The 111,046-nt window shown below is 42.8% G+C and overlaps 1 protein-coding gene and 1 long non-coding RNA gene across 3 annotated transcripts; both read right to left on the bottom strand.

The window, feature by feature from the left end:
- Nucleotides 1-13,265: 13,265 nt before the first annotated feature.
- Nucleotides 13,266-76,085, bottom strand: LOC134227996 (protein 5NUC-like). Of its 2 annotated transcripts, none has more exons than XM_062709751.1 (5): nucleotides 75,744-76,085; nucleotides 38,789-39,123; nucleotides 14,971-15,121; nucleotides 14,649-14,905; nucleotides 13,266-14,585 (listed from the first exon to the last, which is right to left on the bottom strand). In XM_062709751.1, the coding sequence occupies exons 2-5, from the start codon at nucleotides 39,004-39,006 to the stop codon at nucleotides 13,385-13,387; spliced, it is 1,827 nt and encodes a 608-aa protein (XP_062565735.1). In that variant the 5' UTR covers nucleotides 39,007-39,123; nucleotides 75,744-76,085; the 3' UTR covers nucleotides 13,266-13,384. The 2 variants fall into 2 exon arrangements, with proteins under 2 accessions (XP_062565735.1, XP_062565736.1); XM_062709752.1 differs by lacking the exon at nucleotides 75,744-76,085 and adding an exon at nucleotides 39,297-39,445.
- Nucleotides 76,086-109,484: 33,399 nt separating this feature from the next.
- On the bottom strand, nucleotides 109,485-110,538 carry LOC134220907 (uncharacterized). The gene is made up of 2 exons (XR_009982097.1): nucleotides 110,134-110,538; nucleotides 109,485-110,073 (listed from the first exon to the last, which is right to left on the bottom strand). It is a non-coding gene; the product is annotated as an uncharacterized LOC134220907 (long non-coding RNA).
- Nucleotides 110,539-111,046: the final 508 nt, after the last annotated feature.

Here is a 111,046-nt window from a genome sequence, read left to right as displayed (position 1 = left end):
ACCGATCGGTTCTGTGATCACTTGATGATTTACTGTTGAACTGCTTCAGAAGCCATGATAATCTGCAACAACCACCTCCGATAGCCTTCCATGGAAAAGATATTTTAGTTACTAGATAAAGATTGTCGCTTCGGTTCCCTTTGTTCTGCTGTCCGGATCATGTTGGGTACCAAGCTGTCAAATCGTATGGATTTTCCTTCTTTGACATTTAGCTCCCCTATCCTCGCCAGCACTCCTCGGCCCTCCTTAGCCGTGCGGTAAGACGCGCGGCTACAAAGCAAGACCATGTTGAGGGTGGCTGGGTTCGATTCCCGGTGCCGGTCTAGGCAATTTTCGGATTGGAAATTGTCTCGACTTCCCTGGGCATAAAAGTATCATCGTGTTAGCCTCATGATATACGAATGCGAAAATGGTAACCTGGCTTAGAAACCTCGCTGTTAATAACTGTGGAAGTGCTCAATGAACACTAAGCTGCGAGGCGGCTCTGTCCCAGTGTGGGGATGTAATGCCAATAAGAAGAAGAAGAAGAAGAAGAAGAAGATCCTCGCCAGCAAAAGATGTTCCGGACAGCGACGACAGCGACAATCTTTATCTGGTTACTAAAATATCTTTTTTCCATGGCCATTAAAGTCTCTGCAGTCACTATTTGATGTGTTTTGTTCTTTCAAAAAAAAAAATCTTCTTGAATCAGCCTATTTAAAAAAAAAGTGATACTGTAAAGAACTTATTTAAGATTTATTTCCAATAATGCGCCGCTCCAATTGCTCACAACAATAAAACCATAAACCATAGGGTTTATGTCTCTCCAAGACACGTGGATTCTTTTTCGCAAATTTCATATCAATTTGTCCATTTCGAAACATGTGCTGTGCAGATATTTACACAATAAAACCATAGTCATTCCTATCTCACGCTTCCACGGGTCGTCCGATGACGAAAGACCGCCAGCTAAGGATTGTGCACTTAGCTGGTAGTGCAGCCTGGGCACTTTTGTCCTTCTGACATCAGCTAGAGTGAGAAGGTACGCCTCGAGCGTCTGTTCACCAAGAGGTGCGGATCAAACAGCGTCTGCCTGGTACCCAGCGGCTGATTAACGAAATACTGTACCGCGTCAGCTATACCTAAGGTGGCAGAACCATCAGCGCAATGTAGGTAACGCGACCCCGGTAAGGTAGCTTACTGAAGCCTCTCAAATACCACGAAAAATGGAGATAGAAGAAAAAGAGAACGTTATTTTTGGCAACCGACCCGGCAACGAAATAAGGACTATGATTGGAAGAAACTCGGTACCTGGAATGTCAGGACCCTAAATGAACCTGGACGAGTGAGCCTTCTGGCTCGCGAACTGCAGAAGGTTGGAGTGAACGTGGCCGATATTCAAGAAGTCCGATGGCCTAGATCCGGAGAACGTGAATTCCAAGCCGTGGACCCCACGACCAGCACTGTATTCAAGTATAACATCTATCACAGTGGCGGCGGAAAAGCAGAGCATGAATCTGTGTGTTGAGGATACGGGGCAAATTCTTCAATTACGTTTACGCACCGACAAACGATAAATCCGAAGACGTGAAGGACACGTTTTATGAATGTCTTGATAAAGCCTATGGAGAGTGCCCAAAGCATGACGTGAAAATTGTTATCGGAGACGCTAACGCTCAGATCGGTTGAGGGGACTTTTTCCGTCCCATAATCGGTAGGAGGAAGCAAGATCAGCCGAAAAACGAACCCACCGCCGGAAGAAGAAAGAATATGAAGAATAAATTATTAGTGAGGCGCAGGAAAAAACGGAGCATAACGATATGCGGAGGTTCTATGAGTCTGACAATGGCGTGCGTAGAAAATTAGCGCCATCTCCCGGCATTTGCAACGACCAACAAGGGAATTTGCTGACAGATAAAACCGAAGTGGCTGCCAGGTGGAAGCATAACTTCGAGACTTTGTTGAATACTGGAAGTGACGGTGCATCGGAGAGCAGAATAAATATTAGCGACGATGGACAAGCTGTGGAGTCGCCTACACTATATGATGTTAAAAAAAAGCTGTTAAAGAGCTGAAAACAATAAGGCTGCGGAGAAGGACCAGCTCCCGGCTGAACTTCTCAAAAATGGCAGTGAGCAGCTTGATGAAGTTCTGCTCCATATTATGTCGAAAACATGGGAAGACGAGGAAATGCCTGCTAGCTGGTTGGACGGCCTCATTTGCCCTTTCTTTAAGAAAGGGCACAGACTGGAGTGGAGCGCCAATTACCGAGGAATAAACCTCCTTAATTCGGCGTACAAAATTATGTCCCGTATTCTGTTCAACAGATTGAGACCGCTTGAAGAGTCTTTCGTCGGCGAATATCAAGCAGTTTTTCGTGAGGGCTGATCAACGACGGATCAAATGTTGACCCTGAGACAAATCCTTGATAAATTGAGTAAAACTTGCAGACACATCATCTGTTTATTGATTTCAAGGAGGCGTACGATTCAGTGAAACGGAATGAATTATGGTAAATTATGCTTGAACATGGTTTTCCGGCGAAACTGATACGGCTGATTCGTATAACGTTGGACGGATCGAAATCAAGTGTAAGGGTTGCGGATGAAATATCGACGTCATTTGTTACCTTAGATCAGAGGTTCCCAAACTTTTGGATATGCGACCCACCTAGCTGAATCCCGAATTGCTTGCGACCCATCAGCACCAGGTACCAAATCCATTGATTTTGTGAAATTGGATAAAAATGAGTTCGCGTTAGATTGGACAAATTATAATAAATTGCTTTATATCCCATCATTGTATTTGCCAAAAATCCGCCAATTTTTTGGATTGGATGTAGATTTGATTTGGATAGAATTTGAATTGAATTTGGATTGAATTTGAAATTTATTCAGATTGAATTTGAATTGGATTTCGATTTGATTAGAATTGGATTTGGATTGGATTTGAATTAGATTTCGATTGGGTTTTAAAAAGATTTGGATTTGATTAAGATCGGATTCGAATTGGATTAGGATTGGTTTTGGATTGGGTTCGGGGCTTACATTTGGATAGTATAAGACTTCGAAAAAACATAGTGTGCTGTGAATGAAGAAGGTCGCAAAATTTCGTTGTCCCGTCACAATTTTCTAATTCGTTTGGAATTCCTTCCAAAGATGAAAAATGCATTGCTTTTTTTCAAGTTGTCGAACAACATGAAGTGCTCTAGGACTGAAGATGGCTGTTGGAGTTTCTCTGTGGGCATTTTCAAGCTGGTGTATACGGTAGGAGCATTATTTCTAGCGCTATGGTTTCCAGTTCATCTGGAAAATAATGCGGATCAAGAAAGAAACATGGTGGACATCGAGGAGCTAAATTTCATCATGATGAAACAAATTAATCACGATAGTTCAACGCCCTGAAGATAATCGCCACTCCGAGCAAAGCTTGGGTGCGGATTTCAACACACTCTATTCTGGCAACTGGCAGAGGGAATCTCAGAAGTAATGGTTATTGTAGGTCCAGTCTTAGTCTCGTAAGTACATCATTTCCTTCAATATAATCATCATATTCTTTTATTCACCATATTGATTCTATTTTGTCCATGTATTACGGTCGATTCTCCATGAGTCGATGTTCTGATCCTTCATACCGACCGTATTCATGAAAGCAAATCCTACCATACAAAAACATTTTCTGGGTTATCGAGTCAGCACTTTCTAACAGCTCATGTGTAACTTTTACCTGGATTGTTCGCGTGCATTTTCAGTTCAAAATATTTAAAAATGATTAAAATGTCATGCATTAAATTCGGTACACTGTATGCAACTATTTCATAACTAAACCGATTCCCGAGGCCAAGTAGTTATAGGGTAAATCACTACTTGGGCCTATGGTTACGATTCCCGGCTCACTGCACATAAAACTTATGATTTATACTATTTGGAAGCCGTAGGTTTACGAATGATAATTTTTTTAAAGTCTCACATTTATTTCGCACAATATTTAATATTTTTAACCATTTATTTCACTCCTAATTGAGCCAATTATAGAAAATAAAAATGTAGATATCTTCGTTTTTCGTTGTAACACCACTGAGCCGGAGTGAATCATTCTATTTTTACAAAACGGTATCTTAAAATAAACACATACCTGAAAATCGTCACAGTGAACGATACAATTATTGCTTAAAGCTGTTAACCACCACACAATAATGCTAAACTCACGCACTTCAAACCTTCCTATTTGTTCGTTTCACTAGAACTTATAAAAATCCCCTCAGCCCGTGCTGCCAAAAGGCCAGGAATCTTTTCTAGTATGTATAAAATAATCCTTCATCGTTAAGAGGAGGACTGTTTTATACGTTGACGCTATCATGTTATTTATAATTCTCTCGATTTCAAAAAGTGAAAAGTATTATTTTTGGATGTTTGAAAGGAATTTGGATGAGTGAATATATCTTCTCATCCAGATAAAGACTATTATGAATAATACCATTTGGCATCACGTTGTCGTGGAACGTACATATTTTTGTTTACGTCGCATTTTCTACCGTCTCTAGAGTGAATGAGAGATTTATATGTTGAGGGATTGAGTAAAAATCGCTTATGCTGGGAATCGAATTGATGTATGCTGGAAAAGCAATTGCAGTGACTGAAATACGTGCTACACCTCATAAGTTTAAATAAAAGTTTTTTCAAACGATGTTATGCAAGGATACCCCTTTTTAGCAGAATTGAACCCCATTGCAGTGTTTCCATTTTCCATATGCCTGTAATGTTACACCAGACACACTTAAGAAAACAAATCCTGCCATACATAAACATATATCTGGGTTACCACAATAGCCTTTTCATTATTATTAAACTATATCTAAAAAATAGACTCGTTAATTTATCAATTAATATAATTATTTATCAATATCTTTTGGCATAGTGAAAAAGTTAATTGTCTTAATCGGGTTTGCTTCTGCTACGACAATAGAGGCTTGTTTGCAGCCGTTTGATCATTTATTCATCCACTTAGAACTAATTTGTTGATCAAAATCATTATCATATCAGGGGGGAGGGGCAATTTAATTTCTTTTTGCTCTTTTTTCGTTTCAGAGAGCGAGCAAAGGCGCTTAAGCCTAGGCTATTAGCCAGGGCAAGGCTAATACCTTCGCCCCATCCGAGGAAAATCATCGGCAAGGATAATGGAGTGACATAAATTTCTTAGCAAAGTCACTCCCAACGTATTTCCACAAATTTTCTATCATTTGCTTATAATGATACTCCTAAACCACATACCCTACCCACCATCCAAATCTATAAGGGCGTCGGTGAGTCGCTGGCCTCTCGTTAAGTAGATGTCATATCATCATTTCCTTCCCTTTCCTAGTGACGGAGAAGATGGGCGTGGCCAGCAATGATAGCTTTCATGTTTTATCATTTTGGACCCTCAATTGGATTTCCATTGAATCCCAAATGGAAATCCATAAGCAATTGGGGTAAGAAAGGTAAAGAATATACATGACAACTATCAGTATGCAATCTACGAAATACTCCGTTACAACGCAACGCAACGCAACGCAACGCAACATTTGGATAGTATAAGACTTCTTTCTACTTGCCCAAATATCGTATAACAAAAAAAGTCAGGTGCTCAAGTCATCCAATGATTGGTTAGATCCTAATTCAAAATATGGAATAGATTTGTGGGACAAAATAGTAACAAAATTATGAATTAAGATTTGTCTTTCGCGACCCACCACTGAACAGCCCACGACCCCCCTGGGGGTCGCGACCCACAGTTTGGGAACCTCTGCCTTAGATGGATTGAAGCAGGGTGATGCACTCTTGAATCTACTGTTCCATATAGCGCTCGAGGGAGCGATTAGGAGAACTGGTGTGCAAAAAATTTTTTATTTATCATCAGACTAAGGCCGGAGTGGCCTGTGCTGCACATAAAAGACTTCTCCATTCAGCTCGGTTCATGGCTGCACTTCGCCAATCACGCAGTCTGCGGAGGGTCCGCAAGTCGTCCTCCACCTGATCGATCCACCTTGCCCGCTGTGCACCTCGCCTTCTTGTTCCCGTCGGATCGTTGTCGAGAACCATTTTCACCGGATTACTGTCCGACATTCTGGCTACGTGCCCGGCCCACCGCAGTCTTCCGATTTTCGCGGTGTGAACGATGGATGGTTCTCCCAACAGCTGATGCAACTCGTAGTTCATTCGCCATCTCCACGTACCGTCCGCCATCTGCAACCCACCATAGATGGTACGCAACACTTTCCTTTCGAAAACTCCCAGTGCGCGTTGGTCCTCCACAAGCATCGTCCAGGTCTCGTGTCCGTAGAGAACTACCGGTCTTATAAGCGTTTTGTAGATAGTCAGTTTGGTACGGCGGCGAACTCTATTCGATCGGAGCGTCTTGCGGAGTCCAAAGTACGTACGATTTCCAGCCACTATGCGCCTCTGAATTTCTCTGCTGGTATCGTTATCGGCGGTCACCAGTGAGCCCAAGTACACGAATTCTTCAACCACCTCGATTTCGTCACCACCGATAGAAACTCGTGGTGGGTGGCTCACATTGACCTCTCTTGAGCCTCTTCCTATCATGTACTTCGTCTTCGACGTGTTGATGACTAGTCCAATCCGTTTAGCTTCGCTTTTCAGTCTGATGTAGGCTTCCTCCATCCTCTCAAAGTTACGTGCCATGATATCAATGTCGTCGGCGAAACCAAATAACTGGACGGACTTCGTGAAAATCGTACCACTCGTGTCAATCCCTGCCCTTCGTATTACTCCCTCCAAAGCGATGTTGAATAGCAGACACGAAAGACCATCACCTTGCCGTAACCCTCTACGGGTTTCGAAGGGACTCGAGAATGCCCCTGAAACTCGAACTACGCATATCATCCGATCCATCGTCGCCTTGATCAACCGTATCAGTTTATCCGGAAATCCGTTTTCGTGCATTAGCTGCCATAGCTGGTCCCGATCGATTGTATCATATGCGGCTTTGAAGTCGATAAATAGATGATGTGTGGGCACGTTGTATTCGCGGCATTTCTGCAATACCTGACGTATGGCGAACACCTGGTCTGTGGTAGAGCGTTCACCCATAAATCCCGCCTGGTACTGCCCCACGAACTCCCTTGCAATTGGTGTTAGTCGACGGCATAAAATTTGGGAGAGTACCTTGTAGGCGGCGTTCAGCAATGTGATTGCGCGGTAGTTGCTACAATCCAGCTTATCGCCCTTTTTGTAGATGGGACACACGACACCTTCCATTCACTCCTGCGGCAGAACCTCATCCTCCCAAACCTTGGTAATCACCCAATGCAGCGCTCTAGCCAGTGCTTCACCACCGTGTTTAAACAGCTCTCCTGGTAGTTGGTCAACTCCAGGGGCTTTGTTGTTTTTCAGCCGGCCGATCTCCTCCTGGATTTCCTGGAGATTCGGAGCCGGAAGTCGCATGTCCTGCGCGCGTGCTCCTAGGTTCATTACCATACCGCCACCGTTGTCCGCCATATCGCCATTCAGGTGCTCTTCGTAGTGCTGCCGCCACCTTTGGATCACCTCACGCTCGTTCGTAAGAAGGTTCCCGTTTATGTCCTTACACATATCGGGCTGTGGCACGTGGCCCTTACGTGAACGGTTCAACTTCTCATAGAACTTTCGTGCGTTATTAGCGCGGTACAGTCCCTCCGTCTCTTCACGGTCTCGATCTTCCTGCTGGCGCTTTTCCTCCGGAAAATCGAGTTTTGTCTGTTCCGCGCCCGTTTGTATCGTGCCTCGTTCGCCCTCGTGCGGTGTTGCAGCAATCTCGCCCATGCTGCATTCTTCTCCTCAACTAACTGCTCACATTCGCCGTCATACCAGTCGTTTCTCTGATCCGGAGCCACCGTGCCTAGTGCAGCGGTTGCGGTGCTTCCAATGGCGGATCGAATATCTCTCCAGCCATCTTCAAGAGATGCTGCGCCTAGCTGCTCTTCCGTTGGGAGTGCCACTTCCAGCTGCTGCGCGTAGTCTTCGGCTAGTCTACCGTCTTGTAGCCGCCCAATGTTAAGCCGCGGCGGACGACTCTGACGCGTGTTGATCACCGTCGAGAGTTTTGAGCGCAGACATACTGCGACGAGGTAGTGGTCGGATTCAATATTCGCACTGCGGTAAGTGCGTACGTTCGTGATGTCGGAGAAGAATTTACCGTCGATTAGAACGTGGTCGATTTGGTTTTCCGTTACTTGATTAGGTGATTTCCATGTGGCCTTGTGGATATTCTTACGGGGGAAGAAAGTGCTTCGGACTACCATTCCGCGGGAGGCTGCAAAGTTTATGCATCGTTGGCCGTTGTCGTTCGATACGGTATGCAGACTATCCGGTCCGATGACCGGTCTATACATTTCCTCCCTTCCTACCTGAGCGTTCATGTCACCGATGACGATTTTGACGTCCCGCAGTGGGCATCCATCGTATGTCTGCTCCAGCTACGCATAGAACGCTTCTTTCTCGTCGTCGGATCTCCCATCGTGTGGGCAGTGCACGTTGATGATGCTATAGTTGAAGAAACGGCCTTTTATCCTCAGCTTGCACATCCTTGCGTTGATTGGCTGCCACCCAATCACGCGTTGGCGCATCTTTCCCAGCACTATGAAGCCGGTTCCCAGCTCGTTGGTGGTGCCACAGCTTTGGTAGAAGGTAGCCGCTCGATGCCCGCTTTTCCACACTTTCTGTCCTGTCCAGCAGATTTCCTGCAGCGCTACGACATCGAGGTTGCGGGGATGTAATTCATCGTAGATTATCCTGTCGCAACCTGTGAAACCTAGCGACTTGCAGTTCCATGTTCCAAGCTTCCAATCGTGATCCTTTATTCGTCGCCTAGGTCGTTGCCGATTGTATCGAGTCGTATTATCTTCTATGTCGTTCGTAATAGTTGTTTTTAAAGGCGGCTTATTGGGCCTGCGCAAACCTCCTGTCTCGTCGGAGGGCCGTCATGTCAGGGCTGTTTAACGTCCCACCTAACACCAGGACTTGAGCTTACTTACAACTTACAAGCACTCTAAGTAGTTGAAATAGTGACCCATTGTCACCTCCGACGACGGTATCAAATTATTATTGTAAATATTAGTGTACATAGTAGTTAGTTTATCAAATTTTCTAAATCAATCAATGCCTCCTTAAGGCTATTCTGACACATTAGATAAACTTTATAAGTTACATTTGAATTCCAATCATTGCTATTGAAACAAAATCAAATATGAAGGGCCAAGTGGCCCCTTGAAATATTAAAAATAATGTAATAAACAAAAATAAAAATTAACAAATTTAAGTTTGAAACTTAAAACACACCATTCGAAACACACCATTTCCAAGGACACACACCATTTTCCCATAAGTCAAAAATTGAAATAAAATAACATTCGTCAGGAACTCCGTTGGTGGTCGGACGACACGCGTTGAGTGTTAAGGTGAGAAGGAAGGCCCTCCGAGCGGAAGAACTCCGAGGAAAAGAAAACGTACTTAGTGGTAAGCAAAGATTTTTCCCCATTCCCCCTGAGGTGGGCAACGCTCTCGGGGAATATTTTGCCGGTTTTGTCTGCTTCAACTCCAACTTTTGAGCCCCGGATTCATAAAATGTTATTTTAATTCTCCGTTTTCCGCTCCTGAGCTGTCCTTCGCCCTCTCTATGGGTCAGTTATTTTTTTTAATCACAGATTGAAGTAATTGCTGACCTTTGTATTTTTTTTATTGATTTTTTTAAATTCTGTAGACTGGGGGCCCTCCTTAGCCGTGTGGTAAGACGCGCGGCTACAAAGCAAGACCATGCTGAGGGTGCCTGGGTTTGATTCCCGGTGCCGGTCAAGGCAATTTTCGGATTGGAAATTGTCTCGACTTCCCTGGGCATACAAGTATCATCATGTTAGCCTCATGATATACGAATGCAAAAATGGTAACTTGGCTTAGAAACCTCGCAGTTAATAACTGTGGAAGTGCTAAGTGAACACTAAGCTACGAGGCGGCTCTGTCCCAGTGTGGGGATGTAATGCCAATAAGAAGAAGAAGAAGAAGAAGACAGCTCAATTTTTTTGTCTCACGATCAATATTCACGATTTCTACAGATTATATTATTTTATGGAACGACATCGAGAGTAACGCTTTTATTGGTATTGTATTTTATTATTAGATCTCTCAAACCAAGCTAAAGTTAATAGAGGCAAGAAGGTTTTCATTCTAAGCAGTTGCATTTTAGCTCAACAGCTTCAACCAGTTCAATTTAAAAATTATATGTTTATCGTTATCGTATATTAGTTATTATCGAAATTAAGCTAAAATAATACCACAGACAAACAGACGTAACAACTAGAACAATTTCCTGAAAAATTCATCGCCCAGTTACATTATCACCATCTCGCGTGCATGTTGCACGAAATTATGTTTAGTACGACATTGTCAACAGACGGCGCTAGTGTGAGATGTCAAATCGAAAGGTAAACGATGTGCGCGCCTCTAGGTGTGAAACAAGTAATCAGTGTAATTTAAAACGACCGTTCAGAGCATGAACGATGGGAATTTTATCAGTGTTACGTCTGTTTGTATGTGATAATACTAAGGACATACCTGTGGCACTTGTACCATGGTACAAGATCACAATAAAAAACGATTCCAAGACTACCTTTGATAAAGACAATAATTGGTTTGATACTCATTTCATGATTCTTGTAGCATGGTACTTATACCACCAGTGTGTCATTAGTAAAACGGGACTGATATGCGTTAAAATACCAAGCGAATATTGTATTTCTCGACAGAACAGTTCCGCTAAACTATTTAAAGATTGGGCTCGGAAAAAATGCGACACATTGTTTTGGGTGTAACTTTTTATTGCGTGGGTAAAAATTAATGAAATTTTGGGTAATATTAGTTTAGAGTGTCAAGTTTATGGTAGTGTTTGCGTTGTTTACCAACATGTGATTTGATTCCCATTGGGATCCAGAAATGTCAGTGGGGACCAGTCGCGCAATGTTGGCTGCAAAACAAGCCCATTGCGCGAGATATGGATGACACCCACTTGGTTTTCAAGATCAGGGGGAGAAGGCGGAGCACTAAATCCCTACCCCAACATGTGCGACATCTGGATTTGGTTCTAAACTGTAAACAACAGTGTTAATTCTCTACCACCTTTTTGTTATGGCGAGGCAATTTTTATGCACACTTTTGTTTTCGATATTTTATCAAAATTAAACACTCAATCATGCAGCAATATAACGATGTGATATGCTTGAAATACCTGCTTGATATAGGGACTCGAGGGACTCGAAAAAGAATAACCGAATATAAAAATGTTCACATTAACGATTGCGCCCTAACACCGGATCTAAGCTTCGATGAAGAGTACACGAGCTTTGTTCGCCAGTGACAGGCGTATGAGGCCCTTGTTCAAGATGCATTTGAAACAAGAAGAGCTACGCTAGCAAATCTTGGGCGCGGTGATCGACAATCCTGGTCAGTCGCACAGATGGATCGGCAAAAGGCTTGGAATCCACCATTCCACAGTGTCGCAAATCATGATCATGGTCGCAAATTCTATTTTCGTTTCTACTAGCTGCATTCTTGATATCCTTGGTTTTTTATCATGTGTCGTCTTTATTCTAACAGTGATCAACAAATACCAAAACCTACATGCTTCAGAGAAGGAAAAAAAACTGCCGCGTTACGTTATATGGGGGAGGGAGGGGTACTAAAAATGTTACGTAACAAAAAACGTGGAGAAGGGAGGGAGTCAAAAACTCAGATTTTTGCGTTTCGTAATTTGTGAACAGACCCTATGAGAAACGGAAAATCATCAGGTCCCGATGGGATTGCTGATTTCATGATGGTTTCTTCCCTCCGCCAAAATCCGGTTTCTAAAGTTGATCAGCCAAGCATATTTCGCATACCTGGGAGATGTATGTAGAACAGAACGCCATCAACGACGGCAAGCCCGTGGAGCTAGTTTCCTTGCATATTTCCAAGGTTTTCAACAGGACTCGTGCCCTTCTCGTCCTCCAGCAGTTGAAAAAGTGTAGATTATCCGTCAACCTCTTTGCTTTTGTCCGGAATTTCCTCACAGGGCGCTATTTTCAAGTTATGGTCGGTAATCAATGTTTGGGGTCCTCTTCGAAGAAAACCGCATGAACCACAGGGATCCGTTATAGCCGTCATGTTATTCTTCCTGGGTATGAATGAGATGTTTCGTTACCTCCCCACCAAAATATACATCTTTGTATATGCAGTAGACATTCTTCTGGTTGTCGTTGGCGACACGCCCGGTTGTACACGGATTAAGGCACAATCCGCTGCCAGTGCCGTGCTCCATTGGGCCAACTGCTTAGGCTATGACAGCCAGCAAATGCGTACAAGAACTCGAGGTGAAGGCATCAGCTGTTCTGTCCGCGCCTTATGTTGGGTGGCCAGCCCATTCCCAACAAGAAGACTGTGAAAGTTCCATTGACCGTAGCCTCTAGTTCCTTCTGCATTTCCGAAAAGTCAAAGTAAGTTGTCGGACCAGACCTTGTCTAATCCTCATCATAATCAATAACAGGTAGTCCTAGTTAAAGATCATTGATAGCCGCCAACTCTACGGCTTGGAACTTACCTGAATCGCCCACCGTAAACTCGTTAAAACTCTGAAGCTGACTTTCAATCCCTACGTTCGAGCCGTCCTAGGATTGTTTCTCTCAACACCAGCCGCATCTGCATGTACCGAGGTAGACATCTTGACTTTTCACCAACATTCGCTTACAATCATTTACCGCAAAGTCGCCTCGTTCGCCGCAGCCACCTCCGAAGAATACAGGACCCCTCTCCTCACTGGATGGATCGAATTTTGCGCTCAATAAAAGGTGAAGAAGATTGGCGACCGAGCTCCTTAACAGAGATTTCCACATCACAGGTTTACGAATGGGTCGGTTTCTGGGCCGTGCGGATTCGGCATTGGGGTCACCGGGACCAGTGTCACTGTCTCAGACACTGTCTCCCGAATATATGCAGCATATTTTCGGTCGAAGCAGTCACCACAGCCACCTACTCATCCTCGCTCTAACCAGCAAACATTCTACCGAACACGACCTTAGCTTGGGTTCCGGGGCACTGCGGAGTACCTGGCAACATCAAGACAGATCTTCTTGCCAGAGTCAGAAATCAGATTCAGCGTTACACGTCATCCGTCCCGTTGGGTGACGTCAAAACCTGGATATAGAAAGCCGTACAAGAAAACTGGGATTGTTCCTGGATTGTCACCACGGAAAGTTAAAGGGACCACGTCGGCATGGACAGATCTAGTAAAGTAAAAAAATTCTGTACACATTTTTTATTTATTTTTGTTCTTAATCCTATAGGAATATTTTTCTCTGTAAGTGCAACTACTTTGAACCTGAGTTGAAACATCAGTCAACTTATCACATAAAAACTCTTTGTAACATACAAACAAATGCTAATGCCACGACGGTTACCGTCGTAGCCTTAAGACTTCCAGCCGCACCATCACCGTTTCCGGTAGTTCCACCCGTCGTCGTTGTTGGCGCCAATGTGGTCGTAGTCGTATCATCCGGATTAACTTCCCCGTTCAAAACAACTCGCCACTCAATGGCCGGATAGATGGGTGAAAACTCCTTCAAGTATTCCTCCGTCATCTCGAACTCTCCCCATTGAAGTACTTGGAAGTTACGCCCACTGAACATGTCATATCCGTCGCCGCCTTCCCATAAAAACTGACTTATGATGATCTTGTAACGATCATAAGTATAAATGGGTCCATAGGACGGAGTGGCACATCTTGTGCATAGTACCTCCACCGAGGCAACACGCTGACCTGGGGGTTTGCTCAAATCGTATACCACATGCACTCCTGACATTTGCAGGAACTCGCCAAAACCACTATTCCCATTGTATCTGTAAACACTTCGCTCCAACATCTGCATGATTGTCTCCCCCGTAACCTCGGCCAAAATTATTGCGTTGCCAAACGGAAGAACCGTTTTCAAATCCTTTTTCGTGATATTTCCAGCCTCGATCGATGCCCTTATTCCGCCACCCTGAATGAATGCAATTGCCGCATCTGTCCAACTATCACTAGAGTTGTCGTAAGACATGGTGTAAACCGTTACCATTGAATCTGCGATCATGCTTCCAATGTTACACTCCTCAAACCGACACCTGGTGGCATCCAGCAGCACCTTCGTTTCTCCAATTACTTCCTCCAGCTCCAGAATACCCGGACGGTACACTTCCAGTAGTTCCAAAACGTCCGAATCGCGAGGCACACTTCCATTCAACAGTATCGGACTACCATCGAACGACACCAGATTTCCATTGTCATCGAATTCAACCTTCATATAGCCCAGATATTTGGTGTAGGCATAGGCTTGAACCACCGGGACGCTTCGTCCCGCTTCGTTTGTCACCATAACCGGGTAGGGACCCTCCGAAGGGTCAATATCGGGCACGGTACCAGAATACAGAAACGTGTGCGAATGTCCTCCGATGACAATATCGATATCGGGACAACTGGCGGCAATCTCCCGATCACGCTCCAATCCACTATGCCCTAAAGCAATCAGGATTTTGATCCCTTGGGCTTTGAGAACCTCGGCTTCTTTGCTGTAATGGAACAATAGTTGTAATGCGTTTCAACAAACGAACAAAACCCAAATGAAAATTTACTTGATGGCAACAATTTCGTCGGTAAAGTCCACCGTATTAATCGGCGCCAGTTGTTTCGTCTCCGGCGTCAGATAACCGATGACACCGATTTTGACACCACCCTTCGTGAACACTATCGAGTGCTGAAGCGACTTGGTATCCTGCATCGTGGGAGTTTTCGAGAGATCCAAGTTGGCCGTCAGCACCGGGAAGTTAACTTCGTTCAGGAACGGGACGAGGCCTTCGACTCCTTCATCAAATTCGTGATTACCGAGGGACTGATAAAATGCAGGGATTGTGTAAAACAAATGGCTATCAAGGATTGGCGTGGCTCAGGACTTACGATGGCGTCGGGCTCGAGTATGTTCAGGAACGCAGCGGTGATGTTGTCTTTGTAGACGGCGAACCAGGGCGTGCCAGTGTAGGTGTCACCGGCGTTCAGATAGAGTACGGGGAGTCCACCGGCTGCTTCTTGCGCTCGATATTCACGAACTCTGAAAGCGAAAAACAGTGTGCACAAATTTAAATGATATGTAAACTAATAGGCTTTAGAAAAAAATGTTTGTTCGATTTTGAAGTAAGAAGAAGAAAAAAGATAGTACAAACAAAGGGAAAATAGGTATTCGTATAGATTACATAAAATGGTCATGGCATCATTATTTGGCTATAAACAGTTTTCAGTAAATGCACAATTGTAGAAAGCGTAGTGCTATTCTCTTCTGCTCCTCAAGAAAGCGTAATTGGATGAGTGCCTAGAGGAGATGCCGTACAATCACTTCAATATCTAACGAAGTCGGCAAAGCAGATTTAACTATTTTGGTCGATAAAACAGTTATGGTTGGAAACTTAATGATAACTTAATCAGTATTTACGATAAGTAACATGTATAGCAACATGTGTTATCAAGTTGGTATCAATGATAACTTTATTTGTTTTCATTTAGTTATTACAGGAACAAAACTCTGGTATCATTTTTGTTATGTTGGATGTTAATTCAACCAAAATGATAACAAGTTCAGTTAACAAAATTTTAGATAACCGGATAATAGAATTTGTTATCAATTAGTTATTCTGTTTTGGTCGGGTAAGCCACTCACCACGAGTTTGTATTGGTGGTGACGAAATCAAGGTGGTACTTGGGCTCACTGGAGACCTCCAATAACGATACCAGCCGAGAAATTCGGAAACGCATCATCCCGAGTAGCACGCATGTTACGCATAGATCACAAAAACTTATATGTGACCAGATTCAGTCAAAACAAGTTTGGAAAATCGGAAGACTGCAGAGGGCCAGGCACGTAGCCAGAATGTCGGGCAGTAATCCGGTTAAAATGGTTCTCGACAACGATCCGATGGGAACTAGAAGGCAAGGTGCACAGCGGGCAGGGGGATCGATCAGGTGGAGGACGATTTGCGGATCCTCCACAGACTGTGTAGTTGGCGACGTGCAGCCATGGACCGAGAAGAATGGAGAAGACTTTTGTGTACTGCACAGGCCACTTCGGCCTTAGTCTTATAATAAAATAAAATGAACCGTTTACTAACGGGTGGCCACTTAAAACCGGGAATGGAAAGAATAGATCGGGAAGAAAACTACAAAGCAGTACAGTTCAATCTGATATACGTATAAAGAATAGGCCTTAGTATTTAAACTTAGATTAATGAATGATAGCATATGGTCCGTGGTCCGGCGTGCGAGGTAGTTTAGTTTTGCAGGTATCACATGACCGCTGGACGGCTGCCATTTCCGGATGATGCTTCTAATCCTATTAATGATTTGTTAAGAAAATTATTTTGAGCTTTTTAGTGGAGTCGAGGGGCCCTCCTTAGCCGTACGGTAAGACGCGCGGATACAAAGCAAGACCATGCTGAGGGTGGCTGGGTTCGATTCCCGGTGCCGGTCTAGGCAATTTTCGGATTGAAAATTGTCTCGACTTCCCTGGGCATAAAAGTATCATCGTGTTAGCCTCATGATATACGAATGCAGAAATGATAACTTGGCTTAGAAACCTCGCATTTAATAACTGTGGAAGTGCTTAATGAACACCAAATTGCGAGGTGGCTCTGTCCCAGTGTGGGGATGTAATAAGAAGAAGAAGAAGAAGAAGTGGAGTCGAGTACGAGACACTGAAGACGACCTTACTGTTGAGGTCGAAATACGTATCTGCCAAGGTACAATTAAGTGGTGGAATTAAATGGGATTGTACAAACTCGTCTTATGGCCTATTGATGAGTTGCTTCGCATCTTTGGTCTTCCAATCACCAACGGAGCTCAGTTGATCAAGAATATTTTAACAGTTTTCGAAACATTTTCACGTTTAAAATGGTCCGCCATGTACTGTTCCCACAGTATTTGATCGCTTGAAAGAATTGTGCAATGCGCACTGCAGTACTTCCTGTTTTGACGGCAAACAACTGAACATGCTGGAGTAAAAGTGTGGGCGACAATTTCTAAATATTCAAAGGATTCATTCACATAAGGAAATATTTCTCTGAAATCATTAATGTTCTCATAGAAACATTTTGAAGTATTGAAATTCCCGGTTTTTAGTGGCCACCCGTTCTATAATAAAACAAAATTTGTATATTTAATATTCAATTGCTTTGAAACCATCGAAGTAAGCCTAATGCGAATTGAACTAACCGTTACATTATTAGCAATCAAAGGAATCGGGCAATGTGTCGACAGCAACAGGTAGTGAACCACCAAGTGTCATTGTCCGTTTTTTCCCACTGTGCAATGGCATAAATTGTTTCAAGTGGCCTCCGCTTGCCTGCAGTCAGAATACAATCATCATTTGGCGATCCTGCTGCATTTTCAGAACATGAAAAAAATGTAGAAACAAGCAAGTGGGGGCATCCATGGATAAATTGAATTACCTATATGCCTAAGTGAGTGAAAGCAATGTGATCGAACAAAAACATTGCCAACAAAACAGCACCACGCTTTGATCATATGTTACCACCCAAAAAAGCTTTTGAACTCGTCCTAGAGACTTATGTTTATTTCCTTAGGGTGGCCATGAAGTGTTTTCCGAACAAAGCTTCTGAAGAGGCAAAGCATCCACGGAAGCAAGTTTCTGATTTTGAAGGCAAACTTCTGAGATTTCATCAACGGGTACAATAAAGGAGACTTGCTACAGTGAAAATAGACCTCAGACGAAAATAAAGTGAATATTCTAGTTAGTAATTGAACTCACAAAATTTAAATTTTTATTCGTCTGTCCTACGATATGTCCCTCGTTCGTATCTCACTACTCACCTAAACCAGTTCCTAGAGGTTGGTATCTCTGACCAACAAGCAGATCAGGAGAGATAGAGAAAGTTGAATGGGGAGAGAGGGGTGGAAAGGAGGAAAGAGAAGTGGCGAGCTCATTGGCTGGTGGCCGGCAAGCTACATTTTGTCATTTTGTCGCGCCACACGTGGTGGGAGTGTGGCAACTTATGCTTTGGAGGTGAGGGCTTCTGTGAGGTCCGGTGGGATCACCCCCGCTTACGGAAAGCCCAAAATCCGATTGTTGCTACCCCACACACGCGCCAAGGGACGTCACCCAGCCGAACCATCCTAATCTTCGCCATACCGAAACCATTTCAAAAATCATCAAAGTCCATTGACCACGCCGCACCTGGTTCTTCAGACAATCTAGGGCCGAGAAGGTCGGAGAAACCCAACAAACACTACACTAGCACAGATAGATGACATTCTGGGAAAAATCCTCAAATATCTAGAAGAACATTTCTATAACAAAACCCAGGCCCGTAATCAGGGAAACTCCGAACTAGGTCTCACGAAATTATTCGAGGTCATACAAATAACTGACGAAAGCAGAGTTTCATGTGCAGTATCGTCTTCGGGTATCTCTCAGACAATCGTAGGACTACAACCGTCTTTAACTCCGGCAGAATCAGATATTCTCGGTTCTTTGCAACGTCTTGGATTATTGGAATCAGGAAGAGCTGATCCAGCTGAATGCTAAAGCTAGAAAACGAACTTAATTTGCTGCGCCGCGTAAAACCAACAAGTTCAACCTCCTCCAATCATCCAGATCGCGAGAAATCAGTATCATAATATGAATCATACACATGTAAAATTAAGAAATCTTTGGTTCCGGTAACGCGCAGTCTAGGGAATGAGTTCCCCCTCTTTTACTCTAGGTTCGAGCCAATTTCAGGCACAGCCTTCACTCTACCATCAATCTCCTTCCAACAATTTCTTCCACCGTAAATCATTACCGGTGTCGAAGTGGAAGGTATAAAAATACGCGGGAACGGATCAGGGATTAAAATCGAACGAGTTTTTGTACCTTCCCGAGCAAAGTCTGAAAACATACAGACAGCATATAGAGAACATATTTTGATATAGGTATCAAATTGAAATCATAATTTGTTTTCAAATATGAATCATCATGACTGATTACATATTTTGATCTCATTTTGCTGTTGATTTCTAAATTGTATAATCTGACATCAAACTGTGTACTTATTTTGTTATCGGAACCAATATCAAAATCAGTTTTCGATTTGCTCTCATCGATAGCAGGAATAGTTTTCGATTTGATGTCACAGTAAGATTTTTCTGCTGTAGATTTTGATCTTTTAATTGTTAAAACGACCAAAAGGATATCACCCTGAGTTATCAAAATTAGGCGATTTCACAAGAACAAAATTAGTTATCGATTTGCTCTCAAGCTTTGCTCGGGTTGTGTCTCAGCTGGCTCTATCAGAACATGTATCGGATACGGAATTATTCGATTCTGCGTTCCATCTTTTTACTGGCCCTTTAGCTTTAAACTGGTATATGCCCAATAGATCTGCTGGGAGATTAGGAAGTTTGGCGCATCTTATTTATGAACTTCGTAAAACCTTCGCACATCCAGAATTATATTCTTTAGTGCGTGCCAGAATCTACCAGAGAAGACAGCAACGCAATGAAACCTTTCAGGATTTCTTCTTTGATATGGACACTATGTTCCGCTCGATGATGAATCCTATGGGCGAAGCCTATGTGGAAGCCGATAAATAGCTTACCAGAGCTGCTAGATGCGGGACATCAAATAGATGCCTCAAACTTTTCGCTTTTTGCCAAAGTCTTCGGCACTGAAAAGTCGGCTAATACAGTTTCTATGGGAATGCCCAATAGAGACGATAATAAGAACGCCAGCTCGTGGCAGTACAATACAAAACCAGATAGAAACTGCCCTAAAGATAAAACTAGTACTTTGTTGAGGAAGGAAGGCTTTAAAAAATCAGATGAAAAACGAACCCCATTAGCCGAGCACACAGCGAGGCAACAGGATCCTCGAGAGGGAAACTCAAAACCTTCACGAACCTTGCAATACCTGCTCGAAGGTTATAAACCGCCCAGAGCCAATGAATGTCTTTTTTGCAGACAAACTAACCATTCGTTATAGAACAACGTCGCCAATATCGAGGTATGATGTGCCTAGTATGTGGTTTTTAGGGCTTCGAGACGCAGAATTGTCCGTTTTGCAAAAAAAAAACGGATTTCAGGCGGTCGAAAATCGCCGGCCGTCAAACCCAAACCCAAATGCGTGAATACTTACACGTTCGGCGTAACTCCTTCTTAAGCCCTCTGTACACCTCCCGTGAACATGAACATGAACAAGAGGTGAGAAAGAGCGATAATTTCACAGTGAACATCGTCGTGGACAATCGAGTCTAGTTGGAAGTGTTGAATTATTGCCCACGAATGCAGGCAGCATGTAAGTGTGCAGTAGTAAACAAAGAAAATAAAAATGAAACATATTGTCGCATATATGTATATGAATTATTTGAGTGGGTAATCTACGGAACGATATTGATCAAGTTGATTAATTTTAATCATCTTTTCGTTTAAATGTTCGGGAATTTTGTTATGAAAAGCCAGTAGGTACATGTACTTAATGATTTCTGAATGGCAAATTTTCAACTGTGCTACCAAATGTATACATTAGACTGGCCCAGGAAACAAAAAGTTGTCTAATTCCACGGGGCACCCCCCAGGATTGTGTCTTTGGGTGAGAAAATCAATCTCTGGAAATTTCAGCTTAATCGCTTGTTGCATAAGCTGGCGCATTTGATTTGAAGTTTGTATGGGGATTTCAGCCAAAATGTATAGGAAAATACACCTCCGTCACTCATTCGATCTGGAAATTGGTTCTGATTGCTCGATTGACCTCAGAATTGCAAAAATGGCAGTTGGTATGCTACAGAAAAATTTCACAGAACATTGTATGATGATTAAATGAACTTTTATATAGGTTTCGGCTGATGCGATTCGATCAAAAAACCCAAAAATACACAAATCAGCTCCTAATAAATCAGCCGAAAATTATATAAGAATTCATTTAATCATCATGCAATGTTCTGTGAAATTGTTCTGTAGCATACCAACTGCCGTTTTTGCAGTTCTGAGGTCAATCGAGCAATCAGAACCAATTTCCAGATCGAATGAGTAACGGAGGTATATTTTCCTATACATTTTGGCTGAAATCCCCATACAAACTTCAAATCAAATGCGCCAGCTTATGCAACAAGCGATTGAGCTGAAATTTTCAGAGATTGATTTTCTCACCCAAAGACACAATTCTGGGGGGTGCCCCGTAAAATTCGACAACATTTTTTTCTCCCCATAGTAATCTGGGCCAGTCTAGTATACATTTAGCACCGTTCAAAGCTGAATTAACAAGTTCCGGTGATCAATTGACCTGAATCCAAATATTATCTTTCGATTGGTTCGCATCAAAGGAGTTCTGGCAAAACTACCCACGAAGCATGTAATTCACATGATTCATTCTGTTCCACACATTAATACAATAATGTTCAATTATGCAATTATAGTTAAGGAAATACGAATTTACGAAAAGAGAAGTAATTTCTTCTAATTTTCTATCTAGTGACTTCTATCCCATTTGAACGATTGATTTTGACATGTAGTAACAAGTTTAATTTGATGAGAAGTTTTTTAATTTTTTTTTTTTACTTTTGCTAGATATCATTTTTGACTTTCTATTTTGGCTTACATTTGTCATTTGTTTAATACTTTTCTTCATCTCATTTTTTTAAATTTATTATTCATTTGTTCGAATAGTGTTAATTACTGTTTGAATATTTGACCAGTTCGCCAATAAAAAAAAAACAATTTTTGCTCAAGTTTTCGTGTATTAAATTCAATTGATCACGTATCGTATATCCGTACCGTATTTAATTGTTGTGTTTACTTTTGAAAGTCTTAATATGTATTCAATAATTTTTGCTGTGCTAAGATTTTTTTGATAGTCATTATCCAAATTATGTAAATTACTCACATAAACTGTTTCAAATAAACAACTTTATTGAATAAACTAATATAGGTATACCTAATCACAAACATTCTGAATGATAATTAATATTAATATCTGTACCTCGTGGATGGTCATAACGCAAAGAGCATACGAGCATGTGTGTACCAAAAAAAACGAGGGCAGACAGACAGGCAGGATGAAAACGACAGAGAGGCAATCTACACATCTTGTTAGATTCTTCATTCTCCCTGTATTGCTGTGGTGGATATATGGCGTATATGGTGTATATATCAGAGAGGAGAGAAGCTTTCTCTGGTAAATCAGGTAAAAAAATTCCACGGAGCTCGTTCACGTTCGAATGGCAAAAGCATTCTGAAAATCTGTTCACCGTGAACGACAGAGACGATGCACAAGCATATCGGAAGCATATCGAATGATTCAGTAGTTGCAAAGCAGAAAAAGTATGCCTAGCATTTATAACTAATATAGCTAAGACTTTGAATAAACAAAAGAATTCGGGACCGCTTTGCGATTTGGGCGTAACTTATTTTGTAAACAAACGTTGGAAGGCAAATTCCTGCTAAAACAAACATTTCATGAGAAAACCACGGTATGGATCCGATAGATTAAGCTTTCCTCTACCAGATAAGGGAATAATTAGTTTAGGATGAAAACGCTTGCATTCTCCGGAATTCATGAAGCAATGTTTGTTTACAAAATAAGTTACGCCCAAATCGCAAATCAGTCCCGAATTAATAAATAAATAAATGACTTCAAATTAATGGCTTGATAAATTAAAAAAATGAACAATCGATATAATTACAAAATTATTGATTTGAAAACCTAATAAATGGATATTTTTTTAGATTAATAAATTCAGAAATGAATGAATTTACAAATTATCGAATAAAAAAAATATAACAAAATAATCAAAAATAAAATAGTAAAATAATAAAAAATATTTCATAATAAGTTTATAAAGGTATGTTAATAAATTATTAAATTACCAAATTGATAAATAAACAAATTTATAAATTCAAAAATCAATGAAATAATAAATTAATATATTGATAAATAAAAAAAAAATTATAAATAAATCAATTAATAATTAATAAATTACTAAACTGCCGCTGCAAGCATAACTGTCCAATATTTACATGATTTGCTATCTATATGGAAAAGTTATGCTTTTATGAACAGTAAATTAATAAATTAAAAAGAAATTAATAAACTAATCACTCAAAAATCTAATATATCAACAAAAAAAAAAATAAATCAATAAATTTATTTTGAAACCTAGTAAATCAGTGACTTAATAAATAAGCAAATGAACAAATTATAATTAATGAACAATAATGATGGTGTAATAAAAAAAAAAAAAAAATGATATTTTTCCTTCATTGCACATTTGGTAATCCGCTTTCAAAAGACGAAAAAATAATAACTTTCTTTACCGACAACTTACAGAAGAGATTAAGGGCTTATTCAAAAAGAAATTTTCCAAAGAATTTAAGAATCCAGGACGTGGAAAACTTCTGTATGTAGTTATGAGGCTCGTTTTGCCCCAATGTCCCATACATCACGAGTTTACATATTTTTTGTCATTTTATCTTTAGGACATTGCTCTAAAATTGTGTTTATCTCTTCACTGTGGATCGACAGAAGGGCACTACATATATTTTGCTGGAAAAAGTTGAAAATTTCAGGGATTGTGGTGTTTAATAAGTGTCAAAATGCATTTTATTTGAATTTTCCGGCCGCGTCAATTTGAAATCGTCGCAAAGCAAATTGTCGCCAGCAAACATGGCCATAAAATCTGTCAGATCAACTACGAACAAAATTGTTTGATTTCAATAAACAGATTATTTCCAGAAGTTGAGTACTTTTTTTGTATGTTTTAATGATTTGGCTTTGCATTAACACAGATTTAAAATAAAGATATTGGCGACGATTTTAAAGGTGCATAAAAAGTGATCGACGCGATTTTTTACCAGCGAAACTGAAAATACTATTAATTTAAACGATATTTTTCAATGATATAATGAAAATAACAAATAATCATATATTTCATTGAATGTATTGAATTATAGGGGACTTTGGGGTCATACAAGTCTAAAAGCTCATTAAATATATTTTTTTTACAAAATAGGATAACCTTTTTCACGGACGACAGAGGAGAATGAGAGCTTATTCAAAAGAAAATTTTCAATGAAATTCAGTGAGTGATTTTTTATAGACGCGGGATACTACTGTATTGAGCTCGTTTTACTCCAATGTCCCATAAATCAATTTTTTTCATATTTTTCGTCCTTTTATCTTTAAAATATTGTACTAAAATTGTGTTTTCCTCTTCATTGTGGATCCTCAAAAAGCACTGTACATATTTTGTTGGCAAAAGTTGAAAATTTAAGTGTTTTTGGGGTAAAATAATCATCAAAGCGCATTTTTGTGAATTTATTTTTAATATAAAATAAGCTTCTGAGCTTGTTGACCTCAAAAACCCCTCGAATCAATTTTTTCAATGCAATATAAGAGTATTTGGTATTTTCATTGTTAAATTGACAAATTATTGAGATATATAATTTCATAGAGGAATTTGGGCGAAAAGGCATGAGAAAAGAATATTTCCGATCTCATCCTATCTATTGTCACATCGACTCTCAAATAATATGATAACTCTTGTCTAGTTGTGCAATCGGGTATGGTTTGGAAATGTTCGACATCGGCTCTATCAAGAAGTATTTAAAAATCGTATTTTATCCAATAAATCACAAAACAAAACATTTGCGAAATGATTTACTTCATTAGTTATTGTTTCACAAACATTCATCAATGTCTGTACAACATTTTTGGAAAATAGTATCAACAATTATCTGTAAATATTATTTATTTTTACAGAATACATGAAAAATTCACATAAAACGCACTTTGATGCCTATTTGACCCCTAAATCCCTTAAACTTCTAACTATTGTCATATTTAGTGCACCTCTATGGATCCACAGTGAAGAGATGAACACAATTTTAGAGAAATTTCCTAAAGATAAAATATAGAAACAATATGAAAACTCGTTGGAATTTGTGTTGGGAATCCTACGCCTTTGCTCGCAAGGCTAACTGGAGACCCGTATAAATTAATATAATTTAATAAAAATAAAACACCAATAAAAAACCAAATCTTACAGTCGTATTTCTTTTGTACATAAATTAACTATTACATCAAATATAAATCATAAAATAAAAAAAATAAAATTATGAATAAATACAATGGTTTCTAGTTAGCCTTGCCAGCAATGGCGGAGTATTCTCGATTTTCGTTGCGGTCTAAAAGATTTTTTTCGGGTTTTCGGCAATCTCGACTCACTGGCCATAGCGTATCTTTGTACTTGCAACATAAGACACATATCCATGCAATGGACGGGTACAGACAATATAAAACAACAAATAATAACTGTGGAAATGTTAATGGAATATTGAGTAAAGAAGCAGGCCAAGATTCAGTGGTAATATAGAGCCATTGAAGAGGAAGAAGAAGAAGAAGAAGAAGAAGAATGAATAATTTTTTTTATGAATGAAGTAATCTATCTATGAAAATATAAATTTTTCGATTGAATATACGAATGATTGATAATAAATATTTAAAAAGAAAAAAATAATATTACCAAATAATAAAAAAGAAACACAATTCATTTATGAGAAACTACTGAGTTAGTTTCCTTCCGACCAAACCGATACGAGTATTAAAATGAGCGACAGTGACACACAAAGCAGGAACCCACCGAAACCGATTCAACGAGAACAGTAAACACTCTCGGTCGGAGTGAACTCCCAATCCAAATCAATCTATTCTCTTTGTATTTTTGAATTCACCACAGCTCCACGTTCATGTTCACCGTCGCGTTTACACTTGCGATGAGTTCACCGCAGATACGATTTCACGATGATTTCACAGGCATGACCAAGATGAATACACCACTAGGTGTTCCAATCTGCCAAATTCACGATTCAGCCATCTTGGATTTTAGTATGGGAGAGCCAGCCGGTTTGTTTATGTTTTGCACCGAAAATGAATATTTCACCCCCGCCTTCTTCTCTTCCATAAACTGGGCAGGTTGAAACACCTAGCTGTGTATTCATCTTGGGCATGACCGTGGAATGCTCATAAATCTGATATTATTGATGTTTTTCATGTTTTTACGCATCTCACTACTAAATGCAGCATCTGCCTTTCATTTGAACATGATTCCCTCACGATTTGAGTATGTATCAAGAAGTTATTATCGAAAAACAGTTTGTTCACGTTCACGGGAGGTGTAAAATACGCTTTAAATGTGGGAGCCAGTCTCAGAAGAGGACTATAATACAGATTCAGTTGAAACACTTACGATTTCCCTATCTCAATTTCATGATAACCGACCCTATGTATCCATTAAAATTTATGGAATACCAACCAAAGGTCTTCTAGATTCCGGCAGCCAGTCAACGCTTATAAGTGAAGAAGTTTATGGAAAATAAAAAAAAACTTCATCCATTGACCAGACCTACAAAAGTTAAGTCTGCGAACGGATGTGAGCTTTTTATTCTCGGAAGGTTTGTCTATTCCCTTCTTCTTCTTCTTCTTCTTCATCTTATTGGCATTACATCCCCACACTGGGATAGAGCCGCCTCGCAGCTTAATGTTCATTAAGCACTTCCACAGTTATTAACTGCGAGGTTTCTAAGCCAGGTTACCATTTTTGCATTCGTATATCATGAGGCTAACACGATGATACTTTTATGCCCAGAGAAGTCGAGACAATTTCCAATCCGAAAATTTCCTAGACCGGCACCGGGAATCGAACCCAGCCACCCTCAGCATGGTCTTGCTTTGTAGACGCGCGTCTTACCGCACGGCTAAGGTCTATTCCCTATGGTTGTCTATTTGTCTTTCAAGGGATGGTTAAGATTATTTCCACCTTGGTAGTGCGGCAACTAACAGTAAACTGTATTCTAGGCATGGACTTTTGGCGCAGGTTTCGTATTTGGCCAACCGTGCAGAATTGTGCACTGGTGAACGGTCAGCAGGAACTACCAGAACCCCAAACGCCCATTCTTCTTACAGATCAAGAGAAGACGCTGCTGGAAAATGTCAAGAGGCTTTTCAAAACAGCCGAACCGGATCACGGCCTACCACTCCGTATGCAGAGCACCTTACACTCTTTCCCCGAAAGCTCAGCAGAAAGTGGCTACTGAGCTCAAAAGAATTTTGAGGATAGGCATTATAGAGCGAGCCCACTCCGGTTAGTCTTCGAATATAGTGCCGGTCACGGCATACAAAAAACAAGGCAGGCTCATCACGAGGGTAAACAATCAGATTGATTGTAAACATGTGACGTAAGTACTTTCTTCGCACAAGCTGAACCGAGACGATGTTCTACGGTCTCAGCATGCTTACTTTTGTACTCCAACGATAAAATATGCGTCATTCTTGAAGTGTCAATTTTTTTACGAGCCTACCTTGTTGTCTGTATACCGTGGTTCCGGTTATTAAATCAACAGGAAAGTCCGTCTGTGCCTTGACGCAAGAAAAATTAATGAGCGGACGGTATGGGATGCCTATCCCCTGCCACACCCTGGACGCATTTTAAGCCAGTTACCCCGAGCTCGATACTTGAGTACAATTGATTTGACGGAAGCCTTTCGCCAAATCCCCCTTGAAAAAAACTCCAGGTGGTATACAGCTTTTAGCGTCCAGGGAAAGGGGATGTTCCAATTCACCAGGCTACCTTTTGGATTGGTTAACAGCCCAGCGTCCCTATCCTGGTTGATGGATAGGATATTGGGGCATGGTGAATTGGAACCGAACGTCTTCGTGTACCTTGACGATATCGTCATAGTCACGGAGACGTTCGAGGACCACATGCGACTGCTGAAGGAGGTGGCACTACGCTTATCCATGGCTAATCTTTCTATTAATGTAGATAAGTCGGAATTTATGGTTGAAGAGTTGCCATTCCTAGGATACTTGCTTTCAACGGATGGTTTGCGTGGTAATCCGGAGAAAGTCCGAGCTATCGTGGAGTACGAGCGACCATCCACGATTACCAGGCTACAACGTTTCCTAGGAATGGCCAACTATTATCGCCGGATGCGAGTGACCGGCGGTGGCAGGAGTACTAACCCAAGTGCAAGGTGGCTATGAGCAAGATGAATACACCACTGTATTCATCTTGGCTATGAGCGAGTTATTGTTTACTTCTCACACAAAATGACAACTCCACAGCGGAACTATCATGCGTGTGAGAAGGAAGCACTGGCAGCACTCTTCTCCATAGAAGCTTCAGGGGATATATCGATGGGGCACATTTTACCCTATTAACGGACTCATCTGCTATCTGCCTCTCTCTACAACAGTATGATATGACCATCCAACATAGGAGAGGCAAAGAGAACATAGTTCTCGATGCTCTATCCCGAAGCGTCCCTATAACGTCATCTTCTGGGGTTGAGGGCGCAGTTAATATGATTACTGAAGCTGAAGATCCAGCGGTTACATGGTACCATGACATGATAGAAAAGGCCATGAGTGCTCCCGAAGATATGGTCGATTATCAGATTCGGGAAGGGCAACTGTATAAGTACTTGGCGGCTCCAGACCAGCTGCATGACGCTCGTTTCGACTGAAAAGGATTCCCTCTCCAGAAGAAAGGCTGTCAATTATACAACTTAATCATGACAATTCATTACATTTAGGTGTGGATAAAACTATTTCCAGGATCAAGCAACAATTTTATTGGCCACGCATGGCTGTTGAGATCCGGGAACACATTAAAAAATGTGCCACCCGCAAGGAAACTAAGACGCCCAATATTGCACTGACCCCACCTTTTGGGTAACAGCGTATTACAACACATCCGTGGCAAATAATCGCCCTTGATTTCATTTGGCCTTTGCCACGGAGTAAAAACCAGAACCAATACATTTTATCAATTGTTGATATTTTCAGCAAGTGGGTGATGCTTTGGCCATTCCGGAAAATCGACAGCTCGACGCTTTGTAAAGTACTTCGGGACCAATGGTTTTTCCGCAACTCGGTCCCAGAAGTGGTATTCTCCGATAATGCGACCTGTTTCTTATCGCGAGATTTTAGGGAAATGCTGAAACAGATTGATGTCCGTCATTGGTTGAATTCCAAGTACCATTCACAGGCTAACCCGGTGGAGCGAGTCAACCGGATTGTGAATGCGGCAATTCGGACGTATGTCAAGGGCGATCAGAGGTTGTGGGATACCCGTTTAGCCGAAATTGAGACTGTGCTAAATTCTTCATTCCATACGGCGACCAGTCTTACGCCTTACTTTACAACACACGGGTGCGAGATTATAAGCCGGGGTTCGGACCATCGATTAGCGAATGATGGTACTGGTAGGACAGCTGATTAATACGTTGCGTATCAGAAAAATCTACATGGAGAGATATGCGAATTAATCCAAAAGAAACTAAAACAAGCACACATTGAAGGAAAAAACCGTTACAACCTTAGGCAAAGAACATTTGGCAAGGTATTTAAGGTGGGACACCGTCGAAATCTCGAACTCTCTAGTGCTATCGAATATTACAATGCCAAACTAGGTCCTCAATTTATTCCCGCTAGAATCAAGGCAAAGAAAGTCGCTTCGTCTTATGAGCTAGAGGACTTAGATGGCAAATCAATAGGCGTATGGTCTGCAACACACATCAAGCCCGGCTACGGTCAGTCACCTTCGCGTTCCTCGACCAGAAGATATTGTTATGATCACTCTCGTTGCTCATAAGTTTTTTTTCCAATCTGGTTGTGCACTGAACCGATTTCAACCGATTGAGCCAAACTGATTTCAGCCTCCGATCAGAATGATTAGGTACTCATCGGCAGTTATTCGATATACTATCAAAATCAGCGGATTCAAATAGAAAATATGTTAAAATCTCTTCCGTAAAGAAGCTTATTCAAGTGTTTTGTACCTAGTTTATGTTTGTTTTGATTTTTCCAAGAATTATAAAATGTACAATGTTGGTATGTGGCGTGCTACTAACTTTACGAACAACCATGCGTTCACATGGGATAAAATGTAGGCGGAAAATAGTGCCTCTAGAAAATTTTCTCGCATCATTTCATCAGTAAAATGATACAGTTGAAAAAATAATGGAAAAATAAGAATAAAATTTAGAGTCTTTCAGTGGAAAGACTACAAAACCATTTGATTACATTATAAATGCACTCTAGCCGTGTACATTGTCTGGGTGAACCTCTCGAAGGCAGTAAGGGCATATGAGATGCCATTAGATAGATCATAGAAGTTAATTATTAGTAGCAAAATAAAAGAGATGAGTGATTGAGGTAGGTATGAATGATAAGGGTACCCAATGAATGAAGCTGGCTGAGAATGGGCACATGAGACCGCAGATTCAAATATACTCTATTACCAATATAGTCCACTCTGGCTGATTTGAAGAGAGGACGCAATAGCGCCGCGGTGTCACAAAAGGCAAGCAATGTAGTGAATAGACATTCCGAGGGGTGTTCAAACGTATAATTCAATATGTATTATAACATGTTGAAATAATATGCCAGAAATCATCCCACAACCCCATTTTGATATCCAAGTTTTAAAATAAAATTTTGAAAAATGTAATTCAAATTTTCAAAAGTTGTAAAATTAGTGTAATATTCGCAATTATTGCACCCCTTGGCTATCGTTTTTAGGTGCCAGTCACCTTTTGTGACGCAAGATGGCGTTAATGTGCTATCTCTTGCCTAATATTTGGGGATTCGCGAAGTGGACTATATTGTTAATATACTATATTTGACAGATTGCAATCGCTATGCAATCGATTGAGTACATAGACGTACATCCTCCGGAAGATCCTCCAGGAGTTCCTCCCGAAGTTCCTCCAGGAGTTTCTCTAGGAGGTCCTCCGGAAATTCCTCCACGAATTCCTCCGGAAGTTTCTCCGGAAGTTCCTCCAGCAATTCCCTTGAAAGTTCCTCCAGGAAATCCTCCGGAAGTTCTTCCAGGAATTTCTCCGGAAGTTCCTCCAGGAATTCCTACGGAAGTTCCTCCAGCAATTCCCTTGAAAGTTCCTCCAGGAATTCCTCCGAAAGTTCCTCCAGGAATTCCTCCGGAAGTTCCTCCAGAAATTCCTCCGGAAGTTCCTCCAGGAATTCCTCCGGAAGTTCCTCCATGAATTCCTCCGGAAGTTTCTCCAGGAATTCCTCCGGAAGTTCCTCCAGGAATTCCTCCGGAAGTTCCTCCAGGAATTCCTCCGGAAGTTCCTCCAGGAATTCCTCCGGAAGTTCCTCCAGGAATTCCTCCGGAAGTTCCTCCAAGAATTCCTCCGGAAGTTCCTCCAGGAATTCCTCCGGAAGTTTTACCAGGAATTCCTCTGAAAGTTCCTCCAGGAATTTCTCCGAAAGATTTACCAGGAATTTCTCCGGAAGTTCCACCAGGAATTTCTCCGGAAGTTCTTCGGAATTCCTTCGGAAGTTCCAAGGAATTCCTCCGGAAGTTACAAGGAATTCCTCCGGAAGTTCCAAGGAATTCCTCCTGAAGGAACTTCTGGAGGAATTCCTTAAGGAACTTCCGGAGGAATTACTGGAGGAACTTCCGACGAAATTTTTGAAGGCACAAGGAACTTCCGAAAGAGTTCTTGGAGGAACTTGCGAAGAAATTCTTGCAGGAACTTCTGTAGGAACTCCTGGCGGAACTTCCGAAATAATACCTGTAGGAACTTTCGAATGAAATTATGGAGGAATATCCGAAAAAAAAACTTGGAGGAATTTACGAAAAAATTTCTTCAGGAACTCCTGAAGGAATTCTTGGAGGAACTTGCGCAGGAATTCCTGAAGGAATTTCCGGAGGAATCCAGGAGGAAATTCTGGGGAAATCTGCAGAGGAATGCTAGGAAGAACTTCTGCAGGAATTTTCAGAGCAGCTTCCGGAGTAACTTCCGACAGAATCTGGAGAAACTTCCTAAAAAATTTCTGGACGAATTTCCGGAGGACTTTTATTCCTTTTTTTATCAGAACTATGTACAACTTTACGGTTAGCTTCCGAAGGAATTTATCGAGGATTTTCCGGACGGATTCCTGGACGAACTTACGGAAGAATTTTTGGAGAAACTATCGAAAGAAATTCTGGGGGACTCTCTGGAGAAATTTCTGGAAGCATCTTACGGATTTGTTTCTTCTTTATTTAAGTTTTTTTTAAGTGAGGAATTTCTGGACGATTCATGACATTAACAAACATTATCCCTACTGTTCTGATATAATGAAAGCAGTAAATCTATCAACTTGTATTGAATTAAAAGTTTATTTTGATATAATTGAAATTAAATTAAATCGCCTCTAAAAATATTTAAAACCTCCTTTAAACCTTCTAACGTCAAATGAAACCTGTCCGGTAAATCCGCATGCATTGCGTTTTGAGATAGCGGGAAGGATGCTGATTTTTTTAGTACAAACTGTCAATAAATCGCTTGCCGTTATCGTTCCATTGCCGCACTCCATTGCGTTTTTCTCACGTTTTTAATTCCACACTCGGCGTTCGACAAGAATTCTTTGAAATCCTGACGCTCTACGATGAAATTAACGAATTGTTCTTTTTTTGACGTAAACTACGTCTAAGGGGAAGACTCAGATACAGGGTGTAAAACCGAAATTTCCAAATTCGAGACCGTCACGAAATTAGGATAGATTTCAAACGCTAATAGCGTCTTTATCTTTCGATGGATTTTCGACATTTGCTTATCAATCGATTCAGAAACTCTCCAGCAATTTGCCAATTATATTGATACTATTGATTATCAACGTTAAACTATTGAAAATGTTGTTTCTTTCCAAACCGGGTGAAAAATTCACTTCCGTTCATAATTCCCCAACACGGACATCAGATTGCAGTAACGTACGGGCCTTTTGATCCACTGCTTCGTTTTCCCTGTGTATAAAAGCCCCGTGTTTCGCGTGCGCGCGTCATTTTCATTCTGGATGTCACGGCGAGCGGACCAGGGAGTCCAGAAGCGGTCCCAGTGACAACGGCTGTCTCAGCGGATGAAATTTTTTCGATCGGTGGTGGTGGCGGTCGTGGAAGCAGCAGCACATCATTTTCATCCGTGTCCCATCTTCGGCGGATCTGGCAATCGACGGCGTTCGTTGAGTCGAATCATCGGATGTCGGTCGCGCAGCCCAGTGGCTGCTGTTAATAAGACACATAAGTGGCAATTAATCGGTTCTTTTCAGGACCATCATTATATTTGGGAGGAAGGTTAAGTTGAAATAATTTTCCTAAAGTGCAAGTGCAATTCTTCGGTGAAATTTTCTAGCGTAATTCGGAGTTATATGATTTTAGTGATTGAGAATGTTGATATTAAACGAACTTTCTTCATAGAACAAAGCATAATTGTTTAGCATCGGTAGCGGAATCATAGCATTAGTGCCGGTCCGAGCATAGGCTGTAATCGGAAGATTACTACAGCAATTTATTCACTAATATGGCGTTTGCAACGATTTGGATGTTGTCGGCACAACATGAAATGTTCCCGCGAGACTCTAATTTTGTATTTTTCCTGTTTTCCTGTTGATGATTGAAAAAGAAATCGGTTCCGAGATGAACTTTATTCAAAGCGCAACGCTAACGTCGGTAGTTGAATCCCAAGCAAGTATCGGAAGAAGACCATGCAAACAATTGATTCGCATTATGACTGAAGAAAGTTGTATGGCGTCAGTATTGATGCTTGACTACAGATTTTTTGACTTAAACTACGTCTAAGGTGAAGACTCAGATACAGGGTTTAAAACGGAAATTTCCAAATTCGAGACTGTCACAAAAATTAGGATAGATTTCAAACGCTAATAACGTCTTTATCTTATTTTCGACATTTGCTTATCAATCGATTCGGAAACCTTTCAGCAATTTGCCAATTCTATTGATACTATTGATTATCAGTAATGCTTAATTTTTTTCTACAACAAATATGATTTTGAAAAAGTATCACCGACGCGTGCTTACTCGCAATCTACATGCTGATACATTTACAGTTACATCAAACAACTGAAAACCGAAATACGCCACTCCAAAATTACGAGGTGACAATGTTAGAAAGAGACAAAAGATAGGAAAAATAACACGGTGTGTAGTGCCTCCCCGAGTCACCTTAAGGGAAGATCCTTTAATTACGTAACGCAAAAATTGGGCATTTTCAACCCCCTTATGTCACACTTTTTGCATGAAGCATCTAAAAATTATGTATGGGTCGTCACACTTCGCCCAACCCCCCCCCCCCCTGTAAGCGTTACGTAATTTGTGGACGCTCCCATGAGCCACTTTCATTGATGGTAGCGATCGTTAGTACCTCATTCCAAATATCATATCATATCATAGCATATCAAAGAATATTGTGGCCAAATTTCATAAAATGTGGTCAACAAAAACCCCCTGACAATAATAGAACAAAACCTGCCAAAGCCGTCTTTCCCCCTTTTTCGGACAAGAAAATTTAATCTGAACGCAGCTAATGTTAATGACGACGACCGCGCGACCCACACCATCGCCGGGAATAAAATTGCCGGTAGCAGCTCCGCCGATGCCGAAGGTGGTGCCACGGTCTGCTCTTCGCAACATCTCGAACGAAATGGCTCGCGCGCGGAAGAGCTGCTTTCTTGTAATCAATAAAGTTGAACCTGTAGCCACGCCCCTTTGGTGAGTGTGTGACGGTTACACAATATTTGCAGTCATACCGGACAACAAATAGGCGGGACAATGAGCCATCTTTATTGATTATAAGAAAACTGCTCTCCCGCGCGCGCGTGGCCCATTCCAGTTCGAGACAGCAGCACGTACGGACGTGTTTTTTGTTCGCGCATTTTGACGTTAACTACGTCTAAAAGGAAGCCTCGGATACAGGGTGCAAAATGAAAATTTCCAAATTGGGAACCGTCACGAAATCATGTAAGATTTCAAATGTTAATGGCGACTTTACCTTTTGACGGATTTTCGAGATTTTGTTATTAATAGATTCGGAAACTTTCCACCAATTTGCTAATTGTATTAAAACTATTCATTATCAACGGCAAACTACTAAAAATGCTATTTCTTTCCAAATCGGGTGAAAAATTCAGAAATTATCAATCCCGTTCATAAATCCCCAACACGAACATCAGATTGCATTAAGGTGCCGGCCTTTTGATCCACTGCTTCGTTTTTCCTGTGTATAAAAAGCCCCGTGTTTCGCGTGCGCGCGTCATTTTCATTCTGGATTTCATGGAAAGCGGGCCAAGGCGCCCAGAAGCGGTCCTAGCGACAACGGCTGTGGTGATGCGGATGAAAATTTTTTGTTCGATAGTTGTGGCGGTCGTGGCAACAGCAGTACATCTTTACATCCGTGTTACAAGCAGCATTTTTGGATCTGGCAATTAACGGCGTGCGTAGAGCCGAATCATCAGATGGCTGTCGCGCAGTCCAGTAGTTGTTGTTGGTGGGGCACATAATTGGGAATGAATCGGATCTTTTCAGAACCACCATTATGTTTGGGAGGAAGGTTAAGTTGAAATAATTTGTCTATAGTGCAACCGCTAGGAACTAGAAAAAATTTCAGTGAAATATTCTAGCGTGATTCTGAGCTCAATTATACGATGTTTGTCTAGCACTTAACTACTCTTCTTGCTGTGGATTCAATTTTAAACAATGATTCAGTGATTGATAAGTGATTGAGAAAGTTGATGTAGAACGAATTTTTTTCATAGAACAAAGCATAATTGTTTGGTATAAGTAACAGGCTACCTACTAGAATTATAATCTTGATGGGAAATTTCACTTGACTGTTACTGCTATCCACGCGAATAATTTTCGGCAGCGTCTTTTTATAACGCGCGCTTGTGATTCTGCTACCGATGGAAAACAATCTGCCATCACCAAGCAATTAAGTTTTACTTTGAACAAAATTCATCTCGCCTCAAGTTGTGACTTAGAGCTACTTTCTCTGATGGTAGCCAATCATTAGTACTTCAGACAAGAAAATTTAATCTGAGCGCGAACGATCGCATGAACCACACCATCGATGAGAATGAAATTTACGGTAGCAGCTCCGCCGAAGCCGATGGTGGGACTACGATCTGCTTTTCGCGACATCTCGAACGAAATGGCTCGCGCGCGGAAGAGCTGCTTTCTTGTAATCAATAAAGTTAAACCTGTAGCCACGCCCCTTTAGTAAGTGTGAGACGAGTACACAATATTTGCAGTCATACCGGACAACAAAGAGGCGGGACTAATGGGCCATCTTTATTGATTATAAGAAAACTGCTTTCCCCGCGCGCGTGGCGTTTCATTTGAAATATCGCGGAGAGCGGTCCCAGCATCGGTAGAGATGCCGCAAATTAATCTATTACTTCGATTAATCGATTATTTGTTGTGATAATCGATTAATTTTTAATCGATTACTTCCCAACGATTAATCGATTCAATAATCGACAAGAATCGAGAGTAATCGATCAATCGGGATTTTACAACAACTATTAGATTTCGATTACTTCAATTAATCGAATCATCGTTATGATAATCGATTAATTTTGATTCGATTACTACTCAACGATGAATCGATTCAATAATCGTCAAGAATCGAGAGTAATCGATTAGTTACTAATCGATTAATCGAGATTTTACGACATCTCTAAGCATCGGCAGAGTTGCTGAGCAAATTTTATTCCAAATACATATGAGATATTGGAAAATCGGTTCTTTTCAGGGCCTCCATTCTATACAAAGGAAGATTGAGGCGAGGCGAACTTTTTTCGAAGTGCAAATTAACCGCTTGGAGACGCCATAAAGTTGCCTGGCGTCCGTAGCAGAATCACGAGCGCGCGTCGGAGGGAGATGCTACAAATATGTATTCGCATGGATGATTCTTATTTGGTTTTGTTATTCCAGCCTATGGCGTGGGTCGTGTGGTCGTTAGTGATTCGAAATATGCATTATTGGGAATTAGTCGATTCTTCTCATGGACACCATTTTAAACATAGGAAAATTGAGGCGAGACGAATTTGTTCAAAGTACGACGTCGTAGCAGAATTACGTTGCCGTTCGTAGCAGAATAACGAGCGCGTATTGTAGGGAGCTGCTGCAAATATGTATTCTTGCACTGGCACTAGATTCTTCATTTCACCAAACTGTTTCACGTAGTTTACGTCGGGCGGTCGTGTCTTGTACACAACCCTTATGATTTTTTTTATTTATAAAGACTTTTTTTCACGGATATTCCGAATGTTCCAGAGGATCATCCTGTGGCCAGATAGTCCGTGTGTGGTCACAACATCAATTCCGTACTCAAGGTTCGATAATAAAAGATTCTAAAAAAAATCTCACCGCTCTACGATAAAAGTCCGTGTGTGTCACATCATCAACTCAATGTTCGACAACAAAAATTCTAAAAAAAATCCGGCGCATACACAGAGAAATGTTCGGAAACAACACTACACACAATGCAACTTGGTTGTACAACATTTGACTCCGCCCACCCGAAATCTGAGCAAAATCAAACGGGTTTGGTTTAATCCGACGAACTTTACAACTGTGAAACCTTCTGTTCAACAGTCGTGCAACTTGCCCACAGACGGTCCGACATTACTCCGACCGAATCAAATTTGCTGGGGGCGTAGTCAAAGTTGTACAACATGTTGGAACGTGTGTGGGGCGTGTAATACATCGTCCTGGGGGTGCTGCACCACACGATGCGAGTATGCCGTGCTCCATAGCTATTGCTGTTGCGCTTCAAAATATCCTAATATCTGTCTGAAGTATCCCTTGATTCACGTTAAATATATTTATAGAGTTCAATGGCTTATAAATGTCCATCGCTTTTTATGCTGTGACTGAAAAAAGCCTCATCGATAAAGGGATTCTGCATTTTTCCAGTCACTGACAAACAATTCTTATCATCTATTGCGTTGTTCGTTTCACAGCTTCAAATATAGATAGATCTCGGCCGCATTGCGCCATTGATGGTTTCAATGATTTAGTCAGAGTTTGACTTGTTTGCTGAATTTTGAAATGGGTCCTATAATGGACTTGCAGCATTGTACTTTTCCAATATTTTTGCATAATAATTCGGTGTTAAAAACTTATAGATACAGTTAATTGATCAAGCGCTACACAGTCAAATGTCTGTCTTTATAATATCTTTATTGATCTAACTCTGTAAATATTATCCGATAATTATTATAAATCGGACAATGTGCTTTAGATAAAGTTATTCAAAACATACCATTAAATGTCCACCATACAATACATTTTGTAAATTATCTTATGAAATGAGTGATTGGCGACTGAGACAAATTCTGGCAAATTGTTGGAGCCATCCCTGCATTGCACACGTTCCGTTGATATTGAATGCCCAGGGTTAAATGCACTTGAAATATATCTACTACAAGTCAATCGGTATTGAAGCTTTTACGTGGTTTTCCTTATGTGCAAACAAAAAACTACCTAGGAAACGACGTTATTTTGCTAATCTCTTCTATATTAGTTTCAACCCACAGACGTCTGTCGTTGGCTAACTCAGAGCAGAGTGAGAATAACTTTACTGCCTCATCAAGGATTAGGTTAAATAATTAGGTATAATGTCAACCACTTGAAACGCACACCCTCCTAGTGCACCATGCGGTTACTGTAGATTCAATCACTTTTATCGTAACACTCTTCAATAAGGTGATCAAAGTTTCAATAATTGTTCAGCGCCGATAATCCAGAACTTGACTTTCTATTCACTTTTCAACAGAAAACCCCAAACACTTCTCGTTCTACAAATGTAATAAAAGTTAACTCCACATCTGCTCTTCTTCCCCCGTGGATATCCCAATCCAACGTGTACTCACTTGTGCGCCACACGGGCAAATCCTCCGTAGCATCGATTGTTGGCCACATCCTCCTGCTGGCAGTCGTTTCCGTAAGCGCCAGTCTGCTCAAAGCGCGCATGCATGTCGTTATTGTGGAGGATAATTAGCTGGAAGTTGCCATTCCTGGGAGCACCTCGTACCGTCACTACCACTCGCAGCAGCACCAGCAGTATCAACACGCTACACCGGATAATCATCCTGTCGACGTTGAGCGGGATGAGTCTGAACAGTTTATGGCTCGAATTTTGCAGAACTCTCTGGGTGATGATACCCCCGACGGTCGTCCCCAGCGTCAGCGGAAGCTAATGATGCACCTGGAAAGGTAAAACGTTTGTTGAACAAAGAGATGATTCACTCTATCACAGCTCGGTAATTTGAACGCAATTTAATGTTCAGAGAATCGGGGATTTTGGTCTTCTTGTTTGACTAACAGAATGCAGCCACTTCCATCAGTGGCAATTAGCGACGTGCGAATTCGCCGCATTACCTCGCCGTTATAATCCAGTTGCAGTGACGTGGATTTTAACACCAGACTTGATTAATTAGCAGCCAGCAAGTATTCATCACCCGTCGATAAATGATTTCGAACTGATTTCATACAAAGTTTCGACTAATAGCCGCATACATCGCGAATGGATTGTTTTTCTGATAGTCTGTCTGTAGACTCAATTCCAGCGCCCAATCAATCAATTGATAGCCGATCAATCATGTTATGTATTCCCAATGTTCAGGCCTTATCCGACTAAGCTTTTCTACACATGGTTCGGCTCTGTGATAACAACTCTGATAACTACAAGAAGAGTACTTCAGCAGCCGCCACTTACTTTATCTCGGTGCTCCTGTGGCCAGTTCAGAGCCCCTTGCGAGCCACGAGTTCAATGTCAAATTACCTATTAAAGACGAGTAAGCACCACGAACAAGTCGAATTGTTGTTATTGGCACGCGGGGGTGAGGCTGAACTTCAATCGAACGTTCACATGACGTCGTTCAAGCGAGTTCGATTCCCGCACCGATTGATTTATGGACTACTTGAACAAGAGTCAATAAAAGGATTACGAAGGTTCGAACACACAATCGATAGCGTGCGATAAGACTCGGCTCAAGGGTTGATCCTCATATCATTGTCGATCGACGCAAATCATTATTTGGGCAAAATGATCTACGGTGCATGTGAACTGTGTAGCTTTCCTAATTACTGTGTATTGAATTGCTCAATAGTTAAGCTCGAACTTTATCAACCGAATAAAGGGGGTTTATTTAAATAATTACTTAAGAAAATAAAATCAAATTTCACCTCTAGAGATCATTTTGATTCTTATCAAAAAGAAGTAAGTTTACTAAACAGTTTAATTTGACCGAGGAAGGGAAATGATCGCATTAGCGAATTATGTCTGATGATGGCTGAAGAGAAATAAGCCGAAACGCGTAACGTGAAAAATACTTTTTTGTTTCCATCGTCACCGAAAAAAGCCAATCAATTTCAATTAATAAATTCCACGGTGATTAGCTCCAACCAGCTCCAACGAAAAGCGACAAAAAGCTTCCAAGCCTCTCGAAAAGAGACTTCCCAGCTTCTTGGAAGGATGTTTCCAAGCCTCTTGAATGGATGTTTCCAAGCCTATTCGAAGGAGGCTTTAGAGCATCTTGGAAAGAGGTTTTCCTAGATTTCTTACAAGTCTCTTGGAAGGAGGTTTCCGAGTCTCTTGGAAGGAGGCTTCCGGGCCATCTTAAAGGAGGCTTCCAAGCCTCTTACCTTAAAAAAAGGCTTCCGAGTCGCTTGAAAAAAGGAAACAATGCTTCCGACCTTATTGAAAGAAGGAAAGGAGGCTTGAGAGAAGGCTTCCGACCCTCTCATAAGAGGATTTCGAACCTCTTAAAAGGAGGCTTCCAAGCTTCTTTAAAGAAGGCTTTCAAGCTTCTTGGAAGGAGGCTTCCAAGCCTTTTGAAAGTAGGCTTCCAAGCTTCTTGAAAGGAGGCTTCCAAGCTTCTTGAAAGGAGGCTTCCAGACTTCTTGGAAGGAGGCTTCCGTGTCTCTTGAAAGGAGTCTTCCAAGCCTCTTGGAAGCAGGTCTCTTGAAAGGAGGCTTCCAAGCCTCTTGGAAGCAGGTCTATTGAAAGGAGGCTTCCAAGCCTCTTGAAAAGAGGCTTCAAAGTCTTTTGAAAGTAGGCTTCCAAGCTTCTTCAAAGAAGGCTTTCAAGCTTCTTGAAAGAAGGCTTTCAAGCTTCTTGGAAGGAGGCTTCCAAGCTTCTCGAAAGGAGGCTTCCAAGCTTCTTGAAAGGAGGCTTCCAAGCTTCTTGAAAGGAGGCTTCCAGACTTCTTGGAAGGAGGCTTCCGTGTCTCTTGAAAGGAGGCTTCCAAGCCTATTGGAAGCAGGTCTCTTGAAAGGAGGCTTCCAAGCTTCTCGAAAGAAGGCTTCCAAGCCTTTTGAAAGTACGCTTCCAAGCTTCTTGAAAGAAGGCTTCCAAGCTTTTTGGAAGGAGGCTTCCAAGCTTCTCGAAAGGAGGTTTCCAAGCTTTTTTTTCCAATTTCGTTTATTTGGTAGGCTCAGACGTGTATAACACTTTACGGAGCCATTGTTCTTTGTGATATATACAATCAATATCATTTAGGGGGGGTAGAAGCCAGCGTACTCGTGGTGACTCGAGGTTAGTTTACAATGTTCAAGGATGGATGGAGCTAAGGATTTGGGATCAGGAAATTTCAGCTTCTCATCCGGGCATTTGGCGTCAGTGACGATGTGGCGTGTCGTCGTGCTCGAGGAATGGTTCGACTGGGAGCATCTTCCGAATGGCAAGAGCTATGGAGCTCTACGGAACAAAAAGGCAGAGACAGAACAAAAAAAACTTTAAAGAAAGAAAAAAAAACAAAATATTAGATTTTGATGACAGAAGCACAAGGAAAACTATAAATGGCCTGCATATATACAACATCACGATCTCCCAAAACACCTCGAACTTCCCTGAAGGGTTGTTTACATCTTCCAAGCTTCTTGGAAGGAGGCTTCCAAGCCTTTTGGAAGGAGGCTTCCAAGCCTCTTGGAAGGAGGCTTCCAAGCCTCTTGAAAGAAGGCTTCCAAGCCTCTTGAAAGAAGGCTTCCAAGCCTCTTGGAAGGAGGCTCCCAAGCCTCTTGGAAGGAGGCTCCCAAGCCTCTTGGAAGGAGGCTCCCAAGCCTCTTGGAAGGAGGCTCCCAAGCCTCTTGGAAGGAGGCTCCCAAGCCTCTTGGAAGAAGGCTCCCAAGCCTCTTGGAAGGAGGCTCCCAAGCCTCTTGGAAGGAGGCTCCCAAGCCTCTTGGAAGGAGGCTCCCAAGCCTCTTGGAAGGAGGCTCCCAAGCCTCTTGGAAGGAGGCTCCCAAGCCTCTTGGAAGGAGGCTCCCAAGCCTCTTGGAAGGAGGCTCCCAAGCCTCTTGGAAGGAGGCTTCCAAGCCTCTTGGAAGGAGGCTTCCGTGCCTCTTGAAAGGAGGCTTCCGTGCCTCTTGAAATGAGGCTTCCAAGCCTCTTGGAAGGAGGCTTCCAATCCTCTTGGAAGGAAGCTTCCAAGCCTCTTGGAAGGAGGCTTCCAAGCCTCTTGGGAGGAGGCTTCCAAGCCTCTTGGAAGGAGGCTTCCAAGCCTCTTGTAAGGAGGCTCCCAAGCCTCTTGGAAGGAGGCTCCCAAGCCTCTTGGAAGGAGGCTCCCAAGCCTCTTGGAAGGAGGCTCCCAAGCCTCTTGGAAGGAGGCTTCCAAGCATCTTGGAAGGAGGCTTCCAAGCATCTTGGAAGGAGGCTTCCAAGCCTCTTGGAAGGAGGCTTTCAAGCCTCTTGGAAGGAGGCTTCCAAGCCTCTTGGAAGGAGGCTCCCAAGCCTCTTGGAAAGAGGCTTCCAAGCCTCTTGAAAGCATTCTTCCAAGCCTCTTGAAAGCATTCTTCCAAGCCTCTTGAAAGCAGGCTTCCAAGCCTCTTGAAAGCAGGCTTCCAAGCCTCTTGAAGGCAGGCTTCCAAGCTTCTTGAAGGCAGGCTTCCGAGCCTCTTGAAGGCAGGCTTCCAAGCCTCTTGAAGGCAGGCTTCCAAGCATCTTGAAAGTAGGCTTCCAAGCTTCTTGACAGAAGGCTTCCAAGCTTCTTGAAAGGAGGCTTCCAAGCTTCTTGGAAGGAGGCTTCCAAGCCTCTTGGAAGGAGGCTTCCAAGCTTCTTGAAAGGAGGCTTCCAAGCTTCTTGGAAGGAGGCTTCCAAGCTTTTTGAAGGCAGGCTTCCGAGCCTCTTGAAGGCAGGCTTCCAAGCATCTTGAAAGCAGGCTTCCAAGCCTTTTGAAAGTAGGCTTCCAAGCTTCTTCTTGAAGGCAGGCTACCAAGCCTCTTGGAGGCAGGCTTCCAAGCATCTTGAAAGCAGGCTTCCAAGTTTCTTGGAAGGCGGCTTCCAAGCTTCTTGAAAGCAGGATTCCAAGCTTCTTGGAAGGACGCTTCCAAGCTTCTTGGAAGGACGCTTCCAAGCTTCTTGGAAAGAGGCTTGCAAGCTTCTTGAAAAGGGGCTTCCAAGCTTTTTGGAAGAAGGCTTCCAAGCTTTTTGGAAGGAGGCTTCCAAGCTTCTTGGAAGGAGGCTTCCAAGCTTCTCGAAAGGAGGCTTTTAAACTCTTGAAAGAAGGCTTCCATGCCTCTTGGAAGGAGGCTTCCAAGCCTTTTCGAAGGAGGCTTCCAAGCCTATTGAAAACAGGCTTCCAAGCCTATTGAAAACAGGGCTCCAAGCCTTTTGAAAGCAGACTTCCAAGCTTTTTGAAAGCAAGCTTCCAAGCCTTTTGAAGGCAGGCTTCCAAGCTTCTTGAAGGCAGACTTACAAGCCTCTTGAAGGCAGGCTTCCAAGCCTCTTGAAAGCAGGCTTCCAAGCATCTTGAAAGCACGCTTCCAAGCCTTTTGAAAGGAGGCTTCCAAGCTTCTTGAAAACAGGCTTCCAAGCCTCTTGAAAACAGGCTTCCAAGCCTCTTAAAAACAGGCTTCCAAGCCTTTTGAAAGCAGGCTTCCAAGCCTTTTGAAAGCATGCTTCCAAGCCTCTTGAAAGCAGGCTTCCAAGCCTCTTGAAGGCAGGCTTGGAAGTTCCTCGAAAAAAGGCTTTCGAGCCCCCTAAAAGAAAGCTTTTGATCCCCTTGAAAGAAGAATTCTGATCCCCTTGAAAGGAGGCTTTCGAGACCATTTAAAGGGGATTTTGGAGTTTCTTGAAAGAAGGTTTTGGAGATTCTTGAAATGAGGCTTCGAAACTTCTTAGAAGAAAACTTCCGAGCTTCTTGAAAAGTGGTTTTCGAGCCTCTTGAAAGGAGCCTTCGAAGCATCTAAGAAGAAGGCTTTGGAGCCTCTAGAAAGGTGGCTTAAGAGCATCTTGAAAAGCGGTTTTGAACCCACTTGAAAGAAGGCTTTTCAGACTCTTGAAAGGAGGTTTCAGTACCTTTTGCAATGAAGTTTCGGAGCGTTTTGAAAGGAAGCTTCGGAGGTTTTGGAAAGAAGGCTTTGGAACCTAGTCAAACTTTCGAGCAACATGGAATGAGGCTTCCGAGACATTTAGAAGGAAGCCGCTTACAGTGAAGCTACTGAAATTTTCGGAAAAAAAGATCTTCGTGTCTCTTAAATGGCGGCTTTCTTTTAAATTTAAGATTTTTCAGATTCACATACTCAATATATCATTCAACATTTTGACTCCTTTTGTCCGATATATTGTTAGTCCAATATTTTTAGCTAGTTGGGCCGGTTTCAAAAGTCTTTGATTTACTGATCCCCATGAATATTATGTACAATACAAAGTTTTAGAATAATAAAATATACAATTATCAAAACTGTGTCATTGAGTTTTACCTTTCCCGTACAACAAAGTTGTACCAAAAGGCTTTATGATTGCTACAAATAAGAACTGTATGTTTGTATGTGTACAAATGTTGTAGACACACTTTTTGGAACTTAGCATTGGAGCTTACTCGCAACAAGCTGCATTCGACGGGGAATGCGGTCCCATTGTTTGCTATTAAAAGTTGGCCCGTTCGGACATTGTATTTAAGAATTATTGAAAAATTATTGTTATTTTCCCAAGGGTGACCGCTTGGAAAAAAAAAATGGTGGCAATTCATTTTAATCAATGCAAAAACATTCAAAATGATCAAAATATGTGATCTGTTCCCTTAAAGACTTTTTTTTAACCTTCTAAAGTGATTTTTACAATATATGTATTTTATAATACACGAGAAGGCATCATCACTGCTAGGTGGATTATTCTGGTTTTTTAATTGGAATGGTAATACATCCGCCAATACGCATTCTTGTCCAAGGTCTCCCTCGCGGCAAGCGAAGGTACCCCTAGGGGTACATGTAACTCAGAAAAACTCCTTACGTAATTAGTGTACGGCCCCTATAAAATGATTTCCGTTTTTCTTCCACACACAAAACATCATAAGTTAGTCAAAAATCCGCTTGGTGCGGTTTGGCTGAACCCCGACCAGATAGTGTATTGCATATTCAAATAGTCCTGTACTTCATTCATAAAGCAGCACATACCTATCCTAATTGTACCAATCTGACGAGCAACGTCATTTGCCAATCACAATCCGCTCAGCGGATATGTGAGATCATGCGGACAGATGACACGACCGTCACTCCGACCTCGTCATAAACTTCAATTCTGCCCGGCAAACGATGGATATTGATTGATTCATCTCAGTTCGACGTTCCCGCCCCAATTCGGAGAACGTGGACATCGCCAAACGAACGGTGACTTCCTTAGCGACAATTCCTATTTTTAATTTCATGAACTGATGACGACAAAGACTGCCGCTAGCTGACTATGTTGTGTCTGGGACTAATGGCAAAACTCGTGACATGTAGACTAAAAAGCATGAGCATGTCATTGGCATCTTTGGCGGTCGCGCGCCTTTAACGACTATTTTCGGATCCTTTTACAACTGCTATGTGCTATCAACACGAGTTTGGAATTTTAAAGTGGATTGTGGCGGCTGAATGATGGCACGATTCTTCGGAAGACAAACTTTCCCCGACGAGAAAGTGCAACTTTTCCACAAAGAGAATTCTTATATTCAATGGTGGTTTTCCGAAGAAAAAAATGATGAAACATGTTCCAGAACTACACTCAACTCCCTTATGCACGGTTTCTTTTGCCTATGTTGTTGCTATTAAAAAAAAACGTACTTTAATAAATGCCAAGTACGCGTAAAAACAGAATTGAGTGTTTGTACTGCGAACATACACGCAGCATTCTCCAACATTAGCATTCTCTGCATTATTTCCAACTTACGAGAAGCTGTGGATCCGATGAAACCATTTCTGCATTGGAATATCATTTTAAAAGGAGGATCTCAAATGCGCTCACACTTGTTTTCCTCGCTTGAACTTTCATAAGGATTTTATTTTTTCTTAACAATAATATGTGGTTCTAAGTTAAAATGACATTAGAATTGATTCCTGTAACGCTTTTTAAACTCAGCATATTAATTAATGTGTGTTACTTCATCGGTGCGCTTTAGATCATTCTCTTCTGAGGTGCTTCTAGCTGTTAGAAAAACGGTTTGCCTCTCAAACGTGCAAAGGCAAAGATTTGTTCGTAAATTACGTTCACCGAATACTTAGTATAGAATAAAGGAAAAAAACGGATGCAGCTCTTGATGAAACATCAAAAGGAGTTACCATGTTGATACATTTCGCGTTATTTTACTTAGTACCATTAGCTCCCCATTGGCTACGGCTTCAACAAATAAAGTGAATTGATTTGATGACGATGTTAATTGCAAGGTAATGCGGTAGTCAAGGTGGTACATAATAAGGGTGAAGGTTTGGTTGAGTACCAAAACATAGTTTTGGAAGTATTCTGCCCATGATCGCATATTTGTAGCATTTGCATTTTTGTCGATTTTGAGGTAAGCTCATGAATCATCTCCAAATTGCTAGTTCTTCCAGCTGACCAGGGGAAATAAGAAAGCTGGTTCCAAAAAACTTGAAAAAACTACCAAGTTGTTTTGTAACATTAAACAAAGTGATCGCATAACCGTAACACCAGAAAACTTTATTGCCAGTACGCCATGTACTGAGTGCAAAAAATTTCGAAATAAGTTTTCATTCAAATACCAAGTAATGGAAATGTTTCTACCGAAGATTCCAGCTGGATAATGTTTTTGTGCAATTTTTGGGAATTTTTAAAAATTCATTGAGATTTCCATACTTTTGCATACCTATCACAAACTTCATTGTTCCATTTATCCCATGCCTACTTTTGTCGATTGTTACAAATATGCGATCATAGGCAGTATTGCTGCAATACAAACATTATATTACTGCAGAATTATTTGAATAGAATAGAATAAATCTATCAAATAGCGATCGGTACACGGAAACAAGAGCAGCCGAAAAACAAACCCACTGTAGGAAGCAAAAAAAGAAGAACAAGTGATTACTGAGGCGCAGGAAGGTGTTTTTTTTTTTTTTTTTTTTTTAACGAAGGTAATGGAAATCTGCAAACAGACACCTGGGGAGGCGAACCCAGGTAGTGTGGGTGGGGATGGGATCACCACTCCCGACCCACTAAAACCAACTCCTTCCTCTCCAGTCATTCCCCCGGCCCGCAATTAAGCAATACTTCGGGGGATGACTATTGGGCATTGCGCCCCCTGCATGACGTACACAAGTGCACGTATGCGCCTCAACTCTTCGACACTCCCCATGCAACACATTTGCACAAGACACACTGGCACCACCTGTGCCCCAACACTCACCTGCCTATGCCGCTTGAATGACTGCAAGGATCAAATTTATAGGTACCCTGCAGAGGGTACCCCATGCCGCCATCTCACAACATAGACAGTCCTCACTCAGTGTGGTGTTCACCCCGTCCTGCAACAGGGTGGCACCACTTGTCTACCAAGCCGGAGGCGACCCTAGGTTGGTGGCTCCTATGCCGCTCCTACCTCAGCTACGAGGCAGACCCTTTCATGTCTCCTATTTCTGAGGTGCCGCAGAGGCATCAACCCCCCGACACTCCTGCCAGTTATAGCGAGACTTTCGTATCCCCTACTTCTGAGGTGCCGCAGAGGTATCTGCCCCCCGACACTCCTGCCAGGCCTAGCGAGACTTCACTCATTCCGTCCCTGACAGCCGGATCACACTACTGCCTAAGCAGCCACACTGACCATACGTACCATGCGAGTCTGACTTGTGTGCCCGCTCATACATTCAGTCCCGATCGCTTGCACCACTTGTGCACCACTCTCTTTGACATTCAGTCACTCACTCAGTGGGGGTTGTAATACCCCCATCTCCCATTTTTTTCCACTCTGTGCACCTCCTGTGCATCGTTTGGGCGTGGAACACCCGGCACGTCAGACGTGCCTAACACTCACCTACCCAGGCTTTGATACTGCCAATAGGTCACCATTAGGTACTATGCCGGTAGCACCCGCCCATTGACATTTCGAAGCCCAGGTAGTCCTCAGCCAATGTGGTGGTCTCCCCATCCTGGAACGGGGTCGCCTCACTACCTTACATGTCTCCGATTTCTGAGGTGCCGCAGAAGCATCAACCCCCCGACACTCCTGCCAGACGCAGCGAGACTTTCGTGTCCCCTACTTCTGAGGTGCCGCAGAGGTATCTGCCCCCCGACACTCCTGCCAGGCCTCACCAGACTTCAGTCATTCTAACACTACCGACCATGCGTACCATGCGAGACTTACTTGTGTGCTCACCCATACACTCGGTCCCTCATTCTGTGGGGGTATTACGAGTAATACCCCCAACTCCCATTCGCTTGCACCACATGTGCGCCACATGTGCACCACTTGGGGGTGTGTGCGGGTACCACCCACTGCCACCCGCTTGCCGCCGAAGCAGCCCTCACTCTGTGGAACCTCCACAGCCTCCGTTAACGACCTGGCTAATTGTTTCACCCCCCAGGCCATTCATCCCTTCGGCACGGGTCGCCTGACACCTTGGGATTCGGGGTTAGGGGCTTGCATGCTTTAAGCAGCACACGGTCGCTTGATAAGGTTTGCTTGCGGATATGTGGTTTTTGGGAGGGAATTAACAGCGCCCCCTGTTAACCCCACCACTTCCTAGGCAGAACCCCCTGACTCACAGACGGCTGGGGAGGGGTCGTCAAGCCCTTGGACATGGTCCCTGCTGCCCGGACGCAGGAAGGTGTGTGGTATAGAATCTGTGCGATATGAATACCCTTACAATAGAGATGTCAATAGTAGCATAACATTCATCCACTAAGCCACCCACCGTTAGGCAACATTCACCTCAACGGATGCATCACCCAGGGCTCAGCATGCCATGATTTCTCCCCTTTCTCAGCTCGACCATCAATGTAAACACACGCCATTTCTTAGCCAACCTCCCTCTCCGATACCAGTGACCAGCCGAATACGGACCGGCGGAATGGCAAACTCTACAGAAGGAATAGAGCAGAATGATATGCGGAGGTTTTATGAGCATATGTTCTTGGGCTTTGCTGACGATATCGATACTATCGGGATTGATCACCGTACCGTGGAAGAGGCTTTTGTGTCAAACATAGCCCTTGTCCTCACAAGTTCCAATTCTCACGTTTCCATGCGTCTTCCGATGACAATCGACCGCCAGTTAAGAGTTCCGTACTTCGCTGGTAGTGTAGCCTGGTCACTGTTGTCCTTCTGACATCAGCTAAAGCAGCGGTTCTCAACCTTTCTCTTGAGAGGAACTTCGCACTTTTGAATTAATTGAGGTAACCCCTATTTTTTGCTATAAATGAAAATAAGTGTAACTCATAAGATGAACTGAAAATTATCGGAATATATAACTCTCCATAAAGTTGGCTGAAATGTTCATTATTCCGAGCTCTTGAAGAGAAGCTTCCGAGCCTTTTGAAAGGCGGTTTTCCAGCCACTTAAAAGGAAGCTTTTAAGCATCTTGAAATGGTGCCTCCAAGCGTATTGAACGTAGGCTTCCAAGCTCCTAGAAAGATGAATTCCAAGCCATTGAAAATAGACATCCGAGCATCTCCAAAGGAGACTTCCGAGCCTCTTGAAAGGAGGCTTCCGAGCCTCTTGAAAGGAGGCTTCCGAGCCTCTTGAAAGGAGGCTTCCGAGCCTCTTGAAAGGAGGCTTCCGAGCCTCTTGAAAGGAGGCTTCCGAGTCTCTTGAAAGGAGGCTTCCGAGCCTCTTGAAAGGAGGTTTCCGAGCCTCTTGAAAGGAGGCTTCCGAGCCTTTTGAAAGGAGACTTCCGAGCCTCTTGAATGGAAGCTTCCGAGCCTCTTGAAAGAAGGCTTCTGATCCTCTTGAAAGGAAGCTTCTCTGCCTCTTGGAATGAGGCTTATGAGCCTATTGAAACAAGGCTTCCGAGCCTTTTGAAAGGAGGTTTCCGAGCCTCTTGAAAGGAGGTTTCCGAGCCTCTTGAAAGAAGGCTTCCGAGCCTCTTGAAAGCAGGCTCTGAGCCTCTTGAAAGGAGGCTTCCTGAGCCTCTTGAAAGGAGGCTCTGAGCCTCTTGAAAGGAGGCTTCCGGGCCTCTTGAAAGGAGGCTTCTGGGCCTCTTGAAAGGAGGCTTCCTGGCCTCTTGAAAGGAGGCTTCCTGGCCTCTTGAAAGGAGGCTTCTGGGCCTCTTTAAAGGAGGCTTCCGGCCTCTTGAAGGAGGCTTCCGGGCCTCTTGAAAGGAGGCTTCCTGGCCTCTTGAAAGGAGGCTTCCTGGCCTCTTGAAAGGAGGCTTCCGGGCCTCTTGAAAGGAGGCTTCCGGGCCTCTTGAAAGGAGGCTTCCGGGCCTCTTGAAAGGAGGCTTCCGGGCCTCTTGAAAGGAGGCTTTCGGGCCTCTTGAAAGGAGGTTTTCGGACTTCTTGAAAGGAGGCTTTCAGGCCTCTTGAAAGGAGGCTTTTGGGCTGCTTGAAAGGAGGCTTTCGGGCCTCTTGAAAAGAGGCTTTCGGGCCTCTTGAAAGGAGGCTTTCGGGTCTCTTGAAAGGAGGCTGTCGGGTCTCTTGGGCCTCTTGAAAGGAGGCTTCCGGGCCTCTTGAAAGGAGGCTTCCGGGCCTCTTGAAAGGAGGCTTCCGAGCCCCTTGAAAAGAGGCTTCTGGACCTCTTGAAAAGAGGCTTCCGGGCCTCTTGAAAGGAGGCTTCCGGGCCTCTTGAAAGGAGGCTTCCGGGCCTCTTGAAAGGAGGCTTCCGGGCCTCTTGAAAGGAGGCTTCCGGGCCTCTTGAAAGGAGGCTTCCTGGCTTCTTGAAAGGAGGCTTCCGGGCCTCTTGAAAGGAGGCTTCCGGGCCTCTTGAAAGGAGGCTTCCGGGCCTCTTGAAAGGAGGCTTCCGGGCCTCTTGAAAGGAGGCTTCCGGGCCTCTTGAAAGGAGGCTTCCGGGCCTCTTGAAAGGAGGCTTCTGGCCTCTTGAAAGGAGGCTTCTGGGCCTCTTGAAAGGAGGCTTCCGGGCCTCTTGAAAGGAGGCTTCTGGCCTCTTGAAAGGAGGCTCTGGGCCTCTTGAAAGGAGGCTTCGGGCCTCTTGAAAGGAGGCTTCCGGGCCTCTTGAAAGGAGGCTTCCGGCCTCTTGAAAGGAGGCTTCCGGGCCTCTTGAAAGGAGGCTTCGGGCCTCTTGAAAGGAGGCTTCCGGGCCTCTTGAAAGGAGGCTTTCGGGTCTCTTGAAAGGAGGCTTTCGGGTCTCTTGAATGTAAGTTTTTGAACCTCTTGAAAGGAGGCTTCCGGGCCTCTTGAAAGGAGGCTTCCGGGCCTCTTGAAAGGAGGCTTCCGGGCCTCTTGAAAGGAGGCTCGGAAGCCTCCTTTCAAAAGGAGGCTTCTGGGCCTCTTGAAAGGAGGCTTCCGGGCCTCTTGAAAGGAGACTTCTGGCCTCTTGAAAGGAGGCTTCCGGGCCTCTTGAAAGGAGGCTTCTGAGCCTCTTGAAAGGAGGCTTCCGGGCCTCTTGAAAGGAGGCTTCCTGGCCTCTTGAAAGGAGGCTTCCGGGCCTCTTGAAAGGAGGCTTCCTGGCCTCTTGAAAGGAGGCTTCCTGGGCCTCTTGAAAGGAGGCTTCCGGGCCTCTTGAAAGGAGGCTTCTGGCCTCTTGAAAGGAGGCTTCCAGGCCTCTTGAAAGGAGGCTTCTGGCCTCTTGAAAGGAGGCTTCCGGGCCTCTTGAAAGGAGGCTTCTGGCCTCTTGAAAGGAGGCTTCCGGGCCTCTTGAAAGGAGGCTTCTGGCCTCTTGAAAGGAGGCTTCCGGGCCTCTTGAAAGGAGGCTTCTGGCCTCTTGAAAGGAGGCTTCCTGGCCTCTTGAAAGGAGGCTTCCGGGCCTCTTGAAAGGAGGCTTCGGGCCTCTTGAAAGGAGGCTTCCGGGCCTCTTGAAAGGAGGACTCTGGGCCTGTTGAAAGGAGGCTTCCGGGCCTCTTGGAAGGAGGCTGCCGGGCCTGTTGAAAGGAGGCTTCCTAGCCTGTTGAAAGGAGGCTTCCGAGCCTCTTGAAAGGAGGCTTCCGGGCCTCTTGAAAGGAGGCTTCCGGGCCTCTTGAAAGGAGGCTTCCGGGCCTCTTGAAAGGAGGCTTCCTGGCCTCTTGAAAGGAGGCTTCCGGGCCTCTTGAAAGGAGGCTTCCGGGCCTCTTGAAAGGAGGCTTCCTGAGCCTCTTGAAAGGAGGCTTCCGGGCCTCTTGAAAGGAGGCTTCGGGCCTCTTGAAAGGAGGCTTCCGGGCCTCTTGAAAGGAGGCTTCTGGCCTCTTGAAAGGAGGCTTCCGGGCCTCTTGAAAGGAGGCCTGGGCCTCTTGAAAGGAGGCTTCCGGGCCTCTTGAAAGGAGGCTTCCTGGCCTCTTGAAAGGAGGCTTCGGGCCTCTTGAAAGGAGGCTTCCTGGCCTCTTGAAAGGAGGCTTCCGGCCCTCTTGAAAGGAGGCTTCCTTGCCTCTTGAAAGGAGGCTTCCGGGCCTCTTGAAAGGAGGCTTCCGGGCCTCTTGAAAGGAGGCTTCTGGCCTCTTGAAAGGAGGCCTGGCCTCTTGAACGGAGGCTTCCGGGCCTCTTGAAAGGAGGCTTTCGGGCCTCTTGAAAGGAGGCTTCCGGGCCTCTTGAAAGGAGGCTTCCGGGCCTCTTGAAAGGAGGCTTCCGGGCCTCTTGAAAGGAGGCTTCCGGGCCTCTTGAAAGGAGGCTTCCGGGCCTCTTGAAAGGATGCTTCCGGGCCTCTTGAAAGGAGGCTTCTGGGCCTCTTGAAAGGAGGCTTCCGGGCCTCTTGAAAGGAGGCTTTCGGGTCTCTTGAAAGGAGGCTTTCGGGTCTCTTGAATGTAAGTTTTTGAACCTCTTGAAAGGAGGTTTCCGGGCCTCTTGAAAGGAGGCTTCCGGGCCTCTTGAAAGGAGGCTTCCGGGCTTCTTGAAAGGAGGCTTCCGGGCCTCTTGAAAGGAGGCTTCCGGGCCTCTTGAAAGGAGACTTCCGGGCCTCTTGAAAGGAGGCTTCCGGGCCTCTTGAAAGGAGGCTTCCGGGCCTCTTGAAAGGAGGCTTCCGGGCCTCTTGAAAGGAGGCTTCCGGGCCTCTTGAAAGGAGGCTTCCGGGCCTCTTGAAAGGCGCCCTTCGGGCCTCTTGACAGGTGGCTTCCGGGCCTCTTGAAAGGAGTCCTCCGGGCCTCCTGAAAGGAGGCTTCGAGGCCGCTTGAAAGGAGGCTTCCGGGCCTCTTGAAAGGAGGCTTCCAGGCCTCTTGAAAGGAGGCTTCCGGGCCTCTTGAAAGGAGGCTTCCGGGCCTCTTGAAAGGAGGCTTCCGGGCCTCTTGAAAGGAGGCTTCCTGGCCTCTTGTAAGGAGGCTTCCGGGCCTCTTGAAAGGAGGCTTCCGGGCCTCTTGAAAGGAGGCTTCCGGGCCTCTTGAAAGGAGGCTTTCGGGCCTCTTGAAAGGAGGCTTCCGGGCCTCTTGAAAGGAGGCTTCCGGGCCTCTTGAAAGGAGGCTTCCGGGCCTCTTGAAAGGAGGCTTCCGGGCCTCTTGAAAGGAGGCTTCCGGGCCTCTTGAAAGGAGGCTTCCGGGCCTCTTGAAAGGAGGCTTTCGGGTCTCTTGAAAGGAGGCTTTCGGGTCTCTTGAATGTAAGTTTTTGAACCTCTTGAAAGGAGGCTTCCGGGCCTCTTGAAAGGAGGCTTCCGGGCCTCTTGAAAGGAGGCTTCCGGGCCTCTTGAAAGGAGGCTTCCGGGCCTCTTGAAAGGAGGCTTCCGGGCCTCTTGAAAGGAGGCTTCCGTACCTTTTGAAAGGAGGCTTCCGGGCCTCTTGAAAGGAGGCTTCCGGGCCTCTTGAAAGGAGGCTTCCGGGCCTCTTGAAAGGAGGCTTCCGGGCCTCTTGAAAGGAGGCTTCCGGGCCTCTTGAAAGGAGACTTCTGGGCCTCTTGAAAGGAGGCTTCCGGGCCTCTTGAAAGGAGGCTTCCGGGCCTCTTGAAAGGAGGCTTCCGAGCCTCTTGAAGGGAGGCTTCCGAGCCTCTTGAATGGAGGCTTCTAAGCCTATTATAGGGAGGCCTCATGGCCTCTTGAAAGGAGGCTTCCGGGCCTCTTGAAAGGAGGCTTCCGGGCCTCTTGAAAGGAGGCTTCCGGGCCTCTTGAAAGGAGGCTTCCGGGCCTCTTGAAAGGAGGCTTCCGGGCCTCTTGAAAGGAGGCTTCCGGGCCTCTTGAAAGGAGGCTTCCGGGCCTCTTGAAAGGAGGCTTCCGGGCCTCTTGAAAGGAGGCTTTAGGGTCTCTTGAATGTAAGTTTTTGAACCTTTTGAAAGGAGGCTTCCAATACTCTTGAAAGGAGTACTCTGTAATACATTTATGTTGCCAAAATCGATTGGTTTTTGTTTTCTCATGATACTTCAACGTTTCTTCACTTTTTGTCTAGCTAGACACACTGTGACCCTTTTTTACACAAATTTTAAAATTTTAAAATTTTTTTAACTTTAATTTTTTTTTCTTCGGTTCTCGAATTTCTTTTACGAAAATTTCGATATTTAGGTTTAGGGGTCTAACCATTTTTTTACGAGGATTACGATATTTCATAGTTTATAAGCAATATTCAAAATAAAAAAAAATAAATAAATAAATTTGTGTTGCTAAAATCGAATGGTTGTTGCAAAATCTAATGTTGCCAAAATCGAATGGGGTCTGTACTTAGAAGGATGCTTCCGAACGTGTAGACTCCAAATTTTTGTTCAGAGGCATATTCTTAACATAACATTCAACATTTTGTTATGATCAAGTAGATTACATAGGAGATTTTTAAATCTTGGTCATGAGTCGTCTTGTCCTTTTGATCTTTTGTCCCACATCCCTTTATCCACTGTGCTGGTTTTAAAGCGCAGGATTCATTAGTCTTTGAGTTACTAATCCGATGCATGTTATGTTTTGATTAAAATTGTAATATATTCGCCATTACGCATTTTGTCTGAGGTACCTCCTGGGCCCGGCGAAGGTACCCCCGGGGGACCAGTACCCCAGGTTGAGAACCGCTGAGCTAGAGTGTGGAGGTGAGATCTGAGTACCTGCCTAGAATGTGGTGGGGTTTGACAGTGGGCTCTGTTGAACTTCTATAAAAATCTGCATGTATAACGCTCATTATGCCTAACGTACTTATGCCCAGGGTTGTGAATATTCCACATAACTGGATATTGTTTTCATTTTTTTATTTTCTTCCTTCCTTGAAATCGATTTCATATTCCTGAAGCGGGGAAGGAGTAAAAAACAGAAATAACATCACCCAGTGCGGAACGAATATGAAATTGACCACAGTAAAATGTACAGTGTACACATTCACTCAGCAAAAAAAAAACAACTCACGATAACGCTCGAAATGAGCGCCTGTCAGGGTGAGTTGTGTGTGAATAAATTGTAAATTTAAAGTTGGTGCTGGCAATGATTTTTTCTCCACGCTACAGTCCTACTCACGACGGCGGTGATGCGATTGGCCGTCATATTTTTCACTTTATTGACTTTGACATATTTCAACCCTGCTTATGCCTATCATCCTTATGCCTAACGTACTTATGCCTAACGTGGCGGACCCATCTGTGGCACCTATTTTGCTGGCAAGAATATTCGAAAGCACACCTGGAGACACCCAAATGGAGATACGTGTTCTCAAATTGGTCATATTTTGGTGGACGGTCGGCATTTCTAAGATGCCATAGATGTGAGGACTTTCCGAGGCCCAAATATCGATAAATTAACAGGCAACAATATCACAAATTTGTACCGAAATATCATTTAAATATCAAAATGGAAAAGAACATACCATGATACATGATCACATGGTCAGAATATCTGGTGAGACATGTGATGCGAAGTAAGATGGATTGGAGCAGCGCAATGCGCTTCCTAATCTGCTATTCAACATAGCTCTGGGAGGTGCAATTCAAAGATCTGGTATATAAAGAAGCGGAATCATCATCAACAAGTCTTATATGCTACTTGGTTGTGCGGATGACATCGACATCATTGGTGTGGTTGGCAGAGCGGTGGAAGAGGCTTTCGTGCCTTTCTGGCGACTGAAAGAATAGGACTAATCATAAACTCTGTCAAAACTAAGTACTCGGAGGTTGGCAGAGAACGTGGAAGTCCAAACGGGGTTGGTCCCGAGATGGAAATGGATGGGATGCGATGTGAGGTTGTCGACGAATTCATACATCGACGGTTTCGTGCAATACAGGCACAACTCTTAATCTGAAAATGTTCAGAAATGACGTTTTAAAGTTTTCACTCAAAAAATGAAACTTTCATATTTTTGTGATTATTTCGAATTGGTTGGATATTTTTGAATGTGTTGATTCAAAAGGATTAGTTTTATCATGTTGTTCAATTTTTTGTATTTTTTCGGGCAAAATTCGCGTGTTGCGGTAAACATGTAGCTATGGCAACGCAGTGTCTGTCGCACAGTGAGTAGAGTGGACAATCTGCTGTATCTAGCAATACGGCGAAGTACGAATGGGAAGAAATACATGATGGTAAGGTCAGTAGGATCAAAACAAAACAGATGATTATCTATCCAACGTGGAAATCATATTGTGTGAAACTTTAAACTCTTTAAAATATTGTAAAAATTCCTAAATAAAAGCTAGTTTATTGAAAAATAATTAAAACGTTCACTGTACAAATAAGTAAATTAATCAAAAAGTCCTACTTAAAACTAACTTAAATCTAAATAAATTAGGTACGAGACTGTCAAGCAGGTTAGACTTAATTTGAATAAATAGTGGATGTGTACGATTATTTTATAGTAAGTTCTGAGCGATTATTTCTTCTCCCTACACCAAGATATAGACTAGCTACTTAAACTAACTTAAACTTATATGAATTTAGAGTTTCTACTGTGCTGAACTGGAATTTATAGCATAATCAACGAAATACGGTCCATTAGTGAGAGGAAAGCGATTTCAAAACTAAATTGTAAGTAGTCGAGACTTTAATTAAGAGTTTATCATGCTCATAGAATAAATTTGAATTACAGCTTTGATCAACTGTTAAAGAAGACGGTGATTACAAGGACTAGTTTCTCAAGCAATCCGAACATCGCGATAAAATTAAAAATTAAGTTCTCAAGTCACCAATTGAGAAAAACGAAGTTTGAAAAGCATGTCATCAACATTTCGGGTGTCTCCTATGCGGAAAAGTGATGAAAAATTTGCTTTTAATTTGACTGTGACAAGACTTTTGAATAAATTGGCATGTACCTGCTGATTTATCCCACATTTTGAACCAAGGTGCATAGGATGCAATGAAGAAATATGTTTATTATTACGGGAAGTAAAATCATAAGCTATGAACAGGTTAGTATTTCTAATATTGAACTTTTGTTCGATGCTGTTCGTAGCATTCTAATGTTGGAAGGCGAGGGATGACGGAGAAGTGGAGGAGACCCGTTAGTGGACGGGTACCAAACTGACTGCCATCGTTGTACCACATTCACTATTCCCAGTGAAAGTTTACAACCTGAAACCATCCTAGACCGAGAATCGTATTGGCAATCCTACGCCTTGGCTCGCAAGGCTACTGGAGACCCCCTGGATAAAGTTAAACTCAATTGTCATAAGACGAGTTTGTACCTTCCCATTTAATTCCACCACTTGATTGTACATTGGCAGATACGTATTTCGACCTCAACAGTAAGGTCGTCTTCAGTGTCTCGTACTTGACTCGACTAAGTCGAGACTAAGTCGAGTCAAGTACGAGGCACTGAAGACGACCTTACTCTTGAGGTCGAAATACGTATCTGTCAAGGTACAATTATGTGGTGGAATTAAATGGGAAGGTACGAACTCGTCTTATGACAAGTGAAGACATTCCACTAAAAAGCTCAAAATAATTTTCTTATGATGGTTAAACCACAGATAACAGATATTTAGGCTAGAACAAATTTTATCGAAAATCCTGTGTAAACTTTTGAATTGGTATACGTTGGCCCACTACTGCCATCTACTCAACTGATTGCGGCAGTACATACGAAAGCAGCGGATTAACAACCGTCGAACGCAGCCAATGTATTTGACAGCTGCATTCGGGCTGCGTTTTCAATAACAATGTTCCTTGCGCCATCTCCAATCGATTGCCAAACGCGATCCCAATTTAAAACACATTTGAATTAACGGTTGCGGATGTTTACACACGTATCGGATGCCAGCTTCAATATCTGTTATCTGTGAGTTAAACTGTTATCGTCGCTAAATGCGTGTTGAAACATTTCCGAAAGAAATTTAGAATTTTTATAGACATTTAGCACGCTTCGTACACATATGGTAGAATTTCCCTTAAAGATGTTAAAGAAAATTTCATGAAAATATAATTAATTTTTCTCTGCAAAATGTATTAGAATATTCCGGAGAATCAAACGTCGTCGATTTTTTATTCGGCAACACCAAAACGCGGTCGAAGACAAAAATTACCTCCGACAATTTTCGAACCAGCAAAATTATCTCCGACAATTACCTTACCTCCACACACCTCTAATAGAATCAAGTCTCAAGTTTCCCCTCTAGTCCAGTACAGTTCTAGACAGGCAGAGTATGTATCCGAGTCCGAGTCTTGTCTGTTCTCATTTCGATTAGATACTGCTGCAGTTCATCCAAAATGTGTACGGGTTTGACATACACCCAGGTTTTTTTTTACACGGTTGGAATTCATTAATTTCTCGAGTAACATGAATTTTCACAGCTTTCTAAATACCCCCTGAATTTTCTTTGATTTTTTCTGAATTTTTTCGTGGGGTTAACTCATTGTTTTATTAATGCTGAAGGTCTTAAACGACTAAAACCAAACCGTGTAAAAAAAAACCTGGGTGTACCTACAACTGAAATCCGTATTGCCTGTGCTCAATTGCTTCAAATAGCAATTAGAATTCATGTGGCTTTGATTGCTAAAAATGTGAAATTGCACAACTGTCACCATTATCGTATCCATCGACCAGAAGCGATAACAACTACAATAGTCATCATAGTCATCTACGCCCGCCCCAAGTCTGGGTGTCTGCTGATCTTGATTAAATTGTTGCTTTATTACCTTAGTAACGACCGTACTGTGGCAGCTTCGAGAGTACGTACAGATAACTCGTCTTCGGGCGACAATATCAATTTGACAACAATATCTCCCACCGACGACACTACTATAGGGTGGTTTTATGGGCCATAATTGCCTCGGTGAGAGGCATCCTTTTCCGAGGTGACTCGTTTCCAGTCAGTGCATGACAACGACGATGATACAGAAATGTAATTATCAACTTCATGCACTAATTGCCTTTGGATTGATATAAATCTAAAACAATGAAGTAAATAGTACATAATCTAATAGAGGGTTGTGACAATTTAAATTCGAATTGTCGAGTCATTCTAAAGTGAATGCTTCTAGGTGGTAATCTGCTAATTGGTGTTGTCAAACGCTTTGAACTGAAGGGCTTATTGGATATGAATGAATATAGCGATTGTATGGGTCTCCGGTTAGCCTTGGGTGCATAGACGTAGGATTGCCAAATCGGAGATGGCGAGGTCGATTATCGATCTAGTCCAGGATGTTTTCGGGTGGGAAGCATTCTTGACTCCCTGGGTAAAGTGTATCCATTGTACTTGATACATACTCTACATTGGTGGGCATTGAAAGCTTTCAATTAATAACTGTGGAAATGCTAATAGAATACTAAGTTGAAAAGCAGGTCAAGTTCCACTTGGAATGTTATAAAAAAAAGAAGAAGAAGACATGAAAACAACATTATTAGAGACCTTTCTGAACGATTTGGTTGTTCGTCCTCCAGACTGTCGGTGAGAGTGATAACCCATTATCACCCCCTGCAAAATTTATAGACGATGACGGTGCACGATTTTGTATGTTGTAAATGGTCACTAGTGCGATGCACATTAGGTGCATGTGCAAGTGTGCTGCTTCGGCAACAGTCAGTGTATTAGCGGCCTTTTTGGGTCAGAAAGTCCCGCACGGTGCGATTGTAACCCCTTGAGGCTGCCGTGATCCTCAGGAGTGGGGACCACAGCGTAACAGTTAAGCACGATCTGTCTCGTAGCTGGGTCGCCTCCGGCTTGGTAGACCAGTGATGCCACCCTGTTGCAGAACGAGAGGTAACCACACTGATTGAGGACTACCTGAATTGTGATCTCTTGTTTTTGATATGTTTGTTTTGGCTATTTTATGCATGCTGTATTTGTAACATAAAAAAATTACCGTACGCCCTCCCCCGTCCCCTTTGGAATTTTTTCGTGTTGCAAAACAGTCAAACTTTTACCGCTTTGGTTAAACACTTAACGAAGTCCGAGCTGAAATTTTGCATAGTGACTTTTTTCGATGAGATGAAACTTTTGAGCGCTACCCGTTTTTAAAATTCGAAAAGTCGATTTTGATTGGCACCCTAATATCATACAATTTTAGTGATGGTGAGAGGGTCATTGAACGAGGAGGGGGTATGGGGAGGGCTTTCGTTCAGTTTTTGCGCATGGGTTGATTTCAACCAAATTTGGAGCATATATTGTCTGTCTACCAAAAGGAATCCATTATAGAGAGGTTGGGAGGCTCATTTGCAATACGGAAGGTTATTGGAGGTGGGTATTGTTTAGTATACGAACAATTGAACAATTCCACAAATATTGGGACACATATTCTTTAAGGCTCAAGAGAAAACGGGAGATGAAAAGAGCTTTCTGAATAATTTACCACCGGCGGTGTTTCGTCTGTCTCTTTCCGTCCTACGGGAAATTGTGATTGTGGTAGTGCAATACCGAGAAATAACACAACCACTCATTTAAAAAATACGGATTTGTGTAGTGGTGTGTTGCCAATCTGTGTTCCTCCTTAACTTTGGCAGACGATTGTAGACGATGGTGTGAAGTGCGGGGTTATGCTTTTTTATGACTTTTAAATGAAAATGACGTTTCTCCGAATATTACGTTTCCTTCAAAATGACACACACCATAGCCATTGCCCGGAATTAGGCGATGATGGTGGGATTGATCCCTTCTTTGAGAAGGGATAAGATTGGACCAAAAACCGAAAAATGTTTCATCTCCTAATATCTCAGAAACTGTTACGAATTTTGATGAAAACTTCAAACGGTTCGAAATTATAGTAAAATTCTCGTTTAGAAAATCACAAAACAAATTCCAAGAACTAATTGTGCTCGTACCATAATGCTTGGAATTTGAATGTAAAACTATTGATCGAATGAACCCGTATTAAAATAGTGTCAGTAATGCCCCACAAATCTATTACATAACTAGTTTTAGAACGATAGATATCTGGTTATCATGTTACGATAATCTGTTGTTGTTTTATCGAATTTCATGAATATTTATAGGGTGGATGTACCAATTGTCGCCATACATAAGAACAACTATTTTTTTTTAAATAAGTGAAAGGCATGTGGGTGGACTTTATATATCAAGCGAAAGGTTTTACTTCATGCTCCTTAGAACAGCTGTGAAAACCACAATAAAATTTGTTATAATCATCGAAATTGATTAATTTCTTAACTTAATTCCATTTAACTTTTATTCCCAGGGAAGTCGAGACAATCTCCAAACCGAAAATTGCCTAGACCGGCAACGGGAATCGAACCCAGCCACCCTCAGCATGGTCTTGCTTTGTAGCTGCGCGTCTTACCGCACGGCTAAGAAGGTAAGAGCCGTATTACATTAAATGTAGGCAATTATTTTTAATGAACGATTGAATCGTTGCATCGTCACCGCTGAACTTAATTGTATTTGGTCCAATGTCACCCCCTATCAAGGGTGAGAATGGGCCAATTTTAAACAACATATAACTTTCAAGAAGATCTTTCAAGAAACCTCGCAGTTAATAACTGTGGAAGTGCTTAATGAACACTAAGCTGCGAGGCGGCAATGTCCCAGTGGGGACTCGAAGCTGCAATATGCATTCAATTGAACCCATTACATCTCCTGGGAGATCAACAATTATTCAAACTGTGCTTGGACTCCTGGGTGGTCTATGGATATGGTATAATACATATCCAAACTTGGAATGACAAAAACAGCTAGTGTTGTGGCTGTAGATCACAAGTTCTGGACTCACGGACGATTTGAAGTTCTGAGCTCAAGAATAGTTTGGACGATCTAGCACATCCCAAAAAAATAGAGTGCAGGTTTGTTCGTGTTTTGTGTTGGAGAATGATCGCGCGGTTATCGAAATTTCCGGTTCTAATGTGCGGGCGAATAAATTAATAAGAAAGTGAAACCATCTCTGCTGTTCGTGCTGTGTATTGGACGAAGAACGGGAATGCATGATTGGACGCGTTTGTGATATGACACAGAGAAATCGCGAATCCGAGATTGTGATAAGTGCGGTCGGTGAATGAATAAAGAGAGCGTGTTCGTGTTTTCAAGAATTATGCAGATCGAACGCTTTGTCTGACTGGCAAATGAATTAATTAGTGCGTATTTGAATTTCGAGAAGTGCGCTGAACGATCGCGCGATCATTCGGAATAATTTGTTCGGCTTTGTGTGGCCGTGAAATAAGTTAAGTAGTGTGCGTATGGTCGTATTTTAGGTAACACGCCTGTTTGATAAGTAGAAACATGAGTATAGTATTTTCAAATCGCGTATTTATATCCCATCCCATGTACCAGCGGTTCTCAAAGTTTTTCATGATAGGTACCACTTCGAACTTTGGCATTAATTGAGGTACCCCCTTGCAAGGAGGCTTCCGAGCCTCTTGAAAGGAGATTTCCAAGCCTCCTAAAAGGAACCTTCCGAGCATCTTGAAAAGAGCCTTTCAAGCTTTTTGCAAATTGATTTTCGACCTCTTAAAAGAAGATTTCCAAGCCGCTTGAAAGGAACTGTCCAAGTCACTTTAAACGTGGCTTCCGAGTCTTTTGAAAGAAGACTTCCGGGCTTCTTAAATGAAGGCTTCTGACTACTTGAAAAAAGGCTCCTGAGCCGCTGGAGAGGAGGCTTCCGAGCCTTTTGAAAAAAAAAAGCTTCCGAGCCTTTAGAAAGGAGGCTTTCGAACCTTTAGAAAGGAGGCTTCCGAGCCTCTTGAAAGGAGGCTTCCGAGCCTCTTGAAAGGAGGCTTCCGAGCCTCTTGAAAGGAGGCTTCCGAGCCTCTTGAAAGGAGGCTTCCGAGCCTCTTGAAAGGAGGCTTCCGAGCCTCTTGAAAGGAAGCCTCCGAGCCTCTTGAAAGGAGGCTTCCGAGCCTCTTGAAAGGAGGCTTCCGAGCTGCTTGAAAGGAAGCTTCTGAGCTGCTTGAAAGGAGGCTTCTGAGCCGCTTGAAAGGAGGCTTCTGAGCCTCTTGAAAGGAGGCTTCCTGAGCCTCTTGAAAGGAGGCTTCTGAGCCTCTTGAAAGGAGGCTTCTGAGCCTCTTGAAAGGAGGCTTCCTGAGCCTCTTGAAAGGAGGCTTCCTGAGCCTCTTGAAAGGAGGCTTCCTGAGCCTCTTGAAAGGAGGCTTCTGAGCCTCTTGAAAGGAGGCTTCCTGAGCCTCTTGAAAGGAGGCTTCCGAGCCTCTTGAAAGGAGGCTTCTGAGCCTCTTGAAAGGAGGCTTGAGCCTCTTGAAAGGAGGCCTGAGCCTCTTGAAAGGAGGCTTCTGAGCCTCTTGAAAGGAGGCTCTGAGCCTCTTGAAAGGAGGATTCCAAGCCTTTGAAAGGAGGCTTGAGCCTCTTGAAAGGAGGCTTCTGAGCCTCTTGAAAGGAGGCTTCCAGGCCTCTTGAAAGGAGGCTTTCGAGCATCTTGAAAGGAGACTTTCCAGGCCTCTTGAAAGGAGGCTTTGAGCCTCTTGAAAGGAGGCTTGAGCCTCTTGAAAGGAGGCTTTCGAGGCCTCTTGAAAGGAGGCTTTCAGAGCCTCTTGAAAGAAGAATTCCGAGCTTCTTGAAAGGAGGCTTCCGGGCCTCTTGAAAGGAGGCTTCCGGGCCTCTTGAAAGGAGGCTTCCGGGCCTCTTGAAGGGAGGCTTGAAAGGATGCTTCCGGGCCTCTTGAAAGGAGGCTTCGGACCTCTTGAAAGGAGGCTTCCGAGCCTCTTGAAAGGAGGCTTCTGGTTCATTTCAAAGGAGGCTTCCGGGCATCTTGAAAGGAGGCTTTCGGGCCTCTTGAAAGGAGGCTTCTGGGCCTCGTAAAAGGAGGATTCCGGGCCTATTGAAAGGAGGATTCCGGGCCTCTTAAAAAGAGGCTTCCGGGCCTCTTGAAAAGAGGCTTCCGGGCCTCTTGAAAAGAGGCTTCCGGGCCTCTTGGAAGAAGGCTTCCTGGGCTTTTGAAAGGAGGCTTCCGGGCCTCTTGAAAATAGGCTTCCGGGCCTCTTGAAAGGAGGCTTCCGGGCCTCTTGAAAGGATGCTTCCGGGCCTCTTGAAAGAAGGCTTCTGGCCTCTTGAAAGGAGGCTTCCAGGCCTCTTGAAAGGAGGCTTCCGGGCCTCTTGAAAGGAGGCTTCCGGGCCTCTTGAAAGGAGGCTTCCGGGCCTCTTGAAAGGAGGCTTCCGGGCCTCTTGAAAGGAGGCTTCCGGGCCTCTTGAAAGGAGGCTTCCGGGCCTCTTGAAAGGAGGCTTCCGGGCCTCTTGAAAGGAGGCTTCCGGACCTCTTGAAAGGAGGCTTCCGGACCTCTTGAAAGGAGGCTTCCGGACCTCTTGAAAGGAGGCTTCCGGACCTCTTGAAAGGAGGCTTCCGGACCTCTTGAAAGGAGGCTTCCGGGCCTCTTGAAAGGAGGCTTCCGGGCCTCTTGAAAGGAGGCTTCCGGGCCTCTTGAAAGGAGGCTTCCGGGCCTCTTGAAAGGAGGCTTCCGGGCCTCTTGAAAGGAGGCTTCCTGTCCTCGGGAGAGGAGGCGTTCGGGCCTCTTGAAAGGAGGCTTCCGGGCCTTTGAAAGGAGGCTTCCTGGCCTCTTGAAAGGAGGCTTCCGGGCTTCTTGAAAGGAGGCTTCCGGGCCTCTTGAAAGGAGGCCTGGGCCTCTTGAAAGGAGGCTTCCGGGCCTCTTGAAAGGAGGCTTCGGGCCTCTTGAAAGGAGGCTTCCTGGCCTCTTGAAAGGAGGCTTCCGGGCCTCTTGAAAGGAGGCTTCCGGGCCTCTTGAAAGGAGGCTTCCGGGCCTCTTGAAAGGAGGCTTCCGGGCCTCTTGAAAGGAGGCTTCTGGCCTCTTGAAAGGAGGCTTCGGGCCTCTTGAAAGGAGGCTTCCTGGCCTCTTGAAAGGAGGCTTCCTGGCCTCTTGAAAGGAGGCCTGGCCTCTTGAAAGGAGGCTTCCGGGCCTCTTGAAAGGAGGCTTCCGGGCCTCTTGAAAGGAGGCTTCCTGGCCTCTTGAAAGGAGGCTTCCGGGCCTCTTGAAAGGAGGCTTCTGGCCTTTGAAAGGAGGCTTCCTGGGCCTCTTGAAAGGAGGCTTCTGGCCTCTTGAAAGGAGGCTTCAGGCCTCTTGAAAGGAGGCTTCCGGGCCTCTTGAAAGGAGGCTTCGGGCCTCTTGAAAGGAGGCTTCCTGGCCTCTTGAAAGGAGGCTTCCGGGCCTCTTGAAAGGAGGCTTCCGGGCCTCTTGAAAGGAGGCTTCCGGGCCTCTTGAAAGGAGGCTTCCGGGCCTCTTGAGAGGATGCGTCCGGGCCTCTTGCAAGGAGGCTTCTGGCCTCTTGAAAGGAGGCTTCTGGGCCTCTTGAAAGGAGGCTTCCGGGCCTCTTGAAAGGAGGCTTCCAGGCCTCTTGAAAGGTGGCTTCCTGGCCTCTTGAAAGGAGGCTTCCGGGCCTCTTGAAAGGGGGCTTCGGGCCTCTTGAAAGGAGGCTTCCGGGCCTCTTGAAAGGAGGCTTCCGGGCCTCTTGAAAGGAGGCTTCGATGCCTCTTGAAAGCGGGCGTCCTGGACTCTTGTAAGGAGGCTTCCGGGCCTCTTGAAAGGTGGCTTCCGGGCCTCTTGAAAGGAGGCTTCCGGGCCTCTTGAAAGGAGGCTCTGGGCCTCTTGAAAGGAGGCTACCTGACCTCTTGAAAGGAGGCTTCTGGGCCTCTTGAAAGGAGGTTTCCGGGCCTCTTGAAAGGAGGCTTCCGGGCCTCTTGAAAGGAGGCTTCTAGGCCTCTTGAAAAGAGGCTTCCGGGCCTCTTGAAAGGATGCTTCCGGGCCTCTTGAAAGAAGGCTTCTGGCCTCTTGAAAGGAGGCTTCGGGCCTCTTGAAAGGAGGCTTCCGGGCCTCTTGAAAGGAGGCTTCCTGGCCTCTTGAAAGGAGGCTTCCGGGCCTCTTGAAAGGAGGCTTCTGGCCTCTTGAAAGGAGGCTTCCGGGCCTCTTGAAAGGAGGCTTCCGGGCCTCTTGAAAGGAGGCTTCCTGGCCTCTTGAAAGGAGGCTTCCTGGGCCTCTTGAAAGGAGGCTTCCTGGCCTCTTGAAAGGAGGCTTCCTGGCCTCTTGAAAGGAGGCTTCCTGGCCTCTTGAAAGGAGGCTTCCTGGCCTCTTGAAAGGAGGCTTCCGGGCCTCAAGAAAGGAGGCTTCCGGGCCTCAAGAAAGGAGGCCTTCCGGGCCTCAAGAAAGGAGGCCTTCCGGGCCTCTTTAAAGGAGGCTTCCGGGCCTCTTGAAAGGAGTCTTCCGGACCGCTTGAAAGGAGGCTTCAGGCCTCTTGAAAGGAGGCTTCCGGGCCTCTTGAAAGGAGGCTTCTGGCCTCTTGAAAGGAGGCTTCCGGGCCTCTTGAAAGGAGGCTTCCGGGCCTCTTGAAAGGAGGCTTCCGGGCCTCTTGAAAGGAGGCTTCCGGGCCTCTTGAAAGGAGGCTTCCGGGCCTCTTGAAAGGAGGCTTCCGGGCCTCTTGAAAGGAGGCTTTCGAGCCTCTTGAAAGGAGGCTTCCGGGCCTCTTGAAAGGAGGCTTCCGAGCCTCTTGAAAGGAGGCTTCCGAGCCTCTTGAAAGGAGGCTTCCGGGCCTCTTGAAAGGAGGCTTCCGGGCCTCTTGAAAGGAGGCTTCCGGGCCTCTTGAAAGAAGGCTTCTGGGCCTCTTGAAAGGAGGCTTCCGGGCCTCAACATTTATCCAAACATTATCAATATGTTTTGATTGGAATTGTACTACGTCTGCCATTACACATTTTTGTCCGAGGTATCCCCTGGGGCATCCAGGTTGAGAACCACTGCCATAGACCAAGACAATCGTGGAGATACAGAGGTATACTCTGTCTCTAGTAGCAACTAACCATCTCTCCCTTCCTATATGACCGTAAGGACGTAGCCGGCGCCATTATTGACTAAACATATTTGAGCTTTTGAAAAGTGTGCATTGAGAATGGATAGCCAACCCCAAGCTCCATTGATTTAGTTTCCTGTGCAATTTCGCCAGTTCTGGTCAATCAGGGAGTAGCTTCTACGATTTGTACGATCATAATGCTCATACTCATGCTCTAGCAGATTCCATAAAAAAATCAACTTGTTTTGTTATTTCTCCATTGTTAATCACGAAAACAAATGTAATAGGGGAAATGCTCCGTTTTCCATCTCACAGAACATATATTCATCTCATCGCGAAACAAAGAAATACGGCACCAATTTTGTCGTTTCTTTTTGCTAACATGTGTGCTCACTGCTGAAAAAACTAACAAAAATAAGAAACAAATCAAATACCTTTTCACTGCTTTGTTTTTCATGGGATGAATATCGGAGCTATGAGATGGAGCAGTAACCCTATATCAAATTTATTGGCTAATACCGCTTATAAAAATGTGGGCCTGAAAGGGTTAAAAGGTGGCTCACAATCGGGTACCAAATAAATTGACCAAAAATCAACATATCATACAAGTAGCTGTAATTTTTCCGTTTTTATAAAAGTATACAGTAAAGTTTTCTTCAATCGGATACACTCAGCTACAGAATTCCCCGCGAATACAATTTGTTGCGAGTAAATCAGCTACGGATAAGTACCTACCTAAAAGATGAGTGAGTTTTATTTGCGGACCAACAACAGACATCACATCAGAAGAAAGGGACAAATCAGGAGAGTTTGATTTTTATTTTTGAACTCTATCATAACTATAATGCTGTTTTAAAGCCTACAAACGCCTTGACAGACACTTAGATATCATTGTTGTTCGTGGATATTATATAATAATTGGATCAATGAAAAAAGATCGTAGTAGACGAAGGTCGGAAGTAGACGTATTTTTTCTGACAGTGAAATTTTTCTTCTTGATAATGAAGAATAGTTGTATTTTGTGTTTTTTTTATCAAAAGTAATAAAAAGCCTTCTACGGGAAGCTTGCTGCAGATGGTTGATCAAGACAAGGATATCAAACTTATTTAGTTAAAATCCAAGCCTTCCATAGCAGGGACCATCCACATGAAGCAAATGCAGTCATGCATACAGTGGACTAGACATGAAGAATGCCGGACATTTGAACGTTTGACGGGGCAGCTTTCCAATCCGATGTTAGTAACAGGCCTGATGTACGACAGGGATGACGGTAACAATGACGTTCCATTCTCAAATAAAGTAAATTTGGTAAGATGTGTGCTCCTTTTCCATCAGTCAAAAGGTAAGTCTTCATTACCATTAGCTTTTGCACTCATAAACTAAACCTATCCCAAGTAGCACATCTGATCGTAAATAAGTTGATGCAGACGACTTTCATTTCCCAATTTTAGTTGTCAGTTGCTATATACAACTCAATTACGACTGAAAAAGCGCAATAGGTGGAGCTATTATAAAATATATCTGTCGTTCAAACGTTATAATTAGCTCAACCTGATCACAACCAATGTTTGACTTTTACTTGAAAAATAGAAATATTATAATAGTTGAAGCTAGGTTGCATAGAAATAACAGAAATACAAAAACAGTTTGTTTTGGTACGCTGTCATGTTCGCAGTGGAAAGTAGCTTTCATATAAAATATAAACAAGCTTGACGCTAACTATTGTGGAATGAAGGAATTGAAGGAAAACATTCAACTCAAGATAAAAATCAACTATGATATAATATCATAATTATGCACTAAAAGTATGTGCGACTCAAAGTATATGGTAAATATACTCATTTTGCTTCCAAATAATAAACGCCCCGACGAAATTCGTTTAATCAATGATAAACTTGTGTTAGTAATAAATTTATTATTTTGTTCTTGGCCTGTTAGTGAGGCACACAATATAGCTCTGTGAATTATTCCAGATCTTATTGCGTTTTTTGATTAATAATTGAGTATTTATCAGCAGTTAATGTTTTAATCTTGTGATTTCTCTGCAGAGATTTCAAATTTTCAGCCATTCATTATTTATTGAAATTAGTACAGTGACATTCACAATTGTTCCTACAACTCAAAATGAAATGGTAGCTTTGGCTTCATTATGTTGTCAATACAAGCGAGTGAAAATTTAAATTTTTTAAGAATTTTTTTAAGCTCTTTGTAGTCATTGTTAATTAGCTAAATATGGAAAGTTAATTGCGATTTAAAAGGAATTCCGTAGCCTACCGCTGCGATATGCAGCTTTGGTAAGGACCATGTCGAAGGTAGATAGGATAGATTTTCAGTCCTATCAAGGACATTTTAACGGCTTCATTTGGATATCAGGCAAAATCGTGTTAGCCTTCATCATGATTGTAAAAAGACATTGGAATTATTTTACTAATTTTCCCAGAACTATTTCCAGAATCACAACTATAGGAGCATCTAAGCGTCAATTGAAAAATAGGTTCATTAAATTTGCCAAATTACATTTTCTAAAAAATATTTATGCAAAAATGGCAACTTTCCAGGCAGTAATTGTGGTTGTGCTCAATGAACGTTAAACTGCGACGCGGCACTGCCCCAGTGAGAGATATAGTGCAATCAAAGGAGAAATAAAAAGACACAGGCTTTGTTTTCGCAATTACTGATTCAGCTTGTAGAATAACACTTTTCCCTAAAAAATCCTTTTCGTATTTCTATTGCTTTAGTAGAAATTCTCAAGTCTTCGTTTTTATTTTCAGGCTTTAGCCAACGTATTTAAAATTTTATTGAAATTTATCTGGTGTTGGAATTTTTACTAGATTACCTGTTTTCTTAACAGACATATGGGCAGTTTCAGCAAGAAATCTCGATTGCAATATTTTACGGAGCTGGATATCATATCATATGATATCAATTATAACAGATGCGGTCTACGTATGGTCCATGATTATGCGGGATTTACATTGGGTAAATGTTGAAATAAATATTTGAAGCTGTTGTGTACAAAACACGATTATATAGTAAATAACAGATACTGTTAGTCCTTGATTCGATAAACGGTTCATGTGTGTTTATCTGTGACCAGAAAACACTTTTTTTTTTATTTATTATCAGGCTAAGGCCGGAGTGGCATGTGCTGCACATAAAAGTCTTCTCCATTCAGCTCGGTCCAAGGCTGCACTTCGCCAACCACGCAGTCTACCAGGAAACATTATGTGAGTAAATTACAATTTAATTTTTTTATTCAAAATGTGAATGATATGTCAACAATTTTGATCATCACTGTTTAGTCCATGAAAGCCAACTTATGACATCAAAAAAGTGTTATAAATATGTTCCAAAGTCCGAGAATAATTAGTATATCAAAAACATGTTAGCACCAGATGCGACTGATCGTTTCTGCAACGGTATAAGAACTTTACAGCACCAAACAGAAGTCGATAAGTGCAAGCAGCAGGCAAACAGCATGGCGTCGGCACATAGAATGTCAGTTGTTCCAACTATTAAATGCATCGTCTTGAGGTTAGAACTATGGAATTCTCATCATCATCTTTAAACTTTTTTCCATTCACCAGGAATATTCTGAGCATAATCCAACGGATCTCTCTCCTATATACGATGATGTGGCTGGAATAGGATCACTATGGCCTCCATTATTTATAGATATCTTTCGACTTTTTCGTAGGATTGACGATTTGTTTCAGTAATTGCCAGAAAGAGATGAATTTTTTTTTCGAAAATGATCATCTCTTTCTAATATCTTATTCAATTCTTTGAGAACATTTTTCCAAATAATCCAGCCCAGTTACACCAAACATGTATTAAACATTATAGTTCCACCGTACAAAATCAAAGTTGTAAATAAATCAGATGCTTGTCAGACTTCAATAATAATGACTGAATTATAACTATCGTTCCAAATCATGTAGTCACTTAAGATTGTGACCCATGAAACATTTTCATAACGTGTTTACGATTTAGAGTTTCAAGTAAACCTATTTATAACTGATATACAACAATTTTTTATTTTTTTTTATTTTGATCGATGTTGCAAGTGCTACTTGGGATAAGCCGCACACCTCTCATAGACCAGAGTTTGTGACTGCTATATGAATGCCTAGTCAGTTAGAAGTAGATGCAACCGAATCGATAGATAAATGTGCTGCTAGGGTAAGAGTGTTGTCTGGGTAATTGGTAGCGTGATTTTTACTTTAAAAAACCGTGCAGATTAATTTTAACTAAAAACATGTCTGCGCAATCCGATATCTGAACCACGACGCAAAAATCGAAACTGCGTTTCAGAACAAATATACTGATCTTCACTAATATTCTTGTACAAACTAAAACAAAAACATAGTCAAATGAGGTTCAATTTGAAAACCAATTTTCATTCCTAAATTTAAGCGAAAACAAGAAAAAATTATAGCTATCAATATCCAAATCAGCTTTATTGAATTCACTTCATTCGTCAATATAAATGGCATGCTTATTCATGGGAATGGATGAGCGAAAACATAACTTTCATAAGAGACTGCATAAGACTTCATAAGATAGGACATGCATTTTAGATATTATTCATCATATCATCATATCACAGCTAAATCCTTAAAAAATAAATAAAATTGTAAGTGTGATATTGAGGAAAATTATGGGATATCATAATTTCATTGAACATAGTGCGTTGATGTAGAGTTTCATTTTTGGAAATCTAAGCAAAATTATTTTAATCACATTTAACAACATTTTATAAATACCTAGGTATGGGAAGATTAGTACGTGCCAAATAGGTACTAGAAAATCAAGATTGAATCAATTAAAAAGTCCCCATAATATGAGATAGGAATATCATCACATAAGAGATAGCTCACATTGCTTCGTGTAATGCCGTTAAAAACGGTGATGATCAAAAATAAATTCGTTTATGAATCATACGTGACAGCTTCATTCACAATAAGTTTGAAGCAATAGGTTGATCCGATGTTTCGATGGAGTAATTTCCGAATACAACTAACTTTGATTCAACCAACTGTTGACTGTTATTGGCTTTCCTCAATATTCCTATTTTCTCGATAAAATTTTCTGTGATTGTAAAGTTACATATTGGTTTTCGCTTATTACTAAGGGCATATATTAATATGAGTACATAATTTCAATTGGGATCGCATAAGGGGAAGGGAAAATTAATATATTTTATATTCTTTCTCGTTTCAGAGAGCGAACAATGGCGCTTAAACCTAGGCTAATTACCCGAGCAGCACAAGTCAGACTAAAATGGTTGTTGCAACTTGATAGTGACCAAATCTAGTCGCATATCCTTTGCAGTAATCTATGTGGGACATGTGTGCTACTTGGGTAGCCAGGGCAAGTTTAATAGCTTCGCCCCATCCCAGGACAATTAACAATGGAGTGACAAAAATTTCTTAGCATGGTCACTCCCAACTTCTGTTTAAACGCATTATATCATTTGCTTATGATGATATTCCTAAACTATATTCCCTACCAACCATCCAATTCCTTGACATCTATGAGGGCGTCAGTGAGTCGCTGGCCTCTCGTTAAGTAGATGTCATATCATCATTTCCTTCCCTTCCTTAGTAACAGAGAAGATGGGCGTGGCCGGCAATGGTAGCTTTCATGCTTTATCATTTTTGACCCCCAATTGGGTTGCTGTTAAATCCCAAATAGTAATCCATAAGCAGTTGGGGTAAGAAAGTTAAAGAAAATACATGACAGCTATCAGTATGCAATCTACGAAATACTCTGTTACAACGCAACGCAACGCAACGCAACGCAACGCAATTATATAATAATTGGATCAATGCTGTATAAAACTACGTGTACCTGGTCCTTCTATCGAAAAATCGTTTTTGGAGTGAACATATTGCCTTCTTGCTACATTTTACAACATCATATACATTTTGAAAAATGTTCGGCAATAATCTGACCTCAGCAAGACCATGCTGAGGGTGGCTGGGTTCGATTCCCGGTGCCGGTCTAGGCATTTTTCGGATTGGAAATTGTCTCGACTTCCCTGGGCATAAAAGTATCATCGTGTTAGCCTCATGATATACGAATGCAAAAATGGTAACTTGGCTTAGAAACCTCGCAGCTAATAACTGTGGAAGTGCTTAATGAACACTAAGCTGCGAGGCGGCTTTGTCCCAGTGTGGGATGTAATGCCAATAAGAAGAAGAATAATAATCTGACTAAGACTATGCCCCAACAGTTTCAATCGTGCAATTGGAAATCTGACAATGTTCGTTCAAATTAAATTCAGCATCAGCCCTTGCAGCACGATTCGGGCTGGCCTGCTCACAGCAACTTCATTATAACTTGATTAGGTCGTACTTAAGGTGAATAAACTTGACAATGGCTAGCATGTAGCTTTGGAACCTCATAACACAGAGAAACAGACGTCTCACTTAGAACTAAATGCAATCAAAATCATCGTCACGAAAACATTGTCGCCCAATGCTAAAATCCCGGTGTGTGGCCAAGCGGCAACCAGATGGCGGTAGTGTGCAAACGTCAAACACAAGCAAAATCGATGAAAGCGCCATCGGTGGCCGATTGACCACCTACAAAAAGTTAAATAAACCGTTAAAAAGGTGTACGATGAAACATACGTTGAGTGAGACGTCTGTTTCTCTGTGCTCATAACAAGCCCCAAGGTACCGTCATGCTAATTTCGCTACATTACCCAGTAGAAGTTCGATCAGGAAGTTTGTGCTTCGAACTTGTGGTGTAGGAAGTAGCAGATACAATCTTTCAATTATCACGATACTGTTCTCAGTTAAAGCAACACTCATTAATTACGTTTAAAAGAAATGATAATTAGGCGTCTCGGAACAGAACTTTTAATTCATTTTTGAGTTATTTTTCTGATATTCATGAAATTGTGACACAATAATTGGACGTCCCATATCAGACGTTGTTTTAGCGAAAACCCCATCGTCAAACTAACTAAGCACACTCCATTAGTGTTCAATTGTTGCTTGACGTCGTTTCTCTCACAGAATGCGTAAGCCACGGGCTATAGAGAAAAGAGCATATGCGTGCTAATCACCATCCGATCGGTCCAAAGCTGACAATCACGTGCTTGCTCCATCAAAACGTAAAAACCGGCGATTATTGCTTTATTATCTTGTCTCATACGAATGTTTTTGCACTGTGTACGACACGACAACGGTTCTTTTGATGCTGCGGCTACTGTTGGAGTTCCCCGAAGGATTTTCATTGAAAAGCTGCAGCACCACATAAGGAATGATGCGCCACTTTTAGTGGTTTCTACAAGGGAAATACCCGTCGGATGAAAACAATGAAGCATTCCCCGTGCAACGACAAAAACGAATTTGTTTTCAACACCGCCAATTATCGTAATTGCACTCGTTCGTGTTTTGCTATGCCTTTCTAGAACACCTGGGTTGCTTCGAAAGGCTGTTATTTCACGTTTTAGAATAGCTGGCATGTAGTAGGTATTCATTTTCTGCGATAGAACTGCAACAATTTGCATTACTTTTTTTTTAAATATCACAAATCAAATATTTTTCTACACTTCTTTCACCATTCTTAAATTGTTTCTTCTTTTTTCTTCTTTACATACTGTTGTTCTTTTTCTTCTGAATTTCTTCTCCACTTCTGCACTTAACTGGCTTTACCTCCCCCAACATCCCGCATCGAAGTAGTGTTTATTCAGTTGTTCTTCACTGCAAAGTATCTGTACCAATTTTCGATTTATACAGTCGCCTAGAGTAGCTCCAATATAATCTGCAGAGCTTTAGCATGTTTTCAAGTATGGGATGATTTTTTAAAATAATATTCAGCTAAATAAGTTTCTTAGACCCATTTAGTCTTAAGGCGATAGGTTTTGTTCAATTATTCAACGTACTCTAGTCAGCAGACTTAAAATACATGAGCCTAAACATAAAACCTTTAGGGTCAATGTACCAGTTTTGGCCATGTTTCTCGTATAACTCCGAAAAAAAAGCAATTTCCGAGGGTTTTATTAGCGGTACCAGAAGATATATCCCTTACGCTTCTTCGCTGTGGGAAATGATCGATAGTTTTTGGAAAATATGCATTTTTCAGGGTTGTGGCCAAAACCGGTGGCCAAAACCGTTACACTTCCTCTATTCAAATATCATGTGCAAGCAGGACAAATGTATCCTTAGAAAGGTACATTTACTACTAGGTGGATAATTCAACCTGGTTTTGTTTTTATGATAAGCAAATAAAAACAGTTATTGCTGCCATCTGAAATATTTATCACACACGGATGATATAGCTCCAATAACAATTCACACCACGGACGAGGCACATACATTTTGTTCGGCGTTTTGACAAAGGCATTCTGAAGTGTCCACGTTGTCATCGACGGATTGAAAGCAAACCATCGAACAATAAGCTCCAATTGAGATTCGAGCCCATTTCACAATCCTCCCCGGGTCAGCAGAAATGCAACACTTACAGAAACATGTGAGCATCGATCGAAGTACAGGAACGGCACGGCCTGGTCAGTGGCTCAGGTTGCGTCACGTTTCGCCAACGGGGTACGGTTCGGTTCGGATATCTGCGACGCTCTTATCCACCACCCGAAAATAACCCGGCCTGCGGAGCGAGCGCGGGTTCACTTATCAGGGACACGACCGCTACAACCGGCTCGAGGCGAATGTGGACGCGATCGCGTTTCAAACGATACTACCAAGGCGGCGAGTCAGGTGGCAGTCGGTTGGCGTCAGTTAGCCAGCATCAGCAATATCAACACCGCTGCTAGTCGATTATGGGCTTCGGTTGGTTGGTTGGACTGACTGATAGTGCAGAATTGAGTGGGTTAGTGATCTAAACGCGCGGGGCCTACCTGTGCAATATGACTACAGTAGTACTTTTGATCGTGCGGTGCGAGAGGTTTTGACAAAAGATTTTAGACCATTCTTACGTACTTAGTTTGATGGTCCTTCATGTTGATTTATTTAACCGATTACGCTTTCTGCATTTAAGTCGTGGATAATTTTTGATATTAAAAAAAGTACATATAATGCTACAACTATCTCTCGTGACTATATCGCATGACATGGTGCTTCAAATTATCGCAACGCTAATTGTGCTCAGTAAAGTAGGTGTGGGATAATCTCGTGTCCCACAAAGTGTTGATGATCATACGAAGATATTTATTTTTAACACTTTGGAGCTAAAGATGACGTGTTTTGACTCAAATCTTCCTTACTGACAAGTTTATTTTTCTGGACAGCTTCGATTAAGGATTTATCGAAGAGTACAACGCTTTCATTCAGTTGCTCAAATCGTTTGCATAGAATAAGTTCACATTATTGAAGCAGTCATCCAGGAGAGATTACTGTATCAAAGTGGTAACAAAAAAATGAACTTCGCTATAACAGGGAGTAAATGTGTTAGGAGCGCTCTTCAAGGTCGCTTCTCCTGTTCTGCTCGGATGATGCTGTTGTTTGTATTCCTATGTAGAAGCAGACGATGCGTTTTTCCCCAAGTTCTGTCTTGTTTGAATTTAGTTGCAACAAAGAAACCTTCTGAAGCAGGTCCCTACGGCAAAAGAGCGAAGCAAATCACAGCAAGCCACGCGAAAGGCGCTTGACGCTTTAGTGAATGCAGTTTTTTTTTCACTACTTCAAGGTTCGCTTGGAACAGGATTGCTTTTCGTGGAATTCTGAAATTTGATTTTTACTTTTCCTTCATATATTCAACAAGGCTTTTAGGTAGACGTTTTTATTAAAGCCACGAGGTATTTAATTTCTGCAAAATGTTATGCTATCAGTTATTTTAATTATAATTGTACAGTTTGATGCATAATGGCCCAGTCTAGTCAACACATACACAGCCAGTTCGTAAGGAGTGATGTAATAAAGGAGTGACTTGGCCAAGAGACGCTCAACGGGTCCTCGACATCTTGGGATGGGGCAAAGTTGTTTTGTCTAGTGCCCTGGCCCATACAAGCCTAGGTTCAAGCACAAAACTTTTATTGATTCGTCATGTACAAGCAAGGCATTACCTTTAGTAGATGGATTATTATGATTTTAGACGTAAGATTAGACGTCTTTGGTTGATATTGGGGATCATTTTAAAGTTTCAAATCAAGACGGTCGCAAATCGGTTTATTAATCGATTTATTAATCGATGAGCGCACTCGTGGTGTTGAACTTTATCTAAGACTAAAAACCCAGATTAAGCCACCTAGCGGTGAAAATGCCTTTCTCGTTCATTTTAAATTGTATCAAGAAAAGTTCATTACGGAGGTCAAAACAGCATGAAAAAAAGTGATTTATGGCAAGGCACAAGTTTGTGTTTATAATATAGCCAAAAATATCTATATAATGGAACGTGCACACGGTCAAGCAGTTTGACCAACATTGACTCCACCTGCTGCCGTAATCTGGAAAAGTGACGTAACAGCCATTTTACAACATGCATGTTTTCCATTTTTCTGTTAAAGAGCTCAATGAGTAGTACTCGTTAACACTATTTTTGGAAAATGGCGTATACGTCACTTTTTCAGATTACGGCAGACCTCTCGTTTATTCTAGCATCCATCAAGTTTTACCAACAGCGGCACGAACAATCAATTTATTCGACCAACAATATCACACACGATCGACCGAAGCGACAACTTGAGCACCAACCATCAAACAATATATGGGGGTTTGTGCAACTTCACTACAAATGCTCAAACATGTTCGGCGAACCTTGACTCCACCCCCGACAACTCAAACCAAAATCAAACCGTTTTAATTTTTTCCAACCGAGCCGCCAACTGTCAAATGGTTGTTCGAACAACTTCACACACGTTCAAACAAAGCAGCAACCGAAGCGTTTTCTTGGGGGTGGAGTCAATGTTCGTCAAACTGCTTGACTGGTGTGTACGTTGCATAAGATATATGTGTCGCCGTTATAAATTTTTGCAATAGCTCCACCCTAATATAATCGATATAGAACCACACATAAATAATATGATTGCTAATTCGAGACCACACATAAAGTTTATTTGGATATATATTTTATTAGTAGTTCGCGTGGAGAATGGTTATGTGTGCGCTGATATACATTATGGGCTGCGAAATGGTGAGTTGACATCCGGGAAGGGGCGCCTAACATAGCTCTGGTCCTCACAAGTTCCAATACTCACGCTTCCACGGGTCTTCCGATGACAATTGACCGCCAGCTAAGGGTTGCGTACTTAGCTGGTAGTGCAGCCTGGGCACTGTTGTCCTTCTGACACCAGCTAGAGTGAGAGGGTGCGTACTGTGGGGTCTGCCTAGGATGTGGTGGGGTTCGACAGTGGGCTCTGTTGAACTTCTATAAAAAGCTGCATGTGTCCCCAAGCAGGCCCTATCAAAGCGATCGTGTGCCGCTCAAAGCGCACTAGCCTAGTCCTGGTGTTGGGTGGGACTTTAAACAAATTTGACCCGACTGATCGAGCGTCTGTCCACCAAGGAGGTGCGGCTCCAACAGCGTCTGTTCTGGCATCCAGCGGCTGAGTATGAAATGCTATTCTCCGGAAGCTATACCTAAGATGGCAGCCCCATCCCGGTGGATAGGGAACCTTGGGCCAACAACCTACTGTTCCCGAAACATCAATTTGTTCGAGAATCCGATAATGAAAGAATACGGACTGATTTTACGGCGACGACTCTTAGCGCGAAACAACGGACACGAATAGGAACATGGAACGTTTTAACCCTAGCCCAGCAGGGTAAATTGGCACAACTTGCCAATGAGGCACGCCGCATGAAGCTTGAGATCCTGGGACTGAGTGAAGTCCGTTGGCCAAACTTTGGAGAACACAGAACGCCGTCGGGACAAGTTCTGCTATACTCTGGTCTACGAGGTGAACAGGCTCCCCGGCATCGCGGAGTTGGCTTCCTACTAAGCGCTCAGGCACACTCTGCGCTTATGAAGTGGGAACCTATAAGTGAAAGGATAATCGTTGCCAGATTTAGAACACGGGTCCGAAACCTTACTATAATCCAATGTTATGCGCCAACCGATGCTGCCGATCTGCAAGACAAAGAGAACTTTTACAGTCAACTCAATGCCGTCGTAGATAGAATTCCGAAGGGTGATATCAAGATCTGTTTGGGCGACTTCAATGCGAAGATCGGATCCGACAACTCGAACCATGAGCGCATTATGGGACGCCATGGTCTCGGAGAAATGAGCGAAAACGGAGAGCTGTTCGCAGAATTCTGTAGTAATAACGACATACTGATCGCGGGATCGCTCTTCCTCATCGACCGGTTCACAAGGTCACGTGGGTCTCCCGTGACGGCTTTACAGAAAATCAAATCGACCACATCTGCATCAGCCGAAAATGGAAACGGAGCCTTCTTGATGTACGGAATAAACGTAGTGCCGATATCGCGTCTGATCATCACCTCCTCATCGGCGAAATACGTCTGCGCATTGCGCGGATTCGTCGGCAGGATGAAAGAGTTGGACGACGATTCAACACACGCCGACTGGAAGATGCCACGGTGAAACGGTCCTTCGTTGAAGAACTGGAGACGCGTGCTGCAGATATTCCGGAAGGTGGCAGCGTGGAAGACCAATGGACCGCCATCAAGAATGCCTTCATCGCCACCAGCGAGAACAATCTGGGTGAACTACGCACCCAGAGAAAACAATGGATCACCGATGAGACCTGGAGGAATAGGAGGAATAGAGGAGCGAAGAGAAGCCAAAGCCGCGATAGAGCGATCGAAAACCAGAGGAGCCAAAGTCTTAGCCCGTCAACGATACACGGCTCTTGAGAAGGAAGTAAAACGCTCATGTCGACGGGACAAGCGAGCGTGGGCAGACTCTCTGGCCGACGAAGGAGAGAGAGCCGCCGCAACCGGGGACATTCGCCTCCTCTATGATATCTCACGACGCTTAAGCGGGGCGAAGCTGAATGCAACGATGCCTGTGAAAGACGCGAATGATCAGTTATTGACCGACCCAACTGACCAGCTGAAACGCTGGTTCGAGCACTTCCAACAACAACTTTTTCAAGTGCCAACCAGGCCATCACCACCTCGGCATGATCTGCCTAGGATCCGACGTATAACACGTGTCAATACCGAAGCTCCATCACTGCTAGAGATTCAAACAGCCATCCAAAGCATGAAATCGAATAAAGCCCCAGGGGTCGACCGCATATCAGCCGAGATGCTCAAAGCTGGCCCCATGACATCCGCTCAACTACTGCATCGTTTATTTCGTAATATCTGGGACACCGCAACTTTCCCGGTCGACTGGATGCAAGGTATCTTAGTGAAGGTGCCCAAAAAGGGTGACCTGACTGTATGCGATAACTGGCGAGGCATTATGTTGCTGTGTACCGTTCTCAAAGTTCTGTGCAAAATTATCCTAGCCCGGATTCAGGAGAAGATCGATGCGACTCTCCGGCGGCAGCAAGCCGGATTCCGTGCCGGAAGATCCTGTGTGGACCATATTGTCACGCTCCGCATCATTTTGGAGCAGGTCAACGAATTCCAAGAGTACCTTTTATTTGTATTCATTGACTACGAAAAAGCTTTCGACCGTCTCAATCACGAGAATATGTGGGGCGCCCTGAGATGCAAGGGGGTTCCTGAGAAAATCATCGGCCTCATCGAAGCACAGTACGAGGCCTTCTCGTGTAGAGTGCTGCACAATGGGGTCCTGTCCGACCCTATCCGGGTCGTAGCTGGTGTGAGGCAAGGATGTATTCTATCACCGTTACTGTTCCTCATCGTAATCGATGAGATTCTGGTAGATGCGATTGACCGTGAACCAAACCGCGGGCTGTTATGGCAGCCTATAACCATGGAGCACCTAAACGACTTCGAATTGGCGGATGACGTTGCACTACTCGCGCAACGGCGCTCTGATATGCAGAGTAAGCTCAACGACCTTGCCGATCGCTCCTCCTCGGCAGGTTTAGTCATCAACGTCAACAAAACCAAATCGTTGGATGTAAACACGGTGACTCCTTCCAGTTTCACAGTAGCCGGGCAACCAGTGGAGAATGTTGAAAGCTTCCAATATCTTGGTAGCCAAATGGCGTCAGACGGCGGTACCAAGATCGACATAGGCGCACGGATCAAGAAAGCAAGGGCTGCCTTTGCGAGTTAAAGAAATATTTGGAAAAACAGGCAGATAAGTGAACGCACCAAAATACGAATTTTCAACTCTAACGTGAAATCTGTGTTGTTATACGCTAGCGAAACATGGTGTGTATCAGTGGAGAACACTCAACGGCTGCAGGTGTTCATTAACAGATGCCTGCGGTATATAATTCGGGCCTGGTGGCCTCACAACTGGATCTCAAACAACGAGCTCCATCGTCGTTGTCACCAGAGGCCGATAGCAACAGAAATTCGGGATCGGAAGTGGGGCTGGGTCGGCCACACTCTACGTAGGGGTGGAAACGAAATCTGTAAGCAAGCATTAGACTGGAACCCAGCGGGACATCGCAGCAGAGGCAGACCCAGAGGCTCATGGCGGCGAAGCCTCAATAAAGAAATAAAAGAAGTCGACCGAAATCTAACCTGGCAACAGGTTAAAGCGATAGCCGGGCAACGCTCAGGATGGAGATCTTTCAAGTCGGCCCTTTGCACCACCGGAGGTGTACAGGATCCATAAGTAAGTAAGTAAGTGATATACATTATAAGTTAAATCTATGGATTTTTGCCAATAAATATGTGTGGATTTTTAGTAGTGTATAGATTTTCAAAATCATTCTAGGGCAGTCAAAATTTGGACATGTTTAAAATCGGGTAATCACTGTTATTTATTTACCAGACTAAGGCCGTGCAATACATGAAAGTCTTCTCCATTAAGCTCGGTCCATGGCTACACTTCGCCAACCACGCAGTGTGCGGAGGGTCCGCAAATAGTCCTCCACCTAATCGATCCACCTTGCCCGCTGTGCACCTCGCCTTCTTGTTCCCGTCGGATCGTTGTCTGGAGCCATTTTAACCGGGTTACTGTCCGACATTCTGGCTACGTGCCCGCCCCACCGCACTCCTCTGATTTTCGCGGTGTGTACGATGGATGGTTCTCTCAACAGCTGATGCAACTCGTGATTCATTCGCCTCCTTCACGTACCGTCCGCCATTTGCACCCCACCATAGATGGTACGCAGCACTTCCCTTTTAAAAACTCCCACTGCGCTTTGGTTCTCCACGAGCATCGTCCAGGTCTCGTGCCCATAGAGGACTACTGGTCTACTAAGGGTTTTGTACGATTTCCTGTAATGATGCATCTCCAAATTTCTCTGCTGGTATCGTTATCGGCGGTCACCAGTGAGCCCAAGTACACGAATTCTTCAACCACCTCGATTTCGTCACCACCGATAGAAACTCGTGGTGGGTGGCTTACATTGATCTCTCTTGAGCTTCTTCCTATCATGTACTTCGGCTTCGACGTGTTGATGACTAGTCAATCCGTTTAGCTTCGCTTTTCAGTCTGATGTAGGCTTCCTCCATCCTCTCAAAGTTACGTTCCATGATATCAATGTCGTCGACGAAACCAAATAACTGAACGGACTTCGTGAGAATTGTACCACTCGTGTCGATCCCTGCCCTTCGTATTACCTTTTTCAAAGCGATGTTGAACAGCAGACACGAAAGACCATCACCTTGCCGTAACCCTCTGCGCGTTTCGAAGAAACTCTAGAATGCCCCTGAAACTCGAACTACGCTCATCACCCGAACCATCGTCGCCTTGATCAACCGTATCAGTTAATCCGGAAATCCGTTTTCGTGCATTAGCTGCCATAGCTATGGTCCCGATCGATTCTATCATATGCGGCTTTGAAATAGATGATGTGTGGGCACGTTGTATTTGCGGCATTTCTGCAATACCTGACGTACAGCGAACACTGGATCTATGGTAGAGTGTTCACCCATAAATCCCGCCTGGTACTGCCCCTCGAACTCTCTTGCAATTGATGTTAGTCGGCGGCATACAATTTGGGAGAGTACTTTGTAGGCGACGTTAAGTAATGTGATTGCGCGGTAGTTGCTACAATCCAGCTTATCCCCCTTTTTGTAGATGGGACACGCGACACCTTCCATCCACTCCTGCGGCAGTACGTCATCCTCCCAAACCCTGGTAATCACCCAGCTCTCCTGGTAGTTGGTCAACTCCAGGGGCTTTGTTGTTTTTCAGCCAGCCGATCTCCTCCTAGATTTCCTGGAGATTCGGAGCCGAAAGTCGGATGTCCTGCGCCCGTGCTCCAAGGTTCATTACCATACCACCAGCGTTGTCTGCCACATCGCCATTCAGGTGCTCTTCGTAATGCTGCCGCCACCTTTGGATTACCTCGCGCTCGTTTGTAAGAAGGTTCCCATTTATGTCCTTACACATATCGGGCTGTGGCACGTGGCCTTACGTGAACGGTTTATCTTCTCATAGAACTTTCGTGCGTTATCAGCGCGGTACAGTTGCTACGTCTCGTCACGGTCTCGATCTTCCTGCTGACGCTTTTTCCTCCGAGAAATCGAGTTTTGTCTGTTCCGCGCCCGTTTGTATCGTGCCTCGTTCGCCCTCGTGCGGTGTTGCAGCAATCTCGCCCATGCTGCATTCTTCTCCTCAACTAACTGCTCACATTAGCCGTCATACCAGTCGTTTATCTGATCCAGGATCACCGTGCCTAGTGCAGCGGATGCGGTGTTTCTAATGGCGGATCTTCAAGAGACGCTGCGCTTAGCTGCTCTTCCGTTTGGAGTGGCATTTCCAGCTGTTTCGCGTAGTCTTGGGCTACGGTATACCGTCTTGTAGTCGCGCAATGTTTAGCCACGGCGGACGACTTCAACGCGTGGTGTTTTGAGTTTTGAGCACAGACATACTACAACGAGGTAGTGGTCGGATTCAATATTCGCGCTGCGGTAAGTGCGGACATTCGTGATGTTGGAGAAGAATTTTCCGTCGATTAGAACGTGGTCGATTTGGTTTTCCGTTAATTGATTAGGTGATTTCCATGTGGCCTTGTGGATATTCTTGCGGGGGAAGAAAGTACTTCGGACTACCATTCCGAGGGGGCTGCAAGATTTATGCATCGTTGGCCGCTGTTGTTCGATATGGTATGCAGACTATCCGATCCGACGACCGGTCTATACATTTCCTCCCTTCCTACCTGAGCGTTCATGTCACCGATGACGATTTTGGAATCCACCGTATGTCTGCTCCAGCTGTGCATAGAACGCTTCTTTCTCGTCGTCGGGTCTCCTTTCGTGTGGGCAAGGCACGTTGATGATGCTATACGGCCTTTTATCCTCAGCTTGCACATCCTTGCGTTGATTGGCTGCCACCCAATCACACGTTGCCGCATCTTGCCCAGCACTATGAAGCCGGTTTTTCCACACTTACTGTCCTGTCCAGCAGATTTCCTGCAGCGCTACGACGTCGAAGTTGCGGGGATGTAATTCATCGTAGATTATCTCTTCGTAACCTGCGAAGCCTAGCGACTTGCAGTTCCATGTTCCAAGCTTCTAATCGTGATCCTTTATTCGTCGCCTAGGTCGTTGCCGATTATATCGAGCCGTATTATCATCTATGTATGTCGTTCGTAATGGTTGTTTTTAAAGGCGGCTTATTGGACCTGCGCAAACCTCCTGTCTCGTCGGAGGACCATCGTCTCAGGGCTGTTTAGCGTCCCACTTAGCACCGGGACTTGAACTTGTGCGCTTTGAGCGGCACACGGTCGCATTGGCGGAGCCTACTCGCAGCCTTTTATAGAGGTTTAACAGGGCCCACTGTCAAACCCCACCACATCCTAGGCAGGCCCCACAACTCGCAGATGACCTGGGAAGGGATCGTCAAGCCCTTGGGAATACTGCCGTATTCTGAAAAAGTGACGTTTTAACCATTTTCCGAAAATGGTGTAAACGAGTAGTACTCATCGTGCTCCTTAACAGAAAAATGTAAAACTAGTGTATGTTGTAATTTGGCGCAAACGTCACTTTTTTAGATTACGGTAGCATACTCCCTGCTGTTCTTAACAGGATGCCCACATCAAAATCGGGAGCTAGTACTACCCAGGATGATCTACAGCTTGGGAAGTTTTACCTGATAGAGGTGCGGAAGTGAGTCAACGTGCTTTATGACTTCGTGAAAGACAAGCACAGTGAGATCAAGCTTTTAATGACAAGCATCGAGTCCGCCGTTAAAGCAGCCGAACACGAACAGATCGCGCTGAAGAAGAGAGCCGAAGCAGCTGAAAAGGTGCTGAAAGAACCATGGAACCTACAGCAGTTGAGACTCAGCAGGCATCAATGAGTCCCCGAATCACTCGCACGGAAAAGCGAAGAAGGGGGTCGCCTGGAAATCAGGAAATCACGAGAAAGCAGCGGAACGTGTAGAACTTTGTCAGCGTGAAGCAACGCGTCAAGGATGGTGACTGGCAGACCAGCGGTAAAAGAGGAAGAAGCAGAAGGAGAATGTGGAAAAAAGAAAGAAGCAGAAGAAAAAAGAAAAACGTCGTTCTCCTTGGCAGAGAGTCAAGGGTGACGCACTGATGGTAGAAGCGAGGGATAAAACTTCGTACGCAGCGAACCTGAAGAAGGTGAGAGAGCTAAAAGACTTGTGTGAGAAAGTGGTGAGAACTAGGCATACTCAGAAGAGGAAGTTGCTGTTCGAGCTGCAGAAAGATCCTTCGACCAAGAGCTCGGCCTTCCAGGAGCTCGTTGCTAAGTCATTGGGCAGTGCAGGGAACGTAAGAGCTCTAATACAGGAAGCAGTGGTCAGCAGAGGCTGCCAACAAAATGGTGGAGGCGGACAAAGAGGAAGTAGGATGCTCGGTATGCACGTTGAGATTCGCTGCACGAGTCACCAAAAAGATGAATTATTATTTATTTATTCAGACTAAGGCCGAAGTGGCCTGTGCGGTATATAAGAGTCTTCTCCATTCGGCTCGGTCCATGGCTACACGTCGCCAACCACGCAGTCTACGGAGGGTCCGCAAGTCATCTTCCACCTGATCGATCCACCTTGCCCGCTGCGCACCTCGCCTTCTTGAGCCCGTCGGATCGTTGTCGAGAACCATTTTCACCGGGTTACTGTCCGACATTCTGGCTACGTGCCCGGCCCATCGCAGTCGTCCGATTTTCGCGGTGTGAACGATGGATGGTTCTCCCAACAGCTGATGCAATTCGTGGTTCATTCGCCTCCTCCACGTACCGTCCGCCATCTGCACCCCACCATAGATGGTACGCAGCACTTTCCTTTCGAAAACTCCAAGTGCGCGTTGGTCCTCCACGAGCATCGTCCAGGTCTCGTGTCCGTAGAGGACTACCGGTCTAATTAGCGTTTTGTAGATTGTCAGTTTGGTACGGCGGCGAACTCTATTCGATCGGAGCGTCTTGCGGAGTCCAAAGTACGTACGATTTCCAGCCACTATGCGTCTCCGAATTTCTCTGCTGGTGTCATTTTCGGCAGTCACCAGTGAGCCCAAGTACACAAATTCTTCTACCACCTCGATTTCGTCACCACCGATGCAAACTCGCGGTGGGTGGCTCACATTGTCTTCTCTTGAACCTCTTCCTATCATGTACTTCGTCTTCGACGTGTTGATGACTAGTCCGATCCGCTTAGCTTCCCTCTTCAGTCTGATGTAGGCTTCCTCCATCTTCTCAAAGTTACGCGCCATAATATCTATGTCGTCGGCGAAACCAAATAGCTGGACGGACTTATTGAAAATTGTACCACTCGTGTTAATCCCTGCTCTTCGTATTATCATGCCTCTTCTTAATTTGGCAGGTTCGTGGCACGATTTTTACACTGCGCAATCCGTTGCGCTTGACCCTAAAGGGAGTTTCTTTTAAAACAGTGTCCTAACCCATAATCTGGGCAGATAGGATCACTAATCACAAAACGATGTGGTTCCGAAGAACGCTAACTACGAACAGAACGTTTATTACAGAGTCCAAATGTGTTTTATATTACAAGCTATGTGTTGCTACATTTTCGCGTCATTGCGCATATACAAAGTGGTTTAATTTTGCTTACACTGGTTAAACGTGAGGGTATTGATCCGTGTGACAAATATAATTTATTGAGCATGGGAGAGTCGATGTGCTTGCTCTGCACAAGCATTGAAATAAGTAATTTGATCCGAACGCTTGGGGTGAAATTGCTAAGTTATGAGTTTTGTCAATCGTTAATACAATGTATATGACACCCCTTTTTACAAAAAAAATAATTGAAGTGAAATGAAATTATTTTATTTTGACAAAATTTTAAGCAATTCTTCGATTTTTTTTTTCTCTTTTCTTTTTTTTTGTTTTTGCGAGTTTATTCTTTATGCTTTTACAATTCTTTTTTTATGAATTACTGTTTTTTTGTTTTTGTTTTCTTTAACAATAGTACTATTTGGGCGGTTGATTTCTTTTACAATATATGGGCCTAGATAGAATGGGTCTAATTTTTTTTCGTTTGTAATATAAATGTGGTCACCGATTCTCAGATCTATTGGATTAATTTTCTCGTTTACTACTTTTTGTCTACTTTCTTTTCGCTCTAGCAAATTGTCTCTAGCTAATTTGTTTGTTATATTCAGTTTAAATTTTAATTCGTTGTAATATTCCTCAAGGTTATAAATCGGCTCATGGTTTGACGTTTTTCGAAAATCAATTGGTAAATTTGCTTTATGTCCAAATACTAATTCAAACGGTGTAAAACTGTGCTCGATATGGGGTGTTGTGTTGTAGCTGAATGTATAAAATTGAATCCAATCATCCCAGTCATCTTTGTGATCATTGGTAAAACATCGCAGATACTCGTTCAAGCATCTATGATTTCTTTCCAATGCTCCAATTGTCTGTGGGTGATACGCTGTTGAAAATTTTTGTTTTATAGATAAAAGTTGGCAAATTTGATCAAGGACTTCGTTGTTATACTCTGTGCCTTGATCTGTTCTAAATTCCAAAATATTTCCGTAAATCAGAATAAAATGTTCGACAAGCGCCTTTGCTATTATTGCTGCTTCTTTTGTAGGTATTGGAATACAAACTACGTATTTGGTTAGATTGCATTGTAGTGTTAGAATATACCGGTTACCGTTTCTCGTTCTTATGAACGGTCCAACTGTATCCGCTGAAAGAACTTCGAAAGGTTTTGATGGTGTGGTAGTAATAACTTGATTTTCTTTAGTATGTCGGTGAACTTTATTGATTTTGCACATATTGCAAGACTTGACAAAATTTGCAACATCTGCTTTCATGTTTCTCCATTTGTATACTTCTCTTATTTTCAAATACATTCTGTGCTGTCCAATATGACCTGACGTCGGGGTCATATGGAAATTCTGAGGAACTTCTTTGATTTTTTCCTGTGTTGTCAGCAGTTTTGGAGGATTGAATAATATTATTTCGCATTTGGAAATGGCTCTGTTAGCGATTTCCTTGAATGTACTAGCGCTGATTTCTTTGAAAAGTTTATCTTCGAGTGAAATGGCCAATTTATCTCTTCTATATTTTATTAAAATCTCTTCAATTTTCAGAAGAGCATACTCTAGCGCATGACTTCCGTTATTCAGAGTAATTTCAATACTTCCCAATATTTTTGTATAATTATGGCTGTATACATTAAATCTTACTTGGTTTCGGTGCACTTCGCAACCAAGCTTAAGGATTTTTCTGGTCTCAGAGGGATTTTCAGTTTGCCAAGCATTAAGGTGATCAATCTTATTACTTGGTTCTTCTGATCTTAGTTTACTATTTGATTGTGAACTATGTTGTTTTCTTGCCATTGCCCTAGTGTTGACTGTTAAAACTAATATTTTTTTCAGTTCATCTGAATTTAAAGGAATGCGCGAAAATGCGTCTGCTCCTACATTACTTTTGCCTGAAACATATTCAATTTCAAAATCGAACTCTGCTAAATCTAAGCGCATTCGTGTTAATTTGCTAGTAGGATTCTTCATGCCGAATAGATATACTAGTGGCTTATGATCCGTACGAACTATAAACTTTTTCCCGTGTAAATAACTTTTAAAATGATTGATGGCCCAATGTATGGCCGTTAGCTCTTTTTCAATTGTTGGTTTGTTACTTTCACCTTTTGTGAAGCTTTTGCTTGCGTAGGCGATTGGTAAATCATGGTTGTCATGTTGTTGTGAAAGAATGGCTCCACACGCTACGTTAGAAGCATCCGTAGTAAGGATAAATTCTTTCGTAAAGTCTGGGTAACGCAAAATTGTCGGAGATATCAGTAATCGTTTTAATTTCTCAAAACTGTTTTGATGTAAATGTGTCCAAGCAAATTTTACACCTTTTCAATAAATTGTTCAAGGGCTTTGCTATATTCGCAAAATTTGGCACAAACTTTCTGTAATAATTACAGAAAGCGACGAATCGTCGTATTTCATCCGCATTTGTAGGTACTGAAATCTTTGATGACTTGGAATTTGCTATTGTCTGGTAAAATCCCTTTATCTGTAATACGATGTCCTAGATAAAGAACTTCTCTTCGAAAAAGTTGCATTTTCAGGGTTGAGCTTGAGATTATAGTACCTCAAGCGCTCGAAAACCTTTTGTAAATTGTTCAGATGATGATTTACTGAACAACCTATAATAATTATATCGTCAATATATATAAAGGCACAATCAGGATATAATCCTGCCATAGCGATGTTCATCATTCGCTGGAAGCTATTAGGGCTAATGTTTAACCCGAAAGGTAATCGCTTAAAATTGAAGTGTCCAGATGAAGTGGAAAGCTGTGTATTTTTTGCTTCCGGATCCAATGGAATCTGGTGAAATCCAGACATTAGATCCAGTGTTGTAAATATTTAGCATTTCCTAATTGATCAAGAATTGTATCAATTCTTGGCAATGGAAATTTATCTGCCAAGATTTTTATTCAACTGGCGAAAATCAACGACCAGTCTCCATTTTTTGCTATTGTTGTCCGATTTTTTGGAACAAGTAAAATTGGACTATTATACAACGATACTGATGGCTCTATAATATCGTCCTTCAGCATCTTTTGAACTTGTTTTTTATTTCATCATTTTTTGAATAAATATTCTTATAATTCGGGATATAAACTGGAACGGGGTCCGTTAAGTGAATATTTTGAGTATAAAAATTGTTTGTGCTCAATTTCTCATCTGACATACAGAAGATGTCTGAATTTTGTTCGATTAATTTTTCAAAGGTTTCTGTACAAAGTGGGAACGTTTGAAAATCTATTTTAGAAAGCAATTTTTGGTTTCGTTCATTATTTAAATTGGGTTTCGTCGCGATTTGTTCATAATTACAAAGTTCGTCGACAACGGGTTGAAAGTTCTGTATTTGTGCTTGTTTGTCAGTTGTGTTGATAAATTTTATCATAGCATTCGTTGGAGATACTATTGTATTTCCACAAAATATTCCAGGTAAAATTTCCTGTGAAAATACTATAGAATCAGAAGTAACTTTGAAGTTTGGTATTCTGCGTACTACTTCACACCTCGGTGGGAGAATAATGGTGTTTTGGAAACTATCCTCGATTGGTATTGAAACAACATGATTTTGGTAATTGAAATTTAATAGCCAATATTCATAGTCTATAGTACATCTGTGTTTGATAAGAAAATCCCGTCCCAAAATACCGTCTGTTGGTATTGGGAAATCATTACCAACTATCTGAAAATTATGACTTATTTGAAGACAGTCATTGAATCGTAAGTTAGTAGTAGTTTCGGCAATGGTTTCAGATATTCCATTGGTTATACCTGAGAGTTTATATTTAATATTTCTATCAATAGGTTGGTTAACAGATATTTTCCCACTTTTAAAAAGTGAAACGTCGGCTCCACTATCAATTATTAATGTACATTTTGAATTGGTCATATGTACATCTAAAGTAATAAAATTTACAGCGTTTACATTTGTTAAGTAAATTACGTTAGACGATGCGGGTTTACCTGCATCATATGTTGATCTAAAAATTATCGTTATTAATACTTTGTATATTACGTGAAAGATCCAGTTGATGAAAATTGGTTGGTACAGGAGGTGTATGAGATTGTGGTCCTGCATCTTGGGATATGGAATTTGGAATTGAGGTGTTATGAACACGTATTGCATCAGTTGTAAAGATTTGCCTTCGAGAATTTGTATGGTACCTTCCGCCACGTCCTCTATTTTGATAATAGTTATTCGTATTATGAGGAAAACTATTCCTGAATTGCAAATTATTTCCATGGTAGTTTGGTTGAGCGTTATACTGACCTCTTTTAAAGAAACGAGTTGTGTCGTTTCGGTTGCTATTGAAGCGGCCTTTGTAGTTATGTTGCGTTTGTCTGCTTTTGAATGTTAACAATTGAGCAGATTGACATGAAGTGTTTGCAGTATTTTCCAAAACCTTCCTGGCTTCCTTCATGTCCTTAAATGTACCTGCTTTAAGAATGAGCTTTGTCTCAGCCGAACCAATACCATTAATTAAGGTATCTACTCCAGCTTTTGTTGACATTGCTGTTGATACTGTATCAGGAATTCCACTATTAAGGTAGACAGCCTTCAATTTTATGGTAAGTCTTTCCACCTCGTCGCAGAATTTTTCTGCAGTGTCTTTTTGGTTCACTGCCTTCAGCTTGGCCAAAATATTCTCCGGTGTGGTTTTATCCTCACATCTTGTTTTAACGTCAGCAATAATATCGTCAATCGTTGCCAATCTTTCGGGTAGACCCAATCTGGCTTTCCCCGTAAGACGTGTCTTCAAAAATCTTGCTGCTGTTGCTTGTTGGTTCGCCTCCGTTAGATCCTTCAAAAGATTTGCGGAATCCAAAAGCCTCGATACCGTCAGCCGTTCCATCGTATGGCTGTACGATAGATGTAGCTACTTTATAATCAAACGGCATTGTGACTTGTGGTTTAGTGTTTAATTGTTCAAATTTGAGTTTAAGAATATTTCGAATTTCAGATATTGAATTTCGAGATGCTTTAATTAAAAAGGTTAATTCCGTATCCGGTATAGTATCTTCTTCTTCTAGTAACCCCCTTTCAATTTGGTTATATAACTCGTTTGCGTAGTTTAATTTGGGTCTGGGTCATTTGGCATAAAGTCATTTGGCATAACGTCATTTGGCATAAGGTCATTTGGCATAAAAGCCATATGGCATAATGGTCATTTGGCATAACGGACATTTGGCATAATTTTGAACTGTAAGAAAAGAGTGAGGTCATTTGGCATAATTTCGAGCTGTGAAAGCGAAAGGGATATTTCATGTAATGTTTAGCGTAGATAAAGTAGGTCGAGGCTGTTTTCTGATAAATTTAGATTGATGGTAGATATTTTCCGGAAGAACGAAATAACGAAACGGCAGAATTACTTCCGAGAGAGGGATCACATCCATCAATGACTTATTCCGGCCACAAGCCTACTTTTAAAGTAGGGATTCGCCCACCATTACTTCAATCCGAGCATGCGCCGTAAGACCAGATCAAATCCACCATTGCCTTAATCCGGGTAAGCGCCGACCTTAAAAACTCAAGCAACACAATTGTCGTAGACGAGTTACTAAAACCAATCAAGTCACATATGAGTTATTGCAACCAAATCAATCTGAATTGTGCTTTTCGGGGAAGAGATCACATCTAACATTGATTTATTCCCGACAAGCGCCTACTTATAAAGAAGGAGTCACATCTACCATTGCCATAATCCGGGCAGGGCCTACTTTTAAAGAAGGGATCACATCCACCATTGCATTGCCACAATTCAGGCCACACACCTACTTTTAAAGAAGGGATTACATCCACCATTGCTTCAATCCGGACAAGCACCTATTTTTGAAGAACAAATCAAATCCTCCATTGCCATAATCCGTGCAAGCGCCTATTTTTAAAGAAGGGATCACATCCACCATTGCCTCAATCCGGGCAAGCACCTTCTTTTAAAGAAGGAATCACATCAACCATTGTCATAATCCGGGCAAGTGCCTACTTTTAAGAAGGGATCACATCCACTATTGCCTCAATCCTGGCAAGCGCCTTCTTTTAAAGAAGGAATCACATCCACCATTGCCTCAATCTGGGCAAGCGCCTTCTTCTAAAGAAGGAATCACATCCACCATTGTCATAATCCGGGAAAGTGCCTACTTTTAAAGAAGGGATCACATCCTCCATTGCCATAGTCCATGCAAGCGCCTATTTTTAAAGAAGGGATCGCATCCACCATGGCCTTAATCCGGGCATGCGCCTACTTTTAAAGAAGGGATCACTTCCACCATTACCTCAATCCGGGCAAGCGCCTTCATTTAAAGAAGGAATCACATCCACCATTGTCATAATCCGGACAAGCGCCTAATTTTAAAGAAGGGATCACATCATCCATTGCCATAATCCATGCAAGCGCCTACCTTTAAAGAATGGATCGGATCCACCATGACCTTAATCCGGACAAGCACCTACCTTTATCCTTCATTGCCATAATCCGGCAACACGCCTTCTTTTAAAGAGGGGATTATATCCACCACTGCTCTAGTCCGGGCATGCGCCTACTTTTGCATTGCATTGCAAATGCATTCTTTCCACGAGAGGACAATATTTACTATTCCGGGGTGTTTCCCGTACCACTTAGTCACCATGTAGCGAACGCAAAGAAAAATTATGCCAAATGTCCGTTATGCCAAAAGACCCTCACTTTTGACGTTGGTTACAATTATGCCAAATGTCCGTTATGCCAAATGACCGTTATGCCAAATGACCTTTATGCCAAATGACCTTATGCCAAATGGCGTTATGCCAAATGACTTTATGCCAAATGGCCCGCTCCCGTTTAATTTAGCCTGAAGAGTGGTAACTGTGAAATTTTTATTAATGGATTTTTTTAAATTATTTAGAAGTGTGTTCAGTAAGCCAATGTCGTCTTGTAAAGTCAACATTGATAAATATTTCAGCTAGATTAAATATTATACATCAGCTATATTTGCGATAGATGCTGCTTTTCCCATGGCATACCCTTTACGCTGCCAGCGTAGCTTCAACGTTTTTCTCAAGACTAAAATGAGTTGAATAATTACAATTGCAAGGATTAGCCAAAGTTTAATTTCGTGACTATCATGGTAATTTTCATTTTGTTCTAGGTGTTCAACTATGTTAATATTATTTTCGCCTTTTTGATCTACTTTTGAATTTGGTTTCCCATCGTAATATAAATGTACAATATTTAATACACAATAATTATAATAATAACAATAATAACACGATGTAATAGTTTGAGTACTTCACCTTACTGAATTTTCCAGAACTCCAGCTGCTGTATTTTCACTCCACTGGTCTCAGGCTGGTGTTTTTGGCATCTGCATTCTCTTCATCGCCTTGCTCGTCTGCTGTACAGATTATCTTCCGTATCTTGGTATCTGCATTCTCTTCATCGCCTTGCTCGTCTGCTGTACAGATTATCTTCCGAATCTTGGTATCTGCATTCTCTTCATCACCCCTCTCGCCTGCTGTACAGATTGTCTTGCAGATCTTCGCATCTGCATTCTCTTCATATCCTTTCTCGTATATCGAACAGTTTGATTTTCACTTCACTATTTTTCTCGTGCATCGTAATGATCGTTCACGCATTTTACTAGCACTATACAATTATTTTGTATTGTTTTGCACATTTCACTAGCATTGTACGGATTGTCTTCCTCTCTTTTGTTGTGCACCGTGCCGATGGTTTTAAACCTCTGTGCTAGCACTTAAATACTGGCTGCAACGATTGCGACTCAATTCCACGCAAACCATCTCTTCAATTTCTTAATGGCTGTTTTTCTTCATTCTCGGTAAACTGTTGCACTGCACTAACTCTGGCCGGTCGCTATATCATGCCTCTTCTTAATTTGGCAGGTTCGTAGCACGATTTTTACACTGCGCAATCCGTTGCGCTTGACCCTAAAGGGAGTTTCTTTTAAAACAATATCCTAACCCATAATCTGGGCAGATAGGATCACTAATCACAAAACGATGTGGTTCCGAAGAACGCTAACTACGAACAGAACGTTTATTACAGAGTCCAAATGTGTTTTTTTATTACAAGCTATGTGTTGCTACATTTTCGCGTCATTGCGCATATACAAAGTGGTTTAATTTTGCTTACACTGGTTAAACGTGAGGGTATTGATCCGTGTGACAAATATAATTTATTGAGCATGGGAGAGTCGATGTGCTTGCTCTGCACAAGCATTGAAATAAGTAATTTGATCCGAACGCTTGGGGTGAAATTGCTAAGTTATGAGTTTTGTCAATCGTTAATACAATGTATATGACAGTATTACACCTTCCAAAGCGATGTTGAATAGCAAACACGAAAGACCATCACCTTGCCGTAACCCTCTGCGGGTTTCGAAGGGACTCGAGAATGCCCCTGAAACTCGAACTACGCACATCACCCGATCCATCGTCGCTTTGATGAAAAAGATGAAGCGATGCTTTAAATGCATGACGTTTGGCCACCAGGCACAAAACTGCAAAGCCGGTTTACGTGGGGAATGTGGTGAAGAAGGACACGTTGCTAGGGACTGTACGAAGCAACCGAGATGCCTACTTTGCAAATCGAAGGACGGCAACGACCATACGACGGGTAGCTACCAATGCCATACATACAAGAAGGCGATGGTGGGCCGGGATTGATGGAGATCATCCAATTAAATCTCAATCATTGCGACACCGCACAGCAGCTGTTGTGGCAGTCGACAACAGAAGCGATGTGCGACGTGGCAATTATTGCTGAACCGAACCGGATCCCTACTGACAACGGCAACTGGGTGGCGGATTCATCGGGGATTGCGTCTATCAAAGTGATGGGCAAATTCCCTATTCAAGAAATGGTTTTGTAATCTCCAAAACTACCGGGATCTTCGTGTGTAGCTGCTACGCACCCTCAAGGTGAACTTTGGAGCAGTATAACCGAATACTGGACGCACTAACGGAGAAGCTGATCGGTCGGAAAGCTGAATCATCGGAGGCGACTTCAACGACTGTCTAACCACAGAAGTTACAGCTTGCTGGAGGCGTTGGCAATGCTGGACGTAAGACTGTGTAACGAAGGTACCATTAGTATATTGGGACTAGTCTTTGAGATGGCTTTACCTGCGGCATGTAGAATGGTGTTGGAAAGGTCGATGATGGAAGACGGCGGGCACTGGGACAGCTCGCGTTCGATCTCCCGCTGAAAACTGTCCCAGTCCGCATTGTCGTACAGCAAGCGTGATCTGCGTGTGACGGCTGTAGTTTGACGACAAAAACGCTTTTAACAGAGCCAGCTGTGTGACCCTCGCTGCAGCGCTGCACGGTATGCAGGGTGCTGGGTCATTTGGCCGAAGACCATTAGGCCGAATGGTCATTGGAAGATGGAAAATGGAAGGTGGAAGATGGAAAAAGGAAGAAGCCAGATAGAAGAAGAAGTATGCAAGCAGGGAGAAGAAAGAAGGGGTAAGGTGAAGAGAGAACTTCTCATTTTTCTCATTTTGCTTCTTTTTGCTAATTTGGCCTAATGGCCTTTCGGCCTAATGACCGTTCGGCCTAATGGCCTTCGGCATAATGGCCTGACACCAGGTAAGGTGCCATGCAGGTCCCTGACTACTTGTGTAGACACCTTAAGAGTTAATTCCAGAGCCGGAATAAGGTTAGGGTCACGGTTACGGCGGGTGTTCCGCATGGTTTCATACGAGGCTCAACGCTAGCTCACGGTATGCTATATATCGTATATGTATACAGAGATGATAAGTGAGAGAGTTCTTCATTCTCTTTTGGATTCAATCCCTGTGCATAATTATTGTTGTTTCTTGGTGTAACAACCAAAGTAAGCAAGCCGTTTGGTGTCATAATTATGATTAGAGCTTCAATATATGAATATTTGCAACGATAAATCTAGACCAACATTTGAAAAGGGCGTAACAGCCAAAATTTATTCCTTCTCATTCTTTGTCTACATATATAACTATATATGGTGACGAAGAATCAGAAGGAATAAGTTTTGGCTGTTACGCCCTTTTCAAAAGTTGGTCTAGAAATGTGCTCAACCACAGCAGACCCATAAAGCTAAGGTTTGAATCATATACTTTCATTGGCCGTTGAATTCTGAATAAAATTGAATTGACTGATTTTGCACTTCTTGTTTTTGGAATCCATTTATCAATCAAACACCGAACAATTCCAACCGGTCCAACCGTGCCATGTTTATGGCAATCGACAGTAGCGACGTTGATCCAGACCCAAGAGAGGCTATCTTGTTACACCGATTAGCCAGGCAGCCATCCGAACCATAAATCAACTCAACGCAACTCGATGAATGGTATCTACCGGAGCTGCCGTCCGATTGACATATTCCATTGTTAGCCAATCAGCATTGACGAATGTACCGACCGCGTATTTACCATGCTGGTGGCATAATAAATGATAGCGATAGATGAGATATTCCAAATCATGTGAATTTGTTTCTCATCTTTTGATCGGATCCACTGCCACTGTATTGTGTTTTGGTCACAAATAACAAAAGGTGAATTGTTTTTGATAAACGATAAGAAAAAAATTATAGTGAAGTCTCAGAATGATGAGTGTCAACTTGTTTATCAATCAAAATGCTTAACAAGAACGAAATTAACTTATTAACATTGTTTACTCTCCCGCAGTACTGGTGGTTTTCGTGATCGTCATGTGAAAGCGAAATCAGTTGCATTTTCATTTTCAAGAGACCTGTAAATGTAGAATGTAAATGTAGCGGGCTCCCGGTCACCTGTCACATTACAAGCAGTCATGATGGAAATGTTGCTTTGTCTTGAATCCTAAATTTCAAATAATTATGATAAATATGTGCAAATAACGATGACTAGTCGATAAAATGATTATATTTCTCCTGATTTTCGAGTTAGAAGTAACATTATAGAAGGAGAAAAAGCTTGTTTACAATAGTTTGATGCGCTTTCATGAAATAAAAATCCGTGAAAATTTGGCGGAATTCCTTTCATTGTTTTTGTTTTCTTTGAAAGCGGGAGAGAATAAAATGTAAATATCGCGTGACCTCTCCCAATGAAAATGAAAATCTCAATACAGCTCTCCCGTGCTTGATGTTTTGTAACTCAATGTGTTTCCTATTTTGATAACTTCCAGGATGCGGTCTCGTAATTAAAAATTCAGCGTGCTTTGTACTTTGCCCAGTAACAGACAAGCTTACCCAAGTTGAACACAACGGATTTCTCCAAGTGTGGCTGATCAACTGGCTGCATACGTTTAGGCGAGCTATCTAGTTCAGTTTCAAATGTAGTACAGGGTGTTCAAAAACTTTCAAAAGCAGCAAAGATCATGTTACTTTAAAAGTTTTGTCTCAATATACGGGAAAGTCTTATTAAAGCCACACGATAAGTGGAAATACGTATCTTTAATCATTCATTGCCCATACTATAAGTTGCTAATTTTCATTTCACTACTTGATTGGAGCTGACAATGAATCACATACAGTGGTTGGTTTCCTACATGCCGCTGTCGTGTCCATGCGCTATCGTATATGCGCAAAATAGCCAGCATAAGTTAACCGCCAGAAATTTGTATGGCGAAAGACATCTAACGCGGGTTTTCTCAACAGTAGGAACTTTTCACAAAACTCAAAGGTGCAGCCCAACTGGGTTGTACGCAAAGGTGACGTTGAACTACCTACGTGGCTGTATGTAAATAAATTACAAGTTTTCGACTTTTCTGTTCGATGAGACCAAAGTAAGCGTCTTTAAAGCTCAGGGAAAATCTGTTTTCGTTGTTTATCCTGTGCTCCTGAGATTGAGTGAGTATCACGAACCCTGGAGATGTATATTATTTTTAGACCAACAACAAAAGGATGATAAAAATAAAATTTTCAAATAGTCGAGGATGAACAACACTCTCAAACGATGACGTTTCCAAATTATTAATTGATAAAAAATTGTACCTCCATCCGAAGCATTGGTAAATGCTGCTTTTTAACTTATTTTTCTACATAACACCAAAAAACTGTGCCAAACATCCGATTGGGCTTCATTGTTGACATTACTTTGTTATTAGTTAGGTCACAGTTAGGTCTCTGTGGTTAGGTTTACATTTAAATGATAATCGACTCCAAAATTTGAAAAGTTATCGCCGATGACAACACACTTTTCACATGTGAGAAGTTATCAAAGGATAATTCCAATAATTATCGAATGAGAATGATTCAGCACAATCCTGGCTGATAAAGTACCGCTGCAACTATCATCGACGCAAACTGTAACAGAGATTAAGCACCCGCAGCTGAGTCAGTCTAAGCCCCCGGTGGCTCAAAAAAGTCCATCGTTAAAGCTGGGGTGTCAACGGCGTTTGGTGGTCATCCCATGGAGGAAGTCAGAGTAGACGCGACAAAGAAGTTTGACAGTTTATAGATAATAATTATTATTCCTTCACGTGAGTTGCATCGGACTTTGCGTTTACTGCAGCAGACACCTAGGAACCAGCAAAAACGAGTCGAAGAAAGTTTACCAAAACGCATCCACTGCAGCAGCGAAGAAGATTCTGAGCCCCACTACTTGCATCAATAGACGTAAGCTAGAAGCTGCTACCGTCAAACGCCTCCAAGCTTTAGAGTGAAAACGCGCGTTTAAGTTAGCAGGATCGAACTGGTCCAGCTAAGAGCCCTGTAAGTTGCATTAATTTGACGTTATGTTGGCTTGAGGTCTCCAGTTAGCTTGCTAGCAAAGGCGCAGAATCCTGGAGATGGCGAGATTGATCCGATCTAGGATGCTTTCGGGTGGAAAACATCCTCGACACCCTGGGCATAATGTATCTATTGGATTTGCCACACAAGATACATACCAATGCAATAGCGGGCATAGAAAATTTTTAATTAATAACTAAAGAAATGCTAATAGATTAAGTTGAAAAGCAGGCCAAGTTCCAGTTGGAATGTAGTGCTATGGAAGAAAAAGCTTGCGATGTACTTACGAGATTGACTGATTCACCGAAACCGATTGCTAAACTGTTAGCAAGCTCTCAATAGTAAATATTAATCATGCATAAATATTGTCACACACTAGAGTCAGTTTTTACGCGGAGGATATGGGTCGCATAAATAAAACAACGTCAAAAGCCGCGTAAATCTTAAAATGTGTCTGAATAAACCGCGGAAATCCCGAAATTCGTGTAAAAAAACCCAGATTAATCCACCTAGCGGTGATGATGCCTTTCTCGTGCGGTAAAAAATAGTATTTTGGGCATTACTTCTGAGCCCATCGTTCGATCCGGTTAATTTTCAATAGGAAATAATGAGACAAGATTCTGCGTCGAATGCAACCTGTTGCGAGGAAATCGGTTCAGGGTAAGTGCATTAAAAGTGAGCTAGATTTTTTCACGCGCTTTTTTCTGAGAAAAAGTATTTTGGCCATAACTACCAAGCCCATTGTCCGATCCGTCCAATTTTCAATAGGAAACAATGGGGCAGGATACTGCGTCGAATGCAGTCTGTTTTGAGGGAATCCGTTTAAGGTAAGTACATTAAAAGTGAGCTAGACTTTTTCACGCGCGTTTTTATGAGAAAAAGTATTTTGGCCATAACTACCAAGCCCATAGTCCGATCCGGCCAATTTTCAATAGGAAACAATGGGGCAGTATACTGCGTTGAATGCAACCTGTTGCGAGTAAATTGGTTGAGGGCAAGTGCAAAAAAGTGAGCCGAACTGTTTGCTCTTTTGGTGCACACACTCACACACACACACACACACACACACACACACACACACACACACACACACACACACACACACACACACACACACACACACACACACACACACACACACACACACACACACACACACACACACACACACACACACACACAGGGGTTCCTGCTTGGGGTAATGCACTGCAAACCAAGCGGAACCGGGAAAAGCTGAAAAGTGTGTTCCGGCTGATGGCCATTCGAGTCGCGAGCGCATATAGAACGATATCGTCAGAGGCTGTATGCGTTATTGCTGGGATGCTACCCATTTGCATCACCCTGGAGGAAGACATCGAGTGTTATCGGCGAAGAGACACCAGAAACGTAAGGAAGGAGGTGAGAATCCGATCGATGGCGAGATGGCAACAAGAGTGGGACAGTACGGAGAAAGGGAGGTGGACCCACCGGCTCATCCCAAACCTGTCGGTGTGGATGAACAGAAAGCATGGTGAAGTGAACTTTCACCTGACGCAGTTTCTGTCGGGTCACGGATGCTTCCGGAAGTACCCATCGGTTTGGACATACTAATTCACCGTTATGTCCAGAGTGCGAGAATGTCGAAGAGACTCCAGAACACGTGGTATTCGATTGCCCAAGGTTTGCGGAAGTACGTAGAGGAATGCCTGCCCTAAGGGCGGACAACATCGCAGAGCGAATGTGTCACGAAGAAGGCACGTGGAATGTGGTCAGCAGAGTCGTGACGCAAATACTGTCAGAACTGCAGCGTAGATGGAGAAGTGACCAGCGAATAAGCGTAGTCTCGGGGGGAAATCCAGTGTGAGTCCAGTGAGCAGTGTTTGGCCTCAGGTCGTCAGGGCGCCAGCGAAGCAGAATTCTTATGCAAACCGGAATCATTGGACCGACCTCGGCACTCGAACAGCAAACCTGCTGAAGAAAGAATAAGGAAGCGCTTCGCGTATGTAGGGCTCCACCAGTGCGGACGTCATCCAAAACCGGGACTGTCGGACCACTTCTGCAATCCGAAGACAAAGTCGGCGCAATGCGCGAAAGCGTCCACTGCGATAGCCGCCGGTAGTCGGGGCACCATCAGTGCGAAAGTTTCCTTCACCGGAACTGGTGGACCACCCTCGACGCCTGGGAGAGTCAGGAGGATTCGAGTCAGGAAGTTCGGTGCATGACCGTCGAGGGATCGAGACTACGTTGCAGTGGAGCAGTGGATTAGCCAGTCAGTCGGCGAACTAGCCTAAGCTAGGGGCCGGAATTTTAGAAGAAGTGCATGAGCACAGCCCCCTCCCCGAAGTAGTCGCAGCATCCCGTGGTCCCGGGGGGATCTAGGCAAGGAAGATAAGGGACCCGGTTTATCCGGGAGGCACATTTTAGCAGGTCGGGAGGAGCGCATCCCTCTTCGCCTTCGAGGATAGTGTGGATGCTCGAGGTGTCTATCGCGCTGATTTTGATGGCCTTTAACCCATGTAAAAAAAAAAACACACACACACACACACACACACACACACACACACACACACACACACACACACACACACACACACACACACACACGGGTATGAAGCGTTGACTCTTCCTTAATCGAATGGTCCAAGAAAATTGAAAATCCATCAAGAAACGGCTGAGATATTAACGATCAAAGTCTATCATATTTTCGTAACGTTTTTTGATTTTTTGCAATCGTAAAGTGTACCCCAATATAGAAAAGACAGACGTAGTTCTACGTCAAAAAACTATTTGGTACCAGTCATGTAAGAAGGTGTCCGCTACTACGCCTACCAAATATTTTTTCGATTAAGGTGCATATTTTCGAGATATTAAACATTAGATGCCTTTCGCCATACTTATTTCCAAAAGTTAACTCTTAGTGTGCCGCTGTAAGCACGCTCAAAGCAGGCGATTCATTATGTGTATTTCGATCTCATCGGTTATTTTTTGTGTTTGGTATGACGACATCCAAATAGTGAAACTGCTGAATGTAACAGCTTTGTCGTAAATAAGGAAAGACAGAGGGGAAGGGTCCTGGTGCTGCCCCTTTCCAGATCTAATTGTGACCCCCTCCAGAAAATTTGAAATTGGAGCTCCAAAATATTCCATTTTAATGTTACCGACAGGGTACCCGGCCACCTTTTTGTTTTCATGTGAATTTTTTTTAGTGTTCTAAACATTGCTGGAAATGAATCGCCAGATGAGCGTAATTACAGCGGAACACTAGGAGTTAACTTTCTGAAATCAGTATGGCGAAAGGCATCTAAGGTTCGATTTTTCAAAATTAAGCCCCTTCATCGAAAAAATATTTGGTAGGCGTAGTAGCGGACACCTTCCTACATAACCGATACCAAATAGTTTTTCATGAAAAGTTCCTAATTTTGAGAAAACCCGCGTTAGATGTCTTTCGCCATACAAATTTCTGGCGGTTAACTCATGCTGGCTATTTGCGCATATACGATAGCGCCTGAATGTGGAAGCGGCGAGTAGAAAATCAGACACTGCCAATAATTCATTGAAACTTCGTGAAATTTTTGAACACTGCAGAATTAAGGGGGGGGGGGTTTCCCTGTTCCTGTAGATACACTGTACGATACATCATTGAATGTACAAGAAGTGGCCAAGCTAACTGTATCTGCGATACTGAAAGCAGACTCGGAAAAAGATTTCCCGTACACATGATATGCAAACTGCAAACATGACTTTACGCATAACGAGTAAGCTATGTTGGTGCGTGACGTGATTATATGTGCGTACTCCTTAAAAATCTGATGCTTAGCCTCGTTTCGAAAACACATCATACGATAAATGGGACCACTATCTTTAATGACTTTAGGGTAGTGCACCAAAAAATGTTGCTTCGGCTTCAAATGCTCATTGAAGTTCTGCAAATATAACTCGTTATGTTTCTGAACTATATTTTTCAAATCAAATAGATCATCATCGGTAAAACTTCTATACATAATAACATCAGATAGTTCAATTAATGTGGTGCAAAAACTCCAGACAGAATCATCTGGGGCCCTACAATAAAGCTGAAATTATTGCAAAAACATCTCATTTCATCAGCAGTCATCCTCAACACAACTGATTTCGACTTTTTTTTCTTATCATATGTTTCAGTGATAACAAGCATTCGACGCATTCCAGTTTCTAATGAAGTTTTGCTTACAATATTGATACGAATATTAAGATCAGAAAGAGGGAAATATCTTTTCACATATATAAACTTATTCAAAGCTGCAGTAAAACCATATTTACAAACACCATTACTATACAGGTCATGCATAGCATCTACGCATAAGTTTTCAACAACATGGAATGAAGGCAGTTTATTAAATTCTGATAAGCCAGCAATTAAAGTTGGTTGATACGTCATTGTTGTAATTTTGAACATTTCTTAGAAACTCTTCGTGCTCCTTACAATCTTTTTGAAGCTCCTGTTTTGATCTTCGGCAAAATCGACAATAGAACGTAGCATTTTAAAACTACCAGACAAAAGGAGTAGAGTATGGCTTCCAAGGTTATCTCTTTGGACCATCGTTAAAACAAATCTTACTTTAATATGCACCCCCTGATGGAGAATAAGAGCTCCTTCGATTTTTTTTAAAGTTTTAACCAATTGTTCGACTAATTTGTTAATGCCTATTTTATTCATGACGACTTTCCGGATAAAACCAGCCACGAAAATATTGCAAATTTTAGAGCTATACTTTTCAGGCAACGTTGGAAAATTGTAGTAAATGCCACAAATGGAATCGATCTTATGATGGGAGCATGGGCGTATCCAGGAGAAGGGGGGGCAACTTTTTTGGTCTTCTAAATCGTAGTTTTATAGTAGTTTTATAAAAACACATGAAACCAAATCGAAACATTAATGATTAAAACAATAATGGATTTAAAAATGCGTGATTTATTGCTCATCAGATATTTTTAAATAAAGTGAGAAAAATATTAACGAACTTAGTATTCAGAAAGAATATAAAATCGTCTATAACAATTATTATAAAAATCTTGCGTTCTTCCATAAGTCTTGTCTTATGCATTCTTCCATAAGTTTAAGAAAACTAGAACCATACATCTGAATTTCAAAACAAATCCTCTCTGAAATAATATTTATTATAAAATAGGCAGAAAAATCAATATGCAAGCTTTCTCCACGAATTCCTTCGACAATTGCTCCTGGCATTCTATCCGAAATTCTATCAGGGATTCTTTAGGAATGTCTCCAGCAACTTCTTCGGCAGTGTCTTCAGGAATTCCACCATAAATTTTGCCGGGAATTGATCCGAAAATTCCACCATTATTTACTCCAAGAAAATCTTCACGAACTTCTTTATAAATTCTGCAGAATTCTCTGCAATAATTCAAATAACTTCGTGCTGTTTCCCATAATTTTTAAGAATAAGAATATTCCGTGAAAATTCCGCAGAATTGCCAGTAAACATTCCTGAGAATTTTACGAAAAATCTTCGAATTTTTTGTGTAAATTCCATAAAATTTTCCGTGAATTGTTTCGAATAATTTCTTATGAAAATTTCAAAGTATTTCTCAAGGAATTCCACCGGAAATTTATACAGAAATTATACCGAAAATGAAATCAACAATGGAATTTCCGGAGGAATTCCTAGATTAATTCGCAATGAAATCCTGAAAGAATTCCGGTGGAAACTTCAAGATTTCCACTGGGAGATCCTCCAGGAGTTTCTCCGAAAATTCCTCCTGCAATTCTTCCAGGAGTTCCACCGGCATTTCAACCAAGAATTTCTCTAGGATTTCCTTCGAGAATTATTCCGGTAGTTCTATCGGCAGTTCCTCTGAAAATTCTTCCTGGAACTTCGGCAGAATGGTAATTTATTTAGGCTTCTTCAGGAATTTATATAGATTTTCCACCAAAAGCTCCTCCGAGAATTTCTCTGCGAGCTCATCAGGGAATTCTCCGGAAGGTCCTCTGATGATGATGATGGTCCAGCTACAAACCCCAACAAAGGTTTCAGCTAGACGAGATTTGTCTATAAGATGAATTCTCTTGTTTCCGAGAATGCTTCTGGTAGTTTCCCCCGGGGTTCCTTTGAAAATTCTCCCGGGAGTTTCTTCAGAAATTCTTCCAGAAAATTGCTTCAAAAGTTCCTCCGGGAATTCCACCACCAATTCATCCGGGAGTTTCTCCGGAAATTACTCCGGGAGTTCCACCAGAAGCTATTCCAGGAAATTATTCAGGCTTTTTCAGGAAACCATTTAGACTTTCTTCAGAAATTAAGCTGGAAATTCCTCCCGAAGTTCTTCCGATAGTTTCTCTGGGAGCTCATCCGGGAGGTCCTCTTGGAATTCTTCTAGGAGTTCCTCCTGAGATTCCTCCGGGAATTCTTACGGGAGATCTTACGGGAGCTCCTCCGGCAGTTCCTTAGGGAATTCTTTCGGGAGATCCACCAGCAGTTTCTACGAGAATCCCTCCGGGAGTTTCACTGGCAGTTTCTCCGGGTGTTTTTCTGAAAAGGAACTCCTGGAGGAACTCCCAGAGTAATTTCCGGAGGAACTCCCGGGGGAACTTCTGGAGGAATTTATTGAAGAACTACAGGAAGAATTTCCGGAGGAAATTCTGGAGGAACTCTTGTAAGAATTCTAGGATGAACTCCCAAAGGAACTTCCGTAAGAATTCCAGGAGGAACTCCTGGAAGAATTCTTAAAAGAACCACTCGGAGGAATTCCCGTGAGAACTCCCAGAGAAATTCTCCGAGGAACTTCTGGAGGAATTTGTAGATAAATGCCTAAAGAAATGCTAAATGAATTCCTGGAAGAAAGCCTGATTGAATTCCCGAAGGAACTACTGATGGAACTTCAGAGGAACATCCGGTGGAATACCCTAGAGGAAGAGAAAAAATATTTCTGAAGGAACTTCCGAAATTCCATTTTCCGTGAAATTCCTGCCAAATATCGTCCAGGAATTCTCTGTGAAGTTCCTGAAGATATTACCGGAGAATTTCATGGAAAAACTCCTGGAAGAATTCCCGGAGGAACTCCCACAAGCACTTCCGGAGGAATTCTCACATGGAAGTCCTGAAATAATTCTTATAGAATTTCCTAAAGGAATTTCCGAAAAAATATCTGAAGGAATTCCCAGAAAAATATCAGGAGGAATTAATGCAGAAATTCCCAGATGAAATCCTGAAAGTATTCCCAGATGAATTGCTGATGAAAATCCCTGCGGATTGTTCCGAAGAAATTTCTGAAAGAACTCTTGGCAGATATCCGAGTAAATTCCGAGTGAAGTCCGGAAGGAATTCTAGTACACTTCCGCGGAAAATCTCCCGGAAAAATTCCTGAAGGAATTCCAGGAGAAGTACCTGAAGAAAACCCCGAAAAAATACCTGTAAGAATTTCTGGGGAAATACTTGGACGAATTCCAGGAGAAATTCATGAAGATATTTCTAAAGGATTTCTTGAAGGGTATTCTGAAGTAATTGCGAAAAGAATTATTTGAATGCTAGATGATTTCGCTATTGAACATTTAGAGGTATTCCCGGAAAACTTCCTGGAAGTAATCCCGGAGGAATTAAAGGAAGAGTTCCGAGAGGAATGCCCGGAGAAGTTCCTAGAAGAATTAACGAAGGAATTTCTTATAGATTTACAAGTGAAATTATGGAGCTGAATCGGAGGATTTCCGTCATGAATTTTTTAAGAAACTTCTGGTAGAATTTTGGGAAGAAATTCCGTATGTATTCTTGACGGAACTCTCGGATGCATGCCTGAAGGAAATGCCGGATTCTTCCTGAAGAGAGAATAGCCGAAGAAATATCTAGAAGTAAATCTTGGAGAGAAGAAAAGAAATCTTCAAGGAATTTCCTCGTGAATTTCCTAAAAAAATTTAGTGGGGGGTTTCTAGATAAGGAGGAATTACAATTACATGAGAAGGATTTTCGAACGATTTTCAGAGGAATTTGTGGATAACTTTCCGGAGGAATTCAGAAGTTCCCAAGGGAGCTTCTAGACGGATTTCAAGGAGAATTCTTGAGCCCGAAATGTTTTGAGTTGTTTTGAACTTTCATATGTTATGGATCCTGGATGCCCTAAAAAGTTTTGGGAATCTTTTGAATTTCAACCACCTATTTCTGTATATGATTGGATCGTAAAGTGCACATGTTTGAGGGAATTCATTTCAATACCCGTTCAATCGTTCCACAATTGAGGGGGGGCGACGGCCCCCCCTGCCCCTCCTTGGCTACGCCCTTGGATGGGAGCTTTGCGTGTCGTTGATTTCAAACCCATCTGCATATAGCCAAACAGGTATTACATAATTGAAGTCCTTGTCGTGTACGTATTTTTGTTTAATTGTTTGCCAAACTTTACCATTGAGGAAATGGTTTATGCTATTAGAATTCTCCAGCTTCTTAACATTGTCGATCATCTCTGTCAATATAGAACTGCTCAAAGAATAATTTAATTTGGAGTTCGCCATCATTCAAAACTAAGCAGGATTTTCTATCGTAATTTTCTATTTGAAAATCTTCCGAGATAATGCAGTTATCGTTCGTCAAAGTAATTACTGATGGATATTTGAATAGCCCTATTCTAATAAGGTGTTCGAATAGTTTATAATCACTTCCAATGAAATTGAATGCAGTTTTCATACTAGAAATACACGCTGTTAATTGATGTTGAATTTCGGGGTTATTTGTGTTGACATCTAGTCTTTCGATTTGGTTTGCAATGCTGCTGCAAAGCTTTTGAGTTTCTTGTTGTACCTATTGGACGTCTTGTCTTTTTTTATTATGCAAACTTAAAATGAATTCGGTAGCAGATTTATGAATCATGTTTAATTTGTCAGTGATATTTGTTCCTGGTTCTTTATCCGGTGCATGAAACTCTTTTTTTTTGTACTTTTTTCATCGGTTCACTTTCTACCAACGGTGTGATGCTTATATCTTCATTACTAGGTACAGTTTTAGTATCGTTTTGTGGAAATACATGGTTTTTCAAATGACGCTTAAAGTTATATAATTTACTAAACACTTGGAAGCATTTAGGATAACTGCACAGATATCGGTAGTTAGTAGGTGTTCGGTGATCGACTGCAATGTGTGTCAAAAGCTTGTCGGCATCGTTGAACTGGATGCCACAGTCTTCGATGCAGCATTCGATGAGCATGGTAGAAATGTGTTCATATATGCAGACAGCTTAGTAATACAAACATATGTATTTGCGCAATCTGTTTCGTACACATATTTTTGCACGAAAAGCCAAACTAACTTCGAGATGTTTGAAATTGGTATACTAAGAACAACAGTAAGTTTGACAAGCACATCTATGCCTCTATGTCACCAGACAGTTTCCTGATACATTACTGTAGTCTGCTCCAAAAATGATAAGCTTGGCTGATTCCGATAATCCTTGTTCACTCCATTGCACCCTTAGTTTAGTCAAAACCTGTTCTGCGTCATTATTTGTTTTACAAAACAAAACGGTTATTGCGAGTTTCCGGTAGCGGGTAGAGCAGAACTACCAAAGCGGACAAAAGAAGCAATTAGACTGGAGGGCCAAAGCACCAACACAAATCAAATAACCACAAATCTCAATTTAATACATGTATTTAGGGTAATGCACCCATTTTCCTCTGTTACTTCCTACCTCCTAGTCATCTTATCTTCTTTCCCTTTCACTCCTCTTTCTCTATCTTCCTACTTTACAAAACACCTCAATTTTCTTACTCACGGTTTCTTCTCCGTACTCACGGTACCGTCGGGGCGTCCCCCTACAGCGACGACACTTTCTGCGGTCGGTTACCTGCCGCCGCTCCACGCACGCCTCTCGTCGACATCCTTGCCTGCAATAGACACTCGTTCGTTCGCCAATCCCTCTGCTGGGGACCCCTCTGGCCGTCCAGTGCGACCGGGTTACTGGATGGGGACCCTCCGAGGGAGTTTTGGCCGCGCTCGTCTTCGATGATGCTTTCTTCACCCGCTGCAACGAGTAACGAATCTTTGCCGATCCTCGATCGCGTTCAGTCGGTGGTGCCTCCCGGGCCGCCTCTGCCTGGCTCTTGTGGGACGATAGCGCTCGCTGTTAGCCCTGCGCTGTCGTTCACTCGCCGGCTTTCCGCCTCCTCTGTCCGGCGATGGGTTCCCGCGTTGTTCGGAGTGATCCGGATGGTAACAAAGGCCCTGTCGAGGCAACAGTAATGAAGGTCTATTTTCCCACAGATTTTAATAAGAGAAACTCACCCTTCGGGGCCTTTTACTGGTGATTTGCGAGACGCCAAAGAGCTGGCCACCTTTTTCGCAATCCAATGGCTTACTTTTCGTAGATCGTTGTTTCCGTGATGCTGATGATTCTGGGCTGATGTTTCCAAGCCCGCAATTGCACGGCTAGTTTCGAAACTTGCTGGTTGCTATCGTCCAGCAGTTCTTTTCGGGTGCAATGTTGGTCGAGCACGATTACGGTTTTACTTTTTTTCGGTGGATGAGTCTTGATTTCCGTCTCTGTCACCGGGTTTGTCGACTAGCCGAAAACTTGCACTCGATCCCTGCACTTGGCACAATAAAATCTGCAACGGTATTTGTCAGCGGTTCACTTTTTATTCGCCTGCCTGCGAACAGACGGCTGCCTTTTCCAGCAGTTTTTGTGTTTATTTTCTCTCCCCCAGCGGAAGCACAAACGTCAAAACGAAACGGTGTTGGTCTCTTATTTCGAATAGTGTTCCTCTCATTCGCTGCAGGGATGGGCTGCTCGGAGTGCGCTTAAAACGACGGTTGCTTCTGACGACTTACACTGAACGGGATAATGCTTCGAATATTTGACGCATTTGTTATGATGATGTAATGCGGATTTCTTTGGCGTGCGTGGTTCAATTTGTTTTTGTCGCTCCTACTAGTTTGCTAATTTGTTTGTTACTAGCTAATTTTCTAAGACGTAGTGGTTTCTAATGGCTAAACAAAACCTAAACGTAACACGGTATCGTCTTGAGCAGTGGCAATAGTAGGCTTAAAACCGGAAGATGCTTTTACGGGTGCAAGCACGGTGTTCAGCCCAAGCAGTACAGCCGGTATGCGTAGATCTAATTTAAAATAGCAATTTGTAATATAAAATCACAGAGAAACAGACGTCTCACTTAAAACAAAATGCAATCAAAATCAT

This window comes from Armigeres subalbatus, chromosome 3, assembly GCF_024139115.2.
Source record: "Armigeres subalbatus isolate Guangzhou_Male chromosome 3, GZ_Asu_2, whole genome shotgun sequence".
In the NCBI taxonomy this organism is placed as follows: domain Eukaryota; kingdom Metazoa; phylum Arthropoda; class Insecta; order Diptera; family Culicidae; genus Armigeres; species Armigeres subalbatus.
The sequence above is the reverse complement of the archived record's forward strand: the minus strand, read 5'-3'. Positions and strand labels throughout refer to the sequence as shown.

Bases quoted from the DNA above. Each gene is read 5' to 3' on its own strand.
- LOC134227996 (XM_062709751.1), bottom strand. From the start codon at position 39,006: ATGATTATCCGGTGTAGCGTGTTGATACTGCTGGTGCTGCTGCGAGTG. The intron at 15,122-38,788 runs GTGAGTACACGT...TTTCGCTTTCAG, and splicing joins TTTGCCCGTGTGGCGCACAA to AGTTCGTGAATATCGAGCGC. The intron at 14,906-14,970 runs GTAAGTCCTGAG...GCATTTTATCAG, and splicing joins TACTCGAGCCCGACGCCATC to TCCCTCGGTAATCACGAATT.